Source organism: Mustela nivalis (genome assembly GCF_964662115.1).
Source record: "Mustela nivalis genome assembly, chromosome: 4".
Taxonomy (NCBI): domain Eukaryota; kingdom Metazoa; phylum Chordata; class Mammalia; order Carnivora; family Mustelidae; genus Mustela; species Mustela nivalis.
In genome coordinates, this window is record NC_139023.1 from 30,190,208 (window position 1) to 30,334,386 (window position 144,179).

Below are 144,179 nucleotides of genomic sequence, written 5' to 3' on the forward strand. Positions count from 1 at the left end.
ATTAGGTCTCAGCATAGGAATTCAGGGAGGACACACACCCCAGACTAAAGCAGAGGGGAGGCAAAGGACAGGGCAGAGCTGAAACTGACTGTCCCCTCATCCCTGCCCAGTGTGGGCACTAGGTGTTCTCACATGTATCCTTTTACTTCATTTTCATGTAGCTTTCTGTCATTTAGACCTTCTTTGAGCCTCAGTCTCCTCATCATTTAAACCTTAAAAAATGGCTGTGAAGATGAGCAATATATAGTCTCACCTAATGCCTGATAGTTGGGAGATGATAAATGTCGAGGATCAGTATCAGCTGCCATCATCTACACAGCTGTTTCCTAGAAAAGCCTCTCAAGAACACTTCCGCCTCCTCACAATGGGGGGAGAAAAAGGAAAAAGGAGGCGTTATTATCCTCCTTTAAAATAGGTAGATTCAGAGTCATCAGGCATCAGCTGGTGTCTGAGAGAACTATTTCCAGGAAGTAAAAACTACTCTTTTCAGAGGAAATCAACACTTTCAAACCATTAGGAAACTGATCAGAGGACTGCTGCACACAGCGCATATGTCAAACAAAAAATAATGCCCCTTGAAGACTCAAACACGATTGAGAATAGCAGGAGACAGTTAAACCGAAGCCCACAAGGCTTTAATACATTAAGGCCAATATAGAGTTTACCCTGAGGCTCATCATCTCTGTACTGGTATTTCCATGTTGCTTTTGCAAATTCATAGAAAAACATTTACAATTCACACATCACAGACTTAGTAAATACATAAAGAGTGAACACTGTGCTCCCTATTCTTTAAAACTACCCAGAACTTAACAGAATTTCCTTAATTTCTACATTTAACACTAAATTTGATTATTCTTCTTTTCAATATATTTCATGGATTCACGTTTTCTCTAAGTCATTTCCATAGTTTTTATGGGCAGACTTTTTTAGACTTCAGATTATAGCCCCAAAAGGAAGTTCTTTTTCCCTCATTTCTCAGTTCTGCCATATTCTCTATTGGCTTTCTCGTTATGTAAGACCTCTTCATATGGGAGCAAAGACAGTTGTCTGAAGAACTCCAGGATTTGTGGTTTGTAAGGTTCGGGATCAAAGAAACAAAAGAATCCCCTCTTCTGCAGTATTCATATCAATCCTCAATAAAGAGGATTTATTGGCCTTATTACAATCATGGGCCCAGAGGCAGAATAATCATCATTTTTAAGTTTACACAGATCTTAAGACTGCTTCTCGGGGCACCTGAACGGCTCAGTGGGTTAAAGCCTCTGCCTTAGCTTAGGTCATGATCCCAGGGTCCTGGGATCAAGCCTCACATGGGGCTCTCTGCTCCGCAGGGAGCCTGCTTCCTCCTCTCTCTCTGCCTCGCCTCTCTGCCTACTTGTCATCTCTGTCAAATAAATAAATAAAATCTTAAAAAAAAATTAAAAAGACTGCTTCTCCTTGAACTGAAGAAGGAAGGGCTGAGGACTTGAACCATACACACCACACGTGGTAGAAGAGGTCGTAAGGCGCAGTTCTCAAAAACAAAGAAAAAAAGAAACAAACATAAATTTACATTTCCACTCTATTTAATTCCTCTGAATTTTAGTCTTCTCATTTGTAAAATGTAAATAATAGCAACAATCTCCCTGGTCCACTGGGAAGATTGAATGAGAGAACACATGTAAACCCCCTGGCATGTGGGAGGCATCCAATAAATATTAATTTCTCTCTTCCCAACTGAGACTGCAGAACATGGTAATTGGATCGAAGAAGACATGATCAGTTGTAATCACCTTTGATATGTTCATAAATAGTATGCCAGCAGTACTGAGATGTATAAATAAACAAAAGTCCATCTCCAAATTCTAGTTCAGGAGTTAAAGGAAAATCATAAATTATTAAATGGCTGAAAGTTGTAATCCTGGCGCAGCACTTTGTTTTCAGTTGACTAACTTCCTACACTTCAAGGTCCCTCATTATTCCATAACAATTTCATCGCTAATGAAAATGAAATTACAATGCAACATAGCTTCATGAAGTTACTAGATGATTTCCCAATTCTTACCCTCTGTAGGTTAATCATGAATGTTGTTCTCATTTCAGAAATCTCTAATGCCAATCTTACTATTCATGTCACAGTTAGCATTAACATGCAGAACTTTCATTTAGAGACACACAACTAATGACACTCTAGTCTTGACAAAATAGCTATTTGATGTCCCAAACAGACGGACAACGGTTAGAACTGCTTCAATATTTCAGATTGAACATTCACAAAATAATTAGCAAGCTCAGAATAAGATAGCAAGAAAAATTGCTGTGTTCTTTCCAAATGAAAGGCCAGTGTCTATATATTTTATTGTGTGTCCTAGTCTTTACATACTTTCTCTCCCAATACAGGATTTCACATCCGTCTTATCCATGAATGTTCACATGCAGTATCTTCACATCTATCAAGTCTTCTAAATTATCTGTCACTCCCAGTTGAATTGTGAAAGAGATCTACTCCAGCAGATATAAACGCTCTCAAGGTACTTTGCTAATATTTTTCCTGGAGAACAATTTAAATATTATACTTTACATTCTAAACATTATAGTCTTTTAATACCATTATACTCCAGAGGGTTCATAAAAATGAGAAGGACAAGGACAATAGATCCAGTCCATAGTAATTTGGATCACTTAATTTTGCCAGTGAACACAATCAAGAGAATTCTTTTAGAGAACAATGGATCTGTAGCTCATCCCAAAGGATATATCTTGATCCAGGAATATATAAATCAAAGTGGATAGTATATAAAAATATGAGGTCCATCTTTTTCAAAATTATATTTTTTGTGAAATTCAAGGAAAATAACTTCAATTAAAAAAATTTCCTATCAACTCAGACTTTCTAGAGCAGAAAATGAGACCCTGTTTTTGAAAAGCCCTAGATAGCTAAATTTACAAAGAAAAATATAGTTCCCTTTAAGAAACACAAAAAAATTTTAGAAAGATGGTTATGGACCACTAGCAAGAATAGTGTGAAAGAAATCAGTTAGTCAAGTAGAAAAACCAGAAGAGATGACATATGCAGAAGTCAGATATTCAGAAGATCCTTTCTTAAAGTAAATACTGATGGACTGATGGATGAATCAAAATTATAACATGTGGGGCGCCTGGGTGGCTCAGTGGGTTAAAGCCTCTGCCTTCGGCTCAGGTCATGATCCCAGAGTCTTGGGATCGAGCCCGGCATCGGGCTGTCTGCTCCGCGGAGAGCCTGCTTCCTCCTCTCTCTCTGCCTGCCTCTCTGCCTACTTGTGATCTCTGTCTGTCAAATAAATAAATAAAATCTTTAAAAAAAAATTATAACATGTATTTGGCAATTGTTTCATTTTTTTAAAAATATTAAGCTTTTAAATTTTGATAATTTAACATTATCTGTAATCTTCAATCTTTGGTCTTATATTGTAAGATGCAAAAGAGCTTCAATTGTGTCGTTTTTTTTTTTTTTTTATCTCCTGTAGCAACTAACATGGATATAGGGGGGGAAATCTGTTAAATAAATGTTAGTTGGTAAGAAATGTCATGTTAAATATTATAAAATTATAATGTAATACCGAGAAAAACTTAACACCATTTATCATTATAACATATACTATTTCCATTAAAGATATAATTTAACCTAGGATTTTTTTTAATTTTTTTTAAGATTTTATTTATTTATCTGACAGAGAAAAAGACAACAAGGAACATAAGCAAGGGGAGTGGGAGAGGGAGAACCAGACTCTGCACTGAGCAGGGAGACTGATGTGGGGCTCGATTCTAGGACCTTCAAATTGTGACCTGAGCTGAAGGCTTAACGACTGAATTACCCAGGTGCCCCTTAACCTAGGATTTAGACAAAAAAAAATAATAATACTTTTTTTAAGTTGTAATCCTTGGGGATAAAAGTTTGACAATATAAGAAGCTCAGTATAGTAAAACATTGACTGGAATTTTCACTTTTATTATGGAGATTATAAGGAATTATTGATCTTGATTTAATGACATGAAAGGCCAAAAGTGTACCTTTGATTCCCATATCAATGCCTTCATTATTAATATAAACGGACTCAGCTATGATGAAGGGTAAACACACCTGATTTTGCAATGCAGCGTAGTCTGCCATCATCAGTCAGACTAATTCGCCTTCCAGGTAATGGACAGTTATTTTCTTAGAAACAGAAGAATCAACCTGAAAAACTTGTATTTACCAGAAGAGCATTTTCTATGGCCATACATAATTAAATCACAAGTTCTTAGTGGGAAACCTGAGAATTAGTCACATAAGGGAAAGAAATTTGGAATCAATGTGCATTCTACAAACGCAACATTTTATAGTTACTATTATATTGTCCTTTTTAAAAACATATCTTGGGAACCATACATGATTTTAAAATCTGTGATGCATCGGAACAAGACCTCAGACATTAATTTCTCTAAGAAATTTAAAATGGAATAGGTGGCAAGAATGTCACCCAACATAAAATTGAGAAAATAGTCTGTGCATAGCATCCTTCAAACATAAATCATCACTCTTTGTGACGGGCAAGAACTGACAAAAGTAAAATATCCACTGTGTCTATAAAACTATAGGTTGCATCCATACAGAGTTACTAGGCTTATTGCTTTGACAGAAATAGTTTATCCCATTCAAACATTTGCTCAGGTTTAGACTATCAATTTTGCTGACTTTTCTCTAAATTGAAAAGTTTTTGACTGAAGTAGCTGAAATAGTCAATTGTCTTAGTTTCCTATAGTTACATCTATGAAGATGTTGTCCAACAAAATAGATTCTTTGAACTGAAATGAACTTTTTTATAGTATATGGCATGAAGTTGAATTTTCAAACTTAAATATATACAGAAACCAGGCAAATAAGGTAAAAATTTGTGAATTATCCTATTGTAAACAACTGGAGAGCTCATGAAAACAATATATCTACAAAGGACAACTGAACAACTGCTAGAAACCCATTAGCCACTCAGGTCAATCTAACTGTTGCCATGCAGGAATACAGAAATGTTGTAATGTTTAGACTCAGGAACAGGATTTCTCAGTTTTACTGATTTTTAGGAAAATAAAAAATTCAGATATTTATGTGAAATCTTTCTATATTTAAATGATGGAAAGCAATTCAAATATTTTACAAAATGGAAGTTACCTTTGACTCCCTCTGTCTATATGTAGACCTGCTTGTATGTGTGTGTAAATATATATGTTATTTACATGCATATATATATAAAAATAGTCTTAAAATAAATGTGTATGTTTACACAAACCTATAAATATGTATACATGATATATACATATACATAAACATATATATACTAATATACATTTATATATAAACACATATATATAATTTACTTATATATATAAGTATATTTATAAAGTGTGTGTATATATATATATTATATATATATTATATATATATGTATAAAAGTATATATATATAAGTTACTTCTGGGCCACATCCATCCTGGACTTTGTTACCTTGTCCTTCAGTGTAATGTAGTATTTACTTCTCTCCTTTTTACAAAGAAGATGTGAAAGGTCATTTTTATCTCTTCTAGTACATGTGTAGAAATGCAATATGTATTAGTTAAATGAAATACACAGTAACTGTGCTGATAAACGTGACTTGGTAAAAGTCACACTGTAGTCACTTGTGAGGACAACTGGTATAGGCATCTTTTAACTCCCAGTTAAAGGTCCCAGTTACCTTTGTAACAACACCTCAGAGTCCATGAGGGAGTCCATTTCCTACAACAGGTTGACTTGAAAGGGAGAAATAAAATACTATGTAACCTCTCTCCTCTAAGTCCATATCTAACCACTAAGAGGGGAGAAGTCCTCCCTGTCAGCTTCAGAAAAGATGGAGCTAGTGTTTTTACTGTGCATGAGATGAGGCACACTCTAATAGCTTTAGAGCAAGTGATAAAATTACCATCCTGCTCTGTAGAGAAGATCATGGTGAGGGAAAATGCCACTAATAAGTCATCCTTTACTTAGATGATAGTTTGATAAAAGATTTAAATGCAAGTCCTCAAATTATAATTAACATAAAGGGAATGAATATAATAAAGTTTAATAGCATCATGTGACAGAATAGTATGTGTCCATTACAAAATGCATCTTTTTAGAATATGCAATGGAATGGAAAATGCTTTTAACATAAGCCAAATAGGCTGCAAATCTATAGCCTACAAATACTTATGAAAATGTTTGCAAAATATCTTTTAAAAAACTAAAGGTCACAAATCTATTTTAGAAATATATCCCCATTTGGTCTAGATCTTTATTTCTATATATACTGATATCTATGTTTTTATAATATTGTTATTAAAAATTCTGATGCTGCAGTGAGCTAACTTGTACAAAAATATTCTCTATACTGATATCTGTTGGAAACTCTCCTCCTCTGCCCCCTTACTTTGTAGTACTTATGTAGTATATACACATAAAATCTAGATATATACTTTTATATGCCCAAGGGAATGATCTGGAAGTTATCCTCAAGTCATCCTCTTTTCTTGGTCCTCATGTCAAACCAGTCACTAATTTCTATAAATCTACCAATTACACCTCTCTAATGTTCTTCCTCCTTTCCATTCTTCCTGTCATTGCTCTTGTATCAACTTCTCAATATTTCTTATCCAGAGATAACTGACATTACAATCTAATAATCACTTAGTTGCGGTCTCTGGACTATTTCTACCTTTCACCTTTCCAATCTCCATCATGGTCTGATTATTAAATTATTAAAATCCATCTTTTAAAACCTCATGCACCAAAGAAATCTTCCTTCAAATTCCCAACATCCTAACTCTAAGGTAGGTTAGACTTCCCTCTTAAATTACATTATTCGTACCCTTTATACTAATTTAGATTTATGTGGTATTACATGTATCTGTTTATGTCTTACATCAGGACAGAAAAGCATGTATTTTTATCTTGTATCTCAATTCTTTAATTGAGAGTAAGAGAGACATTCTTTAGAGTAAGATGTTTAATTTTAGAATAAAATGACACAATCTTAGTATACAATCACAAAGCAATTTTTCTCCATCTGCTATATGATTAGTAAATTTAAGACAAGTAAGAGTTGGCTCAAAGCCATTACAGGTAAGGAATTCTCAGAGAAAAGTTTTTTGACCTCTGTCTGCCACTATGAACATCACACCAAGTAAAAGCCTTTCAAAATTTTCAAAGCACCTAATTTGTAGATGCTTTGCAACAATGCTTTCTGCACCTGAAGACAAATACAGAATTTGAGGATAAGGAAGCCTTTAAAACACCAGTGCTAGTATTTGTTTCACTCTAACTTTGAAAGAATATCATGAGTGGTCATTCAATTAATTGGGTTTAATAGATAAAAGAATCCTCAATAAACTTAGCTATTTTCCCCTCTCTCCATCTTTCTTCCTTCCCACACTAATACTCTCCCTCCTCTGCCCTGTCTACTTTAAATGCTAGACAACAAACTTGGCTCACTACCCACATCCTATTACAATGAAACTTTCCATCTCCTCCAGTCAAGTACGGAGTATGCTACCTCATCCCTTGAATCTGAGACAGTGTCATGACTGCAATAGCCAACAGAATGTGGAAGCAAGACTGTGCCACTTCCAAATCTAGGCCTTGCTCTCTTTCACTCTTTCAGTTTACCAAGCAAGCATGTAGATAAGCCCTGAGGAGTCTGCTAGCTGATGAGACATATGACCCTATCACCACTGTCATCCCAGCCAACATTTACCCAACGTCCAAAGGCAGAACCTCCTAAAATATCTATATTTTATCAAATGTGTAACTAACCACAGAAAGATAAGGGTGCCCAGCCATGACAAAAGAATCCCCAAATGAGTCCTGACCAATTTGCTGACCTAGAGAATCGTGAACTAAATAAATGACTACTGTAATAAAGCGCTAAATCTGGAGGTAATCTAGTACAACATAAACTAATTGATATAACCCCTTTGTGCTTTAGTTTTCTCATTTGTAAAATGGAATTAACATTATTGCCTATCTCTAATGGGTAATCTGAGTATAAACTGAGAAAATTTATTAAAATGATTTGAACAGTGCCCAACACACATAAGAATAAAGTTAACTATTATTATTTCAATTTAGTGTACCTGGGCTTGAAGCAGGTTATTCTAAGACTCTCAGTTTTGACTTTTCTTATTTCAAATATATTTGCAAATACACTATTTCGAAAACAAAATGAGAAAAACATGATTACAAGGAAATTGTATTATGTTCATCACCCTTAGAGGCAGCATGACCCAAACATTAGCATTTACACCTAAAAACTGCTAACTTCAACTTATGTCCATGCAAATACTTGCATAGGCGGGTAACTGGCCTCTATGTAAAAAGGTAGAATAGAAAGATAGAACTTTAAATGTGTATTAAATATATGTTTGTGGAATGCCCACGTGTTCTGATAATAGTATAGAAAGGTAATACCTATACTATTACCAATATTTCAACCAGCAATTACTAGTACCGTGTGATAGCCACCACACAAAACATGCTCTAATTGTCATACTAGAGTATTAAGTCATAGTATCATCATAAGAACCTATGACATAATTAGAAGTACATAATAAAGGGTTACTTGTGTCTAGGAACAAATGAAAACACTGGATCTCAAAGAAAAGGTCAGTTATAGATTTGGACACAAATATGATTTTTAAAATCGTAAGCATGTACGTATGGATAACAAGATGAAGTGAGAGAGCAATAAATGCTGTGTCCATGTCTCCTAAGTGAGAGTGATGATTGATATCCCAATGAACATCAGGAGAATTTTCATGTTATGCCCATCTGCTTTTACTCCTTCTTTTTCTGTTACTCCTCTCTCAGTGGGGTTGATATATATCCATGCATGCTACCCCATGACGTTTTTCCTAAATTTTCCAGGCCACAGAGGGAAATTTACTACTTAGGAATGCACAAGTTGAACATTTTCTAAGAGGTAATAGCCTTCTTATACCCTTCACCACACTAATAACACAGGCCTACATACAGCTGATACGAAGTTTTAATCTAGAAGTTTAAAAATGGATTTCCTATGGGTTTTTTAGAGAACATAAAGGAGGACTAAATTTTTAAAGATACCAACAAATCAGCACTGATGTAGAAGTTAGCATTAGATTGGAATGGAAGTGACAAAAGAGAAGCTAAAGTAATAATACGTTAGAAAACTCTGGACTTGCCTCCTAGGAAATGAAGACTGAATGGCACTGTCAATTGATAACACCTATATGCTCTGAAAACGGTAGCCAGTAGATCCTGATCTTTCTCCCTTGGTAAGGAAACTTGAATCTGGGAATCAAAAGGTTGAAATGGGATTGACTGCTCTGCTAGTATCCTTAATGATGAACTAGGAAGATAGTTGTTTCATCTCCCTATGACTCTGCTGGTTTTAGAAATTTAAGTTCTCCAAAGAGGAATTTTTCTACCAAAGGATTAAACAAGAATTTCTTTGAAATGAATGTTGAAATTTCTACTAGGTCACTTTGTATTCCTCATGCCACTAAATCTACAGGGTAAAAAAGGGAATTACTGTTCTGGCCAGGGTGATTGTTCCTGCTTTTCAAGAGGAAATAGAATTACCACTGGGATAATGGGATAATAGAGAGGTATATCTAGAGCCTAAAATTATAGGAGAACCACTCAGCACAATTAATAAAAAGCTGTGACAATGAAGTATTTGCAGGAGGATAAATACCACAAACATTTCAATAGACAAAGTTTAGATCCTCGTAAAGAACCAAGATCAGCTGATATAATAATTTATGGCCAAGGAAACAATGGTCAAGAATGAAGTTTTAAAAGTAAGCTACAACTGTGTGACTACAGGACACTAGCAGCTGTGCATATTTTACTTCTGACCTTGACATGTACATATTTATACACCTTAACTGATTTCATTTTTCTTTTCACATTCCCTTTCAACTGAATATGAGGTGTATTAATAATAGTTAACTGTGTAATGCAATACTTCAGTTATAGTATCACCAAAGAAAAAGTGAGTGACCTTAAAAAAAAGAGAAAAAAGCAACGAACATAATCTCAAGGTAGATAAATGACATATGGGGCTTTGCATGGGACCATGTATATAAGAGGAGTTTCATTGTGGTAGGTAGAGGGTGGTGCTTCATTGGTCTTTATTTGGAAGTTAAGTGTGAATTAAATGCCATTTATGGATGCTGAGTTGAGTAAAGAAGTGAGCTGTGTTGGACTGTCTGTTGTCAAGCCAATAGCACCACAACTTATTCTAAGGTTTTCTTGCAAAACAAAAGAGAAGTTAGCATTACATTCCCCCAAATCCTTTTCTCAGTGGTTTGAGGTTACCGTTTTCCAATGAAAGGCACTTAGTTGAGATTCAGAGGATGAAAAAAAAAAGTAAAAATCATCATCTCTGGAGGCAATTATAGCCAGATATTTTGTCAAGTTTGTGACTCATAGCTGCTTCCCAGTGAGTCCTATGAACAACTCACTTTGATACTGCTGACAGAGATAATTGGTGGGAGTTTTCCAGAGTCTTCACAATTTCAGCATATCTCTAGCAAACTCTTAAGAACCATCCAATTTGTTACTTCAAGCTAAGAAAATCACTAGTAGTTTCCCTGACATTTGCTTCCCTTGCTCTTCCGGTAATTGGGTAAGCTCTTAATTCTCTATATTAATTTATTCAATGCTTGGAAGAAATAGAATGACTTCCGTTTACTGACTAATATATTCCCACCAAGGACATTCTCTAGAAGTTGCTTACAATACTTTTACCAGAACTTAGTATAATGAAAGATGAGAAATATGTTTTTTTTTTTCAGGATGACCATAGGCCAGGTTAAAATCATTGATTCTGTTACTAAGAAACGAGAGTTGTCTTGATGACAAGTCTACCTCAAATAGTATGATTCACTTTTGGAGGGGTAGGGGTTTGTTCTTCCTCATTCTAAGGATCACCTTTAAGCTATTTTTCATAGCACTATATTAGAAGTCTCAAGCAAAAGAAAATAAACACCAGACATCTACATGAAAGAAATTTCTTTAATACTATATTTGTTGATCCAAATGGTTTTGTGGGGTTTTTTGTTTTTGTTTTTGTTTGTTTGATTACCCCTATGATTTTACTCAAGATGTCATTTTGGATGTCATCAAAAACACACATGCACAAACATAATCTAACACCTCCCTGAGCCTCAGTTTCTTCAGTTTTAAAGAGAAATAATAGCACTTTGGTCCTGTTTACTTTTAGTGATAAAATGAGAAATAAAATAAAAAATAAAAATAAAAAATAAAAATATTTTGTGACTGACAAAGGCTTATGCAAATAAAGAGGCTTAAAAATAGTATTACTTTAGTGGCTATATCAAAGTGTTCTACTGATTTATTTTGCAAAAGTTCTAATTTCAGGAGGAAAGATCTATACATAGCTCTGGCAGTACCATGAAATGGATAAAGTTGCCCTCCTTTTTGCAACTTCTTCTGACATCTTTAAGTAACCCAGAGCAAAGAGGTTAGCTGAGTCACTTTCCCCATACCAGGATGACCCCAGCAAGCATGTTCTTGCCACTGGCAATGCTGCTTGTGAATCTTAACATTCACGGTCACTGCTTATGGGCTGACAGCTGGGATTTAAAATACTTGTAGCTAAATCATAAGAGCAGCTGAAAAGCACAAGCCATCTGCTGCAGGTGTGCTCTAAAATACCCTCAAATTCATCAAATCCACGTTGACACCCATTAACAAAGCATTTAGTGGTGCAAGTTCTTTTCAGTAGTCTTATCTGGGGTTAGCTCCAAAATATATCAATACACTTTGTGTCTTATTCACAGGAAACAGTCACTGTCCTCAGCCAAGTATATTCTGACAGAGTGCTGTTCACATGGCAACACCCATCAGACCTCATGGAAGCTGGTGACCTGGCACATCTTGGCTTTGCACCTCATCTGTCTGGACTGGACATTTATTGAATAGGTACTTGCACTGCAGACATTTTACCTATTTCATTACAATCCATTGCGTTGACTTCATCAGCTGCAAAAATAGCCAGAATGCACAGTAAGCCCTGGGCTTGAATTTCCAGGAAGCTAAAGTTTACATTTGCAGTGTATTTTTGCTCTAGTTAAGTGCACATACCTGCTTCTGTGTCATGCCATTCTGTCCTATGTCTTACGTACTCATGAGGCTCATGGCTCACCCATATCCCTGCTGTGTTCTACACTGGTCTAACTTTTCATGAATGTAAAGGTGAAGGTATACCATAAAAACTCCAAACTAGAAATTTCAATTTTTTTTAACTGGGCAATGATTGCAATAATCTATTTTTAATATGTCTTAAAGGATCTTCCATAATTTTTTATGTCTTAATAGAAGATGCTTTTTAATTAAGAAATGATCTGCTGAGCCTTTTATTTATTCTTTAGCAGTCTATGTTCAACTGTAAGATTACTCAGTTTTGCTACACTCTCTTCCTCCATTTATAGAATAGTACATATCTAAATACTATGGTTTGGGAAGCCCTGGAGATCCCCCCAAAATAGATATTTTCTAATATAAGTGTTATGGAAAATATAGGTAAAGACAGGAGAGCCAAGCCTAGAGCTCTACTGTAGTCACTTGCCAAGGGCAAGTTTTTAGCACTCCTAATGTAGCCACTGCAGCTCAAGATCTAAAATTCTAATTTAGGGACGCCTGGGTGGCTCAGTTGGTTAAGCCGCTGCCTTCAGCTCAGGTCATGATCCCAGCGTCCTGGGATCGAGTCCCACATCGGGCTCCTTGCTTGGCAGGGAGCCTGCTTCTCCCTCTGCCTCTGCCTGCCACTCTGTCTGCCTGTGCTCACTCTCGCTCCTCTCTCTCTGACAAATAAATAAATAAAATCTTTAAAAAAAAAAAAAATAAAATAAAATTCTAATTTAATTAGTTTGAGTCTGCATTTAAAAATTTAAATGTTATGCAATATTTTGCCATTAAACACATTTTAACCATTGAAAATTTAGTACCCAAATTGAAAAGTGCTCTTAGTGAAAGATTTTGAAGGCAACTTATGAAAAAAAGAAGAATGTATAATAACGCAAAACAATGTAAAATAACTTTCACTAATATCTTTAGTATTGATTACATGTTGAAATGATAATGCTTTGGATATCTACGGTTAAATAAAATTATTAAAATAAATATCGTCTGTTTCTTTTTACTTTTCCTTACTGTGGTTAGCATCAAATTTAGATACGTTATTTGCATATTTAAATTTAAAAATATTTAAAAATATGCTATTTGCACTATTATTTTCACTTTTAACATTTCCAAAATGACAAAGTCAACAGAATTTCTTTTCTTTTGATGTCTGTCTTTACTTAGTGACGTTTACTTCAAACTCTTCTCATCCTGTACAAGAGTCCTAATCCTTACCACTCTACATTTTCCTGTTTCAAACACCAGTTCAAAGTAGTGTAAAAACAAAACTATGTTAAAGCAAAGAGAGAGAACCTGATCCTTCTGAAAAAAAAAAATCATAATGATAATAACACGGTATATGGAAGTGAGTGTAGATCATAGAAATGCATTTATATGTAGAAACAATGAGGGTTAAGGCAGGAAAAATAAAGATGGTGTCTGGACATCATGGATTTTATTCGAAGCCATTTCCCAACAAAATATCTTCATCAAGTTTTTTGTTTGTTTTTGTTTTTTAAAGATTTTATTTATTTATTTGACAGAGATAGCAAGAAAGGGAATACAAGCAGGGTGAGTCGGGGAGGGAGAAGCAGGCTTCCCAATGCAGGGCTTCCTTCTAGAGTCCTGGGATCATGAGCTGAGCCAAAGGCAGAAGCTTAAGAACCGAGCCACCCAGGTGCCCCTCTTCATCAAGTTTTTATGTTGAGTCATTGTAGTACCAAATCTTGTCTTTGCATACATCATAGCCTTTTTTTCAGTTGTTTACGGGATTTAACGAAACCCTTATTATATTTAACTGGGATTATACATTGAATTCTAACAAACCAATTAGAATATTCTAGCATGATTAATAAAATCAATATGTATTTAATAAGTAGTAGCTTTTGAAGTAATTTTATTTTAAATTCTTCTAAATTAAGGTTAGATTTGGATTCTCTTGTTAATATCAAAATTACACTTAAGGGAAGAGTATAACTATTTGGAAATAAATACTAGATGTCTGAGACAACATCCCATCATTGCATAATATAAAACAACCCAACTCATGATTTCCAAATTGTGCTTCATATAATCCTTCTGGATTCTCCCCAAAATGACAAAAACGTCTCTTGTGAAAAAGATCATGGCTGGCATGCATTTCCTTATTTTCAGTTATGGCTTAATCTATAGAAGCTCCCTTATTGGAGAGAAACTCAGACAGTGGTTGAAAATGTAAGCTTTTACATTAAATAAATTTGAGTCCATATCTGGGATTTGCCACTTAGGGATATGGTATCTAAGGCAGTTTCCTCACAGGAAAAAACACGGATGATAATCCTTACTTCATAGTGGTTTGTGAGTGTTATTTTGGACAACAAAAACAACAACAAAAAAAATGTGTGTAAAACACTTAAGCCCTCACCAGACAAAGATTATCCTCTCAATCTAAAAGAACTACTACAGTTTATCTGTTTTATAGATGAAGGTATTTGGCAAGATTTCATTCAATTTTAAGAATTATTAGATGAAATGTCTTATAGCCTTTAATTTGAAGCTTCTGTATCTTTGTTTTAGATTCAGTACTTGAGAAAAATCACACACTTAACTAAAGCAGAAAGCCTGAAGAGAAACGTTAGAATTTAGAAAGCTTTCTTTCAACAGTGGATGAGTGTGATAAGACCTGATCGGTCTATAGGTCATGCAGTCATAGTATTTGTTCACATTTATTATGAGACCAAAACCTATCCCAACACGCCTAACCAATACTACCACTCAACTCAGTGAAATGGCTTGTTCCTTTCTTTCTCTACCTCACTTGTGTTTCATTCAGGAAAAAAAAAAGTATAAATGCTATCACAAATATTAATTCAAGTACTTATACTGATAAATTCATCAGAAATTTCTAAAGGCAACTTGAAAAATCAGAAGTTTCCTTCATTTACCCTCCTCTTGCAAAGATCTTTTTGTTCCCAAACCATTATCCCATCACTTAATGATCAGTCCTGCCCCAAACTTTGAAAGGTTGTGATGCCCAGGGTGCCTGGTTGGCTCAGACAGTGGTGCGTGTAATTCTTGATCTCAAGGTTGTTGAGTTCGCACCTTATGTTGGGTGTAGAGAATATTTGAGAGTAATATTTTTAAAAATAATAATAATAAGGCAAAAAAAGAAGAAAAATGCTGATTCTCACCTGAATACCTCTTTTTAATTATCTCCCATTTATAAAGCTTCTTCATTCTTCAAGATCTCTTCAACTTCAAGACAACTAAAACCTTCCATTATTGATTAAGGCTTCTTTGATGGCTAACCCTCTTTCTTTCCATAAATTATTTTCACAATTGAGTCAGTTTCATACTAAAATGAAGCCCTTAATTGTTTTCTCCTTGTTCGTGCATATGCACTTTTTGTCCTAACTGGGTTGCAGATTATTTAAGGACACCATTATAATGTATACTAGGTATAGGATAAATGCTTGTCAGTTGAATTCTCAGCAAGGCTTCAAGCCAACAGTTAATTTAAGGACTTTTAGCACCAGCCAAAGGCTCTTATACTGTTAGCCTATAGATGTTAAATTAGGGTGTATGCTGCAAGATCTATTTTAAAATCTTAGCATAGTCAGACATAAACATAATAAAAAGTTTGTCATTTGCTGTTATAGTCTACTAGTATTAGATATCTATCTTAAACTTCACCCCAGTTAGTTGCACTCAACTGAGATGAACCATGAGAGACTCTAGAATCTGAGAAACAAACTGAGGGTTTTGGAGGGGAGGGGGTAGGGGGTTGGGTGAGCCTGGTGGTGGGTATTAAAGAGGGCACATATTGCATGGAGCACTGGGTGTGGTGCATAAACAATGAATCTTGGAACACTGAAAAAAATTCAATTAAAAAAAAAGATGCATCAAAAATATAAAACAGGGATACATTTTCCCAAAAACCATTTTGTTCTTCAGATTATGTTTTAATCTCAATGCATTTATGAGCTCATGATGCCAGTCAATGTGACAACAGAAACAGTGCTGATATCTGGCTTTGCCACCACCCTCATTCTCAGCTGCTGTAACTGGTAAAATAAATGTATCACTGCCTTAGATAAACTTACTGACAAGAGATCTTTAAGAGTTCTAGCTTGTGGGGAGCCTGGGTGGCTCAGTGGGTTAATCCTCTGCCTTCGGCTCAGGTCATGATCTTGGGGTTGTGGGATTGAGCCCCACATTGGGCTCTCTGCTCAGCAGGGAGCCTGCTTCCCTCTCTCTCTCCGCCTGCCTCTCTGCCTACTTGTGATCTCTCTCTCTGTTACATGAAGAAATAAAAAATCTTTAAAAAAAAGAGTTCTAGCTTGCAAATCCTAAAGAAAAAACAAAATTTCTCCCTAATTTTCCCCCAAATATTTTAGGGAGCAAAGTTTCACTTCCATCTGCCACCAGGGTACAACCCTTCTCTTCTGCTTTAGGCTATACCCCAGAATGTAAGGCTAGACTTGCTGTGTTCCAGTGGCCAAGGAGTGGAAGACTCCACAAATCCCTGATGTTCTACTCAGATCATAAATTGCAACTCCATTGTTTTGCAATGTTTGTGATATTCCTCTTGAAATAATAGCACTTATAGTAAAATTAAGTGAATTCCCTCAGGTTTAAGTTATAGTCATTAAAAACGGATTATTTGGTTTTGAATAAATCCATAAAGAGGAAGAACTAATTTCACGGGGTTGAGAGGGGAAGGAATAAGTGAAATAATAATCAGACCTAACCAGAATAGAAGATATCTTTGCTATTTATTAGTCTCAACTAACAAAACAAATCAAAACAAAACAAAGAGTAACAAACTGGACTTGCAATTACCTGTTTGATGAAATCTATAAATGGGGCTGTGATGAGGGAGGAAATATCTCATTACCCTGGATTTATTCTGTTGTATAGTATATTCTCCAAAGTCCTTTTATTATATCATAAATTCCCTGAATGAAGGACTCTTTAGTTTTAATTACATTTGTGGAGTTCCTACTATGTATCAGGAACCATTCTAACTAAATCATATATTCTGTATTAATTTATACATTTTAGGTTCCCAGTAATATTTTATACTTAAAATATTTCAGTGCTATAGGATTATCCTCTTAGATATCACTTCTTATTTTGTAGTATAGGTATAGATATGATGAGAAATCAGATGACTTCTGCAGGGATAATAAAAAAGACCCAATGAATTATTTGATATCTACTTTTTTATGTCATCTATCCATCTTTTCCCCATAAAAGTAGAGGGCAAAAGTTGCTTGTGTATTTGTCATTTCACATTATTTGGATTCTGGATGAGAAATGAACATTTTATCAATATAATGCAACATGCCTTCCATTACTTGTGGAAAATATTTCCACTTTCAATGCCTTTTATGCCCTTGTCAGTGTACTACTTACAAAGCATAGCTATTCAACTACATATATTATTCTTTGATATCCATAGAGCTTCTGCTTTTATAATCAGAACTGTTTGCCTGAAGAGTATAAGTAACACTTTGCTTAAACTGAAAGTGAATAACAAACAACTTATCTAAAGCAATACATGGTCAGAGATACTGCTTAAGGAAGCATGGTTAAATTAAAATGTGAATAATTGTGACAGGTTTCCCCAGAAACAGTGTGCAAGTCTTACTACTGAGCATGGCTCATTTTGTACTTCCTGTGATATATCAGGTACGGGTGAGAAAGTATCAAACATCACAAGTGACAGCTTCAACTAAGACAAGGCACATAAGATGTTTATGATTATCTGGAGTTCTAACTATTTTTATGGGCAAGGAACAAACCTGATATTGAATATATATCCACCTTCCTATCCCTAAACATCAGATACATCTTCCCCTATATTCTGCTATGCTTTTGTTTCACTACTCACATTTCCTCCAGAAACTCTGTTCAATGTTTAATTGGAGTATCAGATATAATCCTTTTGTCTTACTAGTTCTTTGTGTGAAGGAAAGGTATGACTTTTGTAGTCATTCATATGGCAATGGGAATTAGGTGAATCATCTTCATTTTCTCTATAGCTAAGAGACTGTATCATTTTTTCATATAAACTAGGAAAAAAATTAGAGTCAAAAGGGAATTATGAATAGTTATTCCAGAACCATAGAATGCTGTTGTTCAACTGGGACTATTCAAGGAAAAATATGATAATTAATTATTTTACCCATAGTTCTCCTAAGCAAAATTGAATTCAGAAAAGTTCTTATATTGGTGAAAAATAAACGAAATAACATTAGAAACTAAAGTATTTGAGGGCACCTGGGTGGCTCAGTCAGTTAAGCATTGTTTCAGCTCAGGTCATGTTCCCAGAGGCCTAGAATCAGTCCTGCACTGGCTCCCTGCTCAGTGGGGAGTTTGCTTCTTTTTTTCTCTCTCCCTCTGCCCCTCACCCTGCTTGTGCTGTGCTCTCACTCTCACTCAAATAAACAAATAAAATATTTTTTAAAAAAAGGAAAGAAAGAAAGAAAGAAAGAAAGAAAGAAAGAAAGAAAGAAACTAAAATATTTGAGAGACCCACAAGCCCCTTCCTAAAATTAGAAGTATTAATCTGAGATTTATGACTGCGTAGCAGTTCTGGGAATAAAAGATTTTAAGAAACAAGGTATGGAGAGGTTGGTTTGTCTGTTTAAAAAAATATATGATGGTGAAAAACTAAAAGACAGGCACCAGGCTGAGGTTATAATGGTATAAAATGGCAATAAGATTATGGATTCTACATCAAACCACCGCAATCCCAACACATGAAGTTCTCAAAAAATATTTCACCAAATAAGTATAGCAGCATTTTATCCTTATTTGAATGTACCTTTGAAAGCAAACACAGACCTTGCAGGTAATCTGGACTGAATAATAGAGCAGAGTTCTTCTCTAAATTTCTTTCCAGACAAGTTCATGCAAATGGTAAATGTAACCAACCCTCTCGACCAGAATACACATAAGTGGAGAGATGGATAAGACAGCCAGGAGAGGTCCCCTACCTGCCCCTCCCCCATACCAATGGTGCATAGAATAGAAACATCTAGCACACAGCCACAGTAGTGACTACAGTTCTAGCTGCACTACAGAGAAGAAAAATCAGGGAGATGACAACCAAGCCTGTGTTGGTTCACCTACAGTTAAGCAGCATGGGAAGAAAAAACAAAAACAAAAACAGAAAGAGGAACAAGCACTGGATGAGAGTAGTTCCCACATTCATGGCATTTTTTTTTTTTTTAAGATTTTATTTATTTATTTGTCAGAGAGAGAGCGAGAGCGAGCACAGGCAGAGTGGAAGGCAGAGTCAGAGGGAGAAGCAGGCTCCCCGTGGAGCAAGGAGCCCGATGTGGGACTCGATCCCAGGACGCTGGGATCATGACCTGAGCCGAAGGCAGCTGCTTAACCAACTGAGCCACCCAGGCGTCCCTCATGACATTTTTTTATGCAGTACTATATTGTATGATACAAGTGAACCTGTTCGTTTATTTGGCTAAAGCATAAATTGGCAATTCCTACTTCACTTTCATTGTTCAGATAATCAATAACATAATCATTCATAATAAAAGCAAAAGCAAAAGAAGTTATACAGATTATGCTTTCTTTATAATTCAACATTTCTGTTTTTTGTAACTAATGAGTTAGTAGTATATGCACATTATAAATACATACACATTTAAAAGATCTTCTAAACATGTTGTCTTTATGTCACACATGTCTTCATTCAACTAGATAGTTTGCACTGTGTCAGCTATATTAGAATTAGTTTGACCTCGTCAACACCAATGGAATTGCATTGTTTAGAGTGAGGCAAGAATTAGTGTTCCATTTTAGAAACTGAAAAGCAGAGGTTTATATTTATAAAGTAGTTTCCCAAGGTCAAGAATGTAATAGGAGGTGACAATGGAATTCAAGTCACATCATGGATTAAAACAGCATATCCTTCCCACCGTTCCTAAATGCATTCTAGATATAACTTACTAATGGAATAGATAAAGTTCGAAATATTTTGAAAGCAGAAGTAAGGCATTCTGTTTTGGAATTACTGGATAGCTAATTTAGGTACATTAAACTTGCACTCTACAATTTGTTTCTCTGTGTCTATCTCTTTATGTTTCCCTTTGTGGCTGCCTCTGAGTGTTTCTATAAGAGTAAGGGTACTCATAGCCAAGGAGGGAATTCTCTTTATTAAAAACAATGTTTCCACTTATCTTTATCCTTTCTCTTTAAAAAAAAAAAAAGTCTCCGTTAAATTTGCCAATTATATTTCAGTTTTCTTAAATGAGTTGTGGTTATAACACATCCCCAAGTGTATAATTTAGTTGCTCGAAACTTCACTATTTATTGCCAATATTCATAAAGTTTCTTTAAGCCTGAATCATTTGAAAATCTAATTTCTGTTGCTGGTTGGATTTTGTAATGCAAACACAATGGAAGACATGCCATAATATAAAGTAGTCCTACAGAAGAGAAGTTAACTTATAGAAGTCTAGTTCAAGGCCTTTGTTTTTCCAGTGAAGTGACTGAGAGATGCAGTTTTCCCAAGTGAAAGTTCCTTATTATAAAATATTACTATTGAATGCGGTTATGGCCATCCCAAGAACACTTCATGAAGATATCAAACTATGAGATTTATTTTATTCTAGAAAAAAAGAATAAACAGATAATTTCCTTGGAAGAGAAAAAAAAAAAACTCTAGAGATAAATAATAGAGACTTATATATGATAACCACATTTCTATTATTTAAGATTCGGTATCATTTATTCTCTTTATATTAATCTAAATTTATCCAATTTAGACAATTCTGAGTCTTTTGATACACTTTTTAAATGAAAATCATTATAACTTGAACTTTATAGATATGGAAAAACATGATTTATGTCCCTTTTAAAAGAGAAACAAAAGGCTTTTATTAAGTTGGTCAGGTTTGAAAGTCCTTTTTCTTCCCATTGTCTCTTACACTGGCCTACCATTAATTTGTTTGGGAAGGATCAGTGAATATAGAATTCTTCCTATGGAAGTTAATTACTGCCTCATACCAGATAAGTTTTTGAGCTGTAACAGCCATGGGCCACAGCCCCTGCTGCATTCTGCCATAGAATTTTGTATTACATTACTCTTTTAACTACCAAAGGAAAATAATAATGTCACAGCAAGTTTAGAAAACAGAGAAGGGAAACCCTCATTTTTCCACCTAAACACTTTTCTTCCATTTTCTCATGCAGACTTATTTCATCAAACTATTTTGTGTATTTGTGATAATAAAGAATATATTAGTTATGATCTATATACTGGTATCTGACAATTGGAAGAAAGAATTGGTATGGGATGTGCCAGCAGTTATTTTTAGAACACCTCAATTCCCCCAATAAGTGGCTGACATTTAGTAAATGTATAATCTAATTCTATGTCCCAGAGACACAACAATCTACCTCATTCAATAAGAAACCGACAAATTATTATTCTTTCTTTCCCTCTCTGTCTCATTACCACTATGAAAACTTTAATTTTCTTTGCAAGCTTTTAAAAGAACCTTGTCTAATCTTTAGGACTGAGACCTAATATCTAGGGCACGAATAATTTTTTTACTGGATACAAATATATTTGAACACAAACAATGGGCTTCCTGAAAGCTGCAATATTTAGTACAGACTGTTCTGCCATACTTGCCCTGGGGGCGGGGGGGGGGGGGTCGGGGAGAATGTTGACTCTTCCAAATAGGAGATCACAGTGGAAATATCAAACAAGCCCATTTTTCTTTTTTTATTTGAATATTTTTATTTTACTGACATCAATAGAGCCATACAGAAACAGTCCAGTTCTAAAAAGCCAACAGAAAATAACATGTAACAAAAGAATGATGCACTTAGGCAGTAGCAATATTCAGACTGGTTAGTCATCATATTTAATGGAAAGACATTTGATCTGTATCTTACATAAAAACATAACTTCCTCTCACAAATAAGTCCTTGAATGATAAACAGAATGTGATGCTTTAGCTTTTCTTTTTGATCTATAATTACCTACCCTCTATCATCTCCCAACAGCATAGAAGATTGTTATGCAATCTTTTGACTTACATCTCTTGCATTCTTACATTTCATTAGCAATTCACTCAACACATACTAATTGTCTTCTGTATGCCAAGCATTTTTTTAGGCAGCTGGGGCACAATGGTTAACACAGGCCCCTGCATTCATAGACCTCTCTTTTGAGGGAGGGAAGGCAAAGAGAAAACGCACCCAATAAATACCCAAATTTGTTGGGTAATAAATGTATATGCTAGAAGGAGATGAGTGCTGTGGAGAAACACATAGAGCAAAGTAAGGGGGGCAGGGAATCAGGGATGCTGTGGGGAGGAGGGTTTACAGTATTCAATAAGATGATTTGGGTAGCTTCTAGGCAGAAAAAATAATCAGAACAAAGACTCTAAAGCAGAAGGGTCCAAACTGTCAGGAAACAATAAGCAGAGTGAAGGAAAGAGTGTATGGGAAAGAGCTCCCCATACAGGAGCTCGTGGACCATGAATAAAAACATTGCTTTTATTCTCAGAGAATAAGAACCCATGTAAAGGTGCCAGATTTAGCAAATAAAAATGAAGACACCTATTTAAATATCAATTTCAGATAAACAATGAATATATTTTTAGTTTAAGTGTGCCCTGTGCTGTATTGGGGACAAACATATTTAAAAAATTATCTGAGGGACACCTGGCTGTCTCAGTCAATACAGCATGCGACTCTTGATATCGAAGTTATAAATTTGAGCCCCACATTGGGTATAGGCATTAATAAAAATAAAATCCTAAAAAAAATTACCTGAGTAATTTTAATATAAATATGTAACATTCAATATCTGGGACATACTTATTTCTAAAATATTAAGTGTTGTTTATCTAAAATTCACAATTAACTGAGTATTCTATATTTTGTCTGGCAACTCTAAAACACATGGGATTTATAAACAGGAATTATATGACCTGACATTTAAAATTATTGCCCTGCCTAGAAATTGTTTTAAATGATCGACTTAAAAAATAACATATTTAAAATGATCACAGCTGCCTACTAGAGAACAAACTGCAGAAATAGGAAGACATGCAGGGTGGCTTTTACAGAGGTCCAGAGGAGACATCATGGTGCCTGGAACCAGGATGACAGATAGTGGCAGGCAGAAAGTGATGAGAAAACTTTTTTTGTGTGTTTGTTTTCCAGTAAGAAAAAGAAAGAAAAAGTAAGACATTTTACTTATTTAGAGCTATATACAAACAGATATAGTTGAAATGCATGTTTGGTTCATTTAAACTAATTGGTTATATGATCATTTCTTCTGAAAATTAAGAAGAAAGGAAGGAAGGAAGGAAGGAAGGAAGGAAGGAAGGAAGGAAGGAGAGAGGGGAAAGAAAAACAAGAGAAAAGTCTTCACTGAAGACTGAATAAAAAAGTAGAAATGCAAAGGAGAACTCTGGACTAGAAATCAAAACACAAGTCCTTTATTGCCTGCATGTATGGGACTTCAGATAAATTACAACTTCTCAGAGCTCTAGTTTTCTCTTCGGTAAGCATGGATATACATTCTCACCTTCTTTACCTCACCAGATTGCTGTGAAGACCAGATGAGCCTGGATGCATTTGATTGTCTGTAATGTGTCATATAAGTAGGAGTTACTGTAAGTATTGAGGTTACAGGTAAATCATATGAACAAAACTATACAAAGTGGGGAAACAAGTAAGCTAAAGAAATACTGTATTTTTTATTTTGAGAAGTAATATCTGAAAACCATTTTTCTTCTAGGTAAAAATAATAAAATCAAAAAAAATCAAAATACCAGAGAATCCATACTGGTCTTTGGAAAATCATACACAAATCTCAGTTTTATCTCTTTTTTCTCAACTTTATCTTTCTTTTGTATCAAGAGAAGGAAACAAATAACATATATTAGCACACATTCTTTTCAGTGCAGTGGCGGTTTCCCTGAGAGAAAAAACTTCATGAACACTCAATTACTTGTTATATCAAAAAACTGTTAAGGCATCACAGTGAAATATGGTCAAGGTGATTAATAGGAAATAAGTCAAAGATTCTATTGTAGCCCCAAGAAGAACAGACTCACTGGTGTTAGAATCAGCATGTGAGATGAAGTGAGAACCTGGAAAAGAAACGTGTTCAATATCCATCTATTGGGGGACGCCTGGGTGGCTCAGTTGGTTAAGCAGCTGCCTTCAGCTCAGGTCATCATCCCAGCATCATGGGATCGAGTCCCACATCGGGCTCCTTGCTCCGCAGGGAGCCTGCTTCTCCCTCTGACTCTGCCTGTGCTCACTCTCGCTCGCTCTCTCTCTGACAGATAAATAAATGAAATCTAAAAAAAAAAAAAAATCCATCTATTGGTCCACCTATCCATTTACTTAAAAATTACTTCTTGAGCACTCATTATGTATGAAAGTCTATGGGATATTCAAAACTAAATAAAATAGAACCTACTCTCAAGAAAAAAAAAGTATACTAATAACCAGAATGTTAGGTAGAATGTGATGAGCACTACAGGAGAAATACAAATAACATGCTGTAGTGACAGAGGAAAGAACGAGCACAGTAAAGGGTCGGTCAGAAAAGGCCATGGATATGGTAGCAATCCTCAGCTGGTGACCTAGTTGGAATTCAGGTGGAATAAAGACAGAGTTCACTATGGTGACAATGTAGAATAAATGGAAGGAATGGAGAAAGCTGAAGTGTGCAAGAAAGGTTAATCCAACATTGTGGAAAATATTTATTGTCAGATGAATGTTGATGGTTTAACATGTTGGCAAAAGTAAGCTATGGAAAGCTTTTGAGCCAATCGTATGACAAGAGCCAAGATTAAAAATAATCAGTCTGGCAGCATACACAGGAAGAACTGGATACAAGGAGACAAGCTAGAAATCTATTATAATTGTTCAATGAGAAAATGACAATAAAATTACATATATATGAGATATATATATATCTCATATATATATCTGAGGTATGTATCAGTTAGGATTGAAATTAAATGAGTAGAATATGCATTCCAAAATAAAGGTGGCTTACACATGATGGAAGTTCATCTATCTCTCATTTTAAAAGACCATTGGCAACACTCAGGATCTAGAATAGTTACCTCATAGCAGTCTATGCTACCATTCTTGTATGGCTTCCTCAAGATGGTGGCTGGATCTCCATCCTCACATCCTCATTTGCAAGTCTGGATAAGAGAGTACAAGTACAAAAGAAGGAACTCCTTCCTTCTGGGTCTGTTACCTTAAAGCAACCATCCTGGGAAGCATCTACACCTTCTGGGGACATCTCCTTAGGGTGAACTTAAGACTTACAGGAGTAGCTGGGAAACACAATCCTGTTAATGAAGGCAAAAACTTAAGATTGGATTTTTTAATGTGCATCAGGTTATGTAATTAGTAATTTCTCCTACAAACTGAGACATATATGATTCGATGGCCAATTTAATAGGGAAGGGAAGTTAAGTAAAGACAAGAATATTAGAAATGTCATCAAAGTTGTTAAGACTGAATGTTTGAGTTAATGTCTGTGACTGTAAGAGAAATAATAAAATCATTAGAAAGCTTAGTTTGAAGAAAAGAGGATGGGAATTGGATCAGGATAATATATCCACAAGCATAACATTATGTTCTCTGATGCAGATATTTTAAAACAGGAATTTATCATATTTTCATTAAAACTTAAAAAGAATCTAGCAAAATGAGTATTAAATTGACATGCCTACTTATTGGAGAGTTATTACCTGTCTAGTATGTGGAACTTTTTTAGGGGATAGGGGAGCTTTCAGGCTCTAAAGTACAATTCAGGGATGCTATGCTATTTTGTAAAAATCATTTTTACCATCCTTTTTGTTTTCCTATCACTACTCTTTTGAAAACTCTTGGACAACTGACTAATTTTCCCTTAACCTGACTGCATATTATTGTAATTATAATCAAAGGGCAATAAAGATATTAAATTATTTCATCTATGGGGCACCTGGGTGGCTCAGCCAGTTAAGCATCTGCCATCAGCTCGGGTCATGATCTCAGGATCCTGAGATGGAGCACCGCATGGGACTCCCTGCTCAACGGGGAGTCTGTTCTCCCTCTCCCTCTCCCGCTGTCCATCCCCTTGCTTGTGCTCTCTCTTTCTCAAATAAATAAATAAATAAAATCCTTAAAAAAATAAATTATTCCATGCATTCATTCAACAAATACTTATGGGTACCTCTCATATGCCAGGCACTGTTACAAGTGTTGAAGATAGGCTAGTGAGTAAAATAGACAAGGTATTTTCCCTTAAAAGCTTGCCTTCTAGAAGGAGTATGGTAAGAATTGGAGAGGTCAGATAATTGACAAATATATATATATACATGAGGAAAGCAGAAAATTGAGCACAGTAATCAGGATAGTGAGACAAAAATTGATTGGGGACAGAGGGGAGATGAGCTATGTAAATAGTTGGGCAAAAACCCTGCAAGCAGGGACAAGAGCAGATGCAAGGTAGAAAGAGAGGAGGAAGGAGAAGCAGTAGGAGCAAAGTCATATAGTGACTTGTAACACATGGAAACGATCTTATTATAAAAAAGGGTTCTAAACTAATCAAGTGAATGAATGGAAGAAAAAAAAGATCAGATGTTCTACAGAATCAGATAAAATATTTCAAACTGGCTTGAAGAGATTATTGGTTTGTAGATAACGGCTTTGTCTTCAGAAGAAATCAACTCTTTTAAAGTTTACTTACTTGAAATAATTATAATTATTTCAAGTATATTATAATCATAAATAATATAATTATAAATAATTATAATTATTTCAAGTATATTATTTTAAAAATAATTATAACTGTTTAGTTTGCTTTGCTTTTGTTTTGTTCTAATTTTGAATAGTTGACCTAAAGCATCAAGTATCAGAACTAAATCTCTTCAGATTTAGTGTGTGTGAATCTGTAATACTCTGGGTGGGCAATGTCTAACATTTCCCTCCCCACAGGCTGAACTATGATTTCTGTTATCTTCTCAGAGCTATTTTCTTCTGAAATGGAGCACATAAGTAAAGCCCTAAACCCAAGGTAGGTCTCCATGGTTACAAGAGGACAAGCTGCTTCTGTGTCTAGAAGAGCTGGAATTGTTTTCACCTGAAAATGAAGAGCACTCAGACTACATTTTCAGAATGATATACTCAGTAGTGCAACACACTTTTATTCCAATATAAACAGAATGCATTTAAATCACATTAAGGAAGAGATGAAAAGTATTAAGATGGGCACTTATTATTCCAATCCACACTGACACATGTTCAAGAACATGAACTCAGAGGTCAACTGTGCAATTATGAATTCACTGAACATTACACTCAGAGTGGAAATGTATTTCTGGAATTATAAAAAGAAATAAGCTGAAATCAACTAATAATTGATGGGACACAATACCTATTTCCCAGATATTTTATGTATTTTATATGCAGATTTAAATTTATAAATTTTATATATAATTCAATATCATAGTGTATTCTATATTTTAACATTTATAACATGGAAAATGCAAAAATTCCAAATATATGTGCACTTTCCATTTTAGGATATTCCTTAAATATACTTGTGAATTTTCTAAATAAGAGATTTTAGATGTATCCACTTTAAATGAATCTCTTTTCAGTATTCTCAAGATTAAATAATAATGTCTTAATTCAAAAGTTTCTTTTTCATTATCAAAAGCATTACACTAAAATAATTTTGTCAGTTTTGAGTGTAGATACAATTTTTGAAACACTTCACATTCCATGTAGTTTGGAATAGAGCTGTTTCATCAATGCTTAGCCTAAGGATAGGAAAAGGGGGAGGGGAAAAAATTATAATCTAGATACAGACATTACACCCTTTACAAATATTAACTCAAAATGGAACACAGACCCACACGGAAAAAGTAAAACTACAAAACTTCTAGAAGATAACACAGGAGAAAAACCTAAATGACCTTGGGTATATAGTGATGTCTTACTAGATACAACACCAAAGACATGATCCACTAAAGAAAACTCAGAATAGCCAAAACAATCTTGAAAAAGAACAAAGTTAGTAAAAATCACACTTCTCTGTTTCAAAATAATACAGTAATTACAAGTGTATGATACATAAGAATAGACCTATAAGTCAGTGGCATAGAACTTAAAGTCCATAAAACCATATCGTAAAAAATGATACCCATCTAGGTATCATTTTTGTCAAGGATGCCAAAACAACTCAATGGAGAAATAACAATCTTTTCAACAAATGTTTCTGTTGTGATATTAGAAACCTACATGAAAGCTAAAATTGAAAACTCTTAGAAGGAAAATGTGAAATATCTTTAGGCCCTTGAGCAATGGCTTCTCAGACATGCCTATGTAAAAGAGACAAAAGAAAATATCTATAGGGGCGCCTGGGTGGCTCAGTGGGTTAAGCCGCTGCCTTCAGCTCAGGTCCTGATCTCAGGGTCCTGGGATCGAGTCCCGCATCGGGCTCTCTGCTCAGCAGGGAGCCTGCTTCCCTCTCTCTCTCTCTCTCTCTCTCTCTCTGCCTGCCTCTCTGTCTACTTGTGATCTCTCTGTCAAATAAATAAATAAAATATTTTTTAAAAAAAGTTTAAGAAAGAAAATATCTATATAAATTAGACTTCATCAAAATTCTTAAAAATTGTGCTGCAACAGCAATGACCACGGTCGCCAAATTGTGGAAAGAACCAAAATGTCCTTCATCGGACGAATGGATACGGAAGATGTGGTCCATATACACTAAGGAGTATTATACCTCCATCAGAAAAGATGAATACCCAACTTTTGTAGCAACATGGACGGGACTGGAAGAGATTATGCTGAATGAAATAAGTCAAGCAGAGAGAGTCAATTATCATATGGTTTCACTTATTTGTGGAGCATAACAAATAGCATGGAGGACAAGGGGAGTTAGGGAGGAGAAGGGAGTTGGGGGAAATTGGAAGGGGAGATGAACCATGAGAGACTATGGACTCTGAAAAACAATCTGAGGGGTTTGAAGTGGTGGGGGATGGGAGGTTGGGGGATTATAGAGGGCACAGATTGCATGGAGCACTGGGTGTGGTGCAAAAATAATGAATACTGTTATGCTGAAAATAAATTAAAAAAAAATCTTTTATAAAAAAAATCAATTAAAAAAAATTGTGCTGCACCAGACAGTACTAGAAGCTAAAAGACAACCAAACAAAATAAGCAAGTGTTTGAAAATCATGTATTTTATAAAGGTCTAATATTTATAATATATAAAGAACTATTATAAATCAAATTATATCAGTTTAAATTATAAATTGAGACAACCCAATGAAAATGTGAACAAAAAATTGAATATACAAGAAGTTATAAATGGCCAATAAGCACAGAAAAAGATGGTCAATATCATTAGTCATTAGAGAAATGCAAATCAAAATCACAAAAAGATAGCACTCATACCCATTAGTATGACTATATTAAAACTACAGGGAAAAATTTACCTTAAAACTTAAGTGTTGAGGATGTAGAGAAACTGGAACCTTCAAATAGTCCTGATCAAATTGTGACAAAGTGAAGCTGCATTAAGAAACATTTCCTCAAAAAAAAATCCCACATAGAGTTACTGTGTTACCCAACAATTCCACTCCTAGGTATATCTCCAAGTAAACTGAAAGCCTATATCCAACAAAAATTTGTATATGAATATTCATATCAACATTATTCATAACAGCCAAAAAGTGGGGGGAAAAAAGTCCATCAACTGATGAGTAGATAGACAAATGTGGTTTATACTTATAATGAAATATTATTCAACCATAAAGTGCCAATTCATGTTACCACTTGGATGAGCATTGAAAGCATTATAAAATGAAAGACACTAGACACAAAAAGCTGCATACTGTATGATTCTATTTATATGAAATGTCCACAATTGGCAAACCAATGGAGACAGAGTAGAGTAGTTGTTGCCAGGGACTGTGAGAAGAGGAAAATGTGGTGTGACACCTAATAGGAATTGGGTTTCTTGTTGAGGTCATTAAATATTTTGGAGTTAGATACAAGGAATGATTAGACATAACATATTTGTGAATATGTTAAAAAGCACTGAATTTTATATTTTAGAAACATGAATATTATATGTAAATTTTCTCTCACTGGAAAAAAAAAATCAGTAGGGGGAGTAGGAGTCTAATTACTACTGATGTAACTGTTCTATCACCAGAACTTTTTTCTTAGCTAAGTTGTGTTGGCTAGTACAATTTTTTTTGACTCATTATACATTTTAAACCAAAATAGACTTACTGCCTAGTTCTAATATTTTTAGTATGGATTTTGCTTTTCTGTTTTTCTAGAAGAAAAATAGAAATATTCTGCAATGGAAAATCCTTCTATATGAGCCAAAATCTGCCTTATCTTCTCTATACCAATTTCCAAGTTTAGATAATCTCAAACAGAATTTTAAGAATGTTCTATTTCTTTAAGTTGACATTTTTACTTAAATTGAGGCTTAAATAAAAAATGCAAAATATAATTGTAAAACACAATACAAATGTTGGTGATTACCAAACATCCCCAAAGACTGTAGACTATACATATAAATGCAATAGTAAGATACATCTTACTTTTCTATCAATACCATTCCAAAACATTAACAAAAAAGTTCTAACAAAATGTGAAGTAAAAGATAAACTATTAGAGATTAAATGTCAATTTCTATTTGTTATAATGAACCAAAGAATTGAGCTAATTTTAAATTGGTATTATTTAGGAATATGCATATACATTTATACTTGTATTTAAGCTGATATGAATCTTGATAATCTGCCACAGAGAATTTATAAATACTGTTTTTTTTAAAGATTTTATTTATTTACTTGACAGAGACATAGAGAAAGAGGGAACACAAGCAGGGAGAGCTACAGAGGGTGAGAGAGAAGCAGGCTTCCCTCCTCGATCCCAGGACCCTGGGTTCATGACCCAAGCTGAAGGCAGATGTTTAACGACTGAGCCACCCAGGCGCCCCTGTCAGTATTCTTTTTAATATGAACCTTAAAAAAAAAAAACCAAACATTAGTTATATAAAATCTAACTTTGATTTATACTTTCAAAATAATTTTTTTTTTTTTTTTTTTTTTTTTTTTTAGAGACAGAGCATGCAGGGAGGGGCAGAGGGAGAGGGACAAGCAGATTCCCCAGCTGAGCAGGGATTCTGACACAGGACTCGATCCCAGGACTGCAGGATCATGACCTGAGCCAAAGTCAGATGTTTAACTGACTAAGCCACACAGGAACCCCAAATTTCTTTAAATAAGCAGAATTTTTCTATAACTATTAAGTAGTCAGGGCTTATTAATTAATTTCTAAAATCTACTAATACTATATCCATGGCTGCCTCTAAGAAATAACAAGGTCAAAGCATGTATTTAACTTTCAAAACACAAAAATGCATTTACTTGGCATGGGATCCATGTGAATTGCATTATATTTTAGCTTGTCACCATAACCACTGAGAGTCTAAAGCCAATAGGAAATGGACACAATCAAATAAAAAGAGTCTATGATCAATATTCAGTCAGAGTTTCTTGAAAAAAATAAAAAGAAAGAAACTATTTCAGGACTAAAACAGAAATTATACAAGATGAGCCTAGAGCACCTTACAGTTCCAGAAAGTAAGGAAGTATTCAAACATATACACACACATACACACAATGATGGCGTACGTTAAAGATGTCAAAGGGACACAAAAACTAAATGAAAAATTTCCAAATGGCCAAAGACCGAGCAACCTAAAGTAAATATATTAAATAATGTTTGATTTTAATCCAAAATATTAAGAAAAATGCAAGAGTCCAGCTAGTATAAATAAATTCCTGATACATATATAAATGGGATAAAACAGACAAACCTCTAATGCAGAGGAATTTCAAGTAATTTATGTGCATGCTCTCATTCGAGAAAGTAGAGCATAATTCTCCACTCCTTAAGTGTGGGCTCCATAACTGAATAAAGTATGGAGTTTAGTTATAATGATACTAGTTTAATGTGGTTTATTGTGACAAATATATCACATTATGGTCAGGTGTTACTAAGAGAAGAAACTGGATGTTGAGCATGTGGGAATTCTGTAGCGTCTTCACAATTTTTCTATATAACTGAAACTAATTTAAAATAAAGAATTTAGGGATGCCTAAATGGCTCAGTTGGTTAAGTGATTGCCTGCAGCTCATGTCATGATCCCAGGGTCCTGGGATGGAGTCCTGCATGTGACTCATTGCTCAGCAGAGAGATCATGCATCTCCCTCTACCTGCTGCTCTCCCTGCCTTTGCACTCTCTTGTGCTCTCTCTGACAAATAAATAAAATCTTTAAAAAAAATACAAAGAAAGAATTTGTATTTTAAAAAGAGTGTCTATGAAGGTTGGTATAAACTCACTAAGATAATAAAAGACTTTGATATTTTTCTCCCACTACTTAACAGAGAAGTAAATGACATCTTTCAAGTCATAGGCAGGTGGGTGATGGGGTTTTCTTAAATTTTCTAAAGGGAAAAAAAAATGAGGAAATTATTCAGACAAGAACCAGAAGAAAAAAATTCTTAGCAAATGAAGATGAAGGTAATAGAATAATTCAATGAGTTGTTCCAAACAAGAAATACATTGGGATCAAACACTGCCTATTGTGATACAGTTTTCATATCTATTAACATTATAGACTAGTACATTGAAAACTATGCACTCTATGCTTCATGGAAAATTCAAGGGATTTTTTAAAAGCCTTTCTTTTTATTTGAAATTTTCTCCCGATTCATTGAATTTATTCCTTCTTGAGTCTTTCCTCCCCAGACTTAGGCCAGTGACTCAAAATTTAGCATTTATGCAATTTTCAGAAATAGGACTTAGATGGGAAGGATGTAGCTTCTTTAAAACTTAGGTTACAGCCTGCTCCCACCACTGATTCTGACGGGTTGACCTCTGGTAGAATCATGCTGGAAGATGGTCATGCTGACTGTCTTCAGAGTTCAACTCAAGAAATGGGAGTTTATTAAAATCTCCATGAAAACTTTGTCTTAGCTTGGGAAAATGTAATTTTGTGCCAGTTTGGTTCTCTTTCAATAGACAGATACTAACTTCTTAAAGTATAATATTTGTATTTTTAATTGGACCTTCTAGGAATTCTAAATTTTACTTAATTTGATGAAACACTGAAGCCAATGTGAGAAACATTGAGGAATTAGCATTTGATTTTAAATACATTGTCAAGTGTCTGAAAATATAGCTATACAGCTCTTAGTCTAAAAAAAAGATTCAGTTATGCAAGATGAGTAAGTTCTAGAGATCTGCTATATAATATGGTATCTGTAGTTTACAGTAATGCATTGTGCACCTAAACGTTTGTTAAAAGTAGGGGTACCTAGTAAGTATCCGACTCTACATCCGACTCTACATCACTCTACATGATCCGATCTTAGGTCATGATCTCAAGGTCCTGAGATGGAGCCTGATAGGTAGACTGCTTAAGATTCTCTCTCTCCCTTTGCTCCTTCCACCATCTTAAAATTTTTTGCTAAAAGGATACATCTCATATTAGGTGTTTTTACCAAAATGAAATAAAATCTTAAATAGGTCTTTAAAAACATCAAGCATCAAAAATAATCCTTGATTTGGGGGCCTCAAGTAGAAATCTGGTAAGGAAGAATGTATAGAATCTAAAGTTATATAAATCTAGAAATTACTACAATAAGTATTGTACAATATTGGGTAAGCTACTTAAACTCTTTGGGCTTCCATTTTCTTACATTTAATATGTAAATAATAGTACTTAAAGCACAAGGTTGTTCGGGTTATTCACCGAGATATGTGGAAAACATATGGCAAATTGTCAGGCACAGAAAACACTAGATCCACTCACTTATTCATTTATTGTATTATACTTAGAATAGCCCTCACAAGTTAAATGTTGTTAAAATGTTAAATGCCATGAACAAGGACATTTAAAAATGACCATAGGCCATTATATTTCACAGATGTTGATATCGAATTTCAAAGATGTTAAATAATGTGCTCTAGGACATAGATCTTGGTGTTGATTTTAGACCAACAGCTAGAAACAGCAAGCCAGTCCGGTGACATGGACCCTACAGCATACCAACCAGGAATAATGTTTCCTACTATTTTTACAATAACCAAAGGCCACCGATAAACTGAAAATCACATTTCTGGTCAGTGTAACTATTTAAATGGACTTTTCAGGAACATGATACAGAAAGCAAGGAAGCTACCTAATTATGCCCATTTTTTGAAGGGCAGATATTCTTTCTAGTTAACTGTTGTCAGATTTTGTTTTGTTTATTTCTTTCCATTTTAAAATGTCTTGGGAATGCAAATTGGCATTTAGATGCGCTTACATTTTACCCAAAACAGTAGGAGGTATAGCTAATCCTTACTAAAGCTGGTGAATATTCATTTTTCCCACCCAGGATATTATAGTGAATCCAACTTGCTGGATTCCCCTTAGAATATGGTTATGATTATGTTATTTGGCTGATTCAGTAAACAGGAAGAACAATTGCTTAAGCTCTCCAGGGAACTGGTTGGGAAAATTATCCCCCAGATGGCACTAGCAGTTATTTACTTTGCTTGAAATTTTTTCAACTTTTGGAAACAATATTTTTTAATGTAATAAATATAAAAATATATGAAGATTTGGACATTATCTACAAAGAAAAATACAATTCAACTGTAAGGGCCTATTCAGCCAGAGCAGCCCCAACCCGGTTGAACTGCCATTTTGTTGTAAAACTTAAATTGACTTTGCACCACACCCCCCCACCAGGGGAACTTACTTAAAAGCAAGTCCTGGAAACCAGTCCCAAGTAACAAAGTCCAAGTACAAGGGTGGGTCAGGCCAGGTGGAGTATTCAATCAGTGGGGGCACAGACTGTCTCCTAAGTACCAAGGTGATGAGCTAGTTTCCATGGCTACTGTGGGGTGAATTGTAATTCAGCCAGCCACCTGTGTGTGACCAGGCCAAACCACATGGCCTTTGCTCTATAAAAGTTAGTCTGGAAAGCAGGGAGGGGTCCTGCTTTCTGTCAGGGGAGGCCCCAACTGGTCTGTTTGACAATCTGATTCTTGATGCTTGGGGAGAAATAATGCTTTGCTTGACTTTCACTGTGTATCAGTCTTGCTCCTTTAATCATGGGCCCATTATTCGGATACCCTGTTTTTGGGAGACCCAACACAACAATTGTGAGAGACAAGGGCTCTAATACACCTTGATTCAAATGTGCCAATAGAAAATTTCCTTTACCACCACAGTTTTTTTTTCCACCAATAACTGAGCAAAGACCATAAGAGATGCATATATTAAACTAATAAAAGAAAGTGGGACAAAGGGTTTCAGAGAAATATGTTATACCAACTCTAGGGCAAGTAGCTGAATATGGAAGTAACCAGGATTATGACCTGTGGTCTCATCTAAACCCTCTGCCTTTAGGATCTAGTTCAATCATATTTTTTTTTTTTTTGTAATCCTATGGCTTTAAATATCACATCATCAGCATATTGAGGACTCCAATTTACATCTCCTACCTTAAGCTTTTCCTTTAGTTCCAAACTTACATATGGAACTGCCAATCCATCTCCATTTGAATATATGGTATTTCAAAATGACCCTGAAAAAAACAAAAAAGCAATCAAGAGAATTTTGGATTTTCTGAAACAAATACTGTCATCACCACAAATATCTATCCTCCCATAAATCTTTCTCCTTTCAGTAAACAGCTCAGCTATTTAACCTAAAAACTTGGCATATATTTTTGAGTCCTCTCTTTCTCCCATACCCTATATGCAATCCATTTTCTAATCTGTTCCAATTTTAAAATATATTCTTAACCCATTGCTTCTTATCTTCTCTATTGATAGTCTCCACTCCAAGTCATCATTATTTCACCATGACTCCTATGACAGTCTCTGTATGCACTGTCCTCTTTTAAACTATTTGCCAAATACATGTTTAGGAGCTTTCCATGTCCTCACCTTGTAGATAAAACAAACTCTAATCTTGACTTTAACTTACAGAGCTGGTAAGTGGCCCGTACCTATCTCTGCTCCCTTGACTTAGCCATACCTGCCTTCCTTTAAGGAACCTTTGCACTTTCTGCTTCATCAGCCTTCATAGTTCCACCCTTGGCTCACAAATTCTGACTTCTTTGCATCATTTATGTCGTGGCTTAAGTACATTTAGAAAATGATTTATAGAATTAATGTCTAACTCTAAATGGAAGCTGAGAAAGAAAAGACTAATGTCTAAGGAAAGAAAATGTAAGTAAGTTTAGTGGAAGTTCCTCCTCCCCTACTGATGGGTAGAGGAAAAGGGGTTGTAGTAAATTCTGTTGAAATGTTTCTTCTCTGCTCTTCAAGTTTCCTTCAGTGGAACTCCTCTCACCCACCTGGCCTCATTCCCAGTGGCATTCAGCTCTGCTGAATCCTCCTTGCTACACATTTTATAAAGATTGCCTCTGCCCTGGAACAGAGCAGGTAAATCTGACTACATCTCATTAGCTGCTGATATAAGCTATACCTCAATATCTACTTCATCTGTAGAAAAGGTTCTATTTCGATCTATATTTGCCTTATGTCACTTTATATATTCTTATAACTGTGGAGGCCAAGAAAAACAAGGCTGTAACCATCTTGAGTCTAGCCCTGACATAAGTGCACCATCTTGATGTTCCAGATTATCACAAAATATTTCTTGGGTTCTGACCTACTCAGGTTAGCACTTTAACCAGTCCCTCTCTCCTTTAATGATTGATTTAAACCTCTGGACTCAGCTGCCTCTGTCTTTCATAACTCCCCTATACATTCCCCAACTGACCAATGTTGACTCGAGTAGGTAGGGACAACTCTATGCCCCTACTCAGCAGGAAGAAGTTACAAAAGATGAGACCTTCCACCTTCAACAACCTTAAAGATTTAAGGGTCAAAATTGTTTAGGGGGAAATGTGGAGGCCAAGAAAAATCAAGGCCATCCCACCTCAGGTTTAGCCTTAGTGTTATGCCCCAATAATGGGTCCGTGATTAAAGGAGCAAGACTGATACAAAGCAAAGGTCAAGCAAAGCTTTATTTCACGCCAAGCATCAAGAATCTAACCGAACGTTCGGGGACGCACCTCTTACAAGAGAGGGTGACCCTTCTTTGTTTCACAGACTAGCTTTTAAGGGCAAAGGCCATGCAGTCAGGCCTGGCCACGCACAGGTGGCCAATGAGATTGTAACACACACAGGAAACTCCACAGTGATGCTAGGTGACCAATTGAGTTATAATTTACCCTAGTAGACATTTGAACCAACCTATTACACCTTGATTAGGATTGGCGCCCAAAGGGCGGGGCCCATACTCCTTGGTAACAGTATACATACTGTAGACAGTATACATACCCCCCACTGATCGGATGTCTCCATCTGGCCTGACCCACCTTTGTATCTGGGCTTTGCTACCTGAAGCTGGTTTCTGGGACTTGTCTCCAAGTAAACCCCCTAGCGGAAGGGGAACAGGGACAGTTTCTAAGTAGGTCCTTACATTAGCATAAGTACAGCCACCTCAGACCCCTGTGCCCCAAGGGCTGAACTTTCTTTACTTTATTTTAGTTCCAGGAAGCCCCATCCTACTTTGGTTCCAGGAAGCCCCACCCTGCTTTAGTAAGAGGAACCCATAAATACCCCTCCCTTAACTAAGCTCGGGGTCCAAGTCCCTACTCCGCTGTGTCGGGTATACTTGGGCCCATGCTTAAGCTTGCTGAATAAACCCTCATGTGATTGCATCAGTGTTTGGCTCCTGGGTGGTCTCTCAGATGCAGAAACTCTGGCACAACAATAACTGCTTCAATACTCCAGTGGAGAAGAAGAATGGCATCTGTCAGGACCTCTTAAACACTCCCCAAAAAAGCATGTGCTCTTCCAGCAAAGATAACTAAAATAAACCACAGCTGGCTATGAGCTTCAGTCTGAAATAAAGCCCTGATCTGAACTGGAACTGAGCACTTCTAGAAAAGGTCTGCTTTCTGGTTAGAGGAACAAATAATGGCCACTTTATTTAAAGAGTATTGTATATGACTATAACTTAAAGCATGTGGGAGGGTTCAATAATTATTTGTTGAAGTAATGAACAAATGAATGATGTGCTTTCTTAACCTCAGGTGGCACAAGGTGCACATGGATCAGCACCAGAGAGACAGTCTATTTGCCCCCAAAGATACAAGTAGAGCAGCAAATCACTCACATCCACATGTAGGAAGAGTCGCTACAGTGAATAGGATGAAAGACTAATAATGATTGTTCCAGCAGACAAAATTTCCACACAATGATGGCAATGGATTCTTTCAGGAGCAGAAACAGTACCTGTACCTGCATGATTAAGAAGATGTACAGAGCAAGCCAGAAGTGATGAGGTATGTGAAGACATAGGGAAAATGGCAATTTTAGAGAAATCAACAGGAAATGAACATTTATTATTAGTACATTCTCCAAACCTAGAGAAATACCTTTCCAAATAGCATCTTTTTATGTCACTGCACCTGTTGGGTTATATTTTACTAATCCTCCCCCCTTTTTTTTCCTGGCCTCCCTGACGTTGGAAGTAAAATTTACACAGTAGTCTAAGAAATATTTCCTTGAAATTTTATTTAAACTCCACAAAAATAGTGAGTCTAAAAAAGGAGAAAATTAAAAGAACTTAAAGTGATTGTTCACATTTTTATTCAACTATTTATCTAGCTACTTGCATTAAGCAATGATTCCACAAAAGAGGCAAACTCTTATTTCCACAAGGACTTCACAAATCCTCATGCTCTTTCCTGAGCAAAAACTCTAGCCTTGGAGGGGTGGGGGGGGGAGGGGAGGGAAGCTCCCAATTCACATCTGTTTAGCATCACATTATCATGGTTTGTTATCACAATGCCAGGATTATCTCTTTGAAGATCAATTTCCTAGCAAGCAATCAGATCAAGAGTAGTCAATCTAATTCAGTCAGTTTAATGACCCAGATAACTGGAATAGTGCTGGTAATTTTGGTGATTAAAATGACAAATACAATTCAATTGTGCAAAATTGACATAGCTCAGTGCTTGGCTGTGATGTCAACACACACACAGGAAGAGAAACCCCTCTGAGCCTGACCAAAGCACTTTAGAGTATACAGTCCATAACTGCCCCCTCTTGCCAATGTATCACATGCCAAGGTTCTATCACTTTCACAGCTCTGCTGGAATAATAAATTGAATTTTCTGTATTCCTTACATAGCCTTATCTTAGTGAAAAAATAAATTTCACCCTCAGTCATATAGAGTTTAGAGGTAGAGTCCCAACAATATGATTAAAATAGTCACAGTGGCATATCACTCTGATGGAAAAAGGTCCCTTTGTTTTCAAAATAATCATAATATCATATAATTGGCAATTTTTGGAGAATATTTTAGAAAAAGGAAATCTGGAACACCTGTAGTTGTCAAGGCTCAGGAAAACTGCCAGTAGCATTTTAAATGATGCCTTTACCTGTTTCCCACAACAGCTGAGTCTCACCATCTGGGCTGGGCTGAAATTTCAATGAGTTCAGCCAAATTGTCACAAGAGTTCCTTCTGCTGGTCCTTCAAGCAATGGGCTGCTTGGGAAAACTAGAAATACATTTAACATCAGAATGCCATCTCCAAGGGCATGAAGCCCAAGTGCCATAAAACGATGGAAAGAGTATTGGGTTTACACACCATATAATCATTTCTAGTATACCTCTGTATTAGAATTGGGGATTAAGCCAACAGAGCATGTTTGTTTAGAATAGTGATAATTGCTGGGGGCACAGCAGTATAAAATCATTCCTCAAAAAGGAATATTGCATTTTTCTAATGGACAACTAAGTAGATAAACATGCTGTGAATATTTCAACAAGTCAGACAATGGAATACTTCAGAGCAAAATCAATATATACTCTCAGATCATAAACTTTTTCTATGAAGTGATTTAGACAATGAAAATGAAATCTAATTGCGCTAAAACCATTTTACCCCTAGAGAATGTGGAGATTTTAACTTCAGAATTATTGATGAAAATGAAAACAAAAGTCAGAAAATTGATCTGTAAAATGGGAAACATTTTTTAATAAGGTGTCATTTATAGTTGTAATGATGAGGGAGCAGGAGGCTGGCTGAGGACAAAGCAAAAGCTGGCACCTTGCACCCCCTCTCCACCCGGTCCCCTCGGTAATGTGTGTGACATTCCTCAGGCACCCCTGACTGCCTTAAGTGAGAAACAAATAGTTAACTTGCAGAAATCACAATCCTACAAGACAGGAGTCTCCCTTGGTTTACAAATGCCCTAGAGATCTACCAACAAAGAAGCTACCTTATCAATAGCACAATTTCCAGAGGCAAATATCTCAGTTCTCAAACCCTAAGGTCACCCTCCCCTCCATAAACAAAACCAAAGGAGGCTGAGGTAGAATGAAATGTAAATATAGTTAAATCTCTTCTGAACCTAAATATCACTAACAAAGATGCTTAATAGCAGGATTGTGACATCCCACCAGGAATCTCCCAACTATCTTGTTGTTAATGGCTGGCCAAAAGACAACAATTGATCAAGCAGCAAGGCCTCTGGTATCCTGGCACCAAGGCCCTCTTTAGAATATGAAAGCTCTGTTGAAGCCTACCTTCCCCTCACCTTCCCCCAACCACAAGGTATAGAACCTGCTCTCTCTCACAACCCCAGGGCAGCAGTTCTTCCTGCCCATGGGTCCTGTCCCCGTGCTTTAATAAACCACCATTTTGCACCAAAGATGTCTCAAGAATTCTTTCTTGGTCATCAGCTCCAGACCTCAGCCCACCGAACCTCACCTAGGTTCTAGAACTTCATCAGTAAGTGATGAGGGAGCAGAAGGCTGGCTGAGGACAGAGCAGAAGCTGGCGCCTCACCCCCCCCACCTGCTCCCCTCCGTAATATGTGTGGCATTTCTCAGGCACCCCTGATTGCCATAAAATGATAAATAGTTAACTTGCAGAGATCACAATCCTGCAGGACAGGAATCTCCCTTGCTCTACAGATGTCCTGGAGATCTACAAACAGGGAGGTTACCTTATCAATAGCACAAATTTCTAGAGGCAAATAACTCTCAGTTCCTCAAACCCTAATGTCTCCCTCCCCATCATAAAGGAAACTGGAGGAGGCTGAGGTAGAAGGGAATGTAAATGATAGCAAGATCATAACACCCCACCAAGAATCTCCCAACTATCTTGATGTTAATGGCTGACCTAAAGATGACATTGATCAAGCCACAAGGGCAAGACCTCCTCCCAGCACCTTGTAGGCCCTCTTTAACATATGAAAACTCCATTGAAACCTCCCTTCCCTTCACTGCCCCCCCAACCACAAGGTATATAACCTGCCATCCCTCACAACCCGGAGCAGCAGGGTTGACTGATTCTTTCCTTATAATGTAACACCCCTCTCTCTATAACTCTGATAGAGTTTTTTCTTATAGTCTGCTTTTTTTTTTAAGATTTTATTTATTTATTTGACAGAGACAGCAAGAGAGGGAATACAAGCAGGAGGAGTGGCAAAGGGAGAAGCAGGCTTCCCACCTAGCAGGGAGCCCGAAGTGGGGCTTACTCCCAGGACCCTGGGATCATGCATGACCTGAGCCAAAGGCAGTTGCTTAACATCTGAGACACCTAGATGCCCCTCTTATAGTCTACTCATTATATGGCCCCTCCAGCTTTCATATGGTTAATGCTTGTCAAGATTTTTTAAATTCCTTTTACTTTTAATCTATCAAGTGAAATTAAAATGTATCTCTTGTAATCCATTCTTGCTTTTAATCAAATCAGACATTCTATATCTTTAAAGATTTAATCCACTTATATTTGCTGTAATTATTGATTTCATTTAGTTCTACTATACTGCTGATTGCTTTTAATTTGTCCAGTATACATTGGTCCTACCTTTACATGGTAGCCAAACACATGATCTTCATACTGGATATATAAAATTGGCAAGAATTTATTTATTTATTTATTTATTTATTTATTTATTTATTTATAAGTCATATACACTCACAGCCTCAGGGAAGCTTCCACTATTTATTTATTAATAATTTTTAAAAGATCTTTATTTATTTATTTGAGAGAGCAAGAGAGCACGAGCAGGGGGTGGCTGGAGGGAAAGGGAGGTACAGGGGGAGAGGAAGAAACAGACTCCCCACTAAGTAGGGAGCCTGATATGGGACTTGATCCTAGCATCTTAGAATCATGATCTGAGCCAAAGGCCTTAAAACTTCATGGACTAAGCCATCAGGGTGTGCCAAGCTTACACTATTTAGAGTGGCATCTCTTTAAGAAAAAGAATACAAAGTTCACGTGGGTGGTTCACTCAGTCAAAAGTCTGCTTTGGCTCAGGTCATGATCTCAGGATCCTGTGAGAGAGCCCTGATCAGCAGGAAGCCTGCTTCTCCTTCTTCCCGTAACCCTCCCCCTGCTCCTACTCACTCTCTCTCTCTAATAAATAAATAAAATCTTTTTAAAAAGAATACAAAATTTAAAATACACTGTTAGAAATGGATGTGAATATTTATCTAAAGAAGTCACTGCAAATCATGTCAAAAAATTGTTAAGTAATACAAATATTACAAAACCCATAAAATAACCTAATGATTTTATGAGTTAACTGCATATCTGTCAATAGTACTTTTTTATCCTAAACTTTTAGATATTTTGTTTGATTATAGAGCAATAATTTCATTACAATCTGCTTTAGGGAGAACAGTATGATTGATTGAAATTTGGCTTTTATTTTATTCTACTTTATTTTTTTATTTTTATCTTACCTTTACTACTTGTAATTGATACTTTTATTACATATTTTCAGGTTGTGGTCATGTTTGGGAAAAACTCATGTTTTAATAGGAATAATATTTCTCACCATTTTAGATTTTCTTACACAGTGACTAATGCAATCTAAATAGCAAGAAATTTAAATTTTTCTAATGTTTTTTCCTAACACTTGATTTACTCCCTATGTTTAAAAGTATAAAGAAATAACAAAAAGCCTATTCATTACTGATATTCAAAGTTTACCTCTCTTCTAATTAAATTCTTGTCTTTGGTGTTATATAAGTATTTATAACAATGGGGACAGAACAATTCTAACAATTCCATTCCTTCATTGTATAATTTTCTTAGATTTGACTTATTTTTAATTTATTTCTTTGACATTCTTTACCTAATAACATAAATATCCAAAAAGATCACTTTTATATACATCCAAATCAGAAGCCTATTATTTCTCTCTCTCTTTTTTTTTTTTTCAAAAATGTTCTATAAATATAGCTTGTAGTTGAAAGTGAACTCTCTGGGTTTTACCAAATTTTTTGATAAATTGTTTCTATTTCATTTAAGTATAGGCTGCATCTTCCATGCATTTGAAAATATATTTTAAAGTCTTTAAAATGTTGTAACAATGTTCTAGGATATGCACTGTTTTATAATAGGCAGATTATCTCATTAAACTTATCATCTTTAAAGAAGGAGTTGGCATGTATGTACAATACTTCAGATACAAAAGAAAATCTATTATTATAAAATTCAAAAAATTGTCAATAACCTTAAGGACTCTGAATGCAGCCTTTTTCTCTGATGAGAACAAGGGAATAAAAACACATTAGATATTCGCTGCCTACCTGTTAACGTTCCTAAAGAGTACGCAGCCTTTGTCATTACCTTTTAGTCATATGACTGACCACAAATATTGACTGCTAAAGGACATTTTAAAATCACCCTCAACACATTTCGTTTGTTGAAAACAATCACTGATAGATAATTTTCAATTGGTAAGAAAGTTTAAAATTGCTCAGAGGGTTTTTCATTCTAATAGTAGGGCAAAATAATTATCAACTAGTTATTCACTGTTCATCACATCCAACAAGAACCTACAATAATAGAATAGTATTTAGTTACTGCTCTATTTGTTAGACTTACTACTTCAATTTATTATCCATGCTTTCCAATTATTTTTCTTAATTCTTCACAAACTCCTTTGGGTAAATAAGTCACTTTTTCTTTTTTTACCTTCAGATTTTTTAAGTGTTTTTACAAACTATTGATCATTATCATACTATTTCTATTACTTCATAAATGCTCCTTTGATACATCCCATGTACAATTGCAACAGAAAAGAATAAAATACATAGAAATATGTAGTAAGACACTTAACCAAAGAGGTATAAGGTCTGGACTCTAAAAACTATAGAACACTGATGAAGAAGTTGAAGAAGACACAAAGAAAAGGAAGGATATGCCAATGCTCATGGATTGGAAGAACAGATATGCTAAAATGCCTATACTACTCAAAGCAATCTACACATTTAATGCAATCCCTGTCAAAATACCAATAACATTTTTCACAGAACTAGAACAAACAATCCTAAAAATTTATGGAACCACAAAAGACCTTGAATAGCCAAAACAATCTGAAAAAGAAAAGCAAAGCTGGATGAATCACAATTCCAGATTTCAAGTTACTTTACAAAGTTGTAGTAATCAAAAAAGCATGGTACTGGCACAAAAGTAGGCAAATATATCAATGGAACAAAATAGAAAACCCAGAAATGAACACAAAACTATATGGTCAATTTATCTCTGACAAAGCAGAAAAGAATTTCCTATGGGAAAAAGAGAGTCCCTTCAACAAAAGGTATTGGGAAAACTAGACAGCCACATGCAAAAGAATGAAACTGGACCACTTTCTTACATCATACACAAAAATAATTCAAAATGGATTAAAAATCTAAATGTGTGATCTGAAACCATAAAAATCCTAGAAGAGAACACAGGCAGAAATTTCTCTGACATCAGCCATAAGAAAGTTTTTTCTAGGTAGGTCTCCTGAGGCAAGGGAAACAAAAGCAAAAATAAACTATAGGGACTTCATCAAAATAAAAAGCTTCTGCAGAGCAATGAAAATAATCAACAAAACTAAAAGGTAATGCAAGGAATGGGAGAAGATATTTGCAAATAACATATCCAATAAATGATTAGTATTAAAAATATTTAAATAACTTATTCAACTCAAACCCCCAAAAACAAATAATTCAATTAAAAATGAGCAGAAGACATGAAGAGATATTTTTTTTCCAAACAAGACATACAGATGGCCAATAGACATATGAAAAGATGCTCAACATCACTCATTATCAGAGAAAAGCAAATCAAAACCAGAGATATCATGTCACACCTGTCATAATGAGTAAAATAAAAAACACAAGAAACAACAGGTGTTGGCAAGGATGTGGAGAAAGGGGAACACTCTCGCGCTGTTGATGGGAATGCAAACCAGTGCAGAACCTCTGGAAAACAGTGTGGAGTTTCCTCAGGAAGTTAAACATAGATCTACTCTATGATCCAGCATCTAAGCACTACTGGGTGTTTACCCCAAAATTACAAAAATGCTAATTCAGAGGGATACCTTCACCCCCATGTTTACAGCAGCATTATCTAAAAGAACCAGATTATGGATGGATAAAGAAAAGATGATATCTCTCTCTATACACACACACACACACACACACACACACACACACACACACACACACACAATGGAACATTATTCCATTAATATATAAACACAATGGAATATCATTCAGCCATAAAAAGGCCATAAAAAGGAAAGGAATCTTGCCATTTGCAATGGCTTAGATGGAACTAGAGAGTATTAGGCTAAGCAAAATAAATCAGTCAGAGAAAGACAAATACCATATGAGTTCCTTCACATGTGGAATTTAAGTAAATATAGTTTCTTAACCACTGTCTTAATAATTTTTAAAGGCTCTAGATATATTCATCTAGCCTGAAGATAAACTGAATGTCTCTATTTTCTGTCTTACTTATAAACAGATGATAAAAATATAAGCAAACTAGAGTTGGAATAGGCTATCAAGGATCTTGTAAGAGTTGGAGATACTTCTATTTTTTTTTCTAAATATCTGTTTGTATTGTTCTTTTTGCATTATTTATTCTCTTTGATTCTCTACAAGTATTCCTGGGACCACAACTTGTGAAGAAAGAAGTCATTATTCATAAACAGTGCAGAATAACACAATAACAGTATTTATTGAAATTCACTGCACTTATCAAAGTCAACACATTTGTCCACACAAAGCTACTGCCCTTCTTCATGCTGATTCTGATCATATAAATTGTGTTTTTCTTTATCATTAGTCTTCTCTCCTTTCTGTTTATTTTTTTTCCTCATTTAGATCTTCATTGTCATAATTTTCTCCCTTTCCCCAGGTTTATCAAGGTATAATTGACATATAACATCATGTAAGGTTAAGGAGTACAAAATGTTGATTTGATACACTTCTATACTGCAAAATGATTAAAGCATAGTGTTAGATAGCACCTGAATCACATCACATAATTAACATTTCTTTTTTGTTATGAATGGCTAGCAGTAAATTAACCATACTTAAAATGCAGCCCACTAAACCCAACAAAATGTATCCCTAACTCAATTTACCTTAGTTAGCACCCAAAAATACCCATGATCAGAATACCACCTAATAGAAGGAGAAGTGTAATAGAAGAAAAGTTAATTGGAAACAATAATTTTAATCCATTATGGCTAAAATATATTATGTTGACATATTTTGTAATAATAAGTTACTATGCAAATAAATTGCTAGGATTATTCCTAGGACCCTTCCTAGGTCCTTGGAAAAAGCCTGGTAAAAATCAGGGGTCCTATAATGTAAGCTTCATTAGCATTCTGTCAAATCTACCTCAGCCAGGTATTTATTTGGATTTATGCAGTTTTAATAGATTTGTTTTATATAACCAAAATATGAGTGCTCAACAACTGGTACATTTTATATTTCTGTTCTTTACAATAGTATCTGTCTTAAATTAACTTAATCCAATGTAAGTAGAAATGAAAGGATTCACAAGTAGTGGAACAGGTCTGGCTCCAGGTACTTTCCTTCTAACAAAACTTATCTGATCTGTATCATAACAATTCATGGTTATTTCCTGACTTTCAACAATCTGGAAGATCCCCAAGAGGATTTTTTAATATAGAATTTCTATGCAGATTTTTTTAAAATAAAAGAAAACTGGTTAATCAAGCCTTATAAATTTCCAATTAAATTACTTATCTTAGCTGAACTATTCCTGATGATATATCACAATAGAGACATGGGTTGTTACAAACATTCTTCCCTTTTTCTCAAACTTCTAACTAAACCTTTGGCCTCACCTTTACTGAATCATTTAACCCCTACTTTCCTTAGATTAATCCAGTATTGTTGCTTTCCTTCTTTCATCTTCAAAAACGAATTCATTTTTATGATCATGATCCAAGTACATCCAATTCTTCCTTGCCCTCCAGGGTTTTTCTCTTATTAACTCACTTGTTGCTCATGATGGATCTCTACTTTCACAGAGACTTCCTCTTCTTTTAAATAAGGCTTAGGTAACACTATGTCAGAAAAAGGCTTTAATTCTAATACCTATACCTTATACTAAGGTCCTCATCCTTGCAGAACTTAAAATTTAAAACTGAAAGCATAATAAAAATATATATAACTATATGTAGGAATCAAGTGCACTGAAGAATCTTATTCAACAAATAGTGTTGTATATGAGGCTAGCAAGTTGGGGCAAATAGCTTGAGCTCTACAGTAACATATACAATCAAATGTTCAATTAAAATGTTAATTGCAAATAAATTAGATTATATCAAGTGAATATTTACTGATTTCATATTGGGAAGAACTTAATAATCAAAAAAATCAAACATAGGAAAGAAAAGGGTTAGATTTTCATTACACAAAAATGAAAATCATTTTATGTCAACAATATTTTGGAGAAAATTTAAAGTGAAGCTAAAAACTGAGAAAGATTAACAGAGTCTGTAACAGAAAAGAAGTTAATAGCGTTTTTTTTTTTTTTTTAAGCAGTTTCCACACCAAATGTGGAGCCCACTGTGGAGCTTGAACTCATGACCCTAAGATCAAGACCTGAGCTGAGATCGAGAGTTGGGAGCTCAACAGACTGAGGTACCCAGGCTCCCCAAGAAGTTAGTATTTTTAATACAGAACTAATATTAAGAGTCAATAAGAAATAAGAGTTTTTAGATGGGAAAAGTGTAAAATATCCATAGGAAAAAGAGTTTCAATTATAATAGGAAAGGACTATTGTGCCTTTTGTTTCTAGTCAGAGGAAAAAATGGGTTTAAGAGAAGTTACTTTTTTTGCATTTAAAATTAATAAATTATTTCATGTGCTCATTTCTTAAATGAATATTTTTGGAGTGTCTGTTATGTGCTGAACACTGATAAGTATGGAAATATTTAAAAATGAAATTTTCATGACCTCTGTGGTTACAATGAAATGTTAACTCTCAGACTCCTAACAGGAGTTTAAATTAATACAACATTTCGTGAAGACAATATAGAAATATCTTCAGTATTCATATGATTTAATTCAATAATTATGTTTGTGGGGGAAAACTATTAGAATATTGTACAACTATATGTGCACATCTATGTTTTTCTCAGTTTCATGTATAATATCTAATGAGCTAGTAATGATTAAGAATAGAGAACTGGTTAAATTACGATACAAACAACTGAAGTTATATAGCCATTAATATTTGCTGAATAAATAAATGAACGGTGATACAGTGGTTTCCATTATATCTTAATAAATAATTATTCAAGTAACATAACTGCAAGCATTCTAATTTTTTTTAATATAGCAAACTGGTAGTTACATGAATTATACATATGATAAAATGATATAGGACTAGAAACACATTTACCAATGTCTAATTCTTGGCCTTAATACTATGTGAGTGTTAGCATAAAATGTCGTGGAAACATTGGGAGAAACTGGGAGAGGGAAAAGAGAAGCTCTTTGTACTGTTGTGAAATAGTCACAATCTCTTATCAATTTATAACTATTTCAAAATATAAAGCTAAAACAATATAGCAAAGCATAAGAAATCAAAAACCTTTTTCATTAAAAACTGTAACTTTGATTTTCAGTCCCCTCTTCCACTCATCCCCCATTCCCAAAGGCAACCACTGTTATGATTTTAGTGTCCAACTTTCCAGACCTCTTAAAGTAATTTAAAATAAATTGCAATAGGCCAGATCATGAAAACGATCTAATTATTGCCATAGACTGAATATGATGTCCCTTAATATTCTTAAATTGAAACCTAAATCCTAATGTGGTAAATGTGGTAGTATTTGGAGATGGAATATTTGAGAGGTGAAAAAGTCATGAGGGCAGAGGTTTTATGAATGGGATTAGTGTTCTTGTAAGAGACTTAAGAGAGCTCCCTTCTCCTTTCCATCATGTGACGACACAGTGAGACAATGGCTATCTATGAATCATGAACTTCACTTCCACCAGACACCTCAACTGCTGGTGTCTTGATCCTTGACTTCCCAGCCTCCTGCACCGTGAGAAATAAATTATTGTTGCTTATAAGCTACCCAGTCTATGGCATTTTGTTACATCAGCCCAAATAGAAGGTAGAAAAAATTGGGAGGAAAATGATGTTAGGTTTACATTCCTTTTTTTCTTGAATTTGTTATAACCAGAAAACAAATATGCAAAGACATTTGCCAAGAGAGCAGGTAAATACAGTCTCCTGATACATCCCAAGATCCATCTGATGGCAAGACTCCTAGAGAACTAGAAATGGCCCCAAAGTTTAGTTTAGTTTTCAATGTAGACTCTTAGAAGTATTATCAAGTGACTAAAGCATAGAAAATGGGTATTTGCTGGATTCGACAGTGCAGGCTAGAAGCAGCCATGCCAGCACGTGTGGATCTTTCACCAGTTCTAACATCTAAGGAATTTCCTTCTGAAACACAATTACACGAATCATTGTCCTCTTTTGTATTTCCTCACTGGGTCTTTCTCATGTCTTTGTTTACCAAACCATAGCAAATATACAGCTTTGTATCTTTATTTTTACTTAAATTCTACATGTTTATGTTTTACTTAAGTTATGTTTATTTTTTAACTTAATTTATAAAATTATATTTTTCTGTAATTAGCATTTACAAGTTGTTTTCTTTTTATTTTTTTTAAATATTTTATTTATTTATTTGAGAGAGAGGGAGAGTACAGCAAGGGGAATGGCAGGCAGAGGGAGAGGGAGAAGCAAGCTCTGCACTGAGCAGGGAGCCTGATGATGACCTGAGCCAAAGGCAGCTGCTTAACTGACTGAGCCAGCTAGGTGCCCCAAGTTGATTTCTTTTTTAAGAAGGGTTAACAGGTCTAGTTTGTTCCTTTCAAGTGCTCTGTAGAGGCGTGCCCCTCTATAGAGGGGTGCCAATATTCTAGTATTGCAATTAAGGCTACAATAAAAAATGTCTCTATATGGTTTCTCTTTTACCTCCTCCGCTTTGTTTGTCAAGGATATATACTTAGAAGGGAAATTAAATGCAATTTTTGTTTCAAATAATACTGGCAAATTGTCTTGTAAAATGCCTGATTCAATTTACATTTCCCTCTTTAGAGTGTGAAAAGACATTTTCCCACAGGTCTACAAACTGTTTCTATTAACTGTTTATATTTTTCTAAGATTAAAGGCATTCCTGTCTCAATCTGCATTTTACTAATTATCTTTTGTTGTTTGCTTCCTTAATTTTAAAATGTATTTAGATTTTAGTTTTAAAGGATATAAGTTATGAATTAATCTTATAGTATTATATTTTTATGTTATAATAATAGCCTTCTTTATAGAACTATTTTTCCCATTAATTTTGTTGTGTATTTGTATATGTGTAACTCCTACTTGAGCTCAGTGAATACATTATGAAAATATGAATAAGCTTTATGAATACGAAAAGTGTATATGAAATATAATCATACTTGTAGACATATACTTATATCTGGACTTTTTATTCTGTTACTTATTCACTCATAAACCAAGATTTCACACTATTAAGTTCCACAGCTTTATGGTCCACTGTTATCTGACCGACCAAACCACACTTCGTTGTTCTTTTTAAATTTTTTTCATTGCTAGTCTCATGCCTTACTATGTATTTTTTAAACCTTTGTTGACACTTGTAACGATCATAACTAAAATTACAACACAGATGAATTTAGGGAGAATCAGCATCTGGATCTTTAGGATATTGAGCTTTCCCTTTTGTAAACATAGTAAATATTTCCATTTATTCGGGTCTTTTCTTGTGCCCTTTACTAATATTTGAAAACTTTCTCCATAATGGTATACTAAAACTGCTGGGATTTTTAGGTTATCTGTTTACTGAACTTTAAGAGTTTCTGTTACTAATGTGAAAGAAATTAAGTAATACTTTCCTTATCATTGCATTTTCTAATTTGCTTACTGCTATTCATGAGAAAACTTCTTGATCTCCGTCCTTGATCTTGTATTTGGCTACTTTGCTTGGCGAATAATTTAGTCCTGTTAAAAATCAATTTCTACCTATAAATCACTCACTAAAAACATTTAATAAATCTTCCATTTCATAGTCCAAAAAAGGGAAATCTGAGGAGGGTATACCATGCAAACTTTACATAATCAACTAGAGCAAATTCAGGCCGAGAATGTAAGATTTGAGGGGGGCTGGAACATTTTATCCCTGGTACTTGCCACAATCATCACAGAGTAGGAAATCAAAAAACATTAGCTTGCCAAATGAAATCCCACACACAGAGATATGTTCTGGCTATTAACTGGATTAGATGAGGATAAAATGAGAGATTCTAACTTATTACATATATGAACAGTCTTGAAGCATAATGCACATGCGGGCTATTCTTAATCTTGTTATGTGAGAGGCATTATTGTGCCTTGCTTGAGGGACAAATTGCCTAGGTTAAGTTCTGGCTCCACCACTTACAGCTGAGGGTTTTTGGAAGTTCACTTAACTTTTCCACATTTCAGTTCTTTCATATATAACCAGGGGCAACAATAAAGGTACAAATGTCTAAGGCATATAGCATTATGTGAGTTAACAGGTAAAGAATTTAAAATAGCACCTGTCACATTGGAAATATTAATGATTGTTATCTGGCAATCTTTGCAGGACTTAGAACAGGGTCTTAGACATGGTCAAAACTTAAAAATGTTTAATTGAAATTCAACTGGGGTGGGACACTAACTCCCAGTTTAGTTTCAAGGGAACCAGTAGTATTCTCATATTACCTACCTTATTGCAGATAAATGCATTTTCCCTAATAAGAGCTGCTACTAAAATATTGATTATAAACCATTCTAACAACTACTTGTCCATAGCTTCATCATACAATCCAATACAGAAGCACACGTGTGTATCACACTGCCTCAAGCCACGTCCCCCACCCTGATGCGAAAAAAATCAATTTACAAATACCTTTTGCTCTATCTCCAAAATATATGCAGAAGATGTCTAGTTCACTCTAATCTGCTATCTCTCTCCTCTCATCTGGTCAATGAAATGGCCTCCTGTATCATTTTCCTATTTTCACCAAGTCCACTCAATCCATTTTCCACACAGTGAGGTAAACGGTCTCTGAAAAATAAAAAGTAGTTCAAATCATGGTCTTAAAATTCTTCAATAATATTTCCTCATATTATAAATAAAAACAAGACTCTTGACCATATTCTAAGACTCTTCACGCTGGAATCCTGTGCACTCTCAAATCTTAAATCATGTATTGACAGAAGAAAGAACAAATGCAGAAGCTCTGAAGCAGAACACTTGTTCAACCTCACTCACTTTCCAGTCAACACCTGCTTCCCTGCATCTTTAAATGGGGAAACACTTTTCTCCTAAGACCCCAGCTTTAAAAAAAAAGGGGGGGGGAGTGTGCCTGGGTAGCTCAATGGGTTAAAGCCTCTGCCTTTCGCTCAGGTCATGATCCCAGGGTCCTGAGATGGAGTCCTGCATTGGGTTCTCTGCTCAGCAGCGAGCCTGCTTCCTCCTCTCTCTGCCTGCCTCTCAGCCTACTTGTGATCTCTGTCTGTCAAATAAATAAAATCTTTTTAAAAAAAAATCCTCAAGAGATATCCTTCATTGAATACTCTACTGAAAGCAATTGGCCAATATCTACCCCAATCCGTCTCTGTCATTTATTCCACTCTGTTTTAAACGTAACACTCACTACATGAAATTACATTTGTTATTTGTCTGTCTCCACCCTGCCAAATCCTACAATCCAAAATTTGAATGACATTAAAATTATAGCAAGTACCTGATTTATCTTGTTTACCACTATACCTCCAGCATCTTGAAAACTGCCTGCCACACAGTATATATCCAGTAAACATTTGCTGAATGAATATACGAATACAGTTTTAATATTAAATAAGAAACTGCTACCGCACTCCCCTCCTTAACAGATGTAATTTCACTATCTTCAGTGTCTAGAATTCATTGGTTTTTGTAGTTTTTACTTTATAACAGATTTCTCAGAGAACGGGAAGATACTCTCTCACTATATATTTGTAGACTCCGTCTGTCTTACAGAGATTTATTTGTAGTGGTGAAACCTGATTTAAGGTTCTAGAAGTGCTATTGTTTTGTTTTGTTTTTAGGATTTCATTTATTTATTTGAGAAAGACAGAAAGTGTGAGCATGGGTAGAGGGAGAGGGGGAGAGAGAATCTCAAGTAGACTCCCTGCTGAGTGCAGAGCCAGATGTGGGGCTTAATCCCAGGACCCTGAAATCATGACCTGAGCCAAAATCAAGAGTTGGCTGCTTAACGGACTGAGCCATCCAGGAGCCCCCAGAGGTGCCATTGTTATAACTAAGCTACCTCCAAAAATTTCTAGACTCACTTTCCATAAAAAGTCTTTCCACACTTATATTGCCCAAAAATTTAAATATGGTTATTCTGAATTTATTTTCTCACCTGACACAAGAAAATACTCCTATATAAATAAAAAGAGATTTTTTTTTAAAGATTTTATTTATTTGACAGAGAGAGATCACAAGTAGGCAGAGAGGCAGGCAGAAAGAGGGAGGAAGCAGGCTCCCCGCTGAGCAGAGAGCTTGATGTGGGGCTCAATCCCAGGACCCTGGGATCATGACCTGAGCCGAAGGCAGCAGCTTAACCCACTGAGCCACCCAGGCGCCCAAAAGAGATATATTTTAAATACCATCTTCAATTGACTGCCTATCTTCATCTTACTATATAATTATAAAATTCTCAAAGTCACAATCTAAATAGAAAAAAAAAATTCACAGGATAAATGAATGAGGAAGTGATTAAGCTAAATTTGCCTCTGTGAAAGTTAGACCAAGTAAACATGATTCAAGAAGTGCTTCACTCATTGAGTATTCTGCAAAGGAAGGGAGAGTTAAAATTTAAAATCAAGGTCACAGAGGATAAACCATCCTGAGAATATTAATGAGCATTTATGCTATGAAACCTACATTAACAAAAGGAGGGATGACCAGGTATTTAATACTTACATCTATTTATTTGTTTTTGCTTATTTTTTTCCTTCACCCAGTTTCCACTCTACTTTATCCACACATTCACTTAGGCAACAGAACTTATTGCAGGTCTGCCATAATCCAGGTCTTGGGTTGGATGTGGAGGATAGAATGGTATATAAAATCAAACAGGTTCCCTGTGTCTGTAGATGTTGGAGCTCAACCCACCAATTCCATAATTTCTGATTCCTGCCTCTCCCTTTTGCTTGCTGATAGGTAAAACTTCAAAGCCTAAATGACCTTACTTTAAATAGTAATCTATAATCACCATGAAAAGAAACTATGCATGATCTGGAAGAACAGGAAAACAATTTTTCAGTTACCAAACTACATATCTTTCCCTCTTCACTACTCATCTCTGCTTCAAGATGTTCTGATAAAGCCCCTTGGAACTATGAGATTCCTAACTTCTCAAATACTAATACCACAGTTACTTAAATATTTGTGCAAATCATCCAACATTCCAGGGTAGGTCCTTTAGAAGTTATTGCTATTACATCACTATGTGATATGTAATTTCCCTTCTTTACATACTACAACTGTAATAGGGCTACTGCAGTTGACTTGCTCTGCCTAGATGAAGCCTCAAAGTCACCTATGGTTTCCAGAATTTATACAAGCCATAATTCTCAGAGCATACATTTTTTTTTCCTCCAATGGAAGGAGAAATCATGATCGAAAGTGGAAAAAATCTATGAACACTTTATTTTGGAATTTATCTCTATTCTTATTTCCATGTTCCTTATTTGTTAACTTTTCCTTTCTGTTTTACACTAATGAGCATCCCAGACAACACTTTATTCATTATAATACCCAGAAGCTAAAATAGATATCCCTGCATGTAAATGAAACATTAAGCCAGATTTTTACATTTTAAAAGCCAATCATTTTGTTAAGTGTAGGTTTTCAGAATCCTTAGAGAAAATTAAAATAAATATATATAAATAATATATAAAACTCTGTCCTGGAAAGCAATATCTGATTAACTAAGTCTACTTGAATTTTTAACAATTTATATAGATAATTTAGAAGACATAAAGACCAAGAGAATGGGCTACCATACACTCATCAGCCAGCATCAGAATTTGTCAAGTCAGGGTTAATCTTGCCTTGTCTATATTGGCACCAAACTCCACCCTCTCAAGGTTATTTTGAAACGAATCTCAGATATATTCTCGTCAGTAAATATTCAGCATGTATCGCTAAAATGTATAACATAACCACAATACCTAAAATCGTTAAATATAATTAACTTAAAATCATTAAAGATAATTCCTCAGTATCATCAAACACACAGTCCACAATTGTTTCTTGTAAGTTTTATTGGGATCCAAAATAAGGTTCATGCATTTGAACTACTAAATATCTTTTAATCTTCTTTAAATCTATGTCTCCATCTTATTTTTCCTTACATTTTTGTCCTTGTGGTTGAAGAATTCATGTCATTTGTCCTGTGGGGTTTCCCACAATGCATGCTTCAGTCATTACACTCTTGAAAATTGTTTAAAATGATCCTCTTTCATCTGATTTTCCAGTAATGAGAAAGCTCTAGAGTCTAAACAATACTCCAATCTATTCAATAATTTCTTTTTCCATCATTCAATAAGCAACTGAAAAAAACTGCAAACAAATCAAGTATCCATCATGGGAAACTAATTGAATCAACTTTGTATATCCACAACATGCAGTCTTGGGTAGCTGAAAAAGAAATGAGGAATTCCTCTGGATAGCACTATGTGGTGATCTCTCTCTACATATTGTTAAAACGCAAAATACAAATGCATACAATGTGCTACAATTAATCTCAGAAAGTAAGAATAACTATGTAAGTGACTGTTAATATTAAAGAATGCAAATGGGTAAGCCATACATTTTTTTAAGTATTTACATATAATGAGAGAAAGAGAATGGGGTAGAATATGAAGACAGGAACTACATTTCTTTGAATAAACACTGTTTTACCAATTTTATGTAAGAATAATGTAAATATTCCAGTTAATTATAAATGAAAAGGTATGTAAAGAAACATTTCCTAAAAACTGAGAATAATATGAACAAGTGAACATGCATAAATAGTTGGTAGCACAAAGCACAAAGAGAAAAAATACTCCAATTAATTTTAAGACATGGTAATTTGATTTCACATCTTTAGTCGGGTATACCCTTCTGTAGGAACTGAAAGAACTGGAAAAATAAACTTAAAATGTTTTTAGTAATTATATATTTGGTGGTAACATTGACAATGTACCCTGAGAATGTTGTTGGTAGAGGGAAGGACCAAATGAGAGTTTATGTTGGTAATATTAAAGACACCAGCTTTTGTCTTAGAAGAAATTAGACACAATTTTTAGATGAGTAAGTTGAATAAAAATCCTATTGTCCTAAATCAGAAAACAGAATTAGAAATATAAGTATAAATTCATAATGTTTTATCTTATAAGTATATTATATACGTAACAAGAGAGACACAATATATAATTACATATACACATACACGCATACTGTATAGGTGTGTGGGTGTGTGGGTGTATGGAAAATGCCTAGAAACCTGGCTCCTCAGTAGCAATGAATACATACTAGTATCCAAATTTACATCAGTAAGTAAAATTTCTCACTAAAAAAAACCACATTTCTTAGGAGAAATGGCAGATAAATGCCATAATGATCTGATAAAGTTACATAAAAAAAGTCTTCCATATCCTGTCATACAAGAAATTAAGGAAACTATCAAAGACAACTAGAGTCTGCCAAAGTACCTAGTGGGCCAGATAGAACCATCTGGGAACAAACAAGATAATATATACAATGAGTTAAAGCACATTAAATATATTTCATTACATTAGTTTATGATTATATTAAAATAAACAAACTTCGTGGTCAAATTGAAAAGATGCGGGGGATCCAAATCATTACTGTGAAAACTAGAAAATGAAAGAGAGGAAAACAAACAAACACTTGTCTTCCCTCTGGAAAGTATACCTAAGAAGGGGCATCAGGGTGGCTGTCAGTTAAGGGTCAGCCTTTGGCTCAGGTCATGATCTCAGGTCCTGAGAGGAAAGCCAGGGTTGGGCTCTCTGCTCCATGGGAAGTTGGCTTCCGGCCTCTGCCTCAGTCCTTCCCCCTCTCCCCTAGCTCATGTTTGCTCTCTCTCCCTTCTAATGAATAAAATCTTTTTGAAAAAAGGAAAAGATAGAAGAAAGAAAGAGAAAATATATCCCTAAGGATAATCAAAATTTGATGAGGGCAAGTTTTTGTTTATAAAATAGTCTAACTAATCAGGTCAGGATCTCAGTCTCCTGGGATTGAGGCCCACATAGCATAGGACTCCCTGCTCAATAAGCGGCCTGCTTACCCCTCTCCCTCTGCCTGCTATTCCCCCTGCTTGTGCTCTCTTTCTCAAATAAATAAATATTAAAATTTTTTTTTAAAAACCCCACAATTTTGCAGCACCTGACAAATTAATGAATCAAGGCAATGATCACCTGTAATGTCTAACATCACCAAGAGAACAATCTGGCATTAAGTGTTCCCTGTTGGAAGTTCACAAGGGGAGGAGGGGATATGGATACAGAAACAACAAGAGGAAGGAAAGGAAAGGAAACCTGAGCCATCTGAAAACTTCTAATGGCAATAGTCAAAGTAGTTCAAACTTTATTACATCTATAGGTCCTCACACACATACATATCAAGGATATGACAGTATCCGGCAACTTGCTGGACCTCGAGGAAAACTGACTAAGTGAATAAATATATTAAAGATATTCACTTGGATTTGGAAAGCTGTCGAAAATGCTCACTCAAAACTCTTGGTAAAAAAATATTAATAAAAAATGTGCTTTCTAATGAATATTGAACACATGATAATTAAAAGAGAAAGACAAAGCCAATATGATTTAAGCATACAGCTTTTCAAGACAAGACATCTCTCTTATATAAAAGGGATAGTAAGGTGTTACAATGACTGACTCACTATTAAACTCACCTTTGCAAGCTTCTCTCAAAAATAATCTAAATGAAAGGTATTTCCAAAGGGAATTTTTACAGGTTAAGGTCTGAAAGTCAGCATGGGGCACATAACTCCATGCAGGGGAGAATGAATGTGCTGGGGAGGTGACAAGCTCTTTGTTCACAGGGGAAGAAAAAAACTGTGTCATCCCTATCTTGTAAAAGCCATCCTGCTGGGCAGTAGCTTGCAATGATAACCCTCTTTGTCCACCCTCTCAGACTCATACGGACTCATACGGCTCTGATACATCTGATACCAATTTTTATGCAGTCTGTTGCATTGATTTTTTTTTTTTTTTGCGATGTTACAAACTATGCCTTAGGCATTTCCTAAAAGGTTATCCAAAGTACACAGTCACACACAGACTTCTGTGTGCACACATGCACACTCCCTCCCTCCCATTTTATATGTAAGAAGCCATTTTCTAAACCAGTTTGATGATCTTGAAGTCAAAACAAAAATAGGATTCTACTTGTACAAAAGAGGCATTTTTAAGAAAGGAAAGACAGTGTTAAGTAGAACAATATACCAGTTTTAAGAAAAATTTATTAAAGTCTTTTTAACCTAATAATGTTTAATTGTATATTACCTAATCATGTATATGATATAATTGCCTTACCATTAACTAAATAGTTTATGTGTTAAGGAACACAAAACATGCCGACAACTAAATTTGCATCGTCAGGAAAATTATTTAGCCTCTTTAAACCTCCATTTCTTTATCTGGGAAATTCAAGAAAGTTGAAAGAAATTCTCTCCAAGATACTTTCAATTCTAGAAGATTCTGAAAATATGATAACCTTTTAACATGCTATTTCCAATATCACAGGCAATGCTCACCTGTGCAATGCATCTAATTTTGGCCTTATTGATGTGTACATTTAAGATCATGATTACAAACATGTTTTTAACACAACTTTCTGCACAAAGGCCATGTCGACTACTTGTAGCTTTAAAAAAAATAAAAAATAAAGGAATCAGAAAACACAGATCCAGTTCTGAAAGGTTCTTAGAAGGATGGTTGCACAGATAAAAGCAGCTAATTTTTAATGATCTGATGCAGTATTGTTACCATGTTGGTAAAGACAAAATACTTTCTCACAATCAGGGAGACATTCATGTGGATGGTGACATTTGACCTGAATCTTTAAAGATGAAACAGTCTGGTGGTCTCCTTTATGCCTCCAAATAAGTGTCAAAGTTCCCTTTGACGGAATACTGTCTTTTATCTGTTTTAATTTTCCAATGTTGTTACTTATAGGAAGTTAAGATGGGTGTAGGGTTTATTTATTTATTTATTTTGCATTCAATTAAGAACAGGGAAATTCTAAATCATAGAAAAATACCTGAAAGAGGTAAAAATAACAATCTCCAGATGATAAGAACAAAATATTTTAAACCCTCAAAAGATGTTACTGTAGCTTGAAAAAATTTCTCAAAATTTAAGTCTTTCAACTTAATATCAGTGGTAGTCAGTTCTGGTAATAAATCTGGTAATAAATCATCTTGATAATCAGTATGTTTTGGGGTTATTAATTATGACCTGATTTCTTTAACAATGATTAAGTCCATTTCTTATCTGATTCTCTATGAATACAGAAAAACAAAAAAACAACCACACTATAGATGACAATCCTTTATATAAATGGAATAACATTAAATTTTAAAATGAATACAGTGACGGGTATGGATATACCACAAATATTAAAATCTGTTTTTTCTATAATATATCTTAATTTCTAAATTGAGCTCCTATTTTCCTGATATATAGATAGAAACTGAAATTGCTACTTTTTTAGTTAAAAACCATGAAATGTTTTGAACTAAATCATATTCATATAGTTTTCTCACTCATCTTTACTCTTCTTCCTTCCAAATTTCTCAAAAAAAAAAAAAAATTAAAACAGAAAGCTTGTCACAGCTCAATAGCCAGAAAGACTAGTTGCTTTAAAAAGTATCTTAAAGCACTTAAAGAGCAGGGGTCCCCAAAGTGACAATAAATACTTTGCAAATTTTGGAAGTGTTTGAGTCATTTTTCCCAATTACTACCACCATATGATACTCAGTTATTCACAGTGTGAGGTAAGATTGAAAGTTTATTATTATTCCAGAGGGCCTGGTGAGATCATATGGCACAGGAGACCATAACTGAGCAGAAGCAGTTGAAGCCATACTCCCCCACCCCCACCCCAAGGAGATTTTTACCAGACAAAGCAAGCTTGATAGCAAGGTGGAAGCCATGGGAAAGGGTCATTGGACCCACCTGTGCAATCCACTGGCCAAGTGACCCTGTTCTTCTGTTGTAAGGTTCTGAGTGCACTTAAAATGGAAAATTTACTTTCAATTCTTCTGTCTTAGTCTTTCTTTAGTGGAAAAAAAAAAAAATCCTCTTTTAAACTGGGCTTCAAAGTACTAAATGACCCTCCCAAGGTGTTACTGTCTCTAAGTATCACATATGCAACAAAAAGAGTCAAAGTCAGTAATACCTACAATTTCACAGAGTCTTTGTGGGAGAGTTGATGAGCAGATGAATAGAAGGGCTCATTATTTCTATTATTGACAGAGCTGTTAGGGGTCATGTCCATTATGCAAGTGCAGAAGAGAAAAGGAAACAAAGTTCCATTAGGCTCACAATTTAGTTCATGGTTGTAATTTTGGCCATATGTAGATTTAATATCAAAGCTAACTGAATGTTTAAACCATTTATTTCTGTTTCTCATATGTTTTCAAATATGAATTTTTAAGCACAAGACAGAGAAAAGTTTCCAAACCACTACAAATTTATTTCCCAACATGTTGGATTATTTGTTAGTCTATATGAGACTGGTCCAAGTTTATCATGGTATATATACACCTCCGAAGAGACTGTCAATAACAACTTCATACAAAGGAAGCATTTTAATACTTAATAATACATTTAATGGGACCTAAGATAGACCTGTTTTTCAACGCATTCATTCTCTTTAGAAAACCTAAAAGCAGTAAGCTTCATAAGATGTATACATCCATGCCTATGCTCTTCCTTTGATGATTTAACCAACTGCAACAGTGGTTCTCAAACTATACCTCAGGATCACCTGGAAGGCTTGTAAAAACATGGACTCCAGGGCCTCACTTCAGATTAAATATGTCTGTGGTACACGTGATAATTTACATTTTCAATAAATCCCTGGTAACATTCATGCTACTGATCCAGGGACCACACTTTTGAGATGCACTGAATTGGAAGACAGGAACTATGTTGGTTTAAATCTCTATACAGAAAAATTAAATGTGGAGAATTAAAGAAAAAAAAAAAGATTGTATTTACTTATTTGAGAGTGAGAGAATAAGCAGATATAGAGGGAAATGCAGACTCTCCATGGAGCCCAATGTGGGACTTGATCCCAGAATCCCAGGATCATGACCTGAGCTGAAGGCAGATGCTTAACCAACTGAGTCACCCAGGTGCTAAAACATAGAGAATCTTAATAGCCATTGCCATAGGATGAAATAAAGAATCTTATCTGAACAAAGTGTAGCCTCAGAGGGAGCTAATGTCCACAAAAATTTTCAAAATAAGTAGATATGATAGAACTGATATGTTGTTATTAGTACAGTAATGCAGCATCAGGTGTGTAGGAGAGTTAACTGAATACAATCAGAACAGGTATAGTATCGGGGCTCCTGGGTGGCTCAGTGGGTTAAGCCGCTGCCTTCAGCTCGGGTCATGATCTCAGGGTCCTGGGATCAAGCCCCGCATCAGGTTCTCTGCTCAGCAGGGAGCCTGCTTCCTCCTTTCTCTCTCTCTCTGCCTACTTGTGATCTCTCTCTGTCAAATAAATAAATAAAATCTTTAAAAAAAAAAAAGAACAGGTATAGTATCAGTGCACTGTGCCAAACCAGACATAGCTGGAGGTTTACCACATATAATTTGCTGGTGTAAAATGAATAAAGCTCCATATGATGAGCAAATACTCCTTAGACGACACTGCACATGTGGACTCCGAGGCATATTCCAGTTTTCATATAGGTTACGTGAAATCATAAAAGCTACGTACAATAGTAGCTGACTTATTAAGTGTATATTACACAATGCAAGAATTCTACCTATTACCTTGGGTAATAACAAGTAGGTAAGCGGTGACAACATTATTTTGTCAGCCTCAGCAATACTTCATTCCACAGAAGGGCAAATCCTCCATGCTTAGAAAAATAATTCCCACAAGTAGAATCTCTGCTGTTCAACACAGTCTAATTAAATGGGGTCAGAGTACATCTTTTTTGCTTGTTTTTCCTATGGGCAGTGGACAAGAAAATCAGGACTATAGTTATAGCTTTGTCTTTGGGAATTAGTTGCCCATTTCAATACAGATGGGTTTTTTGTTTGTTTGTTTGTTTCCCTTCTGTGCTTATATTGGGGCTGGTTCAATTTAATAAACTTGTTTCTTTTCCCTGTCAGAGTTTTAGACCAAGTGAGACAAACAGACAAAGATCCAGGCAGGTAGAGATCAAAATGACAGTTTTCACTTAAAAAGAGCTAATAGAGATCTTTGCAGTAACAATGGATTTCCTATTACTGAAGATAAACATCTTCCCAGCCACAAGCAGCGATAGACATCTACACTTCTCCCCTACCCACATTCCTGTCCCCATCAAAGGGCAGGATTTTCCTTAAAATGTTGATGAAAAGAATTATTATATCACTACATCTGTAAATAATTCCTGACAGTAACATGCTTTCTGAGGTGAATGTATCTTTCTAAGACAAAAGCAGAAAATATATCTGACCAAAATAGATGATACGTGATATTTAATGCATGCAACACAATTCCTGTTTCTTCCACAAGCCTGGTGAACAAAAGGCCCACATTTGAGTGACTGACTTTTGTCAGAAGTATTAAATAATGAGTTTTTACATTCTCGGGCCAGTGTGATCTTTTGAAATATCACCCACACAGACTTAAGCAAGGTCATGCTTTTTGCAGTGAGGCATCAAATTCAAGGCTAGCAAGAAATAATGAATATCCCTGGTACACTGATTTTTTTTTTTTTTAATCTCAGTGGCTTTAAAGATACGGAAAATTGAGAGTTTATAAGGAGAAGATGCCTGTCTTGGCATGGGCTGCAATCACCAAATATCAGCCTGCATGGCTTAACCAAGAGAAATTTATTTTCTCACAATAATGGAGGCTGGAAGCCTGAGATCAGGGTGACAGCCTGGTCAGATTCTGGTGATAGCTCTCTTCCTGGCCTGCTGATGGCCACCTTCTCACTGTGTCCTCACACTGTAGGGCTTGGGAGGGAGTGGTGCGGAGGAGGAGAGGGATCTTCTTCTAAGGGCTCTAATCCCATCATGAGAGGGATTCATATCATTCATACAACCAGATCTAAAACTCTTATCTCCCAAAGTCTCCATTTCCAAATACCGGAATATTTGGAATTAGGGCTTGAACATAGGAATTTGGAAGAGGACAAAATTCCATTCATAACAAGCCCTAAGAAGAAAAACAACCAAGATGGGATTGGGAGGGACACAAACCATAAGTGACTTGTAATCTCACAAAACAAACTGAGGGTTGCTGGGGGGAGGGGGGTTGGGAGAAGGGGGGTGAGGTTATAGACATTGGGGAGGGTATGTGCTTTGGTGAAGTGTGTACACCTGGCGATTCACAGACCTGTACCCCTGGGGATAAAAATATATGTTTATAAAAAATTAAAAATTAAAAAACAAACAAAAAATAAAACAAAACAAAACAAAAGAAAGAAAAACAACCATCTCCCGACTCTTTCCTGATAGTCTTTACAACCGACTTTAGAACTGTCACAGGTCAGATATATGACCCAGTTTAATTTACAAGTGTCACTAAAGATCATATTTTAAAAGTAAATAACTGCCCTTCTTGAGGTCAATCTCAAAATGTAGGGGCTTTTTCAAACATGGTGATTTTTCTTTCTAACTCATTATCAGTTATGCCTCTGGCTGAAATCCTTGCAGTGGATGCCAAACACATATCAAGTTGCCTACCCACCATCTCCACTTGGAGGCCTAATGGACACTCAAAGGTAACATAGCCAGCACAACTCTTAATTTTTTACTATTTTCCCTATATCTGTTAATAAGCTTCATCCTTCTAGTTAAGCCCCCAACCTTGGTTTTTTCTTTAACTCCCCTGGTTCTTTTACAATCACACTGCGTTAACAGATCCTGTCAATACTGGCTTCAGAATAGATGTGGAGTACGTTCAAGTCTCAGCACCATTGCTGCCACACTGATTCCAGTCTGATGTCTCCACATCAGTTAGGCTTCCTGCTACAGCCTCCTAATGGTCCCCTTGCTTCTGTACTGCCCACACTTTCTTCAACCTATTCTCATCTCTGCAGCCAGAATGAGTCCTTTAAAATACAAGTCAGACAAGCTTTCTTAAATTCCTCTACCTCATGCAGTACAGTAGTTACTTGAGGCTGTTGTAACAAATTACTACAAACTGGGTGACTTGAACCAACAAAAACTTAACTGTCACAGTTCTAGAGTGTAGAGGTCTGAGATCAAGTGATCAGTGGGTCCATCATCCCTCTGAAGGCTCTCAGGGAAGATTGTTCCTTGTTTCTTCTGAGTCTGTGGTAACTGCTGGCAATTCCTAGTGTTCTCTCCCATGTAGCTGCATCACTCCAAATTCTGTTTACATCTCCACATGACTTTTTCTACTGTGTGTCTCTTTGTCCAAATTTCCCTCTTTATAAGGACACTAGTCATTAGATTAATGCCTATTTTCTTCAATCACTGTGACCTTAACTTAACAGTATGACATTTGCAAAGATCCTATTTCCATATAAGGTCATATACATAGGCAGAGGGATTTACCACCTGAATATTTTGTTGTTGTTCTCCTTGGCAGGGGTGGTGGGGGAAGAGTGTGTGGGGTTGAGGGGTACTTTTCAACACATAGCAGTCAAAATAAATCCAAAGTCCTTACAATAGCACACACAAATCTCAGTCTTTTGTTCTTCAAAGTGTGATCTACAGACTGGTAGTAACAGCATTACTCGGAAGGCAGTTTTGTATGGAATGTAAACCTTCTAGACCTCCTAAATCAGAATCTTCATTTTAATGATACCCAGCTGATTTACATGCAAATTAAAATTTGAGAAGCACTACCCCTCAAAATGACCTACCTACTTTTCTGCTCTCCTCAACAACTACTCCCCGTGTCTACTCTCCATTACTCTGCTTCAGTCATAATGGTCTTTTAGCTGTTTCTGAAATGTGTAGAAAACTCCTTCTCCAGATGTTTACATAAATTATTCCTTCACCTGCTTCAGATCTTTATGCAAATATCACCTTGGTGTAATTTTTTCCTAGACACTCTTATTTTAAATGAACATCTTCTCCAACCCCATTCCTTCCTTGCTTTTTTTTTTTTTAACCACAGAACATCTAATCATCTCATATGCTAAAAATTTTACTTATTTTATTTACTGTTTTCTCTAGGAACTCAAATATAAGCTCCTTGAGCACAAGGATCTGAGTTTTGTGTGTTTTTTTTTTTTAAAGATTATATTTCTTTATTTGACAGAGAGAGATCACAAGTAGGCAGAAAGGCAGGCAGAGAGAGAGAGAGAGAGAGAGAGGAGGAAACTGGCTCCCTGCTGAACAGAGAGCCCAATGCGGAACTTGATCCCAGGACCCTGAGATCATGACCCAAGTGGAAGGCAGCGGCTTAACCCACTGAGCCACCCAGGCACCCGAGTTTTTATATGTACTGATAAACTTCAGGTTCCTAGAATGGTAGAGGACATGCAGTAGAGGCACCTCAAAAAATTGTGTCAAAACACATGAGTCTATAAACTAACTGATTCATTTGCCCATGCATATTATTTACTTGTTATTTGAAATCAACTATATTATATGCTTCACATAATGCTTTTTTTAAAGATATATAAGCCTTATATAGGTCCATCATTTAGAAAGTAGAAAACTATAATTTACTAAAACATTTGTGAATTAGTTTGTTCTTATGCTTCACCAACTCTCATGGTAAAGCCTACTTTAACCCTAGGATACACTGTCAGAATAAATGTATTTATGCTCCTAAATTTATTCCTTTGGAAGTTCACAGGACGTTCCCTTGGTTTATGATACAGAAATATGGTCACAAAGTGAGCACAGTATCATGCCTTTCTGATATTTTGTCCCTTTTCATTTTATCTTCTTTCCATTTTTCTCATTTCAAAATGAACATTCCTAACCTCTCCTCTCCTTTTCATGTTCTTCTCTGTGCAGATGCATATTCATATCTATACATGTATAATTAGCATACAATATATTAGTTTTAGACATATGGCGTAGTGATTTGATAATTCTATACTTCACTCAGTGCTCACTCGCCATAAGCATAGTCACCGTCTGTTACTGAGCAGTTATTGCAACATTCTTGACTATATTCCCTATGCTAATGCTTTTCATCTCCTTGACTTATTTCATAACTCAAAGTTTGTACCTCTTACTCCCCTTTATCTATTTGACTCATGCTCTCACTTCCCTCCCCCTTGGCAACGACTGGTTTGTCCACTGTATTTAAAAGTCTGCTTTTTCATTTATTTCTTTGTTCATTTGTTTTGTTTTTTATAGATTCCACATGGAAGTGAAATCATATGATATTTGTCTTTCTCTGTTTGACTTATTTCACTAAGCATAATACTGTCCAGTCCATCCATGCCTGTTGCAAATGTTAAGGTCTCATTTTTTCTTATGGCTGAGTAATATTCGTGTGTGTGTGTGTGTGTGTGTGCCTGTGTGTGTGATGTTCTTTTAACTAGACTCACACAGATAGAATTATCAAAGCATGGCAAAGAGGGAAGGAATGTTTGACGCCATCCCTCTTCACTTTCCCTTGTAGATTGATGCTCCATTATATCTTGTGCTTATTTTTTTCTTTCTAGAAAAGAAAACAGAGTCTCTACCCTCAAAAAATGTATTATCTAGCTGGGGTGACAGGACTTCAGAGCAGGGCATTTCTTACTTTCAATTTTGTTTCTCTTACCTTTACATATTTGAAAAGACCAAAGCTGAATGCTTATAGACTCTATTTAGTTATGACTAGAAAACAGTAATAGATGAATATTAGTTAATAATTACCTACTGAAGAAATCTATAAAATGAGTATTAATATAAGGTAATATAAGTTGATGTAATAGTATTATAGCATTATAAATATTGATAATGTTTATTATTTAATAATAATAATTTATTATTATTTAATAACATTTATCATTAATAATACAATATTAATATAAATAAAATAGCACAAATATAATTAGTATAAATTAATATAAATTAAATAAATTGGTATGAATTTTAAAAAGCAAATGAGCCAATAAAGTTTTGGTCCCTGCATCTACTGATTAGATATGAGTAAAAACTTAGTGAGGGGGCACCTGGAGGCTCAGCCAATTTAGCTTCTGCCTTTGGCCCAAGTCATGATCCCAGGGTCCTGGGATCGATCCCCACGTTGGGGTCCCTGCTCAGCAGGGGAAGGGGGGGGTACTGCTTCTCCCTCTGCCACTCCCCTTGTGCCTTCTCTCTATCTCAAATAAATAAAATCTTAAAAAAAGACTCAGTGAGAATTAATTCCTTATTGGTGACATAACAATTCATGACATTATTGGTTTGGAAAGACCTAAGTAGAAGCTAAACAATTAAGAGGACTAAGACCTTTTCAAGATATAGAGAATAACCTCCCTGTTCAATGCTTTGAGATATAGCCATCCATTTCTTCTCTTTTTTAGAGCGAGCTTCCCAGTTGAGACCTTAAAAACCAATAGCCACACAGGTGCTTGGGTGTCTCAGTTAGTTAAGTATACAGCTCTTGATTTTGGCTCAGGTCCTGATTTCAGGGTCATGGATTCAAGCCCCAAGGTGGGCTCCCCACTCACCAGGGAGTCTGCTTGAGATTCCTTCTCTCCCTTCCCCTCTTCCCCAATCTCCTGCACACATGCACCTGCACTTTCTCTCTAAATAATTAATAAATCTTTAAAAAAAAAAAATAGCCCCAGAAAGAACTAGGGAACTCCATAGTTAAGCTTCAGCTTTACACTCTTTACATATTTACAGTACTGGGCACTTTCATATACTACCTGATTTAATGATAACAATACTATAAAATATAAACCATACTATTAACTTAATTTTACAGATAATGAAACTGAGGCCTATATAAGAAGTTGAATAATAGTATTCCCAAATTCATACACCTAATAATGAAGAAAGCAACAATTTGATTTCAGAACTTTTCATTTTTTCTCTTCAAATGCTTTTTATTTTAAAATAATTTGACTCACAAGAAGTTGTAAAAATAAAGAGAATTACTGCGTTATCTTCAACTAGCTTCCCCCAATAATCATATCTTACTTACGTAACACGTTGCCCAAACCAGGAAACTGACATTGGTACAATACCATTAACTCAAGTTCAGACTCTATTCAGATTTGAAAAACTTTTACATACATCTTACATGTAAGAGTGAGTGTGTGTGTGTGTGTGTGTATACATGTGGTGTATTATAGAGCTCATGAAGCATAGATTCATTACAGCAATCAAGATACAAAACTTCTCTATCATTACAAAAAAGCACCATATTCTCATATCGCCCCTTAACAGTCCACTCAAGTCCTGGGCAACCACTGATCTGCTCTGCATCACTAGAATTCTTATCTAGAATTCAGGCTTTTTTGAAACCAAAGTCCAGGAGAATGTTAAATGAATGGCAGTTTAAAAAAATAATATTATTTGTATTCTTCATAAATGGTACACTGTGTCACATATTCAAATGTGCATATACATATATAAGTGAGGTAAAGATGAACATGGATTTAAATGCACAAAAGTAAAAATATTATACAGCATCATCACAGTAATCCTATTTATAATTCTCTTCTAAAACTAGTGGTAGCTTTTATCTTGAGATATCTGAATTTCCTCTCATTACTAAATAAAACTATGTTTAAAATTTTATACATATACCTGAATTTCACATTTTGTTTCATCGCTTTAAATGGTATTAAAAAGGCATTTTTATATTTAAACACATCTCACTGAAGGAAAGGTACAAATGATCTCATAAATGAAACATAATCTGGGAAACTGTTATTTTTCCATTTTGAACAGCAACCACCATTAGTCTTTAATAATATGTAGACTCCATGTAAAATAATGATTTCTCAAAATGCAATAAAAAGAGACAACCCATTCTAAGCAAATTTTTAATAAGTCAAAGTCATTTTTGTCATCCTTTCTTCTTGTTGTAACCCTAGGTACTCTCTGCTACTCTTGTGATCCACTCCTCTGTGACACAACATCCTTGCTGCGTACTTGTCATGGTGACTCTAACCGCTTCTCTCTAGAGATGTTACTAGACCTTGCCTCAGCTAAACTTTCCCAGTGAGTGTCTGGCTTCTTCTCAAATTTGCAAGTCCTCTTAGGTCCCTGAAGGGCAATGCATAATGCATTCCATGCTAATTATCTGATGAGGGTCACTAGATTAATATTTTTATCACACCAGGTAAAGTATCCTAAGACCTAATAATACAATATTTTCCAATTATGTTACTTCTTTGTATTAAATTCTGGGGCTAGTTTGAGGAATATGTCACAGCAATGGAAACGTTAAGGACAGAAAATGGCACTTTCCCAATTTAATTGAACTCTCCCTAAGACCACACTGCCACTCGTCATTACAGAATGCTTCCCAGGTCACAAAAACCATGACTAAAATAGAACCTTGCTATGTGACCTTGTGTCAGGCAGGACCAATGTTATTATTCATAGTTTACAGATGAAGCACTAGGTTCAGTAGTATTAAAAGATTTGTCTGAGGTCGTTGGTTTATTAAATATCAGAATAAGATCAGAACTAAGTTTGTACTTGTATAAGACTATGAAGAAGAACCAAATGAATTATAAAATTTTCTCACAAGAGCAATGACTATAATGGACCATTCTATAATTTCTTTAATAACAATCTGATATGACAAGATGGACGTGACAAAACTAACACTTTTCATTATATTTAGGTAGTATTTGGGGATTTTTTTTTATGTTTGTTTTATCACTTTGCTACTTTAAGTTTTATCACAATAAAAAATAACTAATCCATGTGTTTTCTTTTTTTTTAAGATTTTATTTATTTATTTGACAGAGATCATAAGTAGGCAGAGAGGCAGGCAGAGAGAGAGGAGGAAGCAGGCTCTCTGCAGAGCAGAGAGACTGATGTGGGGTTCGATCCCAGAACCCTGGGATCATGACCCGAGCCAAAGGCAGAGGCTTTAACCCACTGAGCCACCCAGGCACCCCTCATGTGTTTTCTTGATATCCTCATTAAATGAAATACAGCAACTTCTTCAATATTATTAACTAAAGGAACACCTTTTAGTAGTTATATTTATTACTATATAAATATCTCTTTAGCATATACTTTCTGCAAAGTCAGTTCTAGGCACTGAGATTATAAGAGTGATTAAAATGCTGCCCCTATTCTTATAGCATTTATATTATAGTGGAAGGAGGCGATGTGTAAATATACAAATAATTTGAGAATATGCATGTAATACATCTGTCAGCAATAAGCACAGGGAAAAGAAATAAAGCCAAGCAAAAAGAAAGAGAGTGATGGGAAACCACATTTTAGGTGGCATGGTCAATGAAGGCCTCTCCGAGTCAGTGACGTTTGAATAGAGACCAGAATGAGACAAGAAACATGTGAATATCTGAAAGAAGATCTTTTGGGCTTAAGTAACAGCAGGTTAAAAAGAAAAAAAAAAAATCTAAGGTGAGAACTAATTTGATATGTTTGAAGAAGAGCAAGAAGGCCAGTAAACCAGTAAAGTAGGATTAGAGTGAATGACTGGTAGAGAGAGAGAAAGTAAGGTAAGAGAAATAGCCAGGTTGCATTTTGAAACTACCTGTGGCATTGTGGGCCTTAGGGTTTTGCTCTAAGTGTGATCGGAATTCATTAGAAGAGCTGTGTGCGTTGAGGGGACAGTAAGTTCTGACGTGATTTAGACGTTATAAAGTTTTAAAGGGTTTCCCACTATTTGAGTAGAGAATTGTATTAATTTTCCAGGGTGGCCAAAACCAACTACCACAGACCGGGTAGCTTTAAAAAAATATATTAGTTCTTCACTGTTCTGGAAGCTAGAGGTCCAAGATCAAGGTGTCTGCAGATTAACTTTCTTTTGGGATCTGTTTTCATATCAATGGCCACCTTCACCTTGTGTCTTCGCATCGTCTTACCTCTGCCAAATTTTCTCTTCCTGTGAGGATACCAGTCAGGTCAGGTTAGGACCAGATAATTCATTTTAATTTCATTACCTCCTTAAAGCTCCATTCTCCAAAGAAAGGCACATTTTGAGGTACTGGAGGTTATGACTTCAACATGTGGCTTTTCAGGGAATACCTTTCAGCCCATAACAGGAATAAAATGCAGTGCAGCAAGCGTGAAAATGGGGAGGTCATTTAGAGGGCTATTGCATCATACAAAGGCAAAATGCTGCTACTTGGACTCTATAGAATCCAGAGAATTGGTCATTATATAAATTATATAAATTATATAAAGAAAAGAATTAAGGGGCTCATCAAGATTATTTCATGAAATCCCCCTAACAGCATTTTAGGTCTGCTACTGATTCCTCCACGTTGACTGTAATTCACACATAAGCAATTCAGGAGCTAGAATTCAAAGGTAGATGTGTCTGATTCCAAAGATCACATCCTATACTCTCTGACATGTTTCATGAAGGTTGAGTTTTATCCTATCAGAAATATTTAAAAATATATGTATAGAAATTATCTTAACTGGAAGGTCTTTGAGCACAGAATTAAAGGAAGGGAATTACATACATTTCCCTAAAGAGATAATGGATAATTACTTTGCCTTTGTATAGAACATAATAATTTCTGTCAGGAGTCAGGAGAAACAACTCTCTGTGCTTTGAAGGAATTTTCCATCATGTTGAAAAAGATGATATGCACATAAAATGTGGTATTTGTTGGGTATCAAATAAGTTAGTTGACAAACACTGCTAGAGGGGTTCAAAAGAGAAAAATGACTCCAAAATTTGGAGGGGTAAAAATGGAGGAGGCTTAACTTCCAACAATCTATAAAAATCTAGCCAATGAAAAAAGCAATGCTAAATAAGTTCAAATTTAAAAGGAAACAATCTTATTTTCTTTTCTGTCCAGGTAAGCAAACATCTTCTCTTACAAAGTTCTGTGTAAAAAAATTCACCCTAGAGTTTAGGCAACGAGGACTACTATTGTCTACTCAGAAAGCATCCTGTGTTTTGCCTTCCTAGCATCCCTCATATTTCTATTTCCTTGTCATTGTTGTTGTTGCTGTTGTTTAACACCTGCAGTGATGTTAACTGGCAAACATCGTGAAAGGAGGGACAGATGAGATTTGTTTTCATTCTCTTTTGACTTCTCCAGCACATAGAAAATATTGTGGGCAAAAAATCACTAGATTAAGTTCAAAGATTTAAAAAAAAAAAAAAAAGGAGCAAGAATAGTAAACAAATAAAACATTTGTACAAAATCAAATAATTTGGGGGAATCTTTTTCAAGCCATAAGAAAGTGAAAATGTGGGGGGGTTCCTGGATGGCCCTAGTCAGTTTAGCATCCAACTCTTGATTTCAGCTCAGCTCATGATCTCAGAATTGAAATCAAGCCCTGTGTTGGGCTATGCACTGAGCAGAGAGTTTGCTTAACATTCTCTCCCTCTCCCTTTGCCCCTCCCCTGCATGTGCACATTCTCTCTTAAAAAAAAAAAAAGAAAGAAAGAAGGAAATAAAGAAAAAGAAAGAAAATGAAAATATGGGATGATATTGTACATACTATTTTATAAGCTCTTTGTTTTGTTTTATGGCTTAACCAAAAGTTATGAATGACTTCACATATTAATAAATAAATAACTCAAGTATTAAGTCACAATGGCTTTATAATATTTTATTGTGTGATTCTATCATAATTCAGTCAATGAATGCCATATTGTTGAACATTTAATCTGATTATTTCCTTTCATAAAAAATACTACATTATACATTTTTGTAGTTTTTTAAGATATGTAATCTCCAGATCAAAAGATACGAATAAGTTTCAGGTCTTTGGTAAATACTGTCATAATTCCCTTCAGAAAGCATATAATAAAAAATCCTTGCATTTCAAGAAACAAGAATAACTTCCATATTCTGGGACTTCCTACACTTTCTGGTTTGCGGGATTTGTTGTTGTTGTTGTTGTTGTTGTTGTTTGGCTGATTTGGGTTTTGTTTTTACTTTTTAAGTAGGTTGCAGTATTATTTAGTATTCAGTGGTCATGGTTACTTGAAGAATAATTTCTCCATTTGAGAGTTTTCCTCCAACATCTACAAACAAACACCAGTGTGTTCTTTCTCTAAAGGAAAATATAAAGCAGAAAGAAATTAAATGCTGCACAAATTCTGAAACTATGAAAACGTAACAATAGAGAAAACAAGTAGAAAGTTTTTAAGCTATCCAATGACTTTAGCAGCTGGTGGATCCTACCATGCCTATTTTTGCACAGAATGAAAAAGACACAGCAGGTTCCTTTGGAACATCAAACTGAGAAAATTGACTACAGCTTTAACAGCCTTAAAAGAATTTTTTGGCAGAATGAATAAGTATGCATAATTGAGAAAAATACCCCAATCTGTAGGGGGAAAAAAAAAAGATATAAAAAGAGTCTAAACAAGAATGTTGCTGCCTGTTCTTTTCACAACAATCTCCCACCTGTCCCTGACTGCAGTATTTAGGGAACTGGGATTTAGAGCTATAAAAGAATAGGAAGTTGGAGAGTTCAGAATGGAGGAGTCTAGGGCTGTGTAAAAAGTGCAAAGGACTTAGAGCCAGGAAACTTGACTGACATGCATTTGTGGGTGGGCTGTGAAATCTGGAAGCCTGGTCTTCCATCCCAACTCAGCTACTTCCTTTGTCCTGGACCCCTGGGCAAATAATGTCTCTTCTCTCTGGCTCAGTTTCCATATTCCATAAAAACTATCACATTAGTGCCAAGCTTTCTTAGTGCCTGACTCATATGACCTTTTCATTAAATATTAATCACGTTTGTATAATATAACTAAATGTGTAAACTTAGGCAAGTAACTTTACTTTTTGTCTCCATTTCTCCAACTATAAAATGAATCAATTAGACAATGTGGTCATGTGATGTCATCTAGGTTTAAAGGTCTATGCTTCCATGAGTACAACGAAAAGCACTGGATACTACTATCAGAGTTAGTTTGGGGATGAGGCGAAGCCAGCAAACTGAATATAAATGAAGAACTGAAGCAAAGTAGGGGAAAAAAGGAGAGAAGAGAAATTAAAATGCAGAAGAATAAAGCTACTGCAGAGGCACTTGGGTGGCTCAGTCAATTGAGTGTTCAACTCTTGAATTCGGCTCAGGTCATGATCTCACCCTCAAAATCAACCCTGCCTCAGGCTCTGCGCTAGGTGTGGAGCCTACTGGAGAGTCTCTCTCTCCCTCTCCCTCCCACCCTGACTCCTGGGCTCATTCTCCCTGTTTAAAAGAAAAAGAAATTAAATCTATAACTTAAAAAAAAAAAAGTTTGATTCAGGTTTTGCTTCTTTTGTAGCGCAGATTCTGGACACTAGCTTAAGAATGATAGTGTAATAGCACTCAATAATAAGGATTTAAGCTAGGTAGGAGGAATGGTTCATTTTGATGCTTAATATGTGGTAGGGATTCTGCTTGGTGTATACGCATTTGCAGGTTTATTCTTCTCTATATTAATGCTAACAATAGCCACATAAAGCAGATACTATACCTTTATTTTTTTCAGATAGAAGTCTTATATTGGAATTCTTCCTTTGCCAGTAACTGATTGTAATCTTTAACAATCATTCTGAGCTCCTATTTCTTTATAAATGAAAAGAGGAACATAGCACCCAATGCCTTTTAAAAGAGTGGTGATGAAAATTTAATGAGAATATGTGCATGAATTTATGAGCTCCAGTTACCGTTTTCTATTATACTATACACATTTGGACTAGAAAATCAACGTTTTACTATTAAACTTGAGCAAACAAAAACCACAATACTCAAAATTAGAAAAATTTAACATGCTAATATTTAGATCATATTTATTGCCTTTTCCATTAAGAATAAAATTAAGGTGACTCTTAATCTCACAAAACAAACTGAGGGTATCTGGGGGGAGGGGGGTTGGGAGAAGGGGGGTGGGGTTATAGACATTGGGGAGGGTATGTGCTTTGGTGAGTGCTGTGAAGTGTGTACACCTGGCGATTCACAGACCTGTACCCCTGGGGATAAAAATATATGTTTATAAAAAATAAAAAATTAAAGGTAAAAAAAAAAGAATAAAATTAAGGTATAAAATATTATTTATTGTGATTACCCAACATAACTAATTGAAATAGAAACTGTTAAAGAATACAGAGGAATCTATAATATTCATTTTACTTCTTCAGGCCCTACACTCAAATAATTGATTAGCTACCTCATCAGATATGTATATCAAGTGTTCCTCTGTAATGACAACCCACTAATGGTTTGCATGCATAACAGTTTATGTCTTAACCTTATAAAGTATACTTTAATTTTTAATTTTGGGGTGCAAAAACAAAAACTGAGTAAACTAACTTGCTCAAAGTTTTAGTTACTGGTGAAGATTAGATTCAAACCTATCTCTTCAGAAATCAAAGGCCATGTTTAAGCATGAGGCTCTTCTACCCTCTAGGTTTTTTTCTTGCTCCTTGCTATTTGAAGCTTTTGTCTTTTGACTTTAAGCACCTTCCATTCAGGCAGTGTTGATTTGACTTGGGCTTCAATCCTGGTTTCTACCTTCCCCAGTTACTCGACAGTCTGGCCATGGACTATTCCTGGTACAGAATTTCCTATCTTAAAAGGAAATTTCCCACAAACAATTTACTGATCTAGTAGGCTTTTATTCAGTGATTCATCAATCAGGCAGCATATAACTGAGCAGACAGAAAGGAGATCTGAAGAACTATACAAGGCAAAAGATTTTCATAGATCAAGGTGAGCAGGAACAAGGAAGTTATACTGGGTATTTGCTAATTGGTTAAAGCAAGGTAGCTTTCCTTATGTGAAGCAAAGAGGAGTCTGGAGCTAGATCAGGTAATGTATGTCAGCAAGCCTTGATTGGCAGACCTAGGCCTCTCCTTTCTGGTAGAGCAGAGCACAGAAATTTAGTTAAGTTTTGGGTTAGTTTAGCATGACAAGACTCCATCTTTTGTTTGTTTGTTTGTTTTAAGATTTATTTGTTTATTTGGGGGGAGGGACAGAGAGAGAGAGAACTTCCTTAGCAGACTCCACACTGAGAGAGGAGCCTACCATGGGGCTTAATCCTGTGACCCTGAGATCATGACCTGAACCAAAATCAAGAGTCACACACTTAACTGCCTAAGCCACCCATGTGCCCCAGGACTCCATCTTGAACTTAATCTGGTTACTTAATACTTATGATATGGCCTTCCCTCTATGTAACAGTGACTCCTTTCAAGAAAATTTCTCTTTCTCTGGTATAGCACGGGATGAACTTTTCACAATGGATACTATATTAGTTAACTAGACTCTGCCATTACAAAATACCACATATTGAACACTTGAAATGAAGCCGTTGATCCTTTCCAATAATAAGCTCATCATCTTTACAACACACTCACTTTTGTTTCTCATCTCCTAAATCCAGGAGATGGCAGATAATTAACTTAGTTTATTTCAACACCAGACTGATATTTCTGCATGATTCTGTTGTCTTTCTCAAGCCCAGCATGAAAATAGTCATGGAATTATTGCAGTTCTACTTCTTTACCACGTCTCCAATTATTTCTATTCTCTTTCTTACCAATGTCAATATATTAGTCCATAACTCCGCTTATTAAAGGTCTTCAGACTAATTTTCCAGCCTTCATTCTCCTCTTTCTCTACCCTCAAAATCAACTATCAGAGCGAACTTCTTTAAAATGAAAACCTAGAGTGACTTTACAATAAGTGATGTGAAACTCCAGCAATTTTAACTTTATTTTCTGCCTAAAATTCCACCAAAAAACCCCAAAATGAAGGTAAAAATATTTGATGGGAAATAATAAAATTACAAATCATATAATATGAAGAATAACTGCCAAAGATAGCAAAGTTTGTAAAATTTAAACATAAAACCTATGGTTTTTACATCCCTATAAGACAAAGTTTTCAGGATAAAGATTGTTCTAAAGTGCCTAGTAAGGCACTAAATTTATTTTACTTGGAACTTGGAATTAATGAGAGAAGGTGAAGAGGCTAATGATAGAATTCTATTTTTTTTTAAAGAGAAAAATAAAATACTAGATGTACAAACCACATATTTTACAGGTGGGCCACAGGAAAAGCTGGAGACATCTCTATAATTACCCAGTTTTTTTTTTAAATCTCTGAATGTCCTGGGTAAACTCATTATAGGCTAAATGAATGGTTATTACTTTCTCCTTTCCTACAAAGTTACAAACAGGACCTGATAAAGTGCAGGGACTATCTCTAGATGTCTCCCTGTTTTGCATTAGTGGACCCAGTTCCAATGTATGGGAGGGGCTTATTCTACCCACACTAACAAGCATTGCTTGACACAAGCTGCATGTCCTACAACTCAAGTCAATTCTGATACTATCCACCTGGAGATAGCATCAGATTCCACAGGTTAAGGGTTCAGCCCTACAAGTCTGCCTTCCTATCCCACTTCAGATGCTAGTCATAAGTCCAGGTTGTTACCTGTCCTTCTGACCAACTGGCTATAAAACAGAGATTCCCACACCATCTTCTTTGCTTCAATCAATTAGCTAGAGTGGCTCTCAAAACTCAAAAACATTTGCTTACTGATCAGCAGATTATTCTAAAAGGATATAACTCAGGAAAGGCCACATGAAAGAGTAGCAAGGTATTGGGAAAGAACTTCTCTCCAGGCATTCCACTCTCTGAGCATCTCCACATGTATACAAACCCAGAAATTCTAGCACCCTTGTCCTTCTGAGTTTTTATGAAGGCTTCATTATGTGAACATGATTGATTAAATCATTGGCCATGAGAGACTGATTCAACTTTTAGCCCCTCTCCCATCCTGGACATCTGGGACTGAGACTGAAAGTTCCACCCTCTGATCAACTAGTTGGTTCCCTGGCAACTGATCCATCCTTAGGTGCAGTCTAATGTCACCTCCTCAGCATAACCAAAGACACCCTTATAGTTTTCCCTACCTAGGAAATTCCAAGAGTTTCAGGAGCTCAGGGCTGGAAATGAGGACAAAGACCAAATATGATTCCTGAACTAAATTTAATATCATAGCATGGCAGAAAGACTGCACTGATTTTAGAACTTTTCAGTTACACTAACCTTTGCCAGCAGGTTATCTTTGTGCTTGAAAGTGGAAAAATTCTAAGTCACAAGAAGCTCTGCACCTGCTAAGTTTTGTTATCTAAAGAGAAAGATGTACTAGGAGAGAGATGAAAAAGAAAGAAAAACAAATCCCCCCCCAAAAACCTGCATAGCTTCATTCTGACTTTCAACTTACAGGGAACTGAATTGAGTGTTGAGGAAAAACTTACCACAGACCACAGAGGAAGCTCAATCTGTTGGTGATAACTGCTCATTCTCCAGGCATATCTTATATTATTTATGGAAGAATGAATTATCTGATCCCAGAAGGACAACCTCAACTCAAATATAAGTAGTAATTTAGAAACATCCATGTAAAATGACCATACTAAAAAGAGAAAAGTCACAAAATAAAGGCAGCTCAGGAGATTATGAGAAAAAACTTGTATGTAACTCATAAAAATTGTGACTACTATTTTTTGAACTAAAACATTACATGGAAGAAAACAGGACATATATAAAGATAGTAACTAAAGGTTAGCTGCAAGATATCAAGAAAGAAATTACACAGCAGAAGGGACTAAGTGAACTAGTTATTCAGCAAGGAAAAAAAAAAAAACTTGTGGGGAGGGGATTTCCAAAAATAAAGGTAAAAAATATATTTATAGATATTCTGGATTTACATGGGCCTTTCCAGCATGATGTTCTCACTTTTTCTATGTCCAGTGATAGTCAGGAAAAGAATATCTCAAGACAATAGGCTGAAGCTGCATGGTCTTATTTTTTTTTTTTAAGATTTTATTTATTTATTTGACAGACAGAGATCACAAGTAGGCAGAGAGGCAGGCAGAGAGAGAGGAGGAAGCAGGCTCCCCACTGAGCAGAGACCCCAATGTGGGACTCGATCCCAGGACCCTGAGATCATGACCTGAGCTGAAGGCAGCGGCTTTAACCCACTGAGCCACCCAGGCACCCCATGCATGGTCTTATTTTTAACCTACCCTTGACAGTTAGTTACACATCATTTCCATTGCATACTGTTTGTTAAGAGCAATACTAAGTCTGCAAAGATTCAGGAGGAGCAGAAAAGATGGCAAGTTAGCAAGGTCAGCTTGTGGAAGAGTATATGGGATGAAAGACTGGTTTTAGGAAATACAATCTGCTCCTGCAAGATACAAAAGGGCCACCTAGAATTTAAGTTTTTCACACATAGTAGACATTCATCAGTTGTTTTATAAACAGAACAGAAAAGCAATGCTTAAAACAAGTAATGTTGGGGCACCTGGGTGGCTCAGTGGGTTAAGCCTCGGCCTTCGACTCGGGTCATGATCTCAGGGTCCTGGGATCGAGTCCCGCATTTGGGCTCTCTGCTCGGCAGGGAGCCTGCTTCCTCCTCTCTCTCTCTCTCTGCCTGCCTCTCTGCCTACTTGTGGTCTCTCTGTCAAACAAATAAATAAGTAAGTAAGTAAATAAATAAATAACAAGTCATGTTGGTGGAGATCGGTTAGAAACATTTCTACTATAAACTAATCAATCAATTTTCCAGATCAAAGAAAATTCAATGGGAAATATTTAAAATCAATAAGTTGAGTAAAAAAGATGTAAGTATTTTCTTTAAGTTACAAGTGCCACCATCAGTAGAGCTAGAAATAACGTGGTAGACAGTGAAGTTTAAATAATCATCATCATCATCGTCATCATCATCAGATTGAGGAGGCTAGAAAGAAATAAGAACATGCATTACCTTATTCTAGAGTATGAAGTTAATAGGTAATGTCTAAAATGACTACATTAAGATCCAGTATTCTTCACAGCACACAAATTACATAAGAAAATTCCCTGGGGGTTTCTGGGGGTCTCAGTGGGTTGGGTCTTTGCCTTCAGCTTGGGTCATGATCTGAGGGTGTTGGGATTGAGCCCCATGTCAGGCTTTCTGCTCAGTGGGTGCTTCCCCACTCAGAGTGCCCCCCCTTCTCTCTCTGCTTACTTGTGATCTCTCAAGCAAATAAATAAAGTCTTTAAAAAAAAAACAAAGAAAATTCCCTGGAATATTTAAATAAAATATCACCATGCTTATCCATAGGTGTTTGTATTTAGAATATGAGATAAATGTATTTTTCAGTCATCTAATATAAATATTGAGAATTTTACATATAAAAAATGTATAGTATATTTTATACCTATTGGTCATGCTTTGGATTTTTTTCTTCTAATAATGGATATGATCAAAAAACTTTGAAGATTGCTGATAGATAGCTATAAAGTAACCACTTGAAGATTATAAAGCTTCACATAAAAAGGAAACATACACACGTGTATACATCAAGTCAAAAAGAAGAAAGTGAGCAATTGTTTTTAAAAGCACAATAAAAAGAGAAAATATAAGAATAATACACTACAGATATAGGTAGAAACTCTCCTATCATATCAAGAAGTAAAAAAATTCACTTAATAAACAAAAAGTTATCTAAAAATGCTCAAAACAAAATCTTGGGTATAATATATACAAGTAATGCAAAAAAATTTGAAATGAGAACCAAGGCTTATGTACTAAGTCAGATTTAATTCACACTAAATATCAGTAAATTGATTTTTTAGAGGCCACCTTATAATTTTAAAGAATATAAGTCACAAAAAATATTCCATAAACCTTTATGCACCAAGAATGAAAGCATAAAAATTTATAAACCATAAACTGCAAAGAATACAAAGTATAAAAACATACTAAAAATGAACCATTCAAAAAACACTCTGAAGCAAATATTGCTCAAAACATTGTCAAAAAATTTACAAAATATCTCAAGAATTAATGCTTAAAAAAGTCTAACTATATTATGGCATATAATTAAAGTTGTAATCAGAAGATATATAGTTAAGTAAGTACTTTATAAACAAAGAATAAAAATAAAATGAGTCAAATTCAAAACTTTAAGAAACACATTGCTGAATAAGCCAAGGGAAAACAGGAAAAAACTAAAATGTTAAATAATTAAAATATTAATTTTTAATAACCAAAAAAGTAAACAAACCCAAGAACTGATTTTTATGAGAAAAATCAATAAAGTAAGTAAAGTTAAACTAGGATTGAATAAGTGAGCTTCAGAAAAACTAACCAAGAAAATTAAGTTAAAATTTGTAAAATGGAGAAAAACCACATATATAAATCTATTATAAAATCAATTACTTAAACACCATTTAAAATAAATTTGAAAATTAAAATTATTTTCCCTTTAATATAAATTAAAGTTTACCTGATACTAAATAGCAATTCTCAGATTTTATTCTGAAGAATCTAGAAATTTGATACTATAAAGTACCTGTCCTTTCAACAAGCTTCAGGCCTAAATAGTTATATAGTTTCCTTGTACTTTCAAAGAAGAAAAAATATTAAGTGTCTCCAAATTGATCCAGCCAATAAAGAGAAGTCAGCCCACCAATCTATTATGAGATCAGCATAATACTGATCTCAACCTGACAAAGGTTACACTCTGAAAAATAATCAGGCTAATTCCATGATTAAAAAAATAAACAATGTTAAAAATATGAAATAAAAGATGAGCAAACTGACACCAGCAATACATAAAATAGGCAAATAGCTCAATATTAGGAATTCATTAATAGAATTTGCAAGAGTAAAAAAATGAAAAGCTTACATTCATCTCCTTAGATATAACAAGGGTTATATATACATAATAAGGGACTGAATAAATAAATTATTACAGAAACATATGAGGGAAGTGTCTATAGTTTTTAGAAAGATTGAGCTAAGCTTGGAGATACTCCAAATTTTGCATTACATACTGTTAACTGGTTTGAGGAGTGGAGTTTACCACAGAAGAACATTCGTAGTATAATTCCTATTAATAGAAAATGTCATATAAAATACTTTATCCAAACAGCAATTCCTGAATAGAGAAATAATTCCTTAACATGGTAAATTAGACCACATAAAAATAAAAGGCTTCTGGGGTGCTTGGGTAGCTCAGTGGGTTAACCCTCTTCTTTTGGCTCAGGTCATAATCTCTGCTCAGCGGGGAGCCTGCTTTCCCCTCTCTCTGCCTGCCTCTCTGCCTCCTTGTGATCTCTCTCTCTTTCCCTGTCAAATAAATAAAATCTTTAAAAAAAAAAAGCTTCTGTGCAGATGGGGCACCTGGGTGGCTCAGTGGGTTAAAGCCTCTGCCTTCGGCTCAGGTCATGGTCCTGGGGTCCTGGGATCAAGCCCCACATCGGGCTCTTTTCTCAGCAGGGAGCCTGATCCCTCTTCTCTCTCTCTCTCTCTGCCTGCCTCTCTGCCTACTTGTGATCTCTGTCTGACAAATAAATAAATAAAATATATTTTTTAAAAAAGGCTCAGTGGGTTAAAAAAAATGCTTCTGTGCAGAAAAAAAAATAACTATTAAGTCAAAAACATATATCTGTGGGAAAATTTTACAGTATGTGATAAGTTTCCCAAATATCAGAGTTTTTTCAAACATTAAGGAAAGGCCAAAACTGAAGTGCCTGTGTGGCTCAATCAGTTAAGCAGCCACCTCTTGGTTTCAGTTGGGGTCATGATCTCAGGGCCCTAGGATGGAGCCCCACATCTGGCTCCACACTCAGAGGGGAGCCAGCTTGAGGAATTTCTCTCTCTCCCTCTGCCCCTCACGGCTACCCCCCCTAACTCACACACCTTCTCTTTCTAAAATAAATTAATAAATTTTAAAAGTCAAGAAAAGGCCAAAACTGATGTGGGAAACAAAGGCAAAAGAAAAATTACATTTCCTTACTGCTTATAGCCCATTCACAAGTCCTTGAGGCAGGCAGAGTGGCATTCTTGTAGGAACTCAGCTGCCTTGGTAATAATACTTTGCTAAGGGCAAAATTGTAGTTGGACCACCAGGATCCTGAGTCTACTTTAACATAAAAAATTCCTTTGGATCATTACGTTTGTATCTTTAGGGTAAATACCCAATAGTGCAATTGCTGGGTCATAGGGCAGTTCTATTTTCAACATTTTGAGGAACCAACATGTTGTTTTCCAGAGTGGCTGTACCAGCTTGCATTCCCACCAACAACTATCATATGATCTCCCTGATATGAGGAAGTGGTGATGCAACATGGGGGCTTAAGTGGGTACGAGAAGAATAAATGAAACAAGATGGGATTGGGAGGGAGACAAACCATAAGTGACTCTTAATCTCACAAAAGAAACTGAGGGTTGCTGGGAGGAGGGGGTTTGGTAGAAGGGGGTGGGATTATGGACACTGGGGAGGGTATGTGCTTGGGTGAGTGCTGTGAAGTGTGTAAACCTGGTGATTCACAGACCTGTACCCCTGGGGATAAAAATATATGTTTATAAAAAATAAAAAATTAATTAAAAAAAAAAAAGAAAAAAAATTCCTTTGGAAATTTCCATTATCTCTAAAACCCCCAACATAGTAATCATCTCCCAAGCATATGACCTACTGATGTATATCTGAAGGACCTAATGACCAAGGCTTTGTTAGACAGCAATTAAATGAAATTTTCCTAACACTAGCTAGCACCCTTAAGGTCATGGAAACTTGTTTCCAAGATTCCTTAGAGACTTATGCTGTCCCTAACCCCCTCCCGGTTGGAAAGTTTAGAATCCCCACCCCCTCATCATCGGAACACAGCTCTTTCTGCCCACCAGTCGGTACTGTTTTCATGCTTAAACAAACAAACAAAAACAACAACAACAAAAAAATACACCCTCCTGCAGTCCCAAGAATTCTTTCTTGGTCATTGACTCTGAACCCCAATATCTTTCCTACACCAAAAACTATTCAATTTCTAAAAATGGGCAGAGTACATGAAGAGTTGTCACAGAAAAAGAATATATGGTTTATAACTTGATAAAGAGATGCCCAACCTTGTTCAAAACAAAAATATGGAAAGACAAAAGAAGTCAGAATATTAGAGTTTAACTTCTTAACAATATACAAGTTAGTGAAGATATGAAAACATTCAGTGGTTGAATAAACTGGTGGAAGCTCTTCAAAGAGCAATGAGGAAAGTATTCAAAATTAAATATACAATACTTTTGAAGTTTCATTTATAGGAACACATTTGATAGAGGAACCAACACATGTTTGTGGAGGCATGTTTTTGGAAATATCTACCCAAGGTGGCCTTAGCTGGCTGCTCCAAAATTTGGTTCACCATCCCTACTATTAATTGTTTCCATATCTCTTAGCCTTATTATAGGATTCAGTTATCTGCATCACATTTTAACCTATTCTCTCACCATTATTCCTTTTACTTTTACATTACTTGAGGGCAAGAACTGTTCCTAAGTAATTGCATTTCCTTCTGTAATGTCTAGCAAAAATTAAGTGCTGAAAAATACTTCTTGAATAAATATCGAGTAAGAAGAACATAAGTAAGAAATTAATAAAATGTGTTACTAAGTCACTAGTAAGGAAACCTTCTATGTCACTTTTAACATCAAAACAACTCTCATATTCTCACTTGTCTCGGAGTAAGTACTATGCAGATGCTGCACTTCAGCTTCTCCATTTCTTCATTTCTTTCCTTTTGTTCTTCACACATCTTCGGTGAGAAAACAGCTCTCAAATGCTAGAAAATGTTGTGCTTCTCATGCACAGAAATAACACTGGAAACAACAGTCCCCTTGCTTCTTACTCATAGTTGTTGTATTTGTTTGTAATAGATGAATTTTTCCCAAATTTCCATGTTTTCTTTGCATTCTGTAAAATTACTTTCTGATTACTAAAACCAAGAAAGAGGTGAGTTCCATGAGAAAGCAAAATACATAGTACAGAGGACCTTCCTCCCCTAAGGCAGGCTTAAAGAGAAAGTGCTCAGAAAGTGATTGTCAAAGGATAGAGGAGGAAGATGGCAGAATTTAGGTATTAGAATGTGACAGAATGAGACATAGGGGTCCATTCAGAGACGGTAGCAAGTAAAAGGAATTTGGGGAATACACATAAACATATTGTTTCAATCACTACAGCTCTGTAATATGACTTAAAGTCTAGAATTGTGATGCCTCCTGTTTTTTTTTTTTTTTTCAAGAATGCTTTTGATATTCAGAGTCTTTTGTGGCTCCATACAAATTTTAGGATTATTTGTTTCAGTTCTGTGAAAAATGCCGCTAGTATTTTGATAGAGTTTGCATTAAACGTGGAGATGGCTTTGGGTAATATAGACATTTTAGTAATATTTGTTCTCCCAATCCATGAGCATGGAATATCTTTCAATTTCTTTGTATTGTTGTCAAATTCTTTCATCAAAGTTTTGTAGTTTCCACGGTACGGGTCTTTCACCTCTTTGGTTAAGTTTATTATTAGGTATTTTATTATTTTGGAGCAAAGGCAAATGGGATTATTTTCTTGTTTTCTCTTTCTGCTGCTTCATTACTAATGTATAGAAATGTGATAAATTTTAAAAGCCAGGAGCTGGTTCTTTGAAAAGATTAACAAAATTGATAAACATCCAGCCAGACTCATCCAAAAAAAAAAAAAAAAAGAATGAAAGAAAGAAAGAAGGAAAGAAGTAAAGAAGACTCAAACAAAATCACAAATGAAAGAGGGACAATTAACAAGTAATACTACAGAAATACAAAGGAGTGCAAGAGACTGTCATGAAAGGTTATACACCAACAAATTGGACAACATAGAAAAAATTCCTAAAGAAATATAACCTATTAAAATTGAAGATGTAGAAATAGAAAATTTGAACAGATTGATTATCAGCAATGAAACTGAATCAGTCACCAAATAACCTCAAATAAACAGAAGTCCAGGACTAGATGGCTTCATAGGGGAATTCTGATAAATATTTAAAGAAGAGTTAATACCTATTCTTCTCAAACTTTTCCAAAAAAATAGAAGAATGAAAACTTCCAAATTTGCTCTATGAGGCCAACATTACCCTGATACTGAAACCAGATAAAGCATCACAAAAAAAGATTACTACAGGCCAATATCTCTGATGAACAAGACGCAAAAAAATCCTTGGGATGCCTGGGTGGCTCAGTGGGTTAAAGCCTCTGCCATCAACTCAGGTTGTGATCCCAGAGTCCTGGGATCGAGTCCCACATCGGGCTGTCTGCTCAGCAGGGGGCCTGCTTCCTTTCCTCTCTCTCTGCCTGCCTCTCTGCCTGCTTGTGATCACTGTCTGTCAAATAAATAAATAAAATCTATAAAAATTAAAAAAAAAACCCTCAACAAAATATTAGCAGATCAATCCAACAATCCATTAAAAAAATCATTCGCCACAATCAGGTGGGATTTATACCTTGGATGCAAGAGAGGTTCAATATTCTCAAATCAATCTTCAATCAATCACATAAATAAGAGAAAGGATAAAAACTATAAGACTATTTCAGTAGATGCGGAAAAGCATTTGACAAAGTACAACATTTATTCATGATAAAAACCCTCAACGAAATATGTTTAGAGGGAACATACTTCAACATGATTAAGGCCTTATATGAAAACCTACAGCAAACATCATACTCAATGGGGAAGAACAGAGTTCCCTCTAAGGTCAGCAACAGGACAAGGATGTCCACTCTCACCACTTTTAGTCAACAGAGTACTGGATGTTTTAGCCTCAGCAATCAGACAGCAAAAAGAAATAAAAGGTATCCAAATTGGTAAGGAAGAAGTAAAATTGATTATTTGCAGATGAAACCCATATATAGAAAATCCTAAAGACTCCATCAAAAAAACTACTAAACTCATCAATTGATTCAGAAAAGCCACAGGATACAAAAATCAATGAATATGACATTCCTAAATTTCCTTGGTATTTCTAAGACATCAACAAAAGAATAAATTGGTGTGTGGATTAAGGACTCACTAAATCCTAGGCTCCTTAATGGAAATAAAAGCTTAACTAACTGTTAAAGTAAACCATTTCTCATGTGCTGAAATGTTTGCAATGTATTTCATAAATTCAAGCACCAAGTAACATTTCCTCCCATAAAATACAAGAACAAACATGTCTAGCATATACAACCTACAGATTAAAGAAAAACTTTGGGAAGAAAGTCATATACATGAAGAAAAAGATAAATCAGTTTTTTCTCTTCCAAATAATACAATGCTTTATTTTATGTAGTATATCATTCTTCGTTAAAGACTTCAATAGCTATTACAACATGATGTTAAATTTGGCTTCCATACCATACAATATTCAAATTAAATTTCAAAATCGTCCCAAGAACCTTATGAATCACAGACCTTTTGGTTTGTTTATTCCAGTTGGCCAACTTTAATATAATGCAAGTACTAGCTAGGACACAGCAGAAACTATTTTGAACTCTTTTTAAAAGGATTTTCTCCATGTTCAAACAGGGTCAGTCTGACCATTTGAAGATAAATATATGCAGAAGTGAGTGGGTACATCTCTCCAAATAGCCTAAAACATCTGTTCAAGTAACCCATTTTCCACTTTCATTACTACAGTCACACACTCTAATAGTGTGTTACAGATGCTTCAAGTTTTTTAGTAACACAGTTCTGTTAACTTCTTTTGTAAGTATCACTGAATAATGCATTGCTACTCTGAATTCCCAAGGTTTGCTTTCTTCTAGAAGGCATAGTTATAAGTATATATTCTGCTTGTTACCTTATTTTAACAAAGAGAATTTTTTTTTTAATTTCTTTTCAGCATAAAAGAATTAATTGTTTATGTACCACACCCAGTGCTCCATGCAATACATGCCTTCCCTAATACCCACCACCTGGCTCCCCCAACCTCCAACCCCCCACCCCTTCAAAACCCTCAGATTGTTTTTCAGAGTCCATAGTCTCTCATGGTTCATCTCCCCTTCCAATTTCCGCCAACTCCCTTCTTCTCTCCATCTCCCCTTGTCCTCTATGTTATTTGTTATGCTCCATAAATAAGTGAAACCATATGATAATTGACTCTCTGTGCTTGACTTATTTCACTCAGCATAATCTCTTCCAGTCCCATCCATGTTGATACAAAAGTTGGGTATTCATCCTTTCTGATGGAGGCATAATCCATACTCCATTGTGTATATGGACCACATCTTCCTTATCCATTCATCCATTGAAGGACATCTTGGTTCTTTACACAGTTTGGTGACCATAGCCATTGCTGCTATAAACATTGGGGTACAGATGGCTCTTTTTTTCACTACATCTGTATCTTTGGGGTAAATACCCAGTAGTGCAATTGCAGGGTCATAGGGAAGCTCTATTTTTAATTTCTTAAGGAATCTCCACACTGTTCTCCAAAGTGGCTGCACCACCTTGCATTCCCACAACAGTGTAAGAGGGTTCCCCTTTCTCCACATCCTCTCCAACAAAGCTTCTGCACAGCAAAGGAAACAGTCAACAAAACAAAGGCAACACACGGAATGGGAGAAGATATTTGCAAATGACTGTACAGACAAAAGGTTGCTATCCAGGATCTATAAAAAACTTCTCAAACTCAACACACACAAAACAGATAATCATGTCAAAAAGTGGACAGAAGGGCACCTGGGTGGCTCAGTGGGTTAAGCCGCTGCCTTCGGCTCAGGTCATGATCTCAGGGTCCTGGGATCGAGTCCCACATCGGGCTCTCTGCTCAGCAGGGAGCCTGCTTCCTTCTCTCACTCTCTATCTGCCTGCCTCTCTGCCTACTTGTGATCTCTGTCTGTCAAATAAATAAAATCTTTAAAAAAAAAAAAAAGTGGACAGAAGACGTGAACAGACACTTCTCCAATGAAGACATACAAATGGCTATTAGACACATGAAAAATGTTCATCATCACTAGCTATCAGGGAGATTCAAATTAAAACCACATTGAGATACCATCTTATACCAGTTAGAATGGTCAAAATTAGCAAAACAGGAAACAACAAAGAGAATTTTTAATATCAAATGAACACTTAAAAATAACATATTGCATAATCTTAAAAAACTTATTCATATTGTTTTATTGAATGAAGTAATCTTATCAAGTTTATATTTATCTATATTGCATATATTCTATTTTTCTTTCCCATTATTTACCAAACCAAGAATTTATGCAAGATATCTTTTAACTTGAATAGTTTTATATTATGATATTACATTTCAGAAATCCAACTACATTAAATCTTGAAAAATGTGAGGTTTGAATTGCCTTGGGTCTTTTGAATACATTAATAAAAACAATTAATCAAGCTGTCTAAAGCACATATATTGCATTTACTCACAACAATTATTATAACTCAAGGGATTAGGGTGAAGCACACTCTGATCTGAGTCACTGAAGATAATAAAAAATCATAGCGTCATGACAATAGGATAACTGAGCAAGTTGATGAGATGTTTAAGTGGGCAAACCCAAGCAAATGTGGACAGGTGTCAATGATGGAAAAAGTGAAACTCAGAAATGGTACAGAATGAGGATTGATGAGAACCAATTCTTGAAGACAGGGTGAGAAGAAGAATCAATATCATGGGCAGCTGATCTAGTGTAGAAAGACAAATGGTGCTGAAGGTAGAAAGTAAAGATTGTGGTCCAAAGGGGAAAGGGCTGTCAAAAGCCAGCACTGTCAGGTTTCTAAAAAACTGAGCTGTAATTCACCACAGGATTCCAGACTCCAAACCAAACCTGAATAGTATAAAGAAGCAGACCCTTGCTTTTCTCATGTTGATTTGGCAAAAGTGGTTTAAAAAGCAAGTGAGGAGACATTGTAACTTACACTTAATACTTAAGGGCATCTAGGGCTTAGACTATGATTACCAGCTCAGTAATAGCATAATGAAATCCAGGCCCCAGTTAAAAGGCTTAGGTTAATTTCCAGTTGTGTACAACAGCTGGCTTGAACAGTCAGGAGAGCCAGTAAACATGTACATCTTTCCCCAACTCCATTGTCAGGAACTTCATGACAGAGTTTAAAACTGCCCGTGGCAGGAGTAACTGTTGGAAGTTGGGAAATGCTAGAAATCAGAGCTTTTTTCTTTCTTTACCCAAACTATTAACCACTTACCAGTATACCCTGTTCTTATACATGTTTACCCCTCCCAGTCAGAATTAGCTCAAGACCCCAGTCTTCATCTGTGACTTCAAGGGAGAGGGACTGGAACGTGTGATGTAATCTTTTTTCCCACTCACTTCTGTTTTGTCACAAAGTCAATCCATAAAATAACCACTTGTGTGTCACCCATGTAATAAGAACAAAGGAGTTGCAAAACAATCAGAAAGATAATTTAAATCTTGTTACTGTTCGGTAATAATAGCATGTATCTTGTTAAATCACAAGACAGTTTGTTCAGAAATGTAATCAAAATAATTTCACTTACTGCATCTTAAAGATCAACAATTCAGGAGCCAAATTATTTTTTTCTTAAAAAAATGCTTTAAGATAAAACACAGTTTATAACTTTAAACCACTATTTCCCCATGTTTTCAATGAAACTGGTTCTACTAGACCCTCTGAGATCAAAAAAAGAAAAATTTGTATGGTCCAATATATTTGGGAAATAGAATCTATATTTTTTAAGTATTCATACTGTTAATAGACAATCTCAAAACACAGTTACAAAAACAAATGGATGTTCTTTGATGTCAGTTCATTACTAGTTGGCTTCAGATCTCCTCCATGCTTTTGGCATTCAGGGACTTTAGATTAGAAAGTAGTCCCTATCTGAGATATGCTAGGCTGGTAACAGAGTAAAAAAGGAGGAGCATAGGAACATATGATGTGTTTTAAATTTTTCTTCATAAATAACACATATCCACTCAATTTTTCTTTCACCAAAACTACATCAATGGAATGGAAATCAAAGTCTTCTTAAAGGACTCATAAGTAATTAGAACAATATTAGAATCTAATTCACATACTACACTATATCTTCCTCTTTGGTATTCACATGTTTTCTTAATGTTTTCCAGAATTTTGAAGTAAAAAAATGTTAAAGTCTTTAAAATCAATTTCCAATTCCATAGAAATACACTGACATTTGTCATAAGTTGCCACTATTTCTAATACACAATTATGATCCTGGATCATTATTACCTGCATAGAAGTTTAGAATTTCCATAGCTACATAAATAATCCATGTTGCCAATTTCATTCAGAAGAACTGATTTGTTTTTCTTTTCCTTAGGGGGGAAAAAGTGAAATCTTTTCCTTTTTAAGGAAACCTAAGTCAGCTATTCCTACCATACCTCATGTCACTGTGACATTTTTAATTAACACCCCCAAATATATTTCCTCTAGAATTTTTCTGGTCCCATAAAGTTCGAGTTACTTGTTTTCTTGGTTTTGATGCAATATCCCACTGTTGCTCTCTCTTCCAAAACTTGTTCCTCTGACTGTTTTAGTACTTGTCTCACAATAAGAAATAAACATTTATCTTTAACTTATTGACTGATATTTTTTCTACCTTGTCTTAACTCATCCTACTTGAAGATACTTCTTCTTGATGTTGTGTGTTCATACCCAGGGCTATTCCTACCTGCAATGCAGCCAATTTTATGTATCACGGGGGATGGAGGCTGGGAAAATTACCTACAGACTCTTTTGTCAGCAAAGTTCTGGTTTAGAGTCCACTAATGGGAGACATTTATATAAAATTTGGAAGCTAGAAGAGCAGTAAATTGACATTCAGATGAGTGGATTATGAGACAGATCCAGAGGAACTGATGCTTCTTTCTGTTAATCCCCTAATTCTGGTCTGCAGGTAGTTAAGATTATTAGTAGTCGTTTCCTTACTTTTTTTTTTTCCCTTGTAATAATTTCTTGAATTAACAGAGTAGCATGCCTGTTTTTGTAAGCCTCTAATTCTCTATACAAAATCCCTTCCTTGAAATATCTAGAGAGACTTCTGCTTTCTTCCTCACAGACTGCTGTCAAAGCACTCCTTCCTTCCTTCCTTTACAAAACTACCCTGGTGATTGCTGTCTTTTTTTTTTTTTTTTTTTTTAATCCTTTAAAAAAATTAACATATAATGTATTATTTGTTTCAGGGGTACAGGTCTGTGAATCACCAGTCTTTCACAATTCACAGTACTCACCATAGCACATACCCTCCCCAACGTCCATAATCCAGCCCAGCTGCCCTATTCCTCACTCCAACCCCCAGCAACCCTCAGTTTGTCTCCTGAGATTAAGAGTTTCGTATGGTTTGTCTCCCTCCAAGGTCTCATTCTGTTTTATTTTTTCCTCCTTTCCCCAACAACTCCCTACCCTCCCTTTCAGGAACTAGAGGGTATTATGCTAAGGGCAATAAGTCAATCAGAGAAAGACAATTATCATATGATCTCTTTGATATGAGGAATTTGTGAGTGCTGTCTTCTTACTCTCTCATATTCCACTTTCTCCAGAGCCCAGAAGCAGGGGAACTTCAAACGAGTCATACACTTCACTTGGACCATGACTGCTTCATCTCCCACCATTTTTCCTCTGCATCTGTTTAACTTCCTAACACTACAATTTACTCATTAAACACCTTGGCTCCTGCCTTAATGTTTTCCTTTTTACTCCAGTATCTACTACCATCATCACTAAACTTATGACCAGGTGACAGAATTATCTGACCTTGAGCCTTTCATTGTCCAGTTTTTCAGAATCCCAATTATTGTATGCACACTTCCACCCACTGTGATGCATCCTGGGCTACCCACCAACTCTTCTGCTTCTGAAATTTTAAAAAATCTCACTCTAATCAAAACATCCTATTCATCCAGTTTGTGTTTCTAGCCCCAACTTGTTCCATCAAAATTTAACTCTTAAAAGTGTAAAAAATTAGCTGTAAATCAAAGAATTTCTCTGGCTAATCCCAAGTAATGAACACAGTAATGGAAAACTAGTCATTCAGATGACTGGTTAGTCATACAGGCCACTGAAATGTTAATGTCTTCAACATTAACACAGGACAGAACTTTTTCTTCCTGTACTAAGTTTTTGTTTTTGTTTTCCATCTCTTCTCTCTTGCCATTACTAACTTATAGACGGTGTATAAATATATTTTCTCAAACTCACATCTACCAAGCCCTGGTCTTTGAATTCCAAAGCTGCCTAACTCTACCATCATTTCTAAGCACTATCTAGGAAATAGTTTCACTTTAATTACACAGAAATCTGATGACTCCCAATTCTATATTTTAATACCAAGTAGATATCCTAATATTTTGAGACAGGCTCTGCAGATAAGTAGTAGAGGGACTACTTTAAATATCTTTCAACATTAATTTCCTCTCCCAAACAGTAAAAGTGATGTTAGAGTTAGGTATTATTATTATTATTATTATTTCTAATCTCCCCTGGACTTATTTTAGTCAAGTATTTATTGTGTACCAAGACTATGATTGTTCAAACAAATATTTTATAGTAATTATATTATAATAGCAGCAATTCTTTATTGTACAGTTCAATAGCAGAAAAATAAAAATCAATGAAATATGCCAATCTTTTATAGATAAAAGAAAAATACTTTTCTATTATTCACTAGACTCAAAGAATGTAGTTTCTTTTCTTGCATCAACTTTCAAGTTACAGGAAAAATATGAGGCATCTCTTTACCAGATATCTTCAAAGACCTACTCATCCAAGTTTCTTTGGTATAAAAACCACAAGATATTTCCTCCAGGCCCCATGGACTTATCTTTTCTATATCTGTAGTGAATTCCTTCTACATAACACAGACTCTTAGTTCTGCAATCTATTTATCTTGTATTTCTTTCTAATGAATTATCTACTCCTATGTTACCTGCAACTTTCAGCAGAGAGAAGTATAAATCCTTACTATTCTATTTTATACTATTTTACTTAATATTTGTCATCCTAGTGATTATTTTTATGAGTTTTTTTTTTCAGGACACCAAATCTTTTGAACTTTACATTTTGTTCTTTTCCTGATATTCTTGTAGCATCCTTAACAGCTTAAAGCAATTGTAACCTTATAGTTTGCAATTAATATGAGATTCATATCTGAGCAATTTAAATAGAACAAGATAGAATCATTTGCTGAGAAAATGGCAGGTCTAGAAAACACATCTCTGGTAAGAATTTTACAGTGGTTCCTATTCACAAGTAGCACTACCTCTCCCACCCCACCCCATGCTCCACACGTAGGGGACATTTGAAATGTATGGATTTGAAATGTATGAAATTGTATGGATTCACAATTGGTAACTACTGGGACTGGGGCAGAGAACTACTACTGGCATTTAATATTTGAAGAAAAGGGATGCTCAAGTCCCTAAAAATGTTAAAAACAGTCCTGCAAAATTAAGAATTATCTTGCTCAAAATGTCACTGTGAAAGCTAATGCCAAATATTCCTAGCAGTGGCCAAGGAGTTAGGAGATTTAAGCCAACAGGAATTGAATAGGGAGAATTGAATAGCTTCACTAGTTATCTGTGATTAGATCTTGTATAATTTCATTATGGTTTGAAGTGGGGTGAATTTTTCCAACATCAAACTCTTTAGGGCTATATTCCAGCATATTTGTAAAAACTCAGGTAAAAATAAATAAATAAATAAAAACCAAACAACAGGTATTTCTTAAATCCCAGGGCTATCCACCATTATTGCAAATAATTTATAGTTCTCTATAAATCCATGTAACACTAGCCACAATTATGTCTCAGTGATCTTTGTCAGCGGTTGTCAACCAAAACTCTAATTCTGACACATCTTTGGTTATTAATTTTCAAGTGGTATTTCATTATTTAAAGGGAGTCAGCATATTCATGGATAATAAAGGTGCCTGAGATAAGACATCTTATATGACCAAATGAATGCACATGTCAATGAGTATTTGAACCTGGAACAGATGCCTGGAGACTGCAGTAATAACAAGACAGACAGTTTCTATGACAACCATGTCAATGATCTGTGTAGAAGGACCCACATTTCAAAGATAATGTTAATTCTGCATAGGACCAGTAAGTCAATGATATTAACCACATATTTGTCTCTCTCCAGTTAATTGCTTTATGGTTTGCATTAATCATAGGTCAGTAAATATAATTACTTTGTATTAAGACCATAACTTAATTAGAATTGGAGAAGGATTAAAATGGAACAATAGGTTTACAAACCTGTGACTGAGGTCTCTCAAATGGGGACACTGAGAGCAAACCCTGGAAGAGAGAATAGAGAGAGCTAATGTCACCCTCAGGGTCTTCTATCTAAACTCTGGGCAGCCAAAGGAGAGTCAATCATGAAAACTCTTCACATTTTTTCCACAGCCTGGATGCTATTAATATTGATAATATGGCAACATTCTTAATAGTTAAGGCTTAAATTTGCATGTAATTAAAAATATAAGACTGGATAAGGTTGCTCTCTATTAAGTTTGGGTGCAAACTCTATTTCAAGTAGGTAAGAGACTAGTTATGAGTATCAGACATTCATTTGGGTATTTGGTGTCTTTTTAACACCTTTGTAGAAGGGCATATGCCCTTGTGGAAAGTGCCCTTGTAGAGAAATAAGGGCAAAAAAATCAGTCTCCAAACTCTAATAATTTACAGACCATCCTAATATCCTCCAGTTACCGTGATTTTTTTTTTTTTAAGATTTTATTTACTTATTTTGACAGAGAGAAATCACAAGTAGATGGAGAGGCAGTCAGAGAGTGAGAGAGAGGGAAGCAGGCTCCCTGCCGAGCAGAGAGCCCGATGCGGGACTCGATCCCAGGACCCCGAGATCATGACCTGAGCCGAAGGCAGCGGCTTAACCCACTGAGCCACCCAGGCGCCCCCAGTTACCGTGATTGTTTCCTTCAGTATGTACTTCAATTCCACGGTTTAGAGTAAACAGACCTGGTGCGACTTGGTTTGTAACCTGTTTGAAGTAGTTCTTTCAGCAATTTTAATAATAAATGTGTCAAGTTTGTTTAAGTTTTTGCATGTCTTTTCATAAAGTTAAAGATAGGATTTATTGAGCCCCTCACTGAAGGGGAAGGATGGAAAGGCAAAATGTTGTCTCTGCAGCCAGCAAGCTCCTTGTTTAAGCAAGCCTTTTAGTAGATGACTATATACTTACTGGTGACGTGCTCTGCAACTAATACCATTCCCAGAATATTGTAATAACCAATTTAGGCACTTGTCCCCATGGAGCTTACAGACTGAAAAGTAAGTATTCAGAACCCTTCAGTTGTACAGTAACAATTACCCTATAAAAATAAAACACATGATTTATCTTTTTCACTAGTGCTGGGAAAACTAACATGAAAAATGTCTATAAAACTTTGTAAAGACTAGTACACAGAATCAGGAATCTATGATAATTTTGTGGCTGAAGTACAAATATGAATAAAGAAACCATAATCCTTTAGGTTTGGAAGTATCACTGTGGTATCAGGAAGCCCTTTGGGGGCCATTTATGGGTAACACAGAATGAGAAAAGAGAACATCTCTATACAATGCCTTTTTTGCCTTTTCTCAGGCACTTAGGGATATAACCTGTTCTATCCTCCTAACATCGGTATCAACTTTAGAACATGAGCCCTTATCCTTCACCTTATTTTTTCTGCTTCTTTCCAGAGGGTCATACTTGTTGCTAAAAATATGTATTGCTATTTGTCATGAGGAAAAAAAAAGTAGATATAATAAACATCAAGTACTTCACACAGCTTAGGAATCATAACTAAGTTCTTATAGAAATAATCCCAAATGAACTGGGTTTTTTTGTTTGCTTGTTTGTTTTATTTTCTTTTGTTTTGTTTTTCTTTTCCTTGCTGTGATAGTGACAGAAAGTCTTTTCTGATTTCTATGTTCTACTTTGCTTCTTGGGTTAGCAGAAGGAGGGTGTTTCCTACTCCTCCTCCACATCCTAGTGTTTCTGATCTTGTCCTGAAATTAATACAAAAACTGAAATCAAAACAAGCTTTGATTGTCCCTGTTGCTTCAGTTGGACAATTTTGTTTATGAAACTTTCAGGCTTTAACACTCATTCCTCTGTGCATATAATATATATAACCACATAAATGAGATTTCACAATTTTATGGTAAAATCCAAATTTCAAAATGGTACAATACAAAGTTTGCCTATTGGAAATAGTATCATCATTATGACCAGACAATAGAGTTGTTCCATAATATTTTGCATGTTTATTAATTTATCAGCTTTGAGCAGCTAGTACTGGAATTTGTCTATTACCTGAAAAAGATATTAAGGGGTATCAAGATTAGGATAGCTAGGAGACTGGGAAGATCTAAATTTGTAAAAACAAAACACACACACACACAAATTGGGGGAGGAGGTTGCTACAGTCAAGCAGTTAATTAGGTGGACTCAATTATTTAGAGGATAAAGCCACAAATAATGAATAGGCTTTAATACGGGTAGTTTCAATACAATGCTATCTGACAGTTACAAGGTGCCTAATAAGGTGCCTAAAATGATAAGGTGCCTAAGATAACAAAGACTAGGTAAAGAGCACTTAGCACACTCTAACTGCATAGTAAGACTGTAGTTAAAGAATGGGCATGAAAAACAGAATATTTGTTGTAGGATGGATGAGTGATGATGAGGACTGCACAGTGGGATAAACGAGATGATCATTCATAGAAACTCATATTCATGAGAATAAAGAAAAAACATAATTTATAAAGATCTGGGAAGGCAAAAAATGAGGGGTTGGAAGAATGAGGAATCAAAGGATCTTAGTTAACATACCACAAAATATATATTAATTACAAGAAGAAAAAGGCAAACTTTATGAAGCAATTAGCAGATGCCACTTCAACCAAGTGATCAAGGTTCACGTTAACATTGAGACAAATCAACATCACATGTATAGTGGCATATATGATACAAAATAACTGGCCTGTATCTTTAAAAATGTCAGGAAAAAAAGAGGCACCAAAAAAAAAAAAAAACTATACAAGATTAAAGGAGACTAAGAAGATATGATGATGACTGATGGAAACAATGTATGATCCAGAATTTTTTTTTTCTTATAAAGATCATAATTGAGACAACTGGCAAAATTTGAAATACTATTATTTGTCTATGATAATTTCATGATTTTATAATTTACCTCAATTATGCAAGACCATGCACACATTTTTATTAAGAATACACTGAATATGTAGGGGTCAAGGGCATCATGTATGCAACTTAGTATCAATTTATACATAAGTAATATACTTGGAGAGAAAGAGAAAATTTAAGCAAACATGGTAAAACGTTAACATTTGGGTGATCTGGGTTTAAAAAATCCCGTGTATTATTATAGAAAATTTTTGTAAGTCTGAAAATAGGTCACAATAGAAATTTTAAAAAGGTCTATTTACTAGGCAATTTTTCAAAGCAGTTATTCAGTCATAGGGAAGTACAACAAAGGTCTATATACCAAAAGCAGGAAGAAAGTCAAGTCTCAAGAGCAAAGACTCTTTTTATTGGTAGAAACATACTTAGAATTTATTTAGGCAAAAACAACAAAAGCTTTGGAGGGATACTAGAAAAAAAAAAAAAAAAAGCACAAAATCCGTGGAAAGGCTGCAGAACCAAGGATGTTCTGGTATTCTCAGTGCCTAAAGCCAGCAGATGTTTCTATCAATTTGTTTTTCAGATCCTCAGCTTGTCTCCAAACATTTGTTGCTTATCTAAGACAACTTTCTTCTTTTAATATATATATTTATCCCAGAGACAGACACACATTTGCTTGGCATTGGTCATTCATTGGACCAATAACATTAGACAGGAAAATCAACATTATGATTAATAATCCATGACACAATATGCAATCCTGGGGGTGGGGTATTGGAGGTACTGTTACTGTGCAGTACTATGATTGGTAGCTCTACTAACCATAGCACTACACTGGGTGAAGGAACAATTCCCTAAAATCTAGAAGTGAGGTAAACATTATAGTGTTACAACAAGTATTATGGTTTCAGTGAGAATTTATTCCAAGACCAAATTCAAGAGTGGAACGTAATTTTTCCAACCTAATGTGGTAAGGATTAATAGGTCATAAAATCAGAGCCAATATGGTAAAAAGGAAATGCTTCTGAGGCTTTGAGGATTCTGGCAATACTCTCTTCCTTTGAACTTGAACCTCAAAGATTATAATTGAAGCTGCCTCTTGCCACCACATCTAGCCAAAGAGTAAAGCCAAGGTACTGATGAGAGGTGAGCATGAGAGGAAGAAAAACTGGATCTTGATTATGTTTGATCTCAATGAGACCATATTTGAAGCCAATTCTACTTGTAAAGATTTTACTTGGAAGAGCCAATAAACTTCTTTGTTTATATCAGTTTGGACTTGTTTTTCTGTCACATGTATCAGATATATCCTGATACAAGTATACTATTAAAGGGAGAGGAAAACAAATGCTTGACATTTCCTCCCAAAACACACACACACGCGCGCGCGCGCGCACACACACACACACACACACACCCCAATGAAGCATTTTCACCACTCTAAGTGAAAAACAGGATCAAGTGGTGCCTTCTGGGTGGCTCATTACATTGAGTGTCTCACTCTGGGTTTCCACACATTACCTCAGGGTGGTGGAATTGAGACCTGCCTCAGGTTCTTGCTCAGTAGTAGTCTGCTTGGGATTCTTCTCTCCCCCTCTCTTTGCCTCTCTCCCTGCTCACATGTGCATGATCTCTCTCACTCTCCCATATAAATAAATGCAATTTTAAAAAAAAGAAAGAAAGAAAAAGAAAAACTAGAACAAGTCAAAATCAAAAGTAAGCTTACCCTAATGGTGAATCAATGTAACTTAATTGTTCTATAGATTCACTTGACAGATCAATATTGATCTCTGTGTCTAGGGTGGGGCCATTTTTATAAGCAAGGAGAAAAAGCAGAAAAGCTTTGAGAACAGGGGTTCAAATATGTGATAGCAATTATTTCAACCTGATAATTGAATAACTACTGCATTCCTAAATTTATACAAACCAAATGAACTTACACAGAAGATTCCTAAGAGATGTATACTTTTCTTAACCTATTAGCACCTATTATCACCCATCAATTAGTACAAGAATTCGAATCAGGTCTCAAGAAGTACAATGATTTATAAAGCTCAAAATTTATCTTCCTTTCCATCACCTTAATAGCATACAAACTAATGATTTAAACAGTTACCAGATATTGAACATTCACTGATTTCAAGGTTTAATAAAAAAAATATTGGGGGCACCTAAAATATGTAAAACAAACATTAATGAAACTAAAGGAAGGAATAGATAACAAAACAATAATGGTAGGGGACTATAATACCCCCTTACATCAATGGGTAGATCATAGAGATAGAAAATCAATAAGGAAACATTGGCTTTAAATGACAAAAGATTGACTTAAAAGATATATACAGAACATTCTATCCAAAAGCAACGAATACACATTTTTTTCAAGTACACATGTAATACTCTCCAGGATAGATCACATATTAGGCTACAAAGCAACTATTAACAAACACTAGAAGATTGAAATCATAACATCTTTTCTAACCACAATTATATGAAGCTAAAAATCAATAACAGAAAAACCTGAAAGATTAAAAAATATGTGGATATTAAATACATCTGAATAATCAGTCAGTCAATAAATAAATCAAAAGAGAAAAGATACCTTGACACAAATGAAAATACAGTATACTAAAGTTTATGGAACGCAACAAAAGCTGTTCTAAGAAGGAAGTTCATAGTGATAAATGCCTACCTTCAGGAAACAAGAAAAATCTCAAACAATGTAAATTTACATCTCAAAAAAATACAAAAAGAAGACCAATGCCCAAAGTTAGTAGAAGGAGATAAAGATCAGAACAGAAATAAATAAAACAGAGACTAAAAAGATAGTAGGAAAGATAATGAAACCAAGAGCTCATATTTTGAAAGATAAACAGAATTAACAAACTTTTAGTTAGACTTGCCAGACTTACCAAGAAAAAGAAAACTCAAAATTTGAAAGAGGAGACTTAGAACCAATACCACAGAAACACAAAGGATCATAAGAGACTACTATGAACAATTATATGCCAACAAATTGAACAATCCAGAAGAAATAACTTTCTAGAAACATAAAACCCTTCAAGACTAAACATGAAGGAATAGAAAATCTGAACAGATCAATTACCAGTAAGGAGATTGGATCTGTCATGAAAAACTCCCAAAAAACAAAACTCCAGTATAAAGCTCCACTGGTGAATTCTACAACATTCAAAGAAAAATTATTAATAAACTTCCTTCTTAAACTCTCTCAAGTAAATAGAAAAGGAGAAAACATTTCCAAACCCATTTTATGAAGCTAGCATTACTTGACACCAAGACCAGACAAGGACACTACGAGAAAAGAAAATTATGGGCCAATACCCTTGATGAACATAGATGCAAAAATCTTCAACAAAATATTCGCAAATCTAATTTAACAATACATTAAAAGGATCATACACCATGATCAAGTGGGACTTCTCCTGGCATGCAAGGGTGGTTTAACATTCATAAATCAAACCAACGTGATACACCACATTCACAAAATGAAAATAAAAACTGCATAATCATCTTAAGAGAAGAAAAAAAGCATCTGACAAAATTCAACATCTGTTCATGATAAAAAACTCAACAAAGTGTACATAGAGGGAATATATTTCAACATTATATAGACAAGCTCACAGGTAACATCATACTCAATATCAAAAAGCTGAAAGCATTTTCTCTAATTCAGCAACAATGACACCCACACTCACCATTTTTATTCAACATAGCACTGTAAATCCTAGCCAGAGCAATTAGACAAGAAAAAGAAACAAACATCCAAGTTGGAAATAGAAATGTTAATCTGTCTCTATTTGCAGATGATGTGATGCTATATATAAAAAAACACAAAGACTCCACCAAAGAAACTGTTCGAATACATGAAATCAATAAAGCTGCAGAATACAAAAGCAATATACAGAAATCTGTTGCATTTTTAAACAGATAAACTTTTAAAAAACAAAATCCCAATTACAGCTGCATCAAAAGAATAAAATATCTAGGAATAAATGTAACTAGAGGTTAAAAAAAAACCTGATACACTGAAAACTATGACACTGATCAAAGATATTCAAGATGACATAGATAAATGGAATGATAGTCCATGCTTATGGACTGGAAGAATATTGTTAAAATGTTTATACTACCCAAGATAATCTATAGATTCAATGTAATCCATATCAAAATTCCATTTTTTTAATAAAAATACAACAATCTTAAAATGTGTGTGGAACCATGAAGGACTCTAAATAGTCAATGCAATCTTGAGAAAAAGGAACAAACCTGGAGAGACTATACTTCCTGATTTCAAACTAGATGATAAGGAAATAGTAATCAAAACAGTGTGGTATCAGCACAAACTCAGACATATAGACCAAAAGAACTGAATAGACAGCCTAAAGATAAGCCTACACATATATGCTCAAATATTTATGACAAAGAGCCAAGAATATATGATAGAGAAAGGACAGTCTCTGTGCTGGGAAAACTAATCTGCCACACGCAAAAGAGTGAAACTGGATTACTAACTTACACCATCCACTAAAATTAACTCAAAATGGATTGAAGACTTGAAAACAAGACATGAAACTAGAAACTTCTTAGAAGAAAACATAGGCAGTAAGCTCCTTGACATAGGTCTTGTCAATAAATTTCTGGATTTGACATCAGAAGCAAAGACAACAAAAGCAAAAATAAAAAAACTGGGACTACATCAAACCAAGTCTCTGCACCATACAGGAAATCATCAACAAAATGAAAAGACAACCTATGGAATGGAGTAATTACAGATTATACATCTGATAAGGGGCAAATATCCAAAATACATTAAAAAAACTAATATGACTCAATAGCAAAAATAAATAAAGTGACTAAAAAATGGGCAGAGAAACTGAATGTTTATTCAAAGAAGATATATATGGCAAATAGGCACATGGAAACATGTTCAGCACCATTAATCATCAGAAACGCAAAACAAAACCACAAAAAGTTTATCACCTCACACCTGTTAGAACCGCTATTATCAAAAACAGAAAAAATAATAAGTGTTGGTGAGTATGTGGAGAAAAAGAAACCCTTGTGCAATGTTGGTGGGAATGTCAATTGGTCTAGGTGCTATAGAAAACTATAGAATATCCTCAAAAATTAAAAATTGAATAGATGATTCAGAAATTCTAATGCTGGGTATTTAGCCAAAGAAAATACAAACACTAACTTGAAAATATATATGCATCCCTATGTTCATTGCAGCTTTATTTATAATCATGAAGATATGAAAACAGTGTAAACATCCATTGACAATGAGTGATTTAAAAAATGTGACATACACAGGAATATTATTCAGTCATCAAAAAGAATGAAATTTAACCACATGGATGGACTTTGAGGGAGGTGTTAAGTGAAATATGACAGAGAAATACAAATATCCTATGATCTCACTTATATGTGGAGTCTCAAACAAACAAACGGGGGCACCTGGGTGACTCAGGTCATGATCTCAGGGTCCTGGGATAGAGCCCCACATTGGGCTCTCTGCTCAGCAGGGGGCCTGCTTCTCCCCCCGACCCCTGCCTACCTCTCTACCTACTTCTGATCTATCTGTCTCTCTGTCAAATAAATAAATACATTTTAAAAAAAATTTTTTTAAATAAAAATAAAACAAACCAAAAAACACACAAAACAAAACAAAACAACAACAACAACAAACCAAGATCATAGATATAGAGAACATATTGGTGGTTGCCAGAGGTGGAGGGGGGAGTGAGCAATATGTGTGAAGGGAGTCAAAAGGTACAAACTTCCAATTACATAATAAATGTCATGGGATGTAGTATACAGCACAGTGACTATTGCTAATACTGTATTACATATTTGAAAGTTGTTATGACAGTAAATCCCATAATTTCTCATCACCTCCTAAGAAAAAAATCTAACTATGGATGGTAACAGATGTTAACTAGACTTATTTTAGTGATCATCTCACACCATATACAAATATCAAATCACTATGCTGTACACTTAAAGCTAATATAATGTGTTAATTATACTTCAATAAAAAAGATTTGAAGACTGACATTTTTTAAATAATTTAAAAAATGACTTACGACATTTCTTGAAGTTGCTTGCTTAATATCTCTATTTCTACCTGTATCTGAAAATGATGTTAATTATACTTTTCTACCTCCCATAAGAGCTATGATAATTACTGTTGGTAAAGCACTTAGGTTGCCATGGTTAAGAGAGATTGTCTAAGGGCAATGTATTATCATCATTATTATCATTGTCCTGGACAGCTGCTCATTAATGTCTGCATTTGAGTAAAAACCCATGAAAGGTTTAATTGATATGAGACAGAAGTTGGTCAACCTTAGCCATATTCACTGCCAAGTTTAAGTCCAAAAGAGAAAAACTTCTCTCTAATTAGATCATCCCAAATGTCATTACAAAAAGGAATATAATAGTTTTAAAGTGTTTTAACAATTCAGCATTCATTCATTTAACAAACAATTATTCAATATCTGTTATATTCAAGGTTCTCAACATAGAGTAAAGCAAAAAAAGAAAAAAATGCCCTTATAGAACTTACATTGTTGAGTTTAAAATTTGCTATGTAATGATTTCTAATGTCATCTTTTAGAATGCATCCCAAACCATTTGTATTTTTTTCTCCTCTGTGAAAATATGTCCTAAATATTTGTTTTTCCACATAATGAATTTCTGCCCATTATGTAAAATTTTCATGCTTGCATGCTAACTTTCCCCCTAAATATATTGGATCTTTCCAATTGTCCCAGGCATGTAGCACAGTACTGAACACATATTATACTCATAAATGATCATTTAATTAAGCATGAAATATCTATCAATATTTTTTTCATTCACTAACTAGTAAATGGAGAGTCATATTATTCAGTGGGTGTTTAGAAATGATTCCCAGATACCTATACCTAATTTGTTACAGGGCTGAGAAAGACCAGTGTTTGACAAAAGGGTCAAATTAAGAAAAAATATATCTTCTGGCTCTGTTCCTTTACTGTCCACCTGTTATTCAGGATTTCCAGTTTTAAGCAAGCCATTTCCTGCCAAAATCACTTCAGCCATCCTGCCATGTATTTTCTGGAACTCACGACCATGTCAATTAACAACCACAGGGCATCCAAGAATTATTTTTTCCAGTCTAGCCTATTTAATACTGTCAGCTTCTGAGGCCCCACTATCTCCAAAGCTACATGAAGATGTTTCATCTCTTCCTGAATTTTTGTTTGTTTTTTGTTTTTTTTAATTCTCTAAACACTCTCAGTCCTGCTTCTCCTGGGCAGTTCTGTAGCTACATACTCTGGAAACTGGCAACAGCAAAGCAATGTAGAACTCTATCCGACATTAGATTTTCAAACTCAGGTTATGTGTTCAATAAAAAGAAAAAAGAAGGGGCACCTGGGTGGCTCAGTGGATTAAGCCGCTGCCTTCGGCTCAGGTCATGATCTGTGTCCTGGGATCGAGCCCCGCATCGGGCTCTTTGCTCAGCAGGAGCCTGCTTCCTCCTCTCTCTCTGCCTGCCTCTCTGCCTACTTGTGATCTTTCTCTCTGTCAAATAAATTAATAAAAAATCTTTAAAAAAAAAAAAGAAAAAAGAAAAGAATGCATATTTTCTTAAAGAGCATCAAGGAAATATGTATTTGAATTTCTAAATCTTGAGAACTTTTTAGGCAAATGATCTCTGTCAGTTTCTAGATACCTTGGTTGATTCTTCCCTTTTTTTCTCTTATCTTCCCAACCCCTCTCTCCATGTTTTACAGATTATATAAATGAGACCCTACTGGCTGGACAAGAAACAGATCTGATAAATAAACACTATAATGTGAGCAGACTCAATTCTGACCTGTAAATGTCTTATAAATCCAAGCTTATCTAACTATTTTAAGGTAGGATTACCTTATCAAAAGTTCCTCCATGCAAATTATATTCTTGCATCATGCTTATTCTATAACCTGAAATTGGCATATTTCAGTCTTGGGCTGAAAGGGACATAGACCTTAACACAATGACTTTTCTGTTCTCTTATTATAGGGTCAATAGACCAAGAAAGTATAAATCAAATAGTCACCCTACTCTGGTCACTTCACACACTGAGATTTCAAATATTTGAAGACTGTGAAAAGAAAGTCAACTTTAAATTTTAAATCTGTACCTTTAATTAATGGAAACTATAAAAGAGTCCATTAAATTAGTCACGTGCTAACTAAAAAGTTGCAATTAAAATTACGTGCGTTAGAAATAATGGTAGATTGTGGGTTAAGATCGTCAATATTAAAGGCATAAACTGCCACTTACTGTTCTTGTCAATTAAACCACTGCATTTAAATTCTTCCCATAAACTTTCTGAAAGCCCTATCCTTAGAGATAGCAGCAAAATGAGAATCTAATACCACTCGATACCCTTACTGCAGAACTCTGCTAAAGGTTGAATCTAAACACATTTTAGTCTTGGGATTTAAACAAACTTCTACTCTCTCCATCAAGTTTCATATTCTTTCCTTTCACAAATCTGAATTTTGAAATCTTGCCATATTCGTAACAGTTGACATGGAGGAGAAAAGAAGCCAAGAATAAACCAGCAGCAAGATGGCTAGCTTCAATCTCAGCAAAGCCAATTTCTTAGACAAATAAGTTAACTTCTCTGCACGTTTTTCTCATCTGTGGAATGAGATAACCCCATCCACTGTACCTAGAGTTGTGAGTAATGAGTATGTTAATGTAAAATGCTTCCCACAATGGAACATAAATAGTAAGCACCAAGTAAATATTAGTTGTCATGATGAGATCATCACCACCATCACATCTTCATTATTACACATCAGGCTCTGTATACATTAGGTGTATGCATGGAGCAGTGAAGAAAAAGGCCCACTCAGAATTTTTGTACTTACTCAGCCACATTAAGTAAAACTGAGCAATCCAATGGTGAGATCTCCCACTTACGCACAGTATCTACACCAATGTGGCCCAGTCAACTGTTATGAATTTAAACTGACCTAATTGATATGTCCTTCTCCTTTTTTTTTTTTTTTAAAGATTTTATTTATTTGACAGACAGAGATTACAAACAGGTAGGGGTGTGTGTGTGGGAAGCAGGCTCCCTGCTGAATAGAGAGCCAGATGCAGGACTCAATCCCAGGATTCTGCGATCATGACCTGAGCCGAAGACAGAGCCACCCAGGCGCCCTGTCCTTCTCCTTTAATGAAAATATACAACCTGGTTAAGATGAGGGATGTGTGGGTACAAAGAGGAACTGGGGATTAATTCTTCCTTGTAAATCAGAGCTGTCATGGTTGCCTCAAAATTAGTGAGCCAGAAATCAGAAAGGCAACTCGGGATTCTGAAGCGGAGATGCCTGCTGTGGTACGTCACTGACTAAGTCATTGTTCTTAAGCAGACAAGAGAGGCAGGAGCATAGGACAAGTGGAGAGTTAGGGCTGGGTATGAGTGAGGAGAGGAAATGGCAAGGCTGTACTGAACAATGGAAGACTCACTGTCAGTATAAAATGCATCTCTGTATATGGGCAGGAGGCCTAGTGTGTGTCAGAGGATGCACACCCTTTCTCCCCTAAGTGTCTGTATGTACACCTACCTGTAGTGTGTCTCTGTTATAAGGAATGAGAATAAAGAGAGAAGAGCCTGATATGTCTAATGATCAATATTCAACACAGACACTGACCAAACATTTGCTGGTCAACCTACAAGTTGTTATTCTTAGCAATAAAATTTCAGGCCCTCAGAAGGCCCTAATATTTCATAATCATTGTCAGAGTTCTTTGCTAATCATATAGGACTATTCCAAGGGCTAAACTGATCGTATCTGCAAGCTATTAGTCACCCACAAGATTGTACAGGCTGGTAGAAAATAAACTGATTAGTTTTCATTAATCAAAAAGGAAAAGTTCAGATTCCTGTTTCTTTTACAGAGATCATCTCTAAAGCAGGAATGGCCACTATGCAGACTCTTGTAGGATGAAACCATTTGTATCCCTCTCCTATGAATAACGGTGATGCCCAAGAAAGTAAAACAAAAGTTTACTCTGCTGGTCCTGTCCTGCAGGGAGTGTTCCCAGGAAGAGAAGTCAGGTTAATCATCTGACATCCCTCTAAGGAACTCTCCAAGGAAATGTGCCTGAGGCAAGGTGCCAGCAAGATCATGGTGGGACATCCAGATTTTGTGTCCTTCCACACAAGGCAAAACAAACTATCAAAGTAATAACAGAACCCATCAGCAAAGAGCAGACTGCTTTGAAATGGGCTTCAAGTGACAAAAATGAGCCGTTTTATTTTCTTTGCATCAGGCTGCTCTTATTTTCTCATTTCAATTCCTTTGGAATTGTGATATTCCTTGTGAAATTCCTTTAGAATTCCCACTTGGAAAAGTGATAGATTAAGTGGTGTGTGTGTGTGTGTGTGTGTGTGTATGTGTGCGCGCGCGCGCGCCTAGGGCAATCATAAGCCATTTACTTTAGTAACCCATATTTTGAAAGATGACAATTTTCTTTTACTCTTTAACAGGAGGATATCTCATCTCCTTAGTTTCTGATGTCTGTTTGTGCCAAGTGAAATGTGATGTTTGGTCAGCACTGAGGCAGAACTGCATGCCATTATATTGTTCGGTAGTGGTTTATAGCAGCAGTTCATCTATAGGCTATGACATTTTTCTTGATACTGCATAAAGACCCCATCAAGGTTTTTTTTAATATAACTGTTTTTCTTAATACTCCATTAAAACCCCATTAAGGTTTTTTTTTTTTTTTTAATATAACGGTTTGGAAATAAAACATAAGAAAAAATATTCAGCAATATTTATCCTAGGATATAAAATACTTAAGTATGTAGAGTATCACCAAGAACAATGGGAGTTATGATAATCTATGGCTGAAGATTATTTTCTTCTGGTATACAATGTCAAAAACCTTTCATTATCAACTTGCTATGTATTGAGACAACTCGATATCCTGTATTTGATCTAGTGAAGCTTCCCTCTTCCTCAAAAATATATATGGCATTCTTTTTTTAATTAAAATTAAACTAAGTTTCTTTAAACCATCTTTAGAGAATGTGAAAATACCCTCAGGGAAAGAAACAATTTGGAAGACAGGAATGCCACTGAGTTATGAAAAGAAAGAAAGAAAAGAAAGAAAGAAAGAAAGAAAGAAAGAAAGAAAGAAAGAAAGAAAGAAAGAAAGGAAAGAAAGAAAGAAAGAAAGAAAGAAAGAAAGAAAGAAAGAAAGAAAGAAAGAAAGAAAGAAAGAAAGAAAGAAAGAAAAGAAAGAAAGAAAGAAAGAAAAGAAAGAAAGAAAGAAAAGGGAAAGAGAGAGAGAAAAAAAGAGAAAGGGAGAGAGGAAGAAAAGAGGAAAGAGAGAGATCATGAGGGAGGGAGAGAGGGAAGGAAGGAAGGAAAAGAAAAGAAAGGAAGAGAAGGCAAAATGTGTTCTATTCCCTTCAAGCTTGCCATTTCTTTCAAGTTTCACTCTTACTTTCAGTATCTTAACTACCATCTTTTCCATCTTAGCGAAATTAATAAAAACAATGGTTTTAGCTATCCAACTATTTTTTCTTGTAAGACTTTAACTCACATAAAATATGCTTTTTATAAATGATTTTAAAGGTTAGAATTTTAGGCCAAAGAAAATATGTTTAGAAGAAAACAGACATTTGATTATTGTCCCCTCGTAACTTTTACACAATTGCTAAGACAATTTAATGTAAGTGTGGCATGGAGACACTCAGATTTTTATCTTCCTTGTATTCTGCAACTGGGTAAAGAGAAGATCATGATAATTAGCCTTTCAAGCAGATATGTTTACCAACTCAACCAGGTTGTAGAATTAATTGTATACATTTTGCTATAATCCCTGTAGTGGATAACATGGTTTAGTATATGTAACAGACAAGTAGTGGTAACCATGATGGTAAGCAACAAGATGAAATTATCTCAAACTGCAACAAATAAAATCTTGAATAAATAATAGCTATTGTCCATAAAATTGCTCCATGTTGCAAAAGGTCACAAAAGGAATCAGGAGGGATTTTATAGAAGAGACACTTAAAATTTATGATAATCTAGTTGTCCTATACTTTATTTTCTTTTTTTTTTTTTTTTTTTTTAATTTTATTTTTTTTTATTATTTTTTTTTTAATTTATTTTTTATTTTCAGCATAACAGTATTCATTATTTTTCACCACACCCAGTGCTCCATGCAATTCGTGCCCTTTATAATACTGGCGAGGATGTGGAGAAAGGGGAACCCTCCTATACTTTATTTTCTAATGTAGCAACTTGAGATATTGTCATATCTAAGAGCTTATTTAATGTGTGTGATTTCCTTTTCTAGAATAAGTTTAGCTTTCAAAAAGAGTTATTGACTACCTTAAATGGAAGACATTATCATTGCAACAAATACAGAGTTATGAAAATAAGTACAGTAAAAGTTAAGCAATGGTATTAATGTTTCCACTTTATTTACATAAGTCAAGTTCCATCACTGATAATTACACTATTATTTTCCATTGACTTCATGTTGTAAAATTTGAGATACATTTATACCATTTTTGATTCTTAATTATAAACCACTAGATAATCCTAATCAAGTTTCTCAGTGAGCAACCCTTAGAAGCACTTCTGAAACTTGCTTTGTCGAAACTAGGTACTTACCATTAACCATGATATGGCCATTTCTTCTTCACTAAAGTGATAACAGCAGTTCCCTAATGATATGCTATAGACTAAATGTTTGTGTCTCCATTTCAATTCATATATTGAAGCTCTAATCCCCATTGTGGGCATATTAGGAGAGAGGGCCAGAAAGTCCTTCTGGAGATAATTAGGCTAAGGGCAGCAGGGTGAAGTCCTGCTTCATTTATATGAAGAAACACTAAAGATCTCCTGTTGTCTTTTTTCTTTTGTTTTGCATGTTTTGTTTTGTTTTGTTTTGTTTTGAAGTACAGTCTTCCCATGGGAGACTGTCAGCCAAAACAGCTACGTTTTATTTTTGCCAATGGATCTCCTTCATTTTATTTAAGATTTATTTACGCAAATATATATTTGCCTCAAATAAACAGGTCAATTTTTAGTAATTAGAGGTGTACATTATTCCCACCCACACTAAAGCTGCTATTTGAAACTCAAGTCTATTCCCCAGAGAATGGACATATTTTTCAATGGAAATCTTTATAAAAGTATCTATGTATCTGAAGCACATACCTTTTATCTGAGGAAAATTTTGGAAGATATAACAATTATCTTTATCTTTTTTAGGTGTGTATAGAAGAAATGCAAACAGTAATTCTCAACTAACACTCTATCATTCATTTACTAAAAATTACATATTAAATGCTTGCTATGTGTCAGGAACTGTACTATTGGCAGAGGTTAGACAACTGATAAACAATATTAAACTTAAGAGGTATTTTACAATGCAGAATGATAAAAGGATTCAACTGTTACTTGTGGAAAATAGAATGTCTCATTTTTGCCTTGTCTAAAGAGCCCATGTGTTTATCTTTAAAAATAAACAAATAAGTGATTCACAGACCTGTACCCCTGGGGATAAAAATATATGTTTATAAAAAATAAAAAGTTAAAATGAAAAAAAATAAAATAAAATAAACAAATAAAATGCATCAAAGGCAAAATCCCTCAGTACCGCTAACACCAGAGAAAAAGTTAAGGAAAAAAAAAGTAGCTAAAAGAAATGGAGCATAAAGTGAGGCAAGATCTTTGGAAAAATCAGTTTGCAAGAAGTTTTCATGGTATGTAATTTATTCATGGCTCCTACTGGATTAGTTAATAGCATCTGCCTATTTTCTTGGTTGTGGTAGTCACTACTAAAATGTCTCAGCTCATATCCCAAAACAGAAGGCCTTGCTGTATAACTACAAAGTTGTCCCTCCAAAACAACATTCTGTACACCAAAAGGCTATTGAACAGGCAGGCAGATGTGTCTGAGGCCAGCAGACTGCAGGGATTGCTTTTCTACAACTGGGCTCTCAGGATTCATTGCAGTGTTCCTCATCTACTCAAAGTCCTTCATTTTATGCCTTTGTTTATTTAGAATATATGTGAAGATGGAAAGCCAGAACAATTATGTGATTATATAGAGAACAAGACCACAATGTATAATAGGAGAGAGTGAGCTTCCACTTTCGTTTTGTGAATTTATTATATATCATTAAGTGACAGACTATTAAAAGTCTATACTATAATGACACTGAGGTACTCTGGAAACATTATACCCATACTTCCTATATGAATAACTTATTTGTATAACATTTGTGAAGGTGTTCCAGGGTCATGATTTTATTTAGTCCTTGCAGCAACCCAAGTTAAGTTCTTAACTTGCATGAAGAAGTATTTGTATTCCTAATTTTTAGCAGAGATAATAAAATCTCTATTAATATACTTAATTGGTATGCTGGTAACCCTTATTGAACCCAACTTGCTTAAATTCAATTCAGTCTAATCTTTTATTACATTACAACTCTTTTTGCAGCACGATGCCAAGTAACTGAGAAGTCTGTCATTAACTAACTGATATCAGGTATGTCAATTGTGCCCAGAACTAGCAACAATGCTTGGTAGGAAGTGGGAGTCCTAGATTTAAAGTCGCAGAAAGCCATCTCACACAATCTTGAAGATTTCATTTAAAGTGAACAGACATCCTTGAGACCACATCGTGCCTACAGGAACATTGTCCTAGATCACTCAATGAGGGTTCTGAGCAAAACGTCTTCATTCAGCCCAAATGAAAATCATCCTTAGAACTGGTTATTGAATGTAATTAGCAAAGATAAATCACTCACAGCAGAAGAAAGTTAGCTGTGCACAGAATATTTAGGAGACTTGTAGGGATAGATGTGCCAACTCAAGAATAGGCCTGCTTAGTCTTAGGAGTCTAATACTCAGGATTATATCAGAAAGTAGAGCCTGGGGAGAGCTGAGACGTCTATCAAATTAAAATATATATATATTTCCTTAGTAAATACCAGGCAATAGGAGTTGATTTCTTTGCCTTTAAATCAATTCAGAAAAAATGTGCCATTAATAAAATGTTGATACCTATTAAAGGAAACCAACTCCAAAATATATAGTGACTCAATTACGATGGAAATTTAATTTTTGCTCACACTAATAATCCAAAAAGGGGTTCTTGGCCAACTTCTTTTTACCAACTTCAATTTGGGCTCCTTTCATTTAAAAGTTCTGTCATCCTCAAAGGCCCCACCATTGTTTGCATTTACCCAGTGAAGAGGAGAGTAAAGAGAAGGCATATCAGCTTCACAAAAGGCCTGAGCTTTTTCTTTACTCATATGTAAACATTTCTCCTACTCATATTTTAGTTGGAAGCTAATAACATGGCCACACTTCACAGTAGATGAGTTTGGGAAGTACTACCTGCGTCCCCAGTGAAACACAAAGAAGAATGTGGTTTTGGGTGAATATGTAGAAAGTTTTGCCAAAGTACCTTTTTAATCGTTACATATATGGATGGTTAGTGAGCTCTACAATTTGTAGTAGCAATGACAAAAGGCTGGAATACATCTAAAAGAAAGGATACCCAGAGGGGTTGAAGTGTAATATAGTAAGTACCAACCATTCCACAGAGTTAAGCAGAGCCAGTGCCTGAAAAACAGCCATAGTCTAAACTTTTAAAATTCTTTTCTTTTTTAAAATATTTATTTATTTATTTATTTATTTGACAGAGATCACAGGCAGAGAGGCAGGCAGAGAGAGAGGGGGAAGCAGGCTCCCTGCTGAGCAGAGAGCCCGATATGGGGCTCGATCCCAGGACCCTGAGATCATGACCTGAACTGAAGGCAGAGGCTTAACTCACTGAGCCACCCAGGCACCCCTAAACTTTTAAAATTCTAATATATGAATATTTGTCCTTGTTCCTTTGTATGCTGTTTCAACATCTATAGATAGGAACATTTTTGGATAAACTTCCTCGGTCACATAGATGATGCCTTTCTCTAATTTGATAGAAGGAATAAAGACATCACAGCTTGAAAACTGGGGAAGACATATGTCTAGATATAACTACAACTCTGCAGTTTTCCAGAATGAATAGACCGACACTGATGTCATAATTTGTCAGGAGTCAAAAAGAAAGTTAAAATTTAAATGAGACCCACCAAGGACACACATCTCTAAATGACAAGCAAGGTAGTGAGGTGGAGAAGGAAAGCTATATTTGCAGGATGGGTCCTCTTGTCTTTAATAATTCTACAGCCACTGAGGTCGATATGATGTTTGGAGGGAGCTAAATGCGAGGTTGTTACAGTGAGTATGATTAAATCTATGTAAAATTACAACTTTGAAGTAAATTTGAGTTGCAATTGACATTCTCAAGATATCAGCAAGCATCTGAAGGTCAATAACATTTCCCAAAATTCTGCAAGCCAACTGATCTTGATCTTTACAAGGGCTTCAAAGCTGGAAAAGGCAATAGTACCACTATCATAAAATTTCCATAATCCAAGGGGAACCTGTGTGTAGTATAAGCAGAGAATGGAGAATCAGAGTTAGAGCCAGGTGAGGATGCCAGGCTCACACTGCAAGTATCCCCAGGGTTTTGAATCATTCGATTTCTAGAACGTACATCTCTCCAGCCAGGAAGGATAGCCTAATACAACCAGGGAAAACCCCAATCCCAAGTTTAGAAATCTCACCTTCAACATAGAAAAGGGTACTAAAGAGGCTGAGTCAGTAACAAAACCAAGTCCTTTATTTATACTGCTTCCTTTTTGATAGAAGTAAGACTATGATAAACAAGATTAGGTTGTTTTTAATTTAACACCCCCCTACTCTGTCCTCAAATATAAAGAATACATTTTACAATGCCATACAAAAGTAAGACATTTTATGTCTGTTGCAGGGTTACAGATAATATACCTGGGGTGGTGGAGGGAGGTAACTAGACAATATTATATCATTCTTGGAAACAGAGACACCTTAAGGTGTCCTCTTAGAACCACTTGAGTTAGATTCAAGAGTTAATTTTACCAATATGAATTATGTTTCTCAGATTTATCTCACCTTAATTTCTGTGTGGAATTTTTTAGCCAGGTTTAGAGAAATTGGACCTTTGCTTGGATTGCCCTCAGTTTACATATGAGGAAGGTCTTCCTCTTATAAATATATAAAATGAAGGAACTGGAGCACAAAGAAACTTCAGTAAACTGGCTCAAAAAAAGTTACATCATTTGAACCTAGAACATTCCATTCTAAAATCCTCAAAAGAATAAAAGAGGCAAAGTATCAATCCAATAAACATGGATTTAACAACACAATTGAATGATTTTCCTCATTAAAAAAAAAAACTGAAATATTCTGATTTTTGTGAAAATATTTCTATCATTTCTCTCTAATTTTTATTTTTACTTTCCTGGAAATCTAACATGGAAAGCATTTAAATGAAAAGTCCCAAGATTTTGACATTATAGAATCATAATATTTTAATAAAATTCACTCCTGCAAAACAATTGAGATGTTTACATTCTTTAGTAAACAGTGAGCTTAAGATTTTAAAATGTCAAGTTTTCATTCTTTATGTTTTAGGGCATTAACTTTATACAGAACTGTGTTGTGAGTTTGATGGACATCCCTGATAACTGAATAGTGGACAATATCTTCAGCCTTTCTGTTCACATTGCATTAAATAAATATTATAATTTTTTAATCTACTGTACTTTGTATAACATTAATTCTAGATCAAAGAAATAAAAATATTACTTTTTAAAATAAGTAATTAATTTTTAATAAGTAAATAAATAGCCTAAGGCTACTTGAAAGGAAAGTATAAATGATTCAAATATAAGTAAGGAGAATTTGTTAACTAAAATATAAATTCAAGATGGTAAAATAGCACATCATATCATAAGCATCTATATATAGATAAATAGATAAAAAAATACAAAACAGCAATATGTTAAAAACTTGGTTTAAATAAAAATTAAAAACAAAAAAAAACTTGGTTTTAAATTTTAAGCCAATTTCCACTTGGATTAAATAGCACTTTATTGTAGAAGAATAAACTCTTGACTCCTTAGAGATATTTTTATTATGTGGTAAAAAACATCAGTGCTTAAATAAAAAGCTTGCATTAATACTGTAGCATTTTTCTTCTTGACTTTCAATTCATTGGAGCATAAACATTCTCTTGGCTGTATAATTGAGTTTCTGTATGAAAAACAAAGTTTTTGAACTGGCACTAGAGTACAAATTTAATTAAAGACACAATTCCTGTAATGATCAGAACATCTGTGCCATGGCCAAATAGTTCTTACTGCTTACATTTCTGAGACCTTTATTTGAGAATCTACATAAGCTTCATTTAGCTCATGATATTGGACAGCTATTTGTAATTTTGAAATCTAGTGAAGCAATTTGGTGACTACACAGACTTCATGTAAAGTTAATTATAACAAGTAACTAGAAATTTTAAAAGTCTATTTTAAACAAATTATAGAAAATAAAAATAAAATTCAAAACAGAAACTTTGGTTAAAATAACCTTATTTGGAGAAGCTGTACATATTTAAAAATCAATTTCCCATAAAACTATTGTTAGAGAACCATAAAATTTTGTATTAAGATTATCTTCTTTTTCTTTCACTTTTATAATGAGAGGAAGAGAGAGAGAAAAGAGGTGTTGACATGTCAATACAGACATGAACTTGTTTTTAATAAATGGAAAATATTCCTATGTCCCACAAAAATCAAATAATGGTTTAACTGTGGGAAAAACAGAATGTACGATTTTTGTTTTGGAGGGGGAAAAGGTGTGTTTAGAGGTGAGAAAGTCACCAAACTTCTGAGGAGATAAATTAGCTGTAGAACCAGTTATTTTCTTATACAGTATGTATTTTGAAATTTTTACCATGTCTATAAATTGTTTTCAGTTTTAAAATGATATTTTCAATGTAGTAGATGAGAGCAGACGTCTTTAGAAATAACATACCCTAAAAAGGCAGTCATTAAATGAGTAACTGAGAAAGTGTAAGAACACATAAGCATGAACATGTCTATCAACAAAGCTGAAGCCATAATACAAACAAATGGAGTGTAAAAATTTGGCCACGCCCAAACACAGTTGTCTTCATACTAACTATAGAAGAGGGAACCAAACAGAAAAAATATTTATCTATCCAGCACTACAACTCATAGAGACACTATAGAAATGAATTCAATAAACAACCTGAAATAAAAGACTTTGAAAACCAAAGCCTACTTTTGAAAATAATGCCTTATGTGTCTTTTTTTTTCTTCCCTCATAATTCCACGAGGGCAGGAATTTCTAACCGTTTTCTTCTTTGCCATATCCTTAGCCCAGAAAAGAGTGCTGGTACTAAGGAGATGTTCAGTAAATATCCAAAAGAATGAATGAATCAACGAAATTGAATATATATTTGGCTCATGAAAAGTTTATTAGCCCTTACTATGACCAGGATGAAATATTTCTCTTGACACACTATCTGCTCCTGATCTGATGCCATGCCCAAATAACTTTCCATTAGTGAGCCATTCTCCCAAGCAAAAGTGGTATAGAGGGTCATAGAAAGTTACACCCTCCTTCACAAGTTATATAGTTGTCATTTTATTCAGTTACTCAGTAATTCAAAATATGTCCTTTCTAACCCCAGTGAAGCATCCCTGGTGTTGGTATTTGACCACTTCTTGCACGTCAGCAAAGCCAAGATTTCTAAGCCAGAATCTCATTGAGGATGAAGAGCTATGGTAATCAGAGACTTAAAAGAGCTCATGTGAGCTGACTGTTGTGGAAAACCATAGAATTTTTTAATTTCACATTTTGCATCCAAATAAAATACTGTAAGTATATGGTAAGTACTATAAATAGGCAACGGTCTTGCAAGTCCTCAAATACATAAGGCTTACTGTGCCTCAAGGCTTTGCACTGACTATTTCCACTGCCTGGAATACTTTCCCTTGCCCCCAGGATTTCAATAGCTCACTCTTTTGCTTCCCAAATGACAATTCTCTTAAGTCTTATTCCAATTTCACCTGCTCACTGAAGAGTTCCCTTGAAGGCCTCCTTATATAAGAAATACCTTATAAACTCCTTATAAAAGAAACACCTTTTAAAAGAACACACACACATTCTCTCTCCCAACTTGCTCTGCCATGTTTTTCTCCATAGGTCTAATCACTGAATAATAGACTTCACATGTTCATGATTTATTTGTTTATTTTTAATTTTCTACCTCTCCCACTAGAATGTGGTTTTTATGAGGGCTAGGATTCTTGTCTACCTTGCATTTTGCTATATCCCTAGTATCTAGATCAATACCTAGCAACAGAGCAAGCACCCAGCAATATTATTGAATGACTGAATGAATAAATGAAGGGTTGTCCCTTAAGATCCTGATTGCTCCCAAATGCAATAACTAACTCCCGTGTCTAGATCTGTAATGGCAAGACTACAGATGGATCTAAAGTTACTACCACTTTGTGAAGCATCTCTGGGATGCCAGCGCTCTTCCTTATCTGAATGTTTCTTATTTTCTTAACTATGACAAATTATATGGTATTTATCTGGTTCCTATATGTTTAAGTTGCTTTTGAAATGTTAGTTTGCTGTTAGTCTTGATAAATAATGAGAATGTGTGTACATTTCTTAATGCTTGTGAGTATCTATTTCCGTATTTGTAAAATGTGATATAGGAAGTGTTTTCGAGGCTCAAGTAATGTAGACAAAAATATATCACACTTATCATTAAAATGTATCATTTGATATGACTATTTTAACACATTCATTAGAGCAGGTTTTCATAAATTCTATTCAAAAAGTTCTCACATGCAATCATCCATTCATTCAATAAGTATTTATTGCACACATACCTCCTATATTTCAAAGTATTCTAGGGATAGAGCACTGAAGAAAATTAATATCTCATGCCCTTTTAAGGTTTGCATTCTAATGTGTATATATGGAAAATGGGGAGACAATGAGACAACATCTACCATAAGTATTTGTTTCCTATTGCTGCTGCTATAAAAAATTATCATAAATTTGGTGGCTTAAAGCAACACAAATGTAATATCTTAAAGTTATAAAGTTATAGTTAAGTTAAAATTTCAACACTGATTTCACTAAGTAAGATCAAGCTCTTGGTAGAGTTGCATTCCTTTCTGGATGTTCTGTGAATCAGTTTCCTTACCTTTCTCTGCTTGTAGAAACTTCTCATATGGCCCCTTTCCTCCATCTTCAAAGACAACAATGTTGCACCCCTGAACCCCTCTGATCATCTTTCAGTAGCCATATATCCTTCTCACTACACAAAGAAAAGTTTTCTCTGTTTTTAAGGACTCATGGTATAAGATTGGGTTTACTCAAATGACCCAACATAATCTCCCCAACTCAAGGCATAACCACATCTGCAAAGTCCCTTTTACCACGTAAGGTAACATGTCCACAGATTCTGAGGATTCGGAAATGAATATCTTTCGGGACATTATTCTGCCATCTTCACCTTATCAGCAAATTAAAAGAGCTATGAAGTAAAACAACACAGGGTTACAGCAGCTTGAGAACAATGGGGGCATATCCCTTTTTTTTTTTTTTTCTTTTTGGAGAGGGCTCTCATAGGAGCATCTCAATTGCCAGATTAGCACTTTTGACATGTATTTATTTAAATTTAATAAACAAATAATACAATATAACATTTATCAAATATCTAAAGGATAGTCTGGTGACAATCACTATAGCTATAGTAATTGCATAGCTATAGTGATTGCCACCAAAATATATCTACACCGCCTACCTTGAGTTAAAACCTGTGCTTTGTCCTGTAGACTCCCCATGGTGACCAAGCTACCACGGAGCTCCAACACACTTACTTTTGTCCTCTTCAAGACATCACCACCTTTTTGTCACAAAGCGATCTCCTGCACCCTTATGGAGCAATCTGCTGTGGTGGCCACCTGCCAAAAGAACTAAGTCTCTGAAATAATTGCTGCCTGTTTATTCAGATCTTCTTCAAAATACAACAACAAATACTTTTCCAAATCAGCATGAGGCACTGGTGAAACCCCCTAATTACTGTTGCTAGACATCGTCAGGATTCTCCATATTTGTTTCCTTATTTGCTCTCTTATTTAGAATACTGTCATGTGTCCATGGTTTCTAATGGCCTTTCACCATTTAGCCCAAAGTTAACCCAAGTATCTACAATTTTTCTCTCTAATACAGTAAACCTGTTTTACAATATTAATAGCCAGAGTCATATTATACCACAGACAACTGACCACTATTTGGGCATCAGGAGGTATCACCATTGTAATTTCCAAGACAGTTAAAGCTTAATTACTCATGTACCTAATGTTTTCAACCAGTAACTTAATTTAAAAAATGCCTCACATATTTTCTATAAATAAAAAATACTGAAAATAATTATCTTTTTCTTGAATTAAGAACATTATTACAGTCATTAATTACTATATTATGCTGCAATGGAATAGAATTTCCCCCCAATTTTCTCGATAGTTTAACTTCTTTGCTGATAGGTTAATACCTACCTCAGTTTTATAATCTGATTTCTAAGCTTGCATCCAAATAAATATACAACCAAATGTATCATACAGATTGAAAACCCGAAGATAATAATCAGAAAAACAGCCGTAGAGATTTCATACAAATATCGTGTGTGAACTTGAATATATTTAGCTCTCTACTGTGAAAAGTGGAGTTTCATTATTTCATATTACTTTTTTATGTTGAAATGTAGCTTCCTACCTTCTATGTTTACTCCTCTGGCAACATTAGCCTGAACTGGCTCTTTTGCTATTGGGCTGCAAAATACATGAATAAATGAGCTCACCCACACCGCTTCTTTTTTGTATAGGGATATAAAAAAATTGTCCCTGCCCAGAAAAAAAAAAGGCTTTGTACCTAAACAAGCAGTTAGTAGGCATGGAGTAGAAGGATTAAGGGACTCCTGGAAGAATTGAAGAGAACAGACAATGGGATAAGGATAGACCAGTATGGAAAAACTAAACTGAATCTAACTGTCCTAACTTCTAAATGTTTGGATTAATCTCCCTAAATTGTTTCATCATTTCAAGATAAACTACAGAAATAATGCAATTTAGAAGTTAAATTTTAATAATGTTTTCAAAGGAAGAATGGCAAGTGACATGAAACTTCCTTCAAGCCTTTGCAATATCTGCGTGCCAAACTGGCAACATGATTTATGAAGCATTAAGTGAGCTCTGGGAAGTTCTGTAAGCAACTCAGTCTTGGTGCTCTCTTATACCCTGAACTTTCTACCACCTATCCCCTCTTTTTGGAATGCTTTCTACTTCCTTTTTCTCGAGAACCAGCATAATTTCCACTCATGTTTGCCCTAATTTATGTCTTCTAAGAAACGTCACTGTTTCTTACAGTGAAGGTGTATTCATCACCCTATTTTTCATCAAAGTAATAGGATTCCCGGCTCCTTGTCTGTATTCCCTCCTGGAATGTGAGCTCCATAAGGGCAGGCACAATATTATTTCTTTACTGTTATAGCACGAATAAGCAGTCACTCACTGCTTATTCTGGCACACACTAAATTCTCAAACACAGTTTTTGACAAAATGAACAGTGTGATAAATGTTTATTCTCCTAGTCAGAATTGGACTTGGCCTTAAGATGAACTACATACTTCCAAGCAAGAAAGATTTGTTGAGAGCTGTGGTGTCTGTTCTTATAAAGAAGTCTCTGTGACCATGTTCCTAAGATTTTTATTCCCATCATATTTTTCAATGTCAAGAAAAACCGTGAAACTTTGAAATGGGTGAAACATCTATCTGTTATCTTTGAGCTATTTTATACATATTTTGCATATTTATATATACAATCATATATTTATAGAATTTTTTATATATTAAATATATTTACATATTTTGGTTGAGCTATCTGTTGAGTTACAGAAAATAGTATTGCGAATGAATTGTGCCCAGAAAATTTCAATTATTTCCCTATATATAGGACCAATTTTGCATCTACATGTATATACATTCCTGATTGCGTATAATCTGTGTGTTGTTTAAATTCCTTTGAACTGAGGTTCTGGTTCAAGACGGCAATGCAGAAAGACCCTGAACTCACCTCCACAGACACATCAAATTACACCTATTTATAGAACAGTTCTTCCTGAAGAAGAACTGAGGGCTGACTGAACAGCTCTTGAACAACCAAAGATAGGGAAAATGGCAAAAACAGCAAGACATAGACACAATAAGAAAGGGAACCCCCACCTCCAACACTGTGAATGGCAGTGGAGGGATACCACTGAGGGACTTGGAAAGATTCTTCTGTTCTTGGGCATAGAAAAAAGGCCAGAGTTTAAAAGAGCAACTAGCATATAAAAGACAACACTAGAACTCTACCAACCATAGGAGGAACTGCACAGAAAGCCCTCCAGGTCGGAGGGATGGAAAACTGCACTACACAGTTTATATTCCCACCCCACCTTAAAAACCTATATAGGAGTAGGGTCTGGACTCCATAATGGACGGGTCCCGTCATCTCAATGAACTGCTGACTTTAGTGAGCTGATGACTTCAGCCAGCCCAAGGCTCCTCAAGTGCACTCCAGCCCTACTTGTGCTGGGGCATGAAAAAAGAAGCCAGGACTTAAAAGGGCTGAGGAACATTCCCTGCCTCCACTGAAAAACCCAGATAGGAACACGTCTGGATGCCACAGGGGCAACTTTTGATGCCATAATTAGTGGGTTGTGGCATCATAAGTGGCAGGTCAGATCATCAGAGGAAACTGGCAAACTCAGCAAGGTCAGGATCCACAATGCCCACCAGCTCTCCCCACCTTAGGACACAGAAGAAAAGCTGTTGGTTTAAAGGGGCTGAAAAACTGAAAAACACTATCTCCCCCTCCACCTTAGAAGCAGACAGGAGCAGAGTCTGGACACTTAAGGAAGAGGGCCAGGAGCCATAACTGGCAGGTCCAGTTCACAGAGAGCTTTTGACTTCACCAAGCTCAGGATCCTCAAGTATACAACCAGTCCTGGTCATACAGGGTAACAGGGGTGGGGGGCTGGGGAGTACAGTTTGAAAGAGCTGAGGAACTGCAGAATGTGTTCTCCCCTACTCCATCTTAAACTCCAAAATGGAGCAGATTCCAGCTCAGGGAACTTGTGACATCAGCAAACTCAGAATCCACAAGTCCACACCAGCAACTCTTTCCATTTGGCATAGAAAACAAGCCACGGTTTTGTGGGATTTTTAAAATTTATTTGTTAAATTTCTTTTTTTTTTTTTTACATTTTTAAATTTTTTTTGTTTTAATTTCAGTTAACATACAGTGTAATATTAGTTGCCAGTATACAATATAGCGATTCAACACTTCATACAATACCCGAAGCTCATTATAACAAATGCACTCCAAGTCCATTTCTCAGTTTGCCCCTCTCTCTTTTACCCCCTTGCTCATTTGTTTTGTGTCTTATATTCCCCACATGAGTGAAATCATAGGATATTTGTCTTTCTCTAACTTAACTTCACTTACCATAATACTCTCCAGCTCCATCCATGTTGTTGTAAATGGCAGGATTCCATTTTTATGGCTGAATAATATTCCATTATATATATATATACATATAAATGTTTATATGTATATGTGGAAACAGTCCAAGTGTTTGCTGACTAATGAAGGGATAAAGAAAAGAAGAGATGACATACATATACATATATATATATACATATAAATGTTTATATGTATATGTGGAAACAGTCCAAGTGTTTGCTGACTAATGAAGGGATAAAGAAAAGAAGAGATGACATACATATACATATATATATATACATATAAACATATATATATGTATATATATATATGTATATGTATGTCATCTCTTCTTTTATATATATATAAACATATAAATGTTTATATGTATATATGTGTGTGTGTGTATATATATATATATATATATATATATACACCCTTCATTAGTCAGCAAACACTTGGACTGTTTCCACAATTCGGCTACTATGGATAATGCTGCTATGAACATCAGAGTGCATGTATTCCTTTGAATTAGTATTTTGGGGTTCATACCTAGTAGTGCAATTGCTATGCTGTAGGGCAGTTCTATTTTTAACTTTCTGAGGAACTCCATACTGTTTCTCACAGTGGCTGCACCAGTTTGCATTCTCACCAACAGTGTAAGAGGGTTCCCCTTTCCACATCTTTGCCAGCACCTGTAGTTTCTTGTGTTGTTGATTTTAGCCATTCTGACAGGGGTGTTCATTGTAATTTTGACATGTATTTCCCTGATTATCAGTGACGTTGAGCATCTTTTCTTGTCTCTTGTCCATCTATATGTCTTCTCTGGAAAAAAAAATGTCCATTCATATTCTTATCTTCTGCCCATTTTTAATTGGATTATTCATTTTTCAGGTGTTGATTTTAAGAAATTCTTTATATTTGGGGGGACTAACCCTTTATCGGATATTATATATAGATTATATATACAGATATATTCCTTTATCATTTGCAAATATCTTTTCCCAATCCATAGGTTGCCTTTTAGTTTTGTTGGTTATTGCCTTTATTGTACAGTTTTTATTTTGATAAAGTCCCAATAACGAATTTTTGCTTCTGTTTCCTTTGCTTCAGGAAACATATCTAGAAACAAGTTGCTACAGCAGAAGTCGAGGAGGTTACTGCCAGTGTTCTCCTCAAGGACTTTGATGGTTTCAGGTCTCACATTTAGGTCTTTCATCTATTTTGAATTTAGTTTTGTGTTTGGTGTAAAGAAGTGATCTAGTTTCATTATTTTGCATCTTGCTGTCCAGTTTTTCCAACACCATTTTGGAAGAGACTGTCTTTTTCCCATTGGATTTTCTTTCCTGATTTGTCAAAGATTAACAGACCATATTATCGTGGGTTCACTTCTGAGTTTTCTATTCTGTTCTGCTGATCTATGTGTCTCTTTTTGTGCCTGTAGCATGCCGTTTGATCACCACAGTTTTGCAATATAAAATGAAGTCCAGAACTGTGATGTCTCCAGGTTTGCTTTTCTTTTTCAAGATTGGTTTGGCTATTCAGAGTCTTTTGTGGTTCCGTACAAAGTTTAGGATTTTTGTTCTAGCTGTGAAAAATGCTGGTGGTATTTTGATTGGGATTGCATTAAATGTGTAGCCTGGTTTGGGTAGTATAGACAATTTAGCAGTATTCGTTCTTCTAATCCATGAGCATGGAATGTCTTTCCATTTCATTGTGTCATCTTCAATTTCTTTCATCAGTATTTTATAGTTTTCAAAGCCTAAGTCTTTTGCTTTTTTGATTAGATTTATTTCTAGGTATCTTACTATTTTTGGCATAACTATAAATGGAATTAATTTCTTGATTTCTCTTTCTCATTATTGGTGTATAGAAATGCAACAGATTTCTGTACATTGATTTTGGATCCTGCCACATTACTCATTTCATTTATCAGTTCTAGCAGGTTTTGGTTGAAGTCTTTCAGGTTCACTATACAGAATATGTAGTTCTCTCTCTCTCTTTCTCTCTCTCTCTCTCTCTCTTTTTTTTTTTAGTGGAGTCTTTATCTGGTTTTGGAATCAGGGTAATGCTGGCCTCATAGAATGAATTTGGAAGTTTTTATTCCTTCTCTATTTTTTAGAATAGAGAAGAATGGGTCTTAATTCTTCTTTAAATGATTAGTAGAATTTGCCTGTAAATCTAACTGGCCCTGAACTTTTGATTGTTGGGAGTTTTTGAAATATTGATTCAACTTCCTTGCTGGTTATCAACGGGTGCAAGTTTTCTATTTCTACCTGTTTCAGTGTTGGTAGTTTATATGTTTCTAGGAATTTATCCATTACTTCTAAGTTGTCCAGTTTGTTGGCATATAGTTTTTCATGGTATCCTTTTTTTTTTTAAGATTTTATTTATTTTTCTAACAGAGATACACAGTGAGAGAAGGAACACAAGCAGGGGGAGTGGAAGAGGGAGAAGCAGGCTTCCTGCCAAGCAGGGAGCCTGATGCTGGGCTCCATCCAAGGACCCTGGGATCATGATCTGAGCCAAAGACAGATGCTTAATGATGGAGCCACCCAGGTACCCCTCATAATATTCTCTTATGATCATTTGTATTTCTGTAGTGTTGGTTATTATTTATCCTCTTGCATTTGTGATTTTATTTACTTGGGTCCTTTCTCTTCTTTTTGGTAAGTTTGGGTAGAAGTTTATCAATTTTATTAATTTTTTTCAAAGAACCAGCTGCTGGTTTCATTGATCTGTTCTACTGGGTTGGTTGGTTGGTTGGTTGGTTGGTTTCTCTCTCTCTTTCTCTCTCTCTCTCTCATTCTCTCTCTTTCCCTTTTTCACCCTCCCTCCCTTCCTTCCTTTCTTTGTTTATCATTTATTTTCTCTCTAATCTTTATTATTTCCTTCCTTCTGCTGGCTTTAGGCTTAGTTTATTATTATTTTTCTAGCTCCTTAGGTGTAAGTTAGGTTGTTGAAATTTTTCTTGCTTTTTGAAGTACACCTGTATTGCTATATGTTTCCCTGTTAGGACTACTTTCGCTGCATCCCAAAGGTTTTGGACCGTTGTGTTTTCATTTTCATTTGTTTCCATGTATTTTTTTAATTTCTTCTTTAATTTCCTGGTTGACCCATTCATTGTTTAGCAGCATGCTGTTCACCTCCAGGTATTTGTGTTCTTTCGAAACATTTTTTTGTTAACTTCTTTCATAGTGTTGGTGTCAGAAAAGGTACATGGTATGTTCTCAACCTTTTTGTACTTGCTGAGGCTGGATTTGTGACTTAATGTGTGATATGTTATGGAGAATGTTCTATGTGCACCTGAAAAGAATGTTTATTCTGCTGTTTTAGGCTGGAATGTTTGAAATATATCTATTTTTTTTAAAGATTTTATTTATTTATTCGACAGAGAGAGACCCCAAGCAGGGGTAGTGGCAGACAGTGGGAGAGGGAGAAGCAGAATCCCTACTAAAAGGGAACTCAATACAGAGTTCAATCCGAGGACCCCAGAATCATAATCTGAACTGAAGGTAGACGCTTAGCCTACTGAGCCATGCAGGCACCTCTCTAAATATATCTATTAAATCCATCTGCTGGGTTACCTGGGTGGCTCAGATAGATGGTTAAACATCTGCCTTCAGCTCAGGTCATGATCCCAGGGTCCTGGGATCGAGTCCTGCATCAGGCTACCTGCCCGGCAAGAAGCCTGCTTCTCTCTCTCCCCCTGCCCGTGTTTCCTCTCTCGCTGTGTCTTTCTCTGTCATACAAATAAATAAAACCTTAAAAAAAAATCCATCTACCTAGTTTGTCATTCAAAGCCATCATTTCCTTGTTGATTTTCTATTTAGATGATCTATCCATTGATGTAAGTGGGGTATTAAAGTCTCCTACTACTATTGTTTTATTATCAATTAATTCCTTTGTGTTTATTATTGTTTTATATAGTTGAGTCCCATATAAGTGCATAAATATTTATGTGCCTCCCATATTGAGTGCATAAATATTTACAATTGTTCTATCTTCTTGTTGGATTATTCCTTTTATGATTATATAATGCCTTTCTTGGCCTCCTTTTACAGTCTTAGTTTTAAAGTCATTTGTCCAATATATGGACCACATATGGACATGTCCGAAGTATGCCATTCCAGCTTTCTTTTGACATCCATTTATGTGAAAAATTTGTCTCTACCCACTCACTCTCCATCTCAAGGTATCTAAAATGAGTCTCTTGTAGGCAGTATATATGTGGGTCTTGTTTTTTCTTTTTTCTTTTTAATGCATTTTTATACCTATGTCTTTTGATTGGTGTATTTAAACCATTTGCACCTGAAGTAATTATTGATAGATATATTTGCTATTTTATTACTTGTTTTGTGGTTGTTTCTGGAGATTTTCTTTGGTACTTTCCCTCTCAAGTCAGTAATAAGACAATGAGGCTCACTCTTGCCATTTTTATTTAACATAGTACTAGAAGTGCTAGCCATAGTAATTAGACAAGAAAAAAAAATGTGTAGTAACCATATTGGAAAAGAAGTTAAACTGTCTCTATTTGCAGATGACATGATACTATACATAGAAAAATCCCAAAGACTCTATGAAAAATTATTATTATAAACATATTCAGTTAAGTGGCAAGATACAAAATTTATACCCAGAAATTGGTAGCATTTATAGACACTAACAACCAAGCTGCAGAAAGAGAAATTTTAAAACAACACCACTTACAATTCCACCAAAAAGAATAAAATATCTAGGAATACACTTAACCAAAGAGGTGAAAGACCTATACTCTGAAAACTGTAAGACATTAATGAAAGAAACTAAAGATGACACAAAGAAACGGAAAGATATTCTATGCTCATGTAATGGAAGAAATATCCAAATTACCCAAAGCAATCTAAAGATTCGATGAAATTCCTATCAACATACCAACAGTATTTTTCACAAAATTAGAACAAATAATTCTGAAATTTGTATGGAACCACAGAAACCCCCAAGTAGCCAAAGAAATCCTGAGAAAGAATGTAGCTGGAGGTCTCACAATTCTGTATTTCAATATATACTACAAAGCTGTAGTAATCAATATAGTATGGTATTGGCACAAAATTGGACAAATTAATCAATGGAACAGAATGTTGACCCTAGAAATAACCCCACATTTATATATGGTCAACTAATCTATGTCAAAGGAGGAAAGAATATACAATGGGGAAAAGACAGTATTTTTAATAAATGGCACTGGAGAAACCAGACAGCTATATGTATAAGAATAAACTGGACTACTTTCTAACACATTACATAAAAACAAACTCAAATTGGATTAAAGACCTAAACATGAGACCTGAAACCATAAAAATCCTAGAAGAGAGCACAGTTAGTACTTTCTTTGACATTGGCCATAATAACATTTTTGTAGATATGTCTCCTAAGGCAAGGGATACATAAGCAAAAATAAACTATTGGGACTACATCAAAATAAAAAGCTTTTTCACAACAAAGGAAACCATCAAGAAAACAAAAGGGCAATGTACAGATTTGGAGAAAATATTTGCAAATGATATCTGGTAAGAAGCTGATATCCAAAATAACATAAAACACACACACACACACACACACATAAATAGTCTTATTTTAAAATGGGCAGAGGAACTGAACATTTGTCTAAAGAAGACATACAGATCACCAGCAGGCACATGAAAAGATGTCAACAAGACTAATCATCAGGGAAATGCAAATCAAAACCACAATGTGATATCATCTCACACCTGTCAGAATGACTAAAATCAAGAAGACAAGAAACAAAAGGAGTTGGTGAGGATGTAGAGAAAAAGGAATTCTCATGTACTTTTGGTGGCAATGTAAATTGGTGAAGCTATCCTGGAAAACAGTATAGAAATCCCTCAAAAAATTAAAAATCAAAATACCATATGATCTAATAATTCCACTTTTGGTTATTTACTCAGGGAAAATGAAAACACTAACTTGAAAAGATATATGCACCCCTATGTTTACTGCAGCATTATATACAATAGCCAAGACATGGAAGTAACCCTAGTGTCCATCAATAGACAAATACATAAGGACGATGTGTCCATCAATAGACAAACACGTAAGGAAGATGTAGTGGTGTGTGTGTGTGTGTGTGTGTGTGTGTGTGTGTGTGTGATGGAATATTACACATCCATAAAAAAGATGAGACCATGATATTTGAGACAACATGAATGGACCTAGAGAGTATTGTATTATACTAAGTGAAATAAGTCAGACTGAGAAAGACAAAATGCCATATGATTCCATTCATAAACAAAATCTTAAAAAAAAAGTAAAAACAAAAATAAAACAGAATCTGAACTATAAATACAGAGAACTAATGGCTTCCACAGAGAAGGGAGATGGGGGGGTTGGGCAAAACCCAAGGGGAAAGGGAGATACATGCCTCTAGTTATGAAGAAATTCAGGGGAATAAGAAGCAGAGCCTAAGGAAGATAGTCAATGACATTGTAATAGCAATGTAATGTGACAGATGTTAGCTATACTTGCAGTGAATATGGCATAATGTATAAACTTGTCAAATCACAAAGTCATACATATGAAACTAATGTAGCATCACGTGTCAAATATACTCAAATAAAACAACACTCACACACAGAAAAAAATTCCTTTGAACTTAACTAATTCCCTCAATGAACTTGACATGTTTATTTTACGTGAGATTGATGATTTCATTCTTTAAAAAATTGCCCCTATCTTCCCCCAGTCCTTTATATTTTTTATGACTGGGAACTTTTTATATAACAGTACAATAAATATTTTTGATACACTTTTAAAAAATATCTTTTAACACCTGTAAATAGAATTTTTAACTCTTTAGGAAAGTCTATTCAACTTCAAAAAAATAGGTCAAAAAATATAAATATATTATAAAACGCCTTTTTCTGAGTGTCCCATAATGCTGATACACACACACACACACACCATGAAGCTGACAAAACAAGGCTCTCCTGTCATTCTCAGCTTATTCCTCATAACAGTGATATAATCACCTTCTTTAACTGACACCACCAGGCTAGACACACACACTTTAATGATAAAATGCTATTTGATATTTTTAAAAGGAACATTAATAATATAGTTCATAAAAATAAATGAAATGGAGATGTATGACAATATCAATTTACTTTCTTTGGTTTAATTAATATTATTGCATATTCTAAATTAAGTGTGCTTTACTCAGCATCCTGAAATGTTTAATTTATATGAAACTCCATTCAAAAGAGCACCTCTGCCTCTGGAGAAGCAACAATTTATTCTGGAGTATGTATACATACTTTGAACAAAGTATTCAGTTCACAAAGGACTTTGTTGCAAGCATAATTAACAATTAAGCTGAGCTTAAAATGATCTGGCCCTTTTCTAAATGTATAAGTTACTCGCTATAATTATCAGGTAACACAAATGGAATTATTCCCAACCTCTGACTGATCTCCATTTTCTATCATTTATATTTTCCTATATTATTTGAATCCGCTTTCCTACTGATTAAACTGGCCACATCCTTATTCAAAGACCTCCTTGTCCTTGCTCAGAACATAGCAGTAATCTCTGTTCGCCATCCTTTGCAGTCAAGCCAGAGAGTTCTTCATTTGACTCAGAGTTTCTATATTTTCTTGTAATTTCTGAGGTATTTTTTTCAATTAATTTACTTATTTTGGGTTTTGCACCTTTAGAAGGCACAATTTGACAATGTAAATACCCTACTTAAAATGTTCAAGTGACTCCCTCCATCTCTCCCCAACTTACCTTATATCCTACATACTCTGTTCACATGGTTCTCTCTCCCAAGTTTTCATAAGTTCTGTATTTGCTCTGCGACACCCCCCATATTTTCTCCTGTCCTGATGAATTCCATTCCACTTCTTTGTGAATCTCCCATGATAGCTGCCTGATATAGATCCATTTTCTGACTTTCCGAAGAACTGCATATATGTGGCCCCTTGCTATTTCATAAACGTGGAGAACTAGAAGCTTGTTTATTTGCAATATTATGATCCATTTACCTGGATATTATTTTTAAAATAATAACTTAAATATTATGAATGTGCTTTTAGTAGGTATGAACTTGTTTTATTTTAGGCAGCCAAACTGAAGTCTCCAGTTGTGGTTATCTATGCACAAAAACATTGAATAAGTACTTTAGGGTTTTTTTTGGGAAATAAACACAACGTCAGAAGTAAAAAAACAGGAAAAATGATGACTTTATTTCTCTAAACACTTTGTTATCACCAGGAGAATATTTGGGGAAATAATGCCATATTTCTAAAATTGTATTATATCCAAGAAATATTTAATTCTTAGCATCTATCAGATAGATATTCAAGATACAAAGATGATTAAGATACCTCCTGTCGATCAGTTTCCTTTCAAAAGACTAAGCTGAAACACATGAAACTCTATTTTAGCAAGTTACAAATACTTGAAGGCTGATAATTTCATATGTTTCAAACTAATATTATGGAAAAAGAAGTATAGAACTTAAAATACCAAAAGTAGACTGTCTCTAGTTCTTGAATAGAATAAGAAATTCATTAAGAGAGAAGGGAAAACAATCCTAATTTAGGGTGGGAATGAGGAAAAGCCACAGATAAGCAGAAAGACTTGAGCTAGATCATGAAGGTTTAATCCCATTTCAACAGATAAAAATGGTGGAAAAGGCATTTCAATTACAAGGTATATTAGTACTTTTTTTTTTTAAGTGAAAATCAGCAAGTCTCACTAAGGCTACTATGGATGAAAGAAATATAAATATATTTAAAGTAGTGTAACTAAAGAAGGCTTTATCATATACCATACAGCTTCCAAAAAATCAAACATAAGAAATACAGTACACCTGGTGGGTCTGATGGGAACCAAAACTAAGAATCGAAATAGAGGCTTTGCTCTCCCTAACTTGGGTATTGATTGTTCTATTATAACCAGACTTCTGGGTTCAGATCCCAACTTATCCACTCCATAGTCGAGGGATCTGAGTGATCACTGAGTGATGTGAGTGGTGAGAATTAACATATGTGAAGTGCACAGATAGTACCAGGCGTATAATGAGTGCTACTTAAGGATTTACTAATATTATTCTTTCTAGGCTACTCCATTTTTTCTCCTCCAACCCCTCCATTGACTGGATTATACCAATTTATCTTGCTTGTGACTCAACATGAAAGCCTCCTGACTCTTCTCTACTTTCTCTCTGTCAAGATAATGTATTGTCCTGTATTAGGTCAATCTTTCAGGTCCTATTAGCTATGGAAAGGGAAAAAAATTATATCCTAGGATATGGAGAGCTTGAAGAATCGCAAGTGGGTCAGGGGATGTATGATAGCTTAATAAAAATAGGCACATTTTAATATAAGAAAGTACAGAAGAGGATTGTAGCTTTGTGACTAGTTTAGGATGGCTCATAAAGTGTATACAAATGAGTAGGCAAATTAATGCCCAGTTCTGAGGGGTATAACCATCCAGAATCAGACTTCATTCCACAGGTAATAGGAAAGCATCAAAGACTTTAAGAGTTTATGAAGATAACTTTGAAAGCAGTGTAGAGTTAGAAATAAATGGTGCAGAGATAGAAGGATATGAGAAGGAAGAACACAGGATATGAATCTAGTGTGTCATTTGCCCAACACAGGCTGCACAGATAAGTCAGAAACATGGAGGAAACCACGTTTTGTCACTTCATTCTGTGTAAACATGAGTTACCTAAATATTCCGGATTTATCAATGCTGAATTCTGTGAAAACAAATGTTCCTACTTCTCAACAAAACTTTTCACTTTCTCTCTTCCATCATTGTAGTGGTACATTTAGATTCTGAAAAACACAGATGACTGAGTCTGGCAATGTGAAAAGAAATATTTTACAAAAAGAGTTCTGTGTGATTCATCTGCAGTGACTGTCAAATAAATTAGTTTATAAATCTTTACACAATTCAGCTTTGGATATATCCAAAATATGCTTTATTGCATGTAGGATTTCTTCTCTTTCTGGGAATCTTTAAACTCCTCAAGTAGGACTGGCTGTAAAATCACTTTAAGAAACTTAATAAACACTCAAGTGACAATACTAATACACCTCATTTAGTTCTGAGTTTTCATGTCATTACTGCGTTCTTTCCATTCTTTTGCACTGAAGACAGTACCTCCAAGATTAGTACCTTCTTTTTCACAACTTTTCTACTTTGTCAGCAATTGCTCTAGAAAATACAAGGTTAAAAAAATTTCCTTATATTATCTTTTCTAAATATTAAGTCAACTTTAGTATGTGTTTGCTTGAATGTTTCATAAAATATTTGATCACTGGAACTAAGTGTTCAGGCAATACAAGGTTGATATTTAAATCACAGATATGGCTGCAAAAGTCTAGCTGGCTTGAAAATACTAAGAAGAATGATGCACTCTTTTAGAGTAGATGTTTTGTGGTGTACCTGAACCGTACCTGCTGTGAATGTTGGAGGTTAATAAAACAGAGCTGCTAACTTCTCTAGAAATTGCCACCAGGGAGCAGCCTCCGGATGGGAATTATGCCTCACTGGCTACTCTCAAGGTGATTAATAAGAAATGGCTGAGTGACAAGTTACAAATGGTGGCCATCTTGCTTTAAGGGCAAATAATTTTGTAGGGACAGTTTATGATTCAAAAGCTTCTCTGTAGATCAAGCCAAATTTCCACTTTACATGAGGAAATATCTTCTTAAGTCTTTTCCTCCCCTATCTTGCTTAACTTCTTTCCATATAGGTTTTTCCTGAAGAGTACAGTTCCAGTCAATTTCATGTACAAAATCCCTATCTCAGGCACTGCTTTGAGGGAACTCAGCCTGACTCTTCACTCACAGGATACCTAAAGGATATCACCTTGACATGTAAAGGAGATACTAAAGGTATATAGGAATTTATATTTCATTTGAAAGTTCCCTAAAGTCCTAAGACTTTGTTAACATTTAATTGAATAATTATTTATGGAACTACATAAAGTACATAGTGTTTAAAAGTAAAATCTCCATTAATAATGCCATTACTCTGTTTCTAGCAAGATTCATTCTAGAGAAAATGGTAAGACAAGAAAAACAAAAGCTATTTCAGTGATTAGCTTATAGAGAAATACTAAGCTAGAGCAAGTACGAATTATTGGTCATGGTGCACCCCTCCCCCCAGAGACCTCACCTTCCCATAACACAAGTGATCTTAAAGGATGGGTAGTAATTTTACTCCCTGCAGCTGTAAGAAAATTCTGAGAAGTGCCTGGGTGGCTCAATAGGTTATAAGCATCTGCCCTCAATTCAGGTCATGATCTCAGGGTCCTGGGACCAAGCCCCACATTGGGCTCCCTGCTGCTTAGCAGCAAGTCTGCTTCTCCCTTTGCCTCTGCTCCCCCCTTCCTACTCATGAGCTCTCCCTCCCCACCTCAAAAAAAATATATATATATATGAAAATTATGAGTTCAAATTAAAAATTTTACTACAGTAACTTCATGTTTCTCAAGATCAGGAGAATACCATAGTCAGACTTAAAAGTTATTCTTTTTTACCAAGTCAATTCCATTGTTCTCTCCAAATCTGAATATTTGACAGCAGGTGACAAATCATGGTTTCTAATCACTAACTCATAAGTGCATTGTTGTCTAGTGTTTTAAGACTCTAAGATTCCCTTAAAATAAGAGAAAAAACAAAAAATGTTTATTTGATAAGTTTAATAAATAAGTGGTTCTAACAGACTAAATTTGGAACATAATACAGAATCTTTATTTTTTTCATCTCAAGATGACCTAGAGGATATCTTGAAATTAGTGACCCAGTGAGAGTGGTCACAAACCATTTTCTTTGCTGAAGAGTTAAAATAAATGGAGATATTTAATCTAGGAGAAAAAAGAACCTCAGGATGATGAATAATGATTACATAATAGATGTTAGTCTAAATCAAATCTATTTTTGATACTATGTTTCTCTTGATGCAGTCTGAAATTAACATAATCATTTCGGTAATGCACACACACATATGTAGACATACATATATATATTCACACATTTAATTCTTAAAAAACCTCATGTGGGGGCACCTGGGTGGCTCAGTGGGTTAAAGCCTCTGTCTTCGGCTCAGGACATGATCCCAGGGCCCTGGGATGGAGCCCTGCATTGGGCTCTCTGCTTGGCGGGGAGCCTGCTTCCTCTTCTCTCTCTCTGCCTACCTCTCTGCCTACTTGTGATCTCTGTCTGTCAAATAAATAAGTAAAATCTTAAAAAAAAAAAAAAAACTCATGTGGTAAATATTATCATTATTTCCTTTTTTTTTCCTTACAAAAATAGAAATTAAAGTATACAGTCACGGTGTGGTAGAATTTCAATTAAGTCTGCTTCAGTCTTTTACATTGTACCATCTCTCATAGTAGAGCTCTTTGAAATAGCTGAAGTTCTGTCTTGTCAAAAGGGCAGTAGATTTTAACAAGAGAACAACTTGTGCCAGCTCCTCTTAGCTTTTTAACTAAACAGATCCCAAAAGAAGAGGAACAGTGGCCTAGTGGGGCCAGACTGTTTCTGAATGAGAAAGAAGGATCAGTAATTTAAGGCAAGGTTCATCAACCTTTGCATAATTGATATTTGGGACTGGATAATTCTTTGTTGTTGAAGCCCCTGTGCATTTCAGGAGATTTAGCAGCCTTTAGCTGCAAGATGCCAGTAGCAACTCTTTAGTTGTGATAACCAAAAATAACATCCTTAGGTCAAAATCAGCCTGGGTTGAAGACAAGAACAGAATTTTTTCCCCTTAATACAAGAGAAAAATTACCAGAATAGAAGGTTTGAGGTCAAAGCAAAAGACTACAAAAGATGAAAACATATTGAAAAGTGAGAAGCCATATGTAGCCAGCAACCTAATAAGTGAAAAGTACGAAATGTAACTGACACACACCAGAAAAAAAAAGAAAAAAAAAAAAAAGGTTTTGAAAGGAAAGGCACTATCTCCAATTCCAAGGTCTAATTTTCCTCTGACAGTTATCCCCATCGAAGAATGACAAGGACCCAAGTTATTTTTCTAGCCTATTAAGGTATAAATGACAAATAAAACTTACATATATGTAGGGTACATGATGTAATGATATAATGTAAGCATACATGTCCACTGTGAGAACTCCACACCATTTTTAAGAGTGGAAACTGTTGGGACACCTGGGTGGCTCAGTGGGTTAAAGCCTCTGCCTTCGGCTCAGGTCATGATCCCAGGGTCCTGGGATCGAGCCCCACATCGGGTTCTCTGCTCAGCAGGGAACCTGCTTCCTCCTCTCTCTCTGCCTGCCTCTCTGCCTACTTGTGATCTCTGTCAAATAAATAAATAAATCTTTAAAAAAAAAAAGAGTGGAAGCTGTCACAAAATATAAAGATTCCAAATACTATGTAACCATTCATAGAGCAAACTGAGGCTTATCACGCCATCTCCCTCATTCTCTACCCAGGACAGCAAACACATACAAGCACCATTTCTCCATGCCGTGGCCGTGACAGGTGTCACTAGTTGGGGCAGGGCTCTCCTCCGGAGCTTAGATGCCTCAGAGTCCCCCTCAACACTGTCTTCAAAACAGAATCTATCACTAATCAGAGTTGACATGGGAGAGAAAATCAATTTTTCATACCTGTTACAGAGGCTGTATTTCCCTGAACAGATTGAGACTAACACAGCCATTCTGGCCATCACAAAAAACTATTAACTCATGGTGAGTTTATATTTTTATAAGACACATAAGCATTCTTCTATCTATGCTGCTGTGAAGTAGTACTAGTCATTATGGAATTTTATCTTACTCGAGAAGCTTGGATTTACTTGTATTTAAGCCTACTGACACACTTGAATCAGATCCCTGTGCCATAGATTTCAGTTTCATTTCCAGCCTCAAGTCATCTATAAATTTGATTAGAAATATTTTTATCTCTTAAGAGATAAATTAATAAAATTAATTAATAAAATTAATCAAATAAATTAATAAAAAACTTCAATTCAGCAGATTCTTGTTGCTCCAGAAACCTCACAGTTTTATAGCTATACACTTTCAGGTACCATTGGCTCAAAATGGAATCAACAAACATCTGCCTAGAGGAGCTGCTAACAGTTTTTCAAATGATTACTAACTATCCAAGTATACCTGCCAGCCTATTATTTGATATCATAAATCCTTGTCAAAAGCTTCACTGATGTTCAGATATGTCGTGTCTGCTACATTTTCCTAATCTACTCTCAGCAACAGAAGAAAGGTTGATATAACATGACTCATTTTTAATGAGTGTTTTTTAATGAATCTAATTCTTTACTATTTCTCAGAGCTCTCAAACTCTAAGTTTATGCGAGGTTTTTATAATCCAAAGAAAAATCATCATATAAAATCATGTCGAAAAGGGATCTACCAGCTCCCTGAAATCTAAATAAAACCTCTCTGAAATTCCATCCTATATCTTGCAGAGGAAAAAAGGCCTCCCCCTACCTTCTTCGAATTTCTGGGACAGCTTATATTATTGGAGTTTCCTCTGGTTTCTAGTTTTATGCTTCCATATCAGTTAAGGGACTATCCAGCCATCCTGTAAAGTCTAACACACACTAGATGCCACGATCCCCTGCACTATTAAAATGACCTTTGACCTGTCTAATACCAGGGAAGTTTCTTCGGTCATACCACCCAACAGTGGACTCTTATCCTACTGCTACAAAATCTCTTAGAATTATCGTCCCCCTCCAATATTCCCCCACTTTCCTCCTCCTCGCCTCTCTTCCTTCACAGAAGCAGAATTTTTTTTCTCTAATAAATTATAACTACTTGCTTTAGCTCTTGCCCTTAACATATCCATTATCTTCTATAAAAGCATTTTTCTAAAATGTAAGAGGATAAAAATACATATACTTACCTAGAAGAGGATAAGGTGAATAAAACAAACAGGATGTAAAAATAAGACAAATAAATATAAATAAACAAATATAAATATAAATAAACAAACCAACACACAGACTGTATGTCAGTAAAAAGCAATGCAGGTCCAATGGCATATGGCAACCGACACTCTGCTTCAGTGCGGGGAAGCTGACAGGAACTGATTGGGACCACAGCAAACCGAAAAGGACATGTCCAGTCTAAGGGGGACAGCTGTAATACTGAGCTACAGAGAGTGTTTGACAAGTGGGTACACTGATCTGGCCTTTTGAGGAATCTGGAATCTAAAGTTTGTATAAAATCTCCTAAGTTTAAAATACTAGTTTATTTTAACATATATCATTCATGTCATTATATCTTCAGGCTGTCCGGGGGTAATCAGTGGGCAATCACTGCTCTAAATAAAAATATGTCCTCCCGAGTTAATTCTGATGCCAGTTGTTAAGCAAATAAAATGTTCACAAACACCCACATTATCTACATTTTTAAATGCCAGAGAAAGCAGTTCATAGAGAGGTAGCTAGTAATCTGTGGATTTCAAAGGTAACACAAGAAGGCAGTATGAGAATGACTATAGAATTCCCAATTCATTTAATTCAGCTTATTTTATATGAATGTAACTTTGCACATTCTGTGAAGGGACAGATCAATTATTAGCATTTGTTATCACAAAGATGCATTAGCCTTGACAGGAAGCAATGCGGCAAACTGACCACTCCCTGACGTTTTTCATTCTTCTTTTTCTCCATGTTAAAGGTCGTGCACCTGTTACTGATTTTTTTGCCCCTGTCAGGACTGCTACTTAAAAAGTGAACAGCGGGGGCGCCTGGGTGGCTCAGTAGGTTGAAGCCTCTGCCTTCGGCTCAGGTCATGATCTCAGGGTCCTGGGATCGAGCCCCGCATCGGGTTCTCTGCTCAGCGGGGAGCATGCTTCCTTCTCTCTCTCTCTCTGCCTGCCTCTCTGCCTACTTGTGATCTCTGTCTGTCAAATAAATAAATAAAATCTTAAAAAAAAAAAAAGTGAACAGCGTTGAACTGTCATGTCACGACTCGATAGCCTAATATGCAATCACCCGTTCTCTATCACATAGAAGTGCAGCTTTTCAAATATAGAGAGAAGACTAACAGGTGCTGTATAGTACATTGTAAAATATCCCTTCTTCACTCCTTCCACTGTCCTGTGCTTTTCCACATTTCCCTTACCTTTTGGTCCTCGATGTGTGTCTGTTATCTTCTCCCCTATTTAGTTATCACACACTTTATGGCATAAAAGGAGTTAGAACTCATTTCATGATAGTTCTCTGAAGGCTACTTTGATCTTCCTAGAAGAAAGCACTATATGACCTTAACAAATGGGCACATTATGTAACTGGAGTGAACATTTTCTAAAATTTCTGTATAATTTATAAAAGGCTCCAATCACAGGTCAAGCCAAAGCCACACAGAACAACTCTTGATATCCCTCTGTTTAAAAAAAAAAAAAAAAAAAAAAATCACTCTAAAGATAAATTTGTAGCACCATTATTACTTTTTACCTGAGAGTGAAAAATGGAAACTTCATACATATATCTGAGTCTGCAGGAGTAAAAAATGAACTTTGTATCCTAGAATTCCTTCAAGACATACTATTTTAATCCTTTCTTCCTCCCTAAAATATCTTTTGCATTTCTAAGTACCCTGATTATTTTTGTAGCTAATAATAATTACAATCATCATAATGACAAAAGTCTTAGGCAGTAAATGAAAGAGAAAATTAACTACTGAGCTTCTGGAAAGGAAGTTGATTGTTTCCACCTAGGGATTAAGGAAAGATTTATTATTAATAACAATGCTTAACACAGCTGTGTACATTTTCATGCCCACCTGCACTGTACCAAGAGGAAAAGGCAAACCAAAGAGAAATCCAGTAGTAAGACTAAATTTCATTCAAGTGCCTTTTATATTTGTTAACATCTCACCAGATTTTCACAGAAATTTCTGTAGATGTGATAATACTGAATACATTACAGAAAAACATTTTTCTCTTAGCTGAGTGATATGGAAATTAAAGACCTAAAAATCAGGTTTGGTGATTCTAGGTCTGCCTAGCTTGTGGCCTTTAGAAATCCTATTTTCTGAGCCCGTTGGTCAATCTCCCTCAGGTAAGTGTCCTCATTGAATACCTGCGGATCCCATCGAGTGTTTGGGTCCTTGTGATGTATGGTACCTGACAAGAGAATGAATCTGGATTGCTGTTGCACACTACAAAAGGGAGCCCTAGTGGTCCCAGAGGTTAATGTGGCAGAACAAAGCCCCTAACTATTTATGTAGCAATTATTAGTGCTGTAGTGTATTGGTCTGTCAGTATTTGTCTGGTTCTAGCCTCCATCCATCTGTTCAGAATGCACATCCAACTCCACCAAGGCCATCCCAAGCAGTTAGAGAGAGCTGGTAAGTATTGCAGTAACTCTCGCCCTTAAGCATAGTAGTTGTAGAGTTGTGATTAAAAATAGTTCTTCTTCCTTATCCAAGGACTGAATCCATGTTCATGTGTTAAGGCCCTTCATTACTACCAAATTTCCCAGACACGGACACATTTCCTGAGGCTTTAACTACTACTTGCTGCCAGATGCTTCCCCTGCCATGTTCCACTAACCTGCCAAGAAAGCCACCTGTCTGTCTGGCTGTCCCTGGACTTCCTTGGTGATGACAATTGACCTATCTGCACTTCTCATCAAGAGGCCCTTGATGGCTCTGATTCCCAAGCTGGCTTATCTCACAATAAATAATAGAGTCTAGACACTACCACTTAAGAAAAGTCTAGCATTAAATTTCTAAGATGAAGCTTAAAAGGCATGACGATTTAGAAGTCTTGCCTCTCAGACAAGCTTAAATTTGTATTTGGCTGACTTGGCAACAACCAAAGAAGAGTCAGCTCTTAGTCCATAATTGATTTTTAAATGTATACACCTTGTTCATAATCTTGTTATAAAGCAGCAAGGTTTTCCTTATAAGGTAGTATGACTAGCATTTTGAGAAATGTTTATATCTATTTTGGATAAAAGACTGTCCATTAGGCTGGCTGTTCTGTCTTTTTTTCTTTTTCTTTTTTTTTTTTTTTTTTTGACAGTCTATAAATGTTCCCACAAAATCAAAAATGCATGGATGCATTCCATGAATACAATTAACAAATTGCAAAAGGTTTTGAACACACACACACACACACACACACACACACAGAGCCTTCCTGAAAATGTCAGTGTCGGGTCAAATAGAGAAGAAAATATCCTGTCTTGTCTTATACTGCCACCAGGTGGATAACGTAAATAAGAAAGTCTACAGCAATTTTGAGTTTCTTCTGATTAGCCTGCTTCAAAATTTGGATGAACCTACGTCCTGGTGTGCCTGAAGACAAGCCAGGTTACATTCTTGTCACAGCATAATCAATAATAGAACCATCTGTTATTCCCCAAAGATTTCTAGTTCAGATGATAACTCATAAATGGGAAAAGCAGAGGTTTATTTTAAAAGACACTACATCCAATTCTTGTCGACTTAATTTCCCTTGTTCACTGTACTCCAGGCACACAGGCCCTTTTATTCTTCAAGGATGCCCAGCTTCCTCCCTGCTGTCCCCTCTTTTGGAACTCTTTCTCTTTTCTTCCAGAATGAAATAAGGCTGCTTCTGCTTGTCGTCTAGGTCTCAGCTCAAACATGTGACTTTTCCTCTCTCCACTCCGACTCAGCTGCTAATATCTACCTGCCTTGAAGGCAGCAAGACTAATCTCATTAGTCCCTTCAGGCCTGTTCAAGGCTGTCACTTTAAGAAGCCCCAGATTCTGGGGACACCTGGGTGGCTCAGTCTGTTAAGTGTCTGACTCTTGATTTCAGCTTAGGTCACGATCTCAGGGTCATGAGATGGAGCCCCATGTTGGTTTCCATGCTGGGCAAGAAGACGGCTAAAGAGTCTCTCTTCCCTTCTCCCAAATTCTCTCCGGACAACCAAAAAAACAAAAACAAAAACAAAAACAAAACAAACAAAAAAACCCAAAAAACAAACAAACAAACAAAAAAACAGATTCCATGGGTGCCTGGATGGCTCAGTCGATTAAACATCTTCCTTCAGCTCTGGTCATAATCCCAGGCTTCTGGGATGGAGTCCTCTATCTGGCTCCTGGCTCAGCAGGGACCCTGCTTCTCCCTCCCCCCATTGCTCACATTCTCTCTCTTTCTCTCTTTCTCAAATAAATAAAGTCTTAAAAACAAAAAAACAGACTCCAGAGTACCCATCATCTCTCACACTCTAAACCTCATAAGGCAGTTAGGGCTACCTTTATACCAGGAGTCCAGATGGGCCTGAAATGTTCCTCTTTATGCCTGTTGTCCTGGTATACGCATCAGTGGTGTCCTTACACTTTAAAAAATGCCCTTTTGAAGGGCACCTGGTTGGCTCAGTCAGTTAAGTATCCAGTTGATTTCTGCTCAGGTCATCATCTTGGCATCATGAGATTGAGCCCCAGGTGGGTCTTTGCACTGGGTGTGGAGCCTGCTTAAAAATCTCTCCTTCTCATGCGGTCCATATACACTATGGAGTATTATGCCTCCATCAGAAAGGATGAACACCCAACTTTTCTATCAACATGGACGGGACTGGAGGAGCTTAT